Here is a 144,179-nt window from a genome sequence, read left to right as displayed (position 1 = left end):
AATATGATGCTGGCCAAAAGAAAATGTCTGTGTATAAAGTATTATCATATATATTTATAATGGCCTTTATTATTGCTTATTAGCAGTAGCCTACAGGTAGTACGGTCAACTTTATGCTAAAAGGATAACACAAAAAGCCCCAGGGTAAATTATACAGATAATATAATATGTGTCATGATTGTTATAAAACACTTATGAGTTCTTATAACTATAATAATACAGCGTTATAAGCAGATAAGATTATAATGCATTATAGACATGGGAGGCAGCAAGTGTTACACTCCAAAACCAACTCTCAACTCTAATCCCAAGTATCCTTTATCCAGTCGTATGCTAAGTCATTTCAAAACACTGCTTATTGCAGAAAACATTTATTTGAGGGTCGTCGATGGCCTGGTATTTGGGTAGACTGGTAGTTGCTTTGGCACTGCCTGGCAGCGAGTCGTGGGTTCGATTCCCGAGCCAGGCAGCCTTTGTTGTGTGTCACTCCCTGTCTGTCTCTCTTTCTCCCTGGGCCCGTTTCCTGTCCCTCTTCACTGTGGTGTCCAGTGGAGCCCAGACAAAAAGAGGAACGTGCCTGGTCATGCGTGTGGGGGTTCAACACGAGCAGAGTTCACACGCACACACTCGGTGTAGAGACCTGGCCATAGAACAATAAACGTTCAGTGAAAAAACTGTGTTTTTGAAGTAAGGAGGACACAAACTAAATACAGGACACTTGATAACTCTGTGAGTGTGGTTTAGGAGTTTATACATGTATTTTTGAGCTTTTCTGGACCCGTATTTCTTCCGAACTATCTTCTTTTTCAATTCTATTCTTTGTTTTTATTTTCTTCATTCACTGTAAAGGAATTTGATAATTCTACATATTCAATCAAGCCTTCACAGTGTGAGTAATTCATAATGAAAAAGAATACATTTAGTGGTAAATATTTTAGGAAACATTTTGGAAATGTGTCTTCTTCCTATCTATGTTTTTTATAGGGCCAAACAACAAAGAACAAAATAAAAGCCCCATCTCTGTTGATACAACAAAAATTGCGAACAAACAGGATATAGTACTGTGAGGTCACTACAGCTTATCTCCAGACAGTCAATTCCAGGATATGACTTCAACATCCTGTGGGGTTCCCTGCATTAGGCAGCATCATTGTTGGGGCCATTTAGTGCTGTTTGGAGTTGGACCTACAGCTAAATACATTATCATCTGTGTTCAAGTAACCCTGAGTGTAAATATAATTATTATTATTGTTATTAATTGCGACCGAAGGTTGCAGATTACTATGAAAACTTGCAAACTATTAGGTCGGTCACGCCTCCATATATGGTTGCCAGTCCGTTAGGCCTCGTGACGTCAAACACCTCGGGACATCACACCTGCAATCCCCGTTATGCCCATATATGGAGCTGACCTGTTCGAACATTTCATATGTTGAACCTTCCCCACCCATCCTTCCTCTTCGATGTCTCCCTTTTGACTGATAGCTGTCCATTCAAACTCTAGACAGGCCTGCCCTCAAAGTTATTAGTGCAGCCGTGCCTGGCAGACGGCAAGAGTTCTTAACAGGCTCGAAAATTAAGACCCAGACCCACTTGGGCCCTCACCAAACCCTGTACACTCAAGACACTACCCCCGCTGCAACCCTTAGATCTCCATATATGGAGCTGACCTGTTCAGACATTCCATATGTTGATCTGACCTCATCAAACCCTGTACACTCAAGACACACTCCATATATGGCCAGTACAGAATTCATTCCATATGTTGATCTAACCCCCCATGCCAAAGCACCATCGCGCTCGCCCAGCAGTCTGTCATCACCCAGGCGGATGCGTGCACGCTTCTGGCCCTCAGGGCGATATAATTTTTTCCTCATTTGTACAGTCAAGATTTAAAGGAACGATGAAGACTTGGTGTTGAATAGTAGCTAGATAAAGGGCTGTTTAAGTGACACTGAGCACAGTGAACAGGGCAGAGAAGGACATATGAATTATGAAATTTTGTGCATTTTCGAAGATTGGGTCAGGGTTGATTGACTTTGCAGTGACAGGAATATAGATTATCTATTAACAAACACACCGTTTCTCAGTGAAGAGCACTGGGCTAGTTGTTACATTTCTATGGGCCTTGCTTTAGTTGTGAACTTGTGAATGATGCAGAACCACCCAGAAGACAGTTTGCTGGCATGTATACAATGAAGAGTCATTCAGTCTTGTAGACTCAGGGCCAGTCGTGAAATGTCATCGACTGACCTCAGTTGTGATTTCAGCAACATTGTGGACTTTTGTGTCTTTGCTCTTCATCTCATTTAAGATGAAGTCTGACTCAGAGGGAATTTGCAGTAATCTCTTTATTTCACAATGGTGCAATCTGCTGATGATCTACTCAACTTTGCAGAGTGGAAGACAGCATCATTCTGTAATCATCGACAGATAAGAGGCACATTTATCCTCCAGACTAGATTTTTACCGTGTTCTCTAAAAGGTGTAGGCTATTGGACAGACACACTGTTGCATGATAAAGTGGTTCGCCATAATCACAGGGGATGAAATGTTATGAGGAAACACTTTGTGGCAGGTTACAAACTATTTAGGCCAATGTCTGACAGCAGAGGCGTGTTAAGAGTGTGTCTAAAGAGGTGTGTAACAAAGTGACTCCATATTAGTCCTTAGAAATGTGCCATGTTTGTCATCTGAGACTGCTGCAGAGTTCTAATTAACTCTGACAGGTCCATGTGGTTCCATTTGTACACTTTAAGAGATTATCATCACTCAGGATTTTACTCTGTACCTAACTTGTCTGGGGCATTCTTTGGACAGGTCAGGGAGAGTTTACACCTACTGTATCAGGTGGTCACAAGGGGTTTGGCAGTCTAAGCCAGACAGGTAGCCTATATATAGTTGCCACGTTATTGGAATACTAGTCTAGCATCTTTGGGAACTTATTTTTCTTGAGGTGTAGCTTATGAAAACGCTAGAGAGACTTATTGTCTTTTGTTTTGGTAGGTGTGTCTGGTTTGTACTGTAGGCTCCAATATAGATCCAACCACCACATTAAGGACCATAATGACCATTATCTTTCACATTGGTCCTGACATTTGTCTATTTTCCTTATCAAACGGTTAAAATAAATTATTACTGTTGGTGTTATCACTTGTTATATCAGTCACTGACTCACTACATAATGCTGCTGCTGGCAACTGACCAAACCACATTGTAAACTTACCAGCAGGCTTTCCAAGTTGAGCGCTGACTGTGGGTCCCTCATCATAGATTCCAGCTTTTTCAGTCGACTGTCCTGTCTCCTCTCGGCTCCAGACATGATGGCAGTTTATTGTATCCAGTTCCAGTTATTGGAAAGAGTTCGTTAAGATTTGAAGAACACCTGTAGTGTAGTTCTGTACTGTGTACTCCGCCGCCTCCTTCACGACTTGCTATGCGAGTCTGCGACTGCTGGTTGTTGGAATATCATATCAGCTGCTCCCAAGTAAACTATACTGCACAGTCACGGCTTGTTGTGACAAGATTGTAAGGTTAATTATTCAACCGCCGCCAAGGAGTAAACGTCTTTTAGGACTTTTCTATGTTTGCCAAGTTGCTGCATTTAAGATCAGAGTGGAGGAAGTAGCCTAGACTCCACGTTCAGGTGCGCGTTTTTTCGCTTCAAGGTGAGCGTTCCAAAATCTATGCCCGAAGCGCAACGTGGTGAACAGCGGCCACAAAGAACAATTAAAAACCTGTTTGCTCTCCTGACTGTCACGCTCTTCATCCCCGGTGTATTAGTTAAAAGTTAAACCAGGTAAGGATTCGAACAAGAGTAACCGGACCGGTATATTCCTCGGTCTCTTGCGTGCCCAGCTAGGCTATTAGCCTCCTACCCCTCTGAACAAGCCTACACATTGCTGCTACCCACAAGCCCTCGGCGAAGCAGGAATTCCAGTCCTCTTATCTCATTGATCTCTTTTACCGTCCGCCCCGATTGAGCTCCACCAACTTTCAGTATTTTTGGAACGCTGATACGCTGACTGACGTGCACACTGGGACTAAAAATAGACCATTACATTCATTGACTATACGCGCTGTCCTTATCTATCATTCACTATAACCTTCTTTAATTAATTAAAGCATACGTTAATAATTGATCATTTCAAGAAATGGATCTGTCTGTAGCTACAGTAGCTGCCAAGGTGTGTGTGTGTGTGTGTGTGTGTGTGTGTGTGTGTGTGTGTGTGTAGACTAGTACTAGCAAAGTCCCTGGGTGGGTCAAAATTATATTTATCGTTTACAATTTTCATTTTTAAACGATAGTCATATGGCCAGACTTGCCACTGTATCAATGAAATAGGTAGGCCTATTACTTACCTATAATATATAATATAATGCCACTGTAGAGCTGTACAAAACATAAATATAACAAACAATTAGGGCAGAACTTGTTGCTTGTACAATAACTTTTATTTACTTTACAAATTGGTTTCCATCAAACCTGGTTACTTACTTACTCTTCAAATACAAACCATCTTTGAACAATCTATTCACACAGTAGGCTAAATGTAGAACAGGGACACCAACAAGTGTGGGTTTTAGGCAACAACAATAGCAATATAATTTCTGACACAAATAATTTGTCAAAACATTGGGTTAAAGAGACATAATGGTCAGCAATGGCAATGATAATAATGTGCAACAAAGTGATAATGGCAGTCTCAATTTTGGCCTCCAGGGTTAGAAACAGAGGACCACCTATGATGTCACAGCTATTTGCATCGGGTGATATCATCACTGAGTCAGATGAGCTGTTGACATAGTCCCCTCCTCTGGCCATCTGTATATACTGTAGATAACAGTGACATAATGGCATGGCCTACACAGTATAGTGAGGATATGGACTGGAATGAGTGGGGATACAGTGAAATGTGTTTCTGCCATAGACATACACGCGCACACACACACATGCATGCATGCACGCACGCACGCACGCGTGCACGCACGCACGCGTGCACGCACGCACACACACACACACACACACACACACACACACACACACACACACACACGCACACAAAAACTAACACAGCATGACATGTTCTTTTGGAATGTGGTTGTATATGCTGGCAGGGGTGGATCAAATTAGGAGTTTTCTATTTCTAGTAGTAGGTAAGTTGTTATTTTCATGTCAAGGATGCCAAAATTTGTACATTTGTTTGGCCATGGACCCCCCATCTGAAAAGATTTATTTTTTGTGATTTTCAAGATATAGCCAATCAAGCTCACAACATGTCACACGACAACACGTGAGCTTGTTGTTTGTCTATTTTTGAATACGCTAGCCAAAGTATAAAATGGGGTTAAAGTTGTTAAACAGTTCCTCATTTTGCTGGTGACCCCGAACGCCTCCAAGGACCGCTGGGTGTCCTGGACCCCACTTTTAGAACATATTGTAGGTCAAGATGATTGTGTATTCCTGGGCGAATAACAGCATCCCCCTTGAGGTTGTGTTGAACTATTATAATGATATTAGATTCTTGGCAGCCTGATGAGTCTTGGAGGTATCGTAACATGAGAATAACATACTGGCAGCAAATATAGGTTAGATCAGTGTATGTGAGAAACTAGTATCTATCTGGCATGAACTATCAAACATCAGTTGGCATTGAGTGCAGTGTTGTGTGCAGCATGAAAGTTGCAGACTTTTGGTCGCCCTGGCCTATTCTGTTAGTTGCTTTGCTTGTCCAAAACAGGCAGGTGCAAAAGTTCCAAAGTCAAACACTGCACTCTAGTGGGCATATATTATACAAGATTTTTGCAAAAAGGGCAATAAGAGCTTCGGCACTCATTAAAGTACAATCGTGAAACAACAACAAAAACAGAACAACTTACAAACAAATAAAGCACTTTTTAGGGGTGGTGGGGGTCTGCAGAAGCATCATCCATAAGTTAATAAGGTCAGAGAAGTATCTGCGTAAAGTACAACAAAACAATGAACAAATGAAATCTTAAATTGGGATGTTGACAAGACAAGAGTCCCGAAATGCTCTCACAGGATCAAATGTCATAAGGTATCCCCAGAAGAGGGAACTGTAATACTGATAGCTTCACACTGTAGCCATTGACGGTTGAAAATAATACCACATTTGGTAATATGACTACCCTGTCGTCCAAAATCTTCGGATAACACAGATAACACAAAAGGATCAGAATCAGTATCACTCTATTTGCCGCGTACAACGAACACAAAGGAATACGCCGCCAGGAAACATTCCTGTACGTTTATAGTACACAGTAAAATCCTCACTGTTATTTAACTCTGACAATGTACAAAATGTAGCCCAAATGGATCCTTGGTTATATTTAACTCTCAGAGTAATACATACATAAATGAACACTGACGATTTTACTGTGTACCCAGAAATCAAAGTGATCCTGATTTTATATGATCAGGCTTGGCAGATCGAACAAATGGTTTGGGGGCTTCTGGGAATCACACGTTTATGGACCAGTGTCGTTAAGACCACTGAACGCTCACATAGGGCTGGGCAATATATCGATATTGTGATATAAAACTAGGCTAGATATCATCTGGGATTTTGGGTATCATATAATAACATGGTATACAGTAGCTGTTGTCCTTTACTGGGTTAAATCACTTAAGCCCTATTTTACTTTCAAATATTTTCTAAACAGCTATGCTATCTAAATGTGCCACATTGTGAGCTTGTAGATTTGCTATTTTTGGAAACTTTAAAAAAAATAAAAGGTTTGATATCCTCCTCACAATATGATTATGATCTTCACAATATCGACATTGAGGTATTTTGTCACAAATATCTGAATATTTGATTTTGTGCACACCACATAGCCCTACGTTCACAGACTTATCTCAGGTGGCATAGGCGTCCCCCGCACAGCCTAGCCCGTATAGGTTTACACACAGTTGTGAGCAGGCAGAAAGAGGAGCATCCTGTCTCATTGGAGATTACATTACATCGCTCAGTCTTCCCACCCCGCAGCCTGAGAGAGACTCTCCTCCGCACCGCGTGTAAACTGCCTGAGGATGGAGTCTCAATCTCAGCAGAATTTCTCTCCTCCCTTGAAGGAGGTTGAAAGGAGTGTGAAAGAGGGAGAGAGAGGGGAGGGCAGGGGATCACAGGCAATCACTTGTGAGGGATCAAGCCTATAAAGAACTAGCATGTTCTGTGTACTGTATTTAGATTGGGAGGAGAGAAGGTGCAGGCAGGAGCGTGGGGTAGACTAGAGAGATATTCCTGGCTCTCGATCAAAATAAAAAAGTTTTAAAAAGTTTAAAAAAAAAAGAAAAAGAAATCCTGAAGTCTGAGCACCCGTCGGCCAGGTAACCCAAAACCTGGAGTGGGGAGTCAGCGTGGGATATGGGGAGAGGAACAATGTGGCTCTTTGTGTGAGCCGGGCAGAGAAAACAAACCGTTTCCCCTGGAAAGAGATCATGTTCAGGCTCCATCTGAGAAGACCACACAAGGCTGATCAGAGCTCCGTCTGCTGCCGCACGGAGCAGGACCAGGAGCGCATCCGTACAGCCACGCTTGCACGTGCACACAGATAACACACGCACATTCGCACTCACACTTTAGGGCAAATATTTGACAGGCAAAGGATCAGGGATGCTCCGCATCATGTTCTCTCTGAACACAACATACCACACTGGCCAATAATACTCTTTTTTTTCTTTTTCTTCCTTTTTTTTTGGTCCAGGACAAGACGTGTGACTGTGCTGTACTCGTAAGTATTCTGGATTTCCCCATGTTGGCTTGGGATGATGTGGCCATCTGGGCGACTTCCTGCTTTGGCACCCTGCTGGGCATGTGGGAAGAGTTGGACACTGCAGGCCAGTCTGGATGGGTTGACAGACTGGAGGGTGTTAGCGCTGGTGTCGTCCACAAGAGGGCGTGTCACTGGTTCTGGCACCACGGTACAGTGTTAAACAGGGAGTCTGTTCATCACATTGAAGGAGAGAGGGGGGGGGGGGGGGGGGGGGGGTGGGCAGTGGAGAGATATTAGACTCTCGTCTGACTGTAGAATTTCCATTTCTACCATATCCAATATCAACCCCTCCTTCACTTCCCTCTCCTTCCCTAATCCGCCCATTCCGCATAAACACTGTGAGAATGAGGCTTTTAGACATGTCAACACTCAGATAACTGTCGCACAGCGCACAATCAAACGAAAAACATCTGGCCTCTTTTCCTTCTCACACACTAATACAGTTTCATTCAAACATGCATATTAAACATATACACATACACCCTCCCTAGCGCACGCACGCGCCACGCACACGCACGCACGCACGCACGCACGCACGCGCACACACACACACACACACACACACACACACACACACACACACACACACACACACACACACACACACACACACGTAAGGTCCAAGCCAGGATTCTGTACTCCCTCTGTCCCACTGCGTTTTAGTTTCAAACGCTCAGCGAATACCCATGTGGAGAGATCAGGTTACACGGGGCTATAAAATATCCCAAATAAAGGCAAGGAAAACTGAGACGTAAAACCGGGCTATTTCCTGAGGTGAAATCCTCCAGTTGGCGGCTGATCCTGTCAGAGTGGGTGATTTTTTTTAAAAGACTTTTAGCAGCAGAGACAATGGAACAGGACAGCAACATTCACCTCCGCGCTGAGAGGTGCTGAACTAGAGTCATTGGCGCAAGGCAGCCAGCTCCCATTACACACAACACAAGGCCATAAATCCGCCTGCACAACGCTAGCAACACGCTGTGATTTCATATGTATCGGTTACTAAGGGGACGCACAAAACCACAACAAATGACAAAGGGTAAAAGTGGGACCTCATTTAGTGAAAGGGAATCGTTTAATGCTTTGGCACATAACTTTTGGAGTATAAGATAACAGGTTATGTAGTGCTCTTTCCACCAGGCAGTCATCTTTTTCAAACACCATTATTATTAAGGTGACCTTTTGGCCTTATGGAGGCTTGGAGAGGGAAAATGGAGGGAAGTGAAGCACAGTGGAAATCTAAACCCTCTCAGTTCTTTCGGCGGTTTAATCCCAGGACATACAGTAAAGTGAGAACATGACCTCATAATAGTGGATAGTGTGTAAAAAAGAAAAACGATAGGTGGTGTTGGGGTCATTTGGATTTCCAATCAGGCAAGTGAAATGAAGAGAACCCTTTGATTGGCCCACAGAAAGGAGGGGTTTCTGTTCTGGTCTGGTAACAACAACATCTGGTTGGCAGGAGACAGCGGTGGTGAGTGAGGAGAAGGAGGAATAGGGGAGGAAAGTGGAGATGGGAGGCGAGTGCTAAACTCATACATGGGAGTGAGACAGGGCAAGGCCAGAATAGCGTGTCATTATGACATACGTAACCGGATCGCTCCAACTCTGCCCCTGCGTTTTCTAATGAAGCCCCAGAGCTCCATCACCATGGGCTGGCTCTCATATTCACAGCGCCTTGTAGTCTGCCTGACGATCACCTCTGTCTCCAAGGCAACCCCAGGAAAGAAGGGTAGCGTGCTGCCTTGTCTGCTCGCCCTGCAGGAGGCAGGCGGTTCAAAATCACTCACTGGCACATCTATGACTTTGAGCTCTCTCAGTCAACCTGGCTTCAACTTCTCCCTCTGTCTCTCTCTTGTTCTCTTCCTCTCACACACAGGCAGACAAATGCTCGCGTGTCCTGGCAAAGCCGAGTCTATGAAACAGGCTGCCTTGCAAACAAAGCATTGTGACTGTCAGGCCGCGCTGAGGTGATCTCCTTTCAAAGTGACTCTCTCTGTCTCTGCCCTCCACCTCCTTCCCATACTGTAACCCTAGAGGACAGAGGAGTGCCAGGTTACTGGGATTCTCTCTCTTTGGCGCCATGCTGTTTAGTGACCATGCGCATATTGTGTGACCTATGATTGCCAATGTCCTGTGCGTGCGTCTGTACAGTATCTATCTATACTTGTGTGATAGGCATGTTCAAATGGTGTCTGCAAATAATTACTGTACAGTCAAATCCAAAGTGTTTATTCATCTCTGTGGTGTTTGTTTTAACCTGCTTGGAGCGTGGCACACAGGGAAAAGCATTGAGAGCTTGGGATGTTTGAAAAATCACAGCTAAGTGTTTCTGTAAACGATCTAGAATGCTTTTCTGAGATTGGAGATACAGGACACTATTTGATCTAACCTCCACCCACCATCCACCAATGTGGTGTTCCTATACTTCAGTTTGGTTTGGTGTATCTATCTCCAGTATGGAGAGGAGGTATTTTGTTCCTTCTACTATATCTATCCCTATATTCAGGTAGGTATCTAATACATCTCCCTTGCCACCCACCTTATCAAAGTTAAGGGGTACTACAGTTTGTTGATTATGGTTAATTTATGACTTTGATGACAGATGTTTAACAGAAATTATTTTGAGTTAAAATAAGATATAAAATAAGCATATATATATATATATATATATATATCAAGTCAGAACATATAAAATAACATATAAGTCAGAACTTTGTAAGTCTCACCTCCATCCCCTACTTATTCTGATCACGGATACGTAGGCAGCGCCTTTTCAGAGCTGGCTCCATGTCTCCCGAACCTGGTGCACTAGGAGGGCTCCGCAGGGCACCCTTGTCCCTTAATTTGGGCAAGAGCAGCGCGGTGGTGGTGCCCCCCCCTGTCTTTGGTGCTGTGGGCAGAGCGTAGGCATGGTCCTCATCAGGCACATGAGGGTCCTCTCCTGCCTCCCCGCCCACAGCCAAGGTCCCCTCTGATTGGATGACTGTGCCTTCAGCCCGGACAGGGCCGACCACAGAGCAGTTGTTCTCTTTGATGGCCTCCAGCTCGCTAAGCGCAGGGTCTGGGGCCGGAGCTGCTCTCTGGGGTAGGGAGGAATCTGGGCTGGGAGCGGCAGAACCTGAGGTCATCCCATTTGGACCGTGGTCCTGGAACACCGGGGAAGAAGACGTAGGGTCGTTGGGTGGGCTGCTCCCCCTGGGGCTGGGCAGAGGCTGTGATGGTGGAGTGCTGGAATTCTGCGGGCGGTAGGCAGCATCATTTGAAGGGGACTGGGGTCGAAGAGGAGTGGGCTTGATAACATCATGGAGCACTGCCCTGGTACCCAGCCCAGGTCCTGACTCACCTGGCCCTGACAAGTCAACCACCCCGTTGGTGTTGGGCTCCACCTTCACTTGGGTCCTCTGGAGAACCCTCTGGATAACCTGTCTTTCCGGCTGCTGATGCTGGGTAAGATTATAGTCTGTCACTGTCTCTGATCCTGGGACAGAGGAAGGTGATTCGTTATATCGGGCACTGGGGGAGGATGTTCCACTATGTGGCGTGGATGCTGGGGATGAGAATGGCCTTTCTGATTTAACCCAATCTGTGTCCCTTCTGTTGGGCTCTGCAGGTGAGGGGAGACCCTGAGTGGAGGTTCTGCCCAGTCTGTTGGCTCCCTGTCTGCTGTCCCCCATACAGAAACTGGGAGATGGCTGCCTGCTCCCCCGGGATCTACCCCTGTCTCCTCCCTCTGGCACAGGTTGGATGACCCCGCCATGGCTTGGGGCCTCTGGGGCTGTTGATTTAGCAGGGATTAGAATAGGGAAAGGGATGGGTATAGGAACAGGGAGCGGGATAATGATTGGATAAGGCACCAGGATCGTGGGCTGAGGGAGCAGAGGGCTATAGGAAGGAATACCAAAGTTCATCATAGGATGCATCGGGACAGGCCCCCGAGGCATCATGTTGATAGGAGGAGAGTGAAGGCCAGGGAAGTAGGCACCTGGGAAGGGATGCCCCATTCCTGGTGGGAATGTGGGGGCTGCATGTGGGGCTGTGGGGGGCTGCATGTGGGGAGAGTGGGGCGGGCGGTGGAGGGGGCTGGAAGCAGGTCCCGGGTGTCTGTGAGAATTGGTGACTGGGCTTCTCAGGCCCTGAGCATGAAGAGGAGGTCTGATGAAGGGCATGTGCATTTGAGGCATGGGCTGGTGCTCCATGATGAGACGAGGATGAGCAGGAGGGGGATGATGAAGGGTAGGAGGAGCAGCAGGGTTGGACAACACGTCCACAGCAGGGGGATGCGGAGGGGGTTGGATGGGTCTCTCCAGCAATCTCAGCCCAGAGACGGGGACCTTGGAGGAGGACGAGGCTGCCTCAGACGGAGAGACAGAGGCGGATGCAGCCGATCCGTGGATGGGCATGTGTCCTTTAGGGGATACATTTCTGTGACGGAGTTCCCCTGTGCTGCTGCTGCTGCCGCCGCCGCCGCTGTTCCATGATTCGGGGGTGAGCAGCTTCTGCCCCACCCCGCTGCCATCCGCCCTGCCATCTTGGCTGGCTCTGCTGGGACTGGAGCTGGTGTTTGTGAGAGCCGCCCTAGCCTCTCGGTAGAAGACGTCCATTTTGTATTGATTCAGACACTTGGTGCTGCAAAACTGGACCCTCTCCTCACCAGATCCGAAGTCCAGGTATTCTTTGGTGTGACGGACGTGCTTGCACCAATCGCATACCTGCGGTGCGGGGGAAAGAGACTGTGGAGGGTCACTTTAAGTGATATGCCAGATCTGAAAACATGTTGATAAAAGGAGTGAACCATGAACACATATAATCATTGTTTGAACGTAAGAGGAGATATAAGTAAACCATGCAACAGGAGAACTTAAGCTCTGAGATAAATGGACCACTGAGACTTACACTGTGTTAGTGTGTCATATGTGTAAAATAATACAATACAAAAGGTACATTGATAGTGTGTTCTTCTTACTCTGACATTGCTGTTTATCTTCAGCACCAGCCTGGGGGACTCCTCTGTTTGGGGGTGCTGGGGAGACCTCTCTCCATGTAGATCCTCGTCTCTGGCCTGACACACAGGGAAAGAAAACACAGTTTGACAACCAAGGCATGATCTATTGGGGCAGCATTTACTTGATCACAGTAGCCTGGATGGTTAAAACCACCAACTCATCTGATGGTTACTTTAAATCATAACACCATGTTTGAATCATCCTGTGGTCATTAAACCAAAAGTGGGACGCTTCTTACATAACACAAACAGAAATAGCCTCCGATGCAAATCACTGGCTTGTCATCAATCTCGGAAGCAACAAAAAGGTTTGTGAAACCATGGATGTAAGGTCAGTGAGACCAAGTGAAAGCACTGTGTTGTGAAATAGACACAATGCAACTGATTGGGGAGATAAGTGTAGATGATGAATTTGAATTGTCATATTGTTAACGGCCTTGCCGTATTAACATAGGAAACTCCATTCGATTTATGTAAACCGATGCTGTGTGGATCTGAGTGCTCCCCCTTCTCTGTCGCCCATTGAGTCGTGTTGAGTTACGAAACATGAGGCAGCTGCAGGTAAGGTATGCGCTGAAAGTGGACACCTCGCCCCAGGCCCCCTGCCCTTCCTCTCAGACAAGCACGGACAGGCCAACAGCAACGTATTGCTCCCCACCTCCAAAAAACGAGAGGCCTTGTTGCACGCAGACTGCTCTTTTGTCTCTGTTGTCGTGTGAATCAACCAAGCGTAGCATAAACAACAGCGGGGGTGAAAGGCGATAGCCCTGCCTGCCACCTCGCACCTCCAAAGAGCGGGTATCCATGTCATAATGGATGGTGAAAAATTGTGGCAACGCGTATCAGAGCAGTTCTATAGAGGTACCACTTCCCTTTCCTCTGGACCAAAGCCACTTAATGAATGGCCACTCCTCCATTAACACGAAACTGATACCAAGTGTCCTCTCTCAACTTTGACCTCTCTCACACCATTCCTACACTAGCCCCTCCATTAGAAACCAGAATACCGTATGTGTTCTCTGAGATCTCGCTTTTTAAATTTGTGTAAATTAATCTGTCCAATATGACCTCACTGTCAAGATCAGTGGTATCTATTTCTGAGGGTTTGTTTACCTGCCAAAAACCTCTGATTGGCTGTGTCTACTACTTACTGTATGTGAACACTGAACACCTGGCGCACACTAACGCTGTGCGTGCGACGTGCATGTGTGTGCGTGTGCGCGCGTGTGTGTGTGTGTGTGTGTGCGTGCGTGCGTGCGTGCGTGCGTGCGTGCGTGTGTGTGTGTGTGTGTGTGTGTGTGTGTGCGTGTGTGCGCGCGCGTGTGTGTGTGTGTGTGTGTGTGTGTGTGTGTGTGTGTGTGTGTGTGTGTGTGTCTGCTATACTTAATAATTGGTCCATCCATACATCCGAATACACAATCCACAATCTTAACAAGTGTTTAATCTAGTGATTTCTGTTTTGCCTGAATTGAAATGTCAATACCAACCCAGGGATATTATGTTAGGCGGGGTTGTACTGTGATCAAGAGTGTGACATTTTCCTTTTCCAAATTTGGCCTGCCTAGTATTGTAGATTATAGAGTCCCCTCTGTAGGCTTTTGCAGCAATTAGATGAACGTTTCCAATGCATATAATGGTATGCTCCTGAATGTTTTCTTCGATATTGCATATTATGTACTAAAAAAGTAAAAAAAAATAAAAAAGTACTGTCGGTGTTTATCACCAGACAGTGAGTAGCCAATTCCATATGAATGAATGAATGAATGAATGAATGAATGAATGAAAGAATGAATGAACGAACGAACGAATGAATGAATGAATGAATGAATGAATGAATGAATGAATGAATGAATGAATCATATCATTCAAGGCATTGTGCAGTAATGCATTATTTATATTATCAGCTGGAATGTCATATCTCTGACCAATGGGCCAGCGAGATTGCTGAAACAATGTGTTGTATGACAGGAGTTTTCCTCGTTGAACTACCGACCTTGTTGCGCTTGAAGTAGGCCCGTCTGCATGCGGCGAAGCACTTTTCGCTGCAGAAGCTCTTGAGCTCCGAACCCATGCATAGGGAGTAGCGCTTCACTCCTTCCTTCTGACACCATACGCACACTATCTGCACATTCTGAACATCCTCCACTACATGGCAGGGGGGGAGAGAGAGAGAGAGAGAGAGAGAGAGATGGGAGATAGAGGAGAATCAACAAAGGAATTAATGCTATGGCACTTCCCCGTCATCCCCAGTGTTGTGGTGATTTTTTAACAGATGGGATGCTGTTTTAATGACATCACACGCACATTGTGCGCCGCACACGCATGCATTGTACTTTAATAATGGTGGATAAATTGTACTTTACTAATGGTTTACTAATGCATAAATAGTAGGAAACATGTTTGTATAGGAAATCACTAGTTTTTACATTACGGACATCAGTTAGTTCATGAATCCATCAGCCACTGTTCCAAACATTCTCTTTAGACTGCTTCAGAACATCTGACAGTATACCCACACCTACAGTACTTAGCATGTCATACAATGGACCATTGATGTGCATCCAGCCAGGGTCATTCCTACTGTATGTTAATCCACACTGTTACACTGACACTCGTCACTTTTGTAAGCTTTGGTAAGAGGTGGTTTTTGATCAATACGCGAGGTTGCCGCACTCTTGCGGGTACGCATGTTCACATCCTTGCATGTGCGTGCACGTGCACATCTGTGCCTGTGCGTGCACATGCTCCTGCTCAAAAGACTGACGGGACGCCGTGGTACCACGTGCAATGAGCACTGCACCACTGCTCATTGATGTCATCACCAGTATATGCCCATATGGGCATGGTTATCTCTGAGTCACAGTGACCGCTGTGGTCCACCCACTGGCGGGCCGATGGCGGGCTGGACCCATTAGCCAAATTTTATAGAATAGGATATATAACGATATCAGTGTATTCTGTAATGTAACAACACTGTGATTGTGTGTATTTGCCTAACCACGGAGGATACTGTAATGACACTGTGACTGTGTGTATTCTTTCTGTCTGTTTGTTGATTGATCGATTGATTGAATATTTTCTTACAGAGGTACAGTTTACAATGATTGTTAGAAGGATAACACAAAAAGCCCAAGGAGCTTGTTTCCATTGTGGTCATGTTCACTTATAGCCTATTTAGATTTAGATAGATGTTACTGTAGTTGTGTCATCTACAGATGCTATGCATGTAAATTGTGTAGCACATATTTTCTTAGTACTCTAATCTAATTCAACAACCATTTGTTTTTAGTTGACTAGGTTTCATGCTAGTTTATGTGTCTTACTCTGACCTTGACTTTTTAAGTTATTCTGGATAAGAGTAACTAGTAAGTGCTAAATGCCCAAATGCAACTTATTCAGGTTCTATTCTGAATGGGCATATGTTCCAGTGGTGTAAGAGAGTAATAAAATATGGTGGGATGGGGATGTTGACAAACATTGGTCACTATTTTGTCACTACGAGAGTCTTAAGCAACCTGTGGCTGTCCCCTCTACTATGCCTTACCCTGACCTGCACTTTGGTCTCAATGGAGGAATTCCATGTGTGCAGGATAATGTGTGCTTGTGGGTGTATGGCGGGAATATGTGGCAAGAACGAATTGCCAATGACCTTGTGAAACATGAGGACAAACATAAACGTAGTATCGATCTTATCACAGTGTAGTGATTCTCCCGTACCTGCAGAGGGCTTTATGAGGGGCACGATGACGGGGGCGCTCTTGTGTTCCTTCGGGCTGGTCAGGGATGAGCTTGGCGAAGACGAGGAGGACGAAGAGGAGGGGACACAGGAGGATTCTCTCTCCCCACTCCTCATGGCCAGAACTGAGGGACTCACCTTGCTGTCCAGGCTCTTCGGTTTTGGCAATGAGTTTTCTGGAAGACATAAACACATAATCACAGTGACTTTCATTTTTTTTCATGGAATATGATACCTTAGCTGCATACATGTCCTTTGCACGATATCGCAACATCTTTTGAAACCATAACAATTCCCCTTACAGGCTTATAGTACAAACATGTTGTGAAACTATAGACCTATCATAATGTATGAAATGTGAGAAGTCTCGACTCGATTGCAGCGACAGTGATTCAGTGTCTGCAGTACGACAACCAGTAGAACCTGTTACTGTGCTCGCTGTGTATTGAGGATGACCCGGTCTTAAACTGTTGTACTGTATACAGATACCTGGTCTCACCTTTTAGCACAGACACATGCTTATGTCGTTCTCTGTAGTTCCGGACCTCGCCGGCCTCCGAGTCTCGAAGTTCTACCTTGTCATATCCGTACCAGCCTAGAAGCTCGTTCATGGTGCTCTCAGCAAATGTCTGCACGGGATAAAATATATCACTGATTAATCACTTTGGGGATGGGATAACTAAGCCTCTGCCCACCTGTGAATACGAAACTGTGCATGACTTATATTGTATGCTGTTGTTAGTGGAACTTTTTATCCATAGCCTACACTTAAAAATAATCAGACCTTCCTAACTCTGAATCAATGGACAGGGTTCTTTTTTTGCCTCGGCCCAGCCGGAGAAATGAATACGAGCACAGTGGAGTACAGTATGGCACTTTTTCCATGATGTATTCAAGTTGTTTACTCTTGCTAAATCTGAGACGGAAAGGTTGAAAACCTAACACCAGTGTGAAATCTATGAATCATCCTTTGTTTATTACGTTTAATTGGAAGAAAGAAAAAAAAAGACAGAGAAAAGAAAACTGTTCTCCACAGATGGGACGTGTGGTCTCTTTTTTTTATTACGACCAGATGAGAAAAAAAAAAGAAAAACACAAAGGTCTCTCTCTTCATCCACCCACCTCTCTCTGTGGCTTTTGGGAGAACCGGATTGGAGGAGAAATCCGATCCGGAACGGGCAGAAATCAGAGCGGGACACCCTACACCACAGCGAGGTCCCACGGTTCTCGGAAATGCCCCTCTCTCCTCTCCCCTCTTCTCTCTCCAGTGTCCAGCGCACACGCACGTCTCACACACTCTCTCTCACTCTCTCTATCTGTATACAGTCTTCTCTGTCCCTTCCTCCCCTCACTCTCTCTCTCTCTCTCTCTCTCACTGCCTCTCCACTAGCCCCCTTCCTCCTTCCCCTCCACCCCAGCACCTTCCAGCCCTGACACCCGACACAACGTAGCCTCTCAGGTTTCAGTCTTTTCCAGCACAGCCAGTCTGCTGTGGTGGTGTTGTAGTGCTGTAGTATACTGACTGCACATTCTTTCCTCTGCTTCCCTCACTCCGACCTCTGCTCTGCACTATAGGGCCTCAAAGAAACTGATCTCTCCCTCACTTGGTTACTCTGTGTGCGTGCCTGTGTGTGTGTGTGTGTGTGCGTGCGCGTTTGTCGAGCGAGCACACGCAGTGGTATCATATCCAGCTAAATATGCCTAACCATGATTAAAGTCAAGTATCTGGTGTCTGGGCGCTGTGCACCGGTCTGACGTGGAGAGCGCGGGTCCGACTGCGGTGTTGAAACAGATTAATTACTGTGACAACACTGGGCCGGATTGCGGCCCCACTTGAAATTACACTGTTTGTCTGTCTGTCTGTCTGTCTGTCTGTCTGTCTGTCTGTCTGTCTGTTACTCTGTGAGTCAGTCTGTCTTTCTCTCAATCGCTTGTCCTCCTTGCTATTTCATTGTTTGACACGTGTCCTGTCCACATCCCCAGCCTGTGAGCCCACCGGGTCTGTGTCAGTGTTGTTGTTGGGTAGGTCCATGTGCCTATCTCAAAGCAGTGCAGTGTTCTGCATTGATTACTACTTTCGGAAAATAAAGAATTTCCATCATCAAAACCTTCCTATATGTTACAGTACATTCAGTTCAGTTGTCATTTTGTCTTGCTATTTTCTCATTAGTGAAAGACAGGCCGTTTCCCCCTCCCCACCGCTTCCCACAATGTTGTTTTTGTTTCTTTTTGGCAGTTCAGACAAACATCTGCTTTGTGAGAGTGACAAGCCATATCCCAAACCACAGAGAGAGTTGCAGCCAAAGGCAACAAACCAGGGCCGACCTCAAGATTCAGCCCAGGCAGGCTTACATCAAGCAGGGATAGCGTTTCACATGTTTTGATTAAAATTAGTTAAGTTGTAACACTACACCTCCCCTGGATATCAAAAGCTACAATCCAAACCACTTACACAAAAAGAGCACATTTCCTCTCTCACGAAGACCAGAATCTCCAAAACTGCTTGTCCTTTTAGATTTCTCCATTCTTACTTGAGGGAGCCTTGGATATCCCTTACGCCCAAACGCACAGGTCTCAAATAGCCAGTTTCAAAACCCAAACAAGGAGGCAAACCATGGATTTGTTTCCCAGTAGTAATAGGCCTGTATTGGTAGGACAGTCAGAAAGAATCATGCACGCCACTTTGAATGAACTTATCTAGCCACATGTGCCCCCCTTGACAAGAACAGCACTTGATTCTTGATTAGAGGAGACAGTAGGTTATTTAAAGTATATTATAAACGCTCTCGTTTTGGAAGAGGTGCGGTATAGGGGAGAACAAGTGCGCGCATAACAGAAGCGGGGAAGAAGTGATGTGTTTTTGCCGTATGGTGACGCACATCTGGAACTCCGCTGGACATTACAGCTGGCCTGATATCGCGTCACTGAAAGGCAAAGGCTAACAGCCTGACACTAAATTTTAACTCACTGAACCTTTTTTTTCTCTCAAGTTTTTTTTTTCATATATTTTTTATTTCTTATATTCTTTGGTGACAAGGAGCCAGGTCAAGAAAGTTACTTTTCCGTGGCAACAACATGATCACATATAAATACTATTTAGACAGCTGTGTCCGAGCCTTAATTCCGATTTCCGAACACTGATTTGTGCGCTCATTCTGACCCACGAAGACGGTACAAACATCACTAAGTTATCAACACGTCAATAAACATGTCAGAAGATAAACACCGGCTTTAACAGCATGTCACTGACGCTCTCACCTTCATCTCCTGGTTGATCTCCCTCTTGACGGGGTGCGCGGGTTTCCTGCTGCGTTTATTTTCCGGCGGTCTGCCCTTCTCCATCTCTGGCATAGTCCTGGCTGGATCCGTGTGTCACACTGTTTGGCCGAGAGAGAAACGAGAGAGCAGCGCGTCACTTGAGGCGACTATAGTCAAGGAGCACAGAGCGAAAGCTGTCACTCTCGGTGACAGCGGCTGTCATTCCCAATCCCAGACGTCTGAATCCGTCATCTGGGGCTTCTCCCATTGAAGTCCCACTCACTGAACATGCGTGCGCTGTGGGCTGGTGCCACCGCCGAAACAATCCCTCTCTCTCTCTCTCTCTCTCTCTGGGCCTGGGTAGAATAGGGAGGGGCCTCCGAATGTAACCCAACACCTGGCGCCCACCCCTCCCAAATCTCAACAGATACATTTCATTGAGGAATGCAAGGACTGTGTTTTATCTGGGGGGGACAAAGTACAAACACTGTCTGTATATTCTTGTCTTAAAATAAAGGGATGAAAAAGCCGCGTGTGTAAATGATACCATGGCAGAATGTTTGGGGCTTTCTCAAATGGCATCTGTTTGATGATGACGTGCGTGCGTGCGTGACTGTTAATTTGTTTCTTTTGTCTCTGTGTTTTGTGTAGCACTTGGAAAGTTGGAATTGCATTATTGAGATTCAAATATGATATGCAAAAACTCTTGCCATCTAGGGAAATAAATAAATATTCAAATTAAGGCAAGGATTTAATTCTAGGCTACTTCTGAGAAGTCAGAGTGATAAATAGGTATCAATATCTATCCCTCTCTTTCACTTCACTTCACTCATTCACTCATTCACTCACACACACACACACACACACACACACACACACACACACACACACACACACACACACACACACACACACACACACAGTGCACTAGTGACACAAGAGACAAACAAACCCAACACCTGGCTGAAATCTCCACATTTAGCCCTTTGGCTCTCCCTGCCTGAGGAAAAGTACCACAGACAGATATAGAGGATGGTGTGTTCATGCAGTGTCCGTGCATAGAAAAGAGCGGCCTTCAAACGTTTGTCTCAACATGCAAATCAGTGGTGGACAGTAAACAACAAGTACAAGTAAATGTAGGCCTACTTGTAAATGTACCGTAAATACACCATACATGGGCAACTGGCGGCCCGGGGTCTACAATGCAGCCCCCCACCTTCACTTACTATGTGGCCCTCAGATTAATATCCAAATACTGATATATTATTGATTTCAGCTGTTACAATTCCAAACAATCAAACATGGCCCGCTTTAATTACTTCAGTCTATATTAGTAGCTTAATGGGTAAATGTTATGGTATATTTTATGTCCAATATATTTGTATTTAGTTCATAAAGTTAACATAACTATAATTAAAGGCAGTTGAAAGACATTTGAAATTAAATAAAAATGATACTTTTCAGGATAAAAAAAATAGCAAAAAATTCAGGATTTCAATTAAAATATAGCAAAAAATACCTGCTATACAAGCTCAAAACGCGTCGCAATTTTTGCTATGACAGTAATATGCATTATGGCCCTCTGAGTAAGTGTGGAAATATAGTGGCCCTCTCCATTGTCAAAGTTGCCCACCCCTGGCCTATACTATAAGGCAAAAGTTTGGAGTTGGCCTATAGCCTACTTTCCTTGAGTATTTGTATTTTTTGATAACTTTTACTTTTACTCACTACATTTCAAAGACAAATATTGTACTTTTGACTCCATTACATTTCTAGGAAGGGAAAAATAGGCTAAAGTGGTTAAATGGTGTGCCACTTAGCCTAATTCAAATAGTGAAAATAGGCTGATTGTGTTGATAGCACACTGCTGGGCGAGCGCTGGCGTTTTGGCATGGGGGGGTCAGATCAACATGGAATGAATTCTGTGCTGGCCATATAAGGAGCATGTCTTGAGTGTACAGGGTTTGATGAGGTCAGATCAACATAATGGAATGTCAGAACAGGTCAGCTCCACATATGGAGATCTAAGGGTGGTAGTGGGGACATTCTCTTGAGTGTACAGGGTTTGATGAGGGCCGGGCCTTAATTTTCAGGCCTGTTGAGAACTGTAGTTTTCGCCGGCTGCCGGGCGTGGCTGCACTAATAACTTTTTGGCAGGTCCGTCTAGAGTTTGAATGGACAGGTATCAGTCAAAAGGAAGACATCAATGAGGAAGGATGGACATGGGGAAGGATCACATGGAATGTCAGAACGAACAGGTTCCGAGTTCTGACATATATTCATATATGGAGATCTAAGGGGTTGAGGTTTGAGGTCAGACGTCAGATGTAGAGTTGCTGGCCAATATTGATGACATCAGGGATCTCCATATGGGCTAAATTGCGACAGCAGGTCGCATATGACAACAGGGATCTCCATCCCTGATGATGTCACGTGATGTCACGAGACCATCTATTTCTAGGGGATAATAAGTGACTGACTGACTGACTGACTGACTGACTGACTGACTGACTGACTGAATGACTGACTGACGGGAAATGGATGTTTTCATAGTAATACTCACAACATGCGGCAATGCGATGTGCTGTGTTTATCACAATTAAGTTTTCTTTTCTTTGAATCTTTGAATGTTTTGGGAACATGACACATTTTTAATACAGCAATGCATTGATATTAAAAAGAATAAAGTGCACTTTGTAATATACTTTACCTCAAGAACAAATTTGATTCACCAACTTTCACTTGTAGATGAGTACTTTTTACACCGCTGTAAAATCCTCAGGACTTGCAAGGGCGTCTTGCAAGTAAAATCAACACTCAGTTGATGTGTAGGTGATACGCCTACTGTGATTTTTGTATGACTATATACAGTATATATATATATCCCAACAGCCTGCTCGTTATTTTACTGATGGTGAAGGGGCTGGCCAAATAACACACATGCACACACAAACCTACAGTACGCACACACACACACGCGCGCACGCACACGCGCACGCACGCACCGCACACACACACACACACACACGCACGCACACATGCACACACACACACACACGCGCGCGCACACGTCACACACACACACACACACACACACACACACACACAGGCACACATGTGTGCCTTGCACACACACTCACACTTCTTAATTTATTCCTATCCCTTTCTGACTTGTTTCTGCAGTTCACCCTCATTTGAATGGCAAAATTCAGTGAAGTAACAGACAGACAGACAGACAGACAGACAGACAGACAGACAGAATTGGAATGAAGTATCAGTCAGAACCTCTCTTTTCCAGGCTTCATCTGCCCCTAGCTCTGGTTCGAGGAATCCAGGGACCAAGCTCATGTAAACAGAAATCTGATCCAGAGTGCTTGGCTTGGGTTTCGCCCCCTTGTAGACCCGCTGATGATACCCGATCTGGCCCAGCTTTGGGAACAGGGCTTATCTGATGCCTCACAAAAGGCCCCTCTCCCTGCCTCACGATAACAGTGCACATCTGGTGCGTTTGCAGGGAATGCTGTCTCTGTCCCCTCGGTTTCTCTTAGGAGAGGAAGCAAATAGGGGGTCTGACTGACTTGCAATTCCACCCAGAAATTCACTTACCCAAATGGCAGGGGAGTAGAGACAGTATTATAGGCCTAAAGTTACAATCCAGAACATCTGGATGTAATAAAAAAAAAAGTATTGGCCACTTTGTGTACCCTAATGTAGGCCTATCATTATTTTCAATACTGTCCCACAGACAGATGATTATAGTGTGTATCCACCCTGTCAGTGTAATATGAATGACATTGTTGGTATAAACAGGTCTGTGTTTAGCAGAGAAATGTAAGACGATACAGCCGTGATTTGGAATGATTCGATGTTGCCATTAGAGGGCGACATCTACTAATGTGTTGGCAGTGCTTGCCATCGAGCCATTTCCCTACATCTAATTACCATACGGTAATACCCAAAAAAATAAAACTATAAAATATGACTGGACTATTCGTCTTAAAGTCAATCTACTAAAGTCCTGGCACTGTACCGTTGCATTTGTATGAAATGAAATGCAGCATGCCTACCTGGCTGGAAGAACCATGCAGAGGCTTTTTTCTCTTTGGTCTTGTGATCATTCAGGCCCAATAGTCTACACTAGATGTCGCTCTTGTCATGTCGAAATAACTTTCAATGGCGATGCAACAGGTTGCGTTACAATTCCCATTTAGCTTGAAATGCATTGTAATTTGTTTTACATTTTAATTTAATTTAAGCCTGTAGTAGATTAGGCCTACTAAATCTGCAAAAAAAAGTAGCCCATTCAGTCCAAAGGAAACGTTTTCAATTCCTCGGACACTGCCTCGGAGTTTTTCCATTTTCAATTAGCATTTAATAGTAATTAAAAGCCTGGCTATTAATATTTTAATTTAACATATAATAAATTACAACTTACGCCATTTTGACAAGGCGTTGCTTTCCTGCATGTATGGCGTTAACCTCAGTTGTTACTTGCCGTTGCGGAGAGTCTGTGGAGGTTGCTACTACGTCACATCAGACATGATGCTGGTATAAAAAGCTCCGTCAATTGCCGCGACCACATTGGAGAGAACCAGCGTCAGTGGGCATAGTGCTCTATCTAGCCAAATCCTTGTCGAAAATATGTCAAAAATGATGATTGTTCAACTCGGAGTGGTTATTTTCGCCATATGTTTATCGACACAGGTATGTTATTCTATTCACGTGTTTATTATTTCTTAAGCAAATTTTGGGTAGGCTAAGTTTTTACGGTGATGTTTTTTTTGTGTTGTGATGATGTGTGGTTCGCTTTAGAACGTTGTGGATTTAATAACATATCGGTCTTAATAAGTTGATATAGCCTAGATCCAATTCCAAGAGCTGCTTTCTTATTAGAGTTGCTGTTTATAGATTTTTCCCAAAATGACCTGCACCTTGTCATATTTTGCCACAAATTTAGCCTACTGGTAGATTCAATTCATGTGAATAAATGATTTAAAGGTAATGTATATAGTCGACTCTACCTGTGCTGTGCAACGGGATCTGGCTAAAGTTTCTCTCGGTGGCGTGCCAACGAAACCTGAAACGTAGCAGGCTGTTGGTTTGCCCCTCTCCTCTCCCGGGGCTACCACCCACCGGTCCACCATCACCGATTGATTACATCATTAGTGAATTGTTAGAATCAAACCAATTTTTTTTTGTTTGTTTTTTTCAATGCTAAAACAGAACAGAACAGAACAGAATATAGGCTAACCGAATGGAATAGAAATAAATGCACTTAGTATAGTGTTTCAATTCACAATAGTCATGCAGTGTTTTTATTTGCACACATTTTGTTTGTTCTGCACAAATCATATAGGCTAGCCTACTCTATGTTAAAGCTCTATGTTAACTCTTTCGTTTTATAACATCTATAGAATCTTTAGTTGTTAAATAATTTCTTCACAAGTGTATTTCTTCAAAGCTCAGTTTAGGTAGAAAATCAAGTTGTAGTGTTGTGTGTACAAAATTAAAAAAAAAAAAAAAAAAGAAAAAGGAAGAAGAAAGAAGAAAAAAAATAACAGTTTTTGAGAAGTGTGGAGTTCTAATCCTCGTGCCCCTCCCTTTTGCCCACAGATGGTCTCCCAGGCAGCGAGTGCGAATGACACAGCCCCCACGGCAGGGGGCAACTCCACCGCCAACGTGACCACTACCATGGCGACAGACACCTACAGCAGCTCGGCCAACTCCACCTCCCCTACTGGAGCAGGCGTGTCACTGCAAGCGGGAACCTTCTCCCTTCTGCTCCCCACCATCATGGCAACCTCTCTCCTGCAACGCTACTGTTGAAAATCCTCCGCCGGACCAGCCGCTATATGCCCCGCCACCCACGCCCCACCAAGCCACCATCACCGCCACACCCTGCCCCACCCTATACTCCCTGTGCACCACCATACCCCTCGGTCCCCTCTACGCCGCACTGAACAGAGACCACAAGACTAACATCCAGTCGCCACAATGGACTCTACAAACCCTCACCCTATTCCTGCCCCAGTTAAAAAAAGAAAAAAAAAGATGAAAGTTCATGAGGCTGGCATTTTTTCTCTCAAAACAGGGGCGTAATATTCACTGGAGGCCATCACCCAGCTCCTCTCCCCTCCCCCAGCCCACCAGATGGGAGTCGAAAAGGAAGAGCACTCCTTGTACGGCCAACTCCCGTTTGTCCAGCGTTTCCATTGTCACATCATCACATTTTGGAGATGCTCAGGGCTGTGGTTGTCATGTCACATGTCTCGCTTAAAAAAAAGAAAGGAAAAAAAAAAAGATAATGTGGACCACTTGAGTGTACAGAAGTACTTCTTGTAGTTTTAATTTCACTTGGAAATGAATATCAGAATGGTTTTGTATGTGAAGTGAAGGTTGGCACATGAAAAAAAAGAAAAGAAAAAGCAACTACTGGAAGTCTGATAACATTTTGGTCGGGTTTTCATAATTTGGCTCATGGTTTTTGTTATTGGACATGTCAAAGAGATGTATGTTACAAATAAGTTGCCACAGGACTTCTGTCAGTTTTGCCTTGTGATTTTTAAAGTTATGGTCCTTTACAATGAGGGTATGACTGGCACCTTTCCGCCTTTGGTGCATGGGTTAGCCCCAGGAAATGACTGTACGTAAACCTACGGGAAGGTTTGATGTTAGATTTATATTTCCCCCCCTTATAGTTTATATTTTGTATAAATGGAAATGTTATAATGTTTGTTAGTTCGAATAATGGAAGAAATGACAATGTACAATAAATTATAAAAAATAATTATTGTACTTGTTTCTGTGACTCTTGTTTTGGCCTGTTAATAAAGAACATTAGACTTTTAAGTTACATTAGTACGTTACCTCATGATTTGTCTATCAAATAGTGCATCACGTACCATCCTACTGAAATAAAGACAAATTCGTACTTTGTCGTACGATTGTGTCACAGTCTGTAAATAAGAGAATATGATTGCCTCATGTACTTCAGTTGAAAATCTGTTCTTTTCAGTGAGCGACACACTCCTATATGAATTAACTATATAGCTCTAGTTGTTGTCCGCCCCAAAGGCACGTGGATCTCTGTCCACTAAGTCTTTCTAATATGGTTGGCTTTAGGAGTGTAGTGATGGTGTATTCATTGATACTGAGCTGCCAGAGGGTCTAGACAAGCAGCTGCTGAGCTGGCTGGAGTTGGAGCTGGACTCAGCAGCATTCCATGATGCCCCCTAGATCTCCTCTGGCCTAAAGCCAAAGCAACACACAGGCAGGGTACAAAATAGCACAATAGCCTTCATAGCATTCTAGCATGGGACATATACATTTTGCTTTGTTATTCATTTGAAAATGATCATCATACAGTAAAGAGAGGACTCATGTTCAGAATGGCAGACAATAAACACTATAAAGTTGCCCCTGCTCTGACTTTAAAAGTTGCATGGCTTTTCAGCCTTTAGCCAGTAAAATGTGAGGATGCCTGCAGTTGAATAATTTCCTATACGATTAAGAGTGGAAACACGTTTGCCGTCTCTCTGGTCCAAATACAGTAGCACTGGCTAGTCTTTTTTTCCTGAATTCTCCTAGGAACATGAGCAGCATAGGAGGAGAAGGCAACTTGTGTGTTCTTATGAAGTGCACAATTTAATTATTCCTCGCTCTTCGGATTAACCATCACCCTTCAGAAAAGTCATCCGTCATAATAATGAATATCTCCCCACCTAATTAAGCACTTTAAAAAACAGAACAAAACAACAACAACAACAACAACATATATTTGTAATAACTACAGCAAATGTAATAATAATATGTTTTCTTCTCCAGGAAGTCATTAACTAAAACACAAGAGGGAATTTAAAAAAAATTTAGCCAGGAAATATTGCTGCTGTGAGGTCTGAGTGAGCATAGTGACGCCAGCGTGAATAGAGTGCCGTTCGGAACTGCCTCAGCACCAGTAAAGCCATAGCCTCACGTCTCATTAGACCAGACTATTGTCTCTCTATCCTCTCTGCACTATTAACCTCCCTCTGGCCAGCAGCACCACTCCATTTCCTCACCATTCTCCCTTCCCTTTCATTTCCTTTTTCCGGCTCTATCTGTGCTCTGCCAATTTAGTCTCTTAGTGCTGTACATACTGTAAATTAGGCTTCTCAGGAACTATCCAAGATAAAAAAAAGAAAAAATATATATATATCGGAGAATTTCTCAGCCATGATAATGGATGTGAGTTAAACTTCAGGGCTGATGAGATGTCTGTCTCACTTGTTAATTGAGAACCGCTAATGAGACAGAGTTATCAGTTTTACTACACATAGCACTCTAGAGTCTAACTAGAAGTAACTAATTGACCAATATAAAGAATGATTTATGTTCCGGTTCAGGCCATCTTTATTCTCATCTCAACTGTAATTGCATTTCTCCTCCTAAGACCTAGACCTTTTGTCATTAAAACAATGCTCAAGACAGGACAATTTATTATTTACAAGACAATATCAATAAAATGAAACCAAGAAAGCACACATAAATCAATATAATTGCATACAAATTACAAATATAGCTAAAAACGATAAATAGATTTAAAAAAGAATAAAGTGCATAAATCTGTACATAGTCCACAGTCTGAGAATAAAGGAAGCAGTGACTTGAACAGTCTGACAGCATGGGGAAAGCTGTTTCACAGCCTGCTAATACATGTAAGGATACTTCTGATCCACCTACTGGATGATAAGAGGGACAAAAAGCATGTGTGAGGTGTGGGAGAGGAGCGGGTGAGGCCCTCCACAATATTTGAGGCCTTCCGAACAGAGCATATATGGAAAATGTCCTGGATGGAATAGAGAGAAAGACATCAACGATTCAACCTTTTGTAGCGCTTTCCAATCACCGGCGGCATGGCACGTCCCCTGGCCTACGGTAAAAGCTGTTAAGGATGCTCTCAATGGCCTCTCTCTGTGTAGAAGGTGATGAGGATGGGTAGCTGGTGTTAGAGGTCCAGGAGAGGTCCAACATTGTGTGTCCCCCAGGGGTTTATCCTAGGCCCCTCTTCTTTCCCTAGTCTACACCAAATCTCTTCATCTGGAAAAAAAACCATATACAGTAGGCCTACGTAGGGTGTGTAGGATGGGTGACAAATTCCAAATGTACTTTGTCAATTAATTTAGCTTTCTCTCTCCATTCTGTCATAAACTATAGTAAAACCAAACCAAAACAGGGCGGCGGTGGCTCAGGGGGTAGAGTGGCTGGATGGTAACTGCAAGGTTGCCAGTTCGATCCCGGGCTCCCCCAGAGTTGGTGTCGAAGTGTCCTTGCACTATATATTTCTAAAACTATGAAATATTTCAAAGATTTCTTTTCAGGCAAACATGTCCACCGTAAGATGAACCTAAATAGGTTTGAATGGGGTTTCTAGGTGTAAGTATGTAGGACTAGTAGCATGCCAAAGTTTGTGCTATTGCCATTGAGAATGCATTGGGCGTTTAAGTTAAATAACTCCGAAACTACAAATCATTTCAAAGTAAAAAGTTCCAGCATGTTGTCTCCACAGTAAGCTGAATTATAAAAAGTGTGAATGGAGTTTCTAGGTGAAAGTGCTTTTTTGACGTGCCAATATCTGCCATTGAGCCCCATTGTGAATTTCTCAAATTTGAAAGCACTATATTTCTAAAACTATGAAACATTTCAAAGATTTCTTTTCAGGCAAACATGTCCACCGTAAGATGAATAAATAGGTTTGAATGGGGTTTCTAGGTGTAAGTATGTAGGACTAGTAGCATGGAAAAGTTTGTGCTATTGCCATTGAGAATGCATTGGGCGTTTAAGTTAAGTACATTATATATTTAAACTATTTTCAGCAATGGTACACTTTTCAGTGGGTAGATCTTGTTGAGCTGGTCATTTTGAAAGTAGATCTCACGTCATAAATGTGTGGGCACCCCTGGCCTACAAGCTTACAAGCTTGTAGATGTGCTATATTGTTATGGTTAATGTGGTTAAACTGCTGGGTCAAGTTCCTCCCTCAAGAGCTCTTCAACAGTAGGTGTTGAGGGAGGGGGAGTATTCCTCATTCATTTCCCATCCAGATTTTTCCTGATTTACCTGCATGGTCCCCAGGGATCAAACCAGAAACTTTCTAGCCACAATATTTAGGCCACTGCGGCCTGCGTGCATATAAGTAATGATCCTTGAGTTCAAGCAAGGATGTACTGTAGATGTGTCTAATCTCTATATAGCACCTCATCTCACACCTGTGTGTGTGTGTGTGTGTGTGTGTGTGTGTGTGTGTGTGTGTGTGTGTGTGTGTGTGTGTGTGTGTGTGTGTGTGTGTTAAATGGTGAAATTACATAGCACCTTTATCCAAGGGGCTTTACAGAGATTGTGCATTACATTCACCCAATCACACTGATGCCAGATGAAACCATGCAAGGCACCAACCTGCACATCTGGAGCAATTAGGGGTTCAGAGTCTTGCTCAAGGACACTACAGCACTAACTCCGGGGGAGGCCGGGATCGAACTGGGAACCTTGCGGTTGCCACTGCCGCCCCACACTGTGTGTGTGTGTGTGTGTGTGTGTGTGTGTGTGTGTGTGTGTGTGTGTGTGTGTGTGTGTGTGTGCGTGCGTGTGTGCGTGCGTGCGTGCGTGCGTGCGTGCGTGCGTGTGTGAGACTGGTGTGACACACCTGTCCTGGTCTAAAGTGTAAACTGGATAATTCATGAGGCCACAATCCCTTGAAGAAAGTGGAAGCACATACTTGGTTACAAAAAACAGCCAAGTGCTGAAACGTATTGGCCAAGTCATTTATACTGTCTTTTTAAAAAAAAACTTGAATCAGAAAGGTTTGACATAGATGCTGTAAATTAATCTGGGTACATCATTTTCAACAAGCTACTATGTTTGTTTGCAGGGCTGGACTGGGACAAAAAATTGGATATAGCAGATAGCAGAAACTCTACCACCCGCTCCGTCGAGGCACACACAAACAAACAAGCCCTAATACCACCACTTTTACATAAATGATACAAACCAACAGACAACTACACAACCCTTTGTTGCTCTCACAAGAATGCTGGCAAAGGGATTCAAGATAGAAGAGGGTTTATTTGTCACTCACTTTGCCTGCCTGTCAATTTTTTTATTATTATTCTTTTTAATCATATCATAACTTGAGCGGTCACGGCCAACCGGTATGTCCTGTGGCCAGTCCACCCCTGTTTGTTTGTCTTCTCAAGAGGCGGCTCCTAAGCAACCTTTAGAAACTTGACACAGGGCCACTGCCTATAATGAAAGGAATAATTATGCCTATTGACATAATTGTCTCTCCTTAGTTACGCGTGTGCGCACGCACGCACACGCGCGCGCACACACACACACACACACACACACACACACACACACACACACACACACACACACACACACACACACACACACACACACACACACACACACACACACACACACACACACACACACATGCACACACACTGTGTCACACTCACACCTGTCCATCACATGTCCTAGCACCAGGAAGCCTAATGCGCCGCCACTAATGGCTGAGGCCTTTCATGTGCACATTTGATTTCCAAAGAACATGATTTTGCCTTCCTCCAAGAGTTTAACTCTTCCAAGAGTTAAAAAAATGCCTGTCTCCACCAGGCCAGGTCAGGTTGTGGCCTCCTGGTGGCAATATGATAGGCCAATGTGAAAAGGGTGCCATTTGTTCTTACGTCTTTGATGGCAATTGGATGATTTGAGGCATTTTTTCCAAAAATGTGTTTTGCAAAACCCACATTGGCGCTATAACAGGCCAATGTGAAAAGGGTGGGATATATTCCTCAGCCTAGTAGGAAAGTGCGTGAAAGATTGCACGCTGCGTTCATGATTTGAGGCTTTTTGTTCAAAACGGGGCAATCCTGCAAACTTTGAAAGCCAATATTAGCCAATTAGGAAGGAATATGAAATATCGGACAGATCCGTCTTGAGCACATGACTATAGAGATACTGTGTAACGAGTTGCAGGATTTTTGGACAAAATCTGGAGTTGACATCTAAGGAGTGTGTGTGCAAAGTTTGGCATCGACCGGGTTAACGGTGCCTGGATGGATGGACGGATGGACGGACGGACGGACGGACGGACGGACGGACGGAGTGCAAAACATACTCTCTCCCCATGCCTTCAGCCTGACGGGCAGACGGACAGACACACGGACGGACGGAGTGCAAAACATACTCTCTCCCCATGCCTTCAGCCTGACGGGCAGACGGACAGACACACGGACGGACGGAGTGCAAAACATACTCTCTCCCCATGCCTTCGGCCTGACGGGCAGACGGACAGACACACGGACGGACGGAGTGCAAAACATACTCTCTCCCCATGCCTTCAGCCTGGTGGAGACAACTAGAAAGTGTGCACAATGCAGAGCAGACTTCTGCCAAGAAAGCAGCTCGTCTGTAAAGTAATGTGGTGCCTTCAAGCCAAGTCCAATGACACCCTAAAAAGGCCCCCCAGTATGGTGGCACCACTGTGCCACCATACTGCCTTAATCAGTTCTTTCTTAACCCATGATGACAAACATTTTCTCAAATCTGTTTGTGTTTTGTGGTGTTGCATGAAGTCATGTGTCCTCATGTGATTTTCCGCTGCTGGATTGTCAAAATCAATAGCTCTGTGTCTTTTGTTCATTGGCAGTCTGTATAGCGCTGTCGCCTCACAGCTAGAAGGTCCTGGGTTTGATTCCGGCCGGGGATGCTGTGGGTGCTGGGGCCGTGTTCTCTCATCCGTGTCCATGCTCTAGGTGGGGTTGGTTTGCATGTTCTCCCCGTGTCCCCTACGGTAGGTACCCTCACAAAAAACATGCAGTAATGCTGGTCTCTTTACTGCCTCGTCAGCCAGGGCGCGTGATGGACGGGTTAAGGAACTCGTTGGAATAATGTGTTCCTTCCACCCGTTACGTCCTACTTTTTATGGATCTTAGTGTCTTACCAACAGCAAGAAGTATCCACCACATTGTTCCAGCCACCCTCCACAGGCTGTTGAGAGCCATTATTTCATGTACAGTATTGCGACAGTTTCCTTACATAGATTAACTTTTGGCTGTTTATATGAACGTCTTTTAAAACTTTACCAAAGCAAGTTGTATGTATGTATGTATGTATGTATGTATGTATGTATGTATGTATGTATGTATGTATGTATGTATGTATGTATGTATGTATGTAACTATGTATGTATGTATGTATGTATGTATGTATGTATGTATGTATGTATGAGCATGTGTTGCAGGGAGCGCAGAGCCAGCGTGAATGGTCTGTCAGGAAGGGAGTCGTGAGCCCTGGACAAGTCTTTTTGTGGGTCACCAGCCAAAAATATTGGGAACCACTGTTGAGTGACAATAAGTACTAATACAGTATATTAGAAGCAGGGAAATAAATACAAGCCTAAAAACAGCATGATGGGATGTGGAGAATCATCTGTTAAATTCTCCACTAGGAAATCCCGTAATTTACAATTTAGGCATTTAGGCAGTCTAGATCAGAAGGTGTAAAATGCTAAAGTTACACTCTGACTTAAATCAACACTGGCTGTGTATCTGACCTAAATGCAGCATATGACACATTTACATACTTATGTCAGAGATGGGTGCTGTTCAAGTACAGTATCATCATTCATCACGTGTTTTAGGAGAAAAAAAACAACAACAAAGCCATTCAAATCCCACAGGGGAAACAAATTTACAATACTGCACTGCAGTCTGAAGCAGCCAGGTGACATCTGTGATTTTCTCAGCAGGGAGACTGCAGGCAGCACAGTATTTGCATGAATTTACACATCTTCAAAAATATTCCATTGCAAATTTGCAAACTTTCCTTCTCTGGGAACACCACTTAAACCCTATTGTATATACTACGCTGACAGGTTACCACACAGGTCTATACTAAGACCCTTCCTTTTTTCCCTCTACACCAAATATCTTTGCCGAAAATCACAGATCTGTAATTGTCGCCAAATAATCACCCCAAAATAGGGGCACTGATTTGTAAAATGTTATTTACATGTCAGAAACGTGCTCCCTCTGAATATTTGGTGTGAGAAAATTATACAGCTAACGCCTTGCCATCAAGAAATCTCATTAGCCTTAAAAATTACAAGAAGCTCCAGCACTTTCATCAACAGATGCTTACGACACATCCTGGTAATTTAATGGCCTAATACCATCACAAATGAAGTGCTCTAGCAAATCACACAACAAGAACCAATTGAATCCCAAATTAAACACAGGAAATGGGGCTGGATTGGGCACACCCTGAGGAAACCATCCTCCAACACAAGGTGGGCCTTAACCTGGAACCCTCAGGGGAAAAGAAAGCCAGGAAGATCTAGAAACAGCTGGAAAAGGTCTGTCGAGGCGGAAAAAAGGAACATCTTGGGAGGAAGCAGAGAAGATCGCCCAACACCAAACCAGCTGGAAGAAATTCAGGAATGACCTATGCTCCCCAAGTCAAGTAAATCATTCACAACTTGCATTGTTCCTGGGTCCATCTAGACTAGTTTAATAAATATATTTAAAAATGTATCAGTTTTGAGTGGTCCTTCTCTATAGACAAACGTTGTAATGACAGCGAAGCTACGCAAGGTTTCATGAAAAGTACTAAAAAATAAATAAAATAAATGTTATACAGTACGACTTAAAAAACTCCTTCTCTCGCGCACTCTGAGCATGGAGGTGGGGTTTATCGGCAGTTCGCCTTTTACAGCAGCCCATTCGGGGAAAAACTGGAGAGTATTCTGAGATTAGATGTATATTAAAAACAATCACACCCGGCCTGGGCCGTGGCTCAGCGGTCCAGGCACCTTGGCCGGTAGCCCAAGCCTGGCAGTGTGCTGCGGGCATAACTCCCGATCCCGACGGCCTTTACTGCATGTCACTCCCCCATCTCTCTCCCCCATTTCCTGTCGGCCTACTGTCATGTCTGAAAGCCAGATGTTGGAGGGGATAGCGGCTCTCAAAAAAAGGATTGTCGAGCGTTCAAAATAAGCAATTTAGCGATAACTGAGGTGAGCTCATATATCCAGTCCTTTTTTTACTGTGCCAATGAAGGGGCCTAACTGTCTAGAACACACAGGGTCTGTCTGTATCTCTGTCCCTACAAAAATAGACCAATCACAATTCAGCTCACAGTGCGTTGTGCATACAGCGACCCACACAGTTCAGCTCCTGTTGGTACACTAATCTCAGTTTAAATGCTGCTACGCATACAGCGAACCACAATTCCAAGCTCTGTAGGCAACATTATCATCATAGCCATAGCACACAAAGCTCACATTGTCATGTTACCACATCTTTGGTTATGTGTAGTGTAGGCATTGCTCAAGATATGCATACATCCTTTAGACCCGTTATTGATCTTATACCAACCTTGAAACGTACCTTAGTTACGTCACCATCAACATAAGTGAGGAGTGAATGCTCTTCATCATAAATCATCACATTCCGTGCTCAGCCAATCAAATCATCACATTCAGTGGTACACACAGACTGCATCCAGACAGTCGAGTCACGAAGACGCCAGTTGCCGCGAGCGGCAGGAGTCTCTTCCTGGTTTTTAGTCAGCTGGTGGATGGAAATGAAGCTCCACCCATTATGCAGACAATACGCAAGTAAATGCCGCTAAAGATCGTGGCCATTACAGGAGTCTATGGAGCGTGTCTCATCGATATGTAACTTTTCTTTTTTCTTTGCCCTGTCCAAGATGGAGGCTGCCTATGTGGTTTTATATGACACAGATGAGGCGTACTGTAATAAAAAGACCGTTGCTCGGCCATACACGGTATTGGCATTAAAGTGCTGGGTTTTATAGCCCGGTTAATTCCGTGTATGGCTCGAAATGTGTTAATACACTTAACACACATGCATTTTTTTTTATCATTTATGGAATACTATTCCAGCATCAAATCAATTTAGATTGTTAAACACACCAAAATATTCATACAAGCTTTTCTTTCTTCACACGTTGACTGCAATGGCATTTTAGCATGAGTCTCACTGTAAAAAGAACCACCGCTCATCCGCTGAATGAGTGAGGTGCTGGAGCCACAAAGGGAACATGAGAAAAATAACATGAGAAAAATATTTATTTTTTAGCATGAGTCTCACTAAAACACTCATTAGGCTCCAAATTGTACAGAAGCTGCTGCTAAACAAACGTTTATGAGTTTAGTTTAGCATTTAGCATTCTGTACAATCTCCCTCCTCAAACTGTTGATGAAAATGACAACAATTGGGATGAATGTATACAATCCTCTTTTATTTGACCATTGGTTTCCAAATCTTTTAGCTCAAGAGAACTCAGGACCTCAGGAACTCAGGACCCAAGCTAGTGACAATAGTAGATTACTTGTATTACTTGTATTACATTATATACATATATACATTACATTTGTGTAATGAAGTTATATATTATAATAATTTACTCGTGACCCATACAAATGTGTCCTCGACCGTCCCCGACCCCCATAGTCATATGGAAAAAAAGTAGAAGAAACATATATGTTGTCCTGTTGCCTCCAATAGTAAGTCTTTACATTTTATATGTATGTCATTTACATGTATGTCATGTACAAGTACATACTACATTTTATATGTGAACTCTTGAAAGTGGCACCTTTCATACAATCCTCATATAAGACAATAAAGTGAATCATGTATGAATAAAGTAAACAACATGTATGTGATCTATGAGGTAAGTACACGGCAAAACTGTCTTTTCCTTACATGTTCCATACAATGTTTGTAGTTTTTAATTATATGAGATATAGCTTTTCCATATATAAATAAATACCATTATAGTATGTATTTAATATGTTTGTATCCATTTAATTTACAAGAAAAGTATGCTTCTTTTATATGATTTTTATAACATTGTTATATGTCAGCCAATACATTTTACCTTATTTACTTACTTACTTAATCCCCTTCGTCCCAGGTGGGACATAAGGCCTTAACGATCTTCCTCCATCGGGACTTGTCTTGTGCTGCATGTTGCGCCTCGCCCCATGTCAGGTTCATCTCCTTCAGCTCGTCTACCACAGTTCGGCGCCTGGTTATTTTGGGCCGACCTTTCTTCCTTTTCCCTAGTCCATCCTAGAGCGACCCGATCCTGTGCCATCCTGAACACATGGCCCAGCCATCGGAATCTGCGGTGCTTGATCTCCATCACTACACTGTTGCACTTGGTCATCCAGTGTAACTCTACATTAGATATCCTATCAGGCCAGAAGATTCGGCAGATTTTCCTGAGGCATCGGTTGTGAAAGGCATCGATCTTCTTCATATCCTGAGTTGTGACTCGCCAACATTCAGATCCATACAACAGCACTGACTTCACATTACTGTTGTAAAGTCTGATCTTGGTTCTTACAGTGTACTGCTTAGACTTCCAAATAGATTGGAGCCTAACAAAAACAATGTGAGCCTTCCCTAGCCTTGCATAATAAACAAACAAAACCTCCATCTGTAACACAGTGGACAGTAGGCACAGAGTAGCCTACTTCAAGACTAAAATAATAGAGAAAGAAAACAGCTTTATGCACATTATCACATATGGTGGCCACTGATAAATTACCAGCTCCAGAGGCCTTCTACAATTTAACCTATGAGGCTATGATTATTCCAAATCCATTTCTAAGGTATGAAGAATGTGTGTTTATGTGCTTATGAAATGTCTACATGACTATTACGTGTTTGGATCCCAAGGATTAGTTCCACCCAACCAGCCTGACTTATTTTATTTCATCAAAAAAATCCACAGCTAAAGAAATCCACCTCCTTCCAGGAGATTGGTTGGTTCGTTGGGTACTGGGTACTGTGATTCTTCTGCCCTACCCGCTGTTGCTTTCAGACACAATGCTCCACCCCTTTACCCATGAATTATACTTTGTTCTATCGTGCAACGAAAATAGACAATCTACAACCTCACAACACATCACCCTGCAACGCACTGTGAGCTTGTATATCTGCTGTTTTCTGTGCTCCACAGTGGCGTGCAACTAAGCATAAAACAGGCTTTTCAATATCGAAAGACAGCCTTAGTGAATCAATTAGTGTAGACGGCTCAGTCCATTGTGGGCCTGTCTGCATCCTAGCTCTGTTTGCTAATCACTTTAAGCTTGTGAATTAGGACCGCATATGGCTCCCCTGTTCCTCTGTGCAGTTTCCCTGATTCATATCAAGTGGCTGCTGTCACCATGGAAACCAAAGAAAGGAGAGATATTCAGTGGCACTGCTGGGGGAAAAAAAGAACTATCCTGTCGGGAGCATGTGTCCTTGTTGGTTTAGACCTCAGATATTTACAGAATGTGTCAGGGAACCAAAACACATTGTCCTCTCGGACTGGCTGAATGGCTGTTGAATGGCTGTTGAATGGCTGCAACTCATTTTCAGCTGCTTATAAAGATTGGTAAACAACATAAGATATGATGCTTTTGTGGCTGCATTCGTCCTGCTATAATGAGCCTTGCTTTGTGAGCCACAGTAGTGTAGTGTGACCTGTTTAACATGACAGCGAAGAGGGCCCACTCGACTAACCTGATTTTATAAGCAAATCAGGTTCTACCCCAGATTTCACAGTGCTGCTGTCCCTGTGTCGGTGGCCAATGTGCTGTGCTGTGCGTCCTCAGAGACTGCCTTTGATATAGCTAAATGCATATCTAGGACGAGCTCCATCCCGTGCTGTCTCTCTTTTAACCTTTTGGAAGGACACCTGATGCCACCCGCTACCACCTGTTTGCTGGGAGCAGCTCCCATCCAGTCTGTCTACAGTGGAGTGTGTCGAAAGAAGAGGCTTTACGACAAAGGCCCAGCCAGGAAACTACAGTGTACATGAATTAAACACGACTATGCAATAACTGCTGAATACATGGATGTGTGACTGAGAGAGTAGTCTCTGCACCATCTGTTCTGTGATTATGTGTGGGGAAAATAGAGAAGGGATGCCGTTTACTCCATGTTCGATTTACCTGTCAAAACCACCTGACAGATTTAAAGGCTGCACATAAGCCTAGCACACATAACAGGCTTACAAGACATCTCTGAGCAGATTGCTCTAAATTTAGAAATAACATTCAGAAATATAACAATTATCATCAGCACAGAATGTCAGATTCAAAAACATGCTATAAGAGCATCGCCTACCCCTAATAAGCTGTACACCTGTACTTTAAGCGCCCAACTGTGTGACAAAATGATAGATGAAGTATTAAAAAAGTGTATTCAGAACTGACGTTTATGTTTTGACGAAAACATTCCAGTTTACCTTCCAATAGTATGGACTGAATCTATAGTCTAAATATCTAAATATCATCAAAATTATGTTGGGGGAGAGTTTTAACATCGGTCTTTAGTGATGTGTTTATTTTCCATTTAGGTTATTTATATTTGTATTCATGAACTTAAATAAAAGCAGTTGATAACAAAACATAAATACCAACCATGATTTGTGATTCAGCCCACTGATTTGTCAGTGTAAAACAACACAAGGAAGACATTTTTGCCATTTTGTATTCTCAGAAATGTCAGCTTTAAATGCTTCACATCAAGACTATAGTATATGGTGCATTCCACAAAAACAAATATCACAACAATAAAGACCACTGGTTGCATACACATTTTGCTTTTACTATTTCCCCAATTTAGTCATTGCCAATTCCCATCATGCCTCTAATGCTAACCCAGATACCCTCAACTAATTGCCTTTTCAGTACAAGAACACTGTATTCAACATGAGGAACACAACAGACATGTCAGCGTCAAGCTTTCATCAGTGCCCATTTATGTCTGGCACACAGTGTTGATAAACACACTAATCCTAGTTAATGAAACCTTAGTGTGAAATTGCACAGACAACTGCTTTTAGAGACGATATGGCCCGATTAGCACGATGTGCCAATCAGCCACCATAGTCTTGCTAAAACAATTGTCAGCAGTTGAAAAACCCTGGGAGCACAACAGAGAAGACCATTCAAGTGACATACTGTGTGTAGATTCCAACTCCCTGCAGTCAGTGTTAGGATTTAGGAACAGAGACCAGTTGGCAATATTGCAGACAGAGGTACCTCTGACTGATGCACAGCCAAGCTAATTCTCTCTCATAATTTGCACTAAGTCAGATTGACTACTGCATTTTAAGACTCTCCACATCTCTGATGAATGCCCTCATCTCAGCCCGGTTTCTTTTCAGACATCCGTGGAAGGAAGTCCTGCATCATTGTGTGCTCCTTGTGACATTCTGCAGGGCCCTGCTGTGTATGTGGGGGCCACTGTCTCAGCTCCAACATGGCATAACACTTACTTACTGTACAGCCGTATGCTGTAAGTATCAGACTTTAAGCTTGCTAGTAGTTCGGCCGCTTATTATTTTCAGCATCATATAGGCTACAGTACACGCACGCACGCACGCACGCACGCACGCACGCACGCACGCACGCACGCACGCACACACACACACACACACACACACACAATAGGTGAATGTGAGACAAATTGTTACTGTAAGTGCTTTGAGTGGTCAGAAGACTATATATAAGCCGTAAATGCATTCTACTCACCATTCAAGTCATTATGACAGAGCCTCACTTCCTGTTCAATCCTACAGAATCTGTAGGCGGAAGGCATATGCAAGGGGACAGACAGAGCACCTGTCATCTTCAAAACAGGAAGTGTATGTGAGATTTGAATGGTAAATTAGATAGATACCTGATTGGCAGAGGAAACATTGGAGCGTTCTGAACGCTGTTTGTGGAGTACGTGAAATGCAGGGGGGCTGGCTACATTTGAGTGGCTCAAGATGAAAACCTGCTATCTGCACATGACAATCAGGCTAATAACTTACTCATGACAATGGTCCACAACTCATCATGTCCCTGATTAGGGTGTCTCTGAAGGTGATTGACCTGATACACACTGGAGGTCAGAGGACTGAGGAGCCATTCGTCTTGACGAAATCAAAAGTAGGTTGCCTGCTCCGCTGACCTTGTGTGTCCTTCCCTGCTAACACTCCACTTGTAGGGCATTTTGTGTAATGAAGCTATTTTACTTTCAGACGTGCCCAAATTGCCCAATTGAGTGTCATACACCGTGGCCTGTGGCAAAGGTTTTGGAGTGTTTGTGCAAGTGGTTTTCAACTTTGCATAAGATTCTGTAGCTATATGGTTGAGGCATATCAAGGATCACTTTCAGCTTTTTCATGTATACAAAACAGAATAAATAACTGACAGTTACATACAGTACAGTTATATACTGTACAGTACATTCAATATCCACATGAATTCAATCAACGTTCCATGTAGTATTTTAATTGTCCCCCATTCAAAAACACAGAGGGAGTATCAATTCGCTGTGGAGAGATAAGGGAACGCACATAAAGATGACGTCAGGGGCGCAGCCACTTAAGTCAACACTTGCTCAAACCTGGATCCATTCCACTTCCACTGCCTTCCTCCATTCCTCGATGTCCAGATGAACTGGACACTTTGTCCCACAGCGAAGCAGAGAAGAGTGCATGCAAAAACTCAGCCTCCCAACTGGCCCACTTGCATATTGTGGGGCAGAAAAGGTACAAAAAAGAAAGGTACATGAGAGAAGAAAACAAGACCTCACACTCTACACATGTAGTTGGGGAGGGAGTGTACTTTGTACTGTATGTATGACTGTTGTGCACATGTTTTGTGAGTTTGTGTCTGTAAACTACTAAAGCATGTACATTGTACAGCATGCTTAACGAGTATGGGAGCAGGTTGTCAAAGTTGGAAGTTCCCTCAGCCTCTGGACCGTTCAAATTGAGAGCAATAATTCAGCCGTCAGCCATCAGCACATACTATGCTCCATAATCCCCAGGATAAACAGAGCCTGCATGGCCTGTGTGTTGTATATCTGATGCTGCCTTTGCAGCTAGTATGGAGGAAGCCAGTAGATAAGATGCTATCTGTGCCGTGAATGACAGAATGCACTGTGCTTCCTGTGTCACAGACTCCCATCTGTGCGGTGACCGTGACGTGCGTGCATGTGTGTATTTGTGTGTGCACTGCAGTCATAACACAACTACACCAGGCAGGCATTACATAGTGTAGCTCCGTTTGGAACCTCATATCTACGCGGCTCCGAGAAGAGGTTCCGTGTCAGGATATCCCTGCATGAGTAGAAATGGGGTTGAGCCCGTCCAAAAACAGTGGCAAAAACCCTTTTCGCAGTATCGTTCCCAAAAAGTAAAGGTATCAGAACCGAGCTACAGATGATAAAGTTAGGACAGACACATACAAGCTTAAGACAGGGGTGAAACAACTGCTTAAATCAGGCTTAAATAAAAATGTAGTCCAGTCAACCCCTGTCCGCATGCGCAGTACTGCTTCCGTAAGAGTGCATTGGGAAAACATGGTACTGGCTGACTTCATAAGCTTTGTATGCGGTTGATTCACCTCTGTCTAAAAATTGTCCTAAGTTTATCAGCTAGCCAGAAATACCTTTACTTTATGGAAACGATACTGCGAAAGGGGTTTTCGCCACTGTTTTTGGACGGCTCAACCCCCGTTGAAAATGCAGGGATATCCTGACACAGAACCTCTTCTCGGCGCTAAAGTGTAGATATGAGGTTCCAAATGGAGCTATATATAGTCGTATATTCCACTATTTTGTATTTGGAAGAACTCATGAATAATGTCAAAACCTCCTTAGATGCAGTAAAATACAGGCTGACAGACATGAGAAAGGTGGATGTGCTAAAACACTCGCTATAACCATAGGGGATCTGGAATTACATCCCTATATTTCCTGTAGTCATTTATCTGAGCCATGTCAGAGACTTTATGGCAACTAAAAGGTCTCACGTTTGTTGCTTGCAGCGGTGATTTTATCCACTCTGGCACACTGGTAAAGTGTGCTTGAGCACTGACTGAACCCCTATCTGCTCTGAGTGCACTCTGGTGCCTGTTAACTCTGATCTCTCTGGTTCAGGGAAAACATGCATTATGTTGGTGTAGAGCAGAGACATTTGAATGCCACAGACGAAAAACAGTCTAAGTCCACACTATTGATCCATAATGTATAAATGATAGATAAGGGTTCAGGACAACGAGGCCTTTTCGTGGAGGGGTCAGAATGAAATTTGGACTTTTTTCGTCTGTGGTACTCTTGAAATGGAGAGGTGCCCTAAAACAAAACTCTCAATGAACTCTCCGTAGATGAACATAGGAAACAATGTGCTTCCTCTGTGTGAGCAGGCTCGGCTAGCAAAACAACAGGTCTGTTAGCGCATAGTTCTCTGCCAGAAGTCACAGTGACAATTCATTGCCCTGTAATGGCGTTCTACAAAGTGCTCTATATGCAGAGCTCTAACTCTTTGGATATCTTCCCGCCAGTCATCCAGATAAGCTGTCGGTGAGTTAAGTATCCAAGGCACTGGACCTGTGGACCATAGTGTCAGTCTGACCTAATCAAGAACAAGTGGGGCAGTTTCCAAGGAGAGCAATCACTCGTTCATTCTAAAAATATCCTCCCAGAGCCCAACCAGCAAAAGGTGGCGGTGTGCTGCTATCCTTTCCTTTCTGTCTTGGCTCAGAAGAAGCCATTCAGTGACATTGTAAACAAGATTTCGACTCATTATCCTCCCCTGCTCAGGGAGCAGTGAGATGTCCAACCTTGCAGACTCATTATATGGCTGTGGTCTGCCAGGCCTCTAGAGACTTGATTGATAATTGGTTTGCCTGATTTAAGAGAGAGAGAGAGAGAGAGAGAGAGAGAGAGAGAGAGAGAGAGAGAGAGAGAGAGAGAGATATGGATGGATGTAACCACAGAAACGGATGACAGCGTGACATCACAACATGACGTCAGCCCCAGCCCCATGAAGGGCTGGCCACTGTGGCCAGTCATAGGGCTGGCCGGGGTTGAGCCAAAACAATAAGAAAAAGTAATACAAAAATCAATACACAGTAGCGTCTTTGGGCCGGTGAAGACCACAAATGCCAGGACCGATTTCCTGTGGCAGTCCGTGCCTGGACGTCACATTACCTTATATAAACTTGCGCATAATGAAGAATACTGCATAAGCTTTAGCGCATTAAAGTAAGATAAGAAGCAAGAAGAGTCTGAATAGGGACTATCCAAGAAATCCTTGGATTCAAGTGATTGACCGCTCATCCTGTAACCAGCTACCTATTATATAATTTATAAGTAATAGAATCCTTTTCTTTTTTTATCTAAATTCATCCCACGATTTTGCAACCCATTTTTTCACCCAGTGTCAATTATCTAATGTAATCCTGGGCGCTACACATACCTCGGGAGGGCAGCAGACTGACCTCAAAAAGCAAAGCAAAGTTCTTTGTTTACCCAGGGTGAATGGACTAAGCTCGAGATGCTTGTTTACAGCCAGACCCTGCTCATAGAACATTTCATGGTAGGGGTTCAATGCCTTGCTCAAGGGCACTTCAGCGGTGGTAATTTATGCTTCCTTCTATGCATGAGGAGTCCAAGTTGCTTCTTTTCACCTGACAGGTTAGCGTTTCCCCGGCCGGACGTAGCGCGTGGAAGGAACACGTTATTCCGACCAGTTCCTTTCAGTATAGAGGCAGTATAGAGACCAGGATTACTGCATATTTTTGTGAGGGTACGTACCCTAGGGGACACGGGGAGAACATGCAAACTCCACAAAGAAAGGCCCTTTCGCCAACCCCGCCTCAGGTATGGGCACTGATGACACGGAGGAGAGAACACGCCCCCAGCGCCCACAGTGTCCCCAGCGGGAATCGAACCCAGGACATTCTAGGTGTGAGGCGACAGCACTACCGACTGTGCCACTGTGCCCCAATATAATCCTTTTCAGCTACAGGTTCTCCCTAACAAAGAACCTCGGCAACAATGGTTCAGATGAGGAATGAATTAGGGAAGAACATAAGATGGACAGACATTTATACAGTACTGAATGCATGCATGAATTGCATATCATATCAAAGACAGTGTAGGATAGAGGAAAAATAATGAGAGAAGGACTGCCAGAGAGAGAGAGAGAGAGAGAGAGAGAGAGAGAGAGAGAGAGAGAGGGAGGGAGGGAGGGAGGGAGGGAGGGAGGGATGGAGGGAGGGAGGGGGGAGAAGTATTACTTGCACAGGAGAGATGTGGCCAGATGCCCTGAGGGGAGGATTAATCCATACTCTCTATCTAAACGTCAGGTTTAGTGGTCATTACAGCAGCTATCATTGGTCAGATGGTGACAGTGCACATTTGCAGTCTTTTCTGCCTGACCATTAAATTAGATAAATTAAGAGCCTTGCTTTATTTAGAGTAATTATGTGATTTTAGGCCACTGGTCCCAAGACGGCAAGGAGGCCCAGATAACCATGGCTATAGAGACTTTCCAGGAAGCAGGGCGATCTTCCACACAGACACACTTTTTAGATAGTTGTGACTCTAAAGCATACTGTATGACACGTCACAGGACAATGTCAGTAGCTAGGATGCAACTAAAATATGAGCTTACTGTCACATGACAAAAGTATCAGGTGAGTCTGACCCATTCTTGCTGATGGGGGGAAACGCTCTAATCATTCTGGCTATGGTTCAGAGTACTGAGAGACTGCACCCCAGCTCACAGCAACATCAAACTGAGGGCTTGTTTGGTCTGATTTGGCTGCATACTGACAAACTGTACTTCATTAGGCAGGCCCACTGTAATGAGGCTGCAAAGACAAAGCACACAATAAGTGGTGTGTCCTCTGGGTGCTCTGATATAATAGTGGAAGTTCTGTTTGTTGCGCGGTGTCATGCTGAATCATGATTATAGTCTACTGCTACAGGGTCCCCTAGGAGTCTCTCTCCCTCTCTCTTGCCTTTATTCTTTCTTTCAGCAACCAGCCAAATTCCTTGCAGTGTCACTGCAAACTTGCAAAGTTGCCAAGAGCTTTGACAAGCTAATGTTGATTGATATGAGATGATCATGAGAGTGATTATATACGGTATGTATATATTTTCACCCACATTTAATTATGATGGGTGAAAATATATACATATTGCTAGAGATCATCTTGCTTATTGCATTATAGGGGTGCAAGCCCAAAGCACTGAAACCCTACTTAGTGTGGTTGCCAAAGGCAGCCAGACTATAGGCCTACTAATTGCCCAACTTTATTTATTTATTTATTCCGTATAAACCTTTTAGGGTCCCTGTGATGTTACATCATCATCTTACTTTACTTAGCAAGCTAAGTGTGGTCACCGGTCGGTGCAAACACACTTGCAATTTTCCCAGAATTGCACCCTTCTAGTTGGTGTAATAGCACAACCAGACTAGCTTGATACAACGTATCAGTGTTTATGTAAGGGCAACCACACTTGCTACACTCACCACACTAACACTTACCACACCTGAAGTTCAGTCATGCGAGAGAATCAGAGTAGAATAGCTGGAAAGGAGCCAGCTTAGGTGGTTCGGGCATCTGGTAAGGATGCCTCACGACGAGCGTCTCCCTATAGGCAGGTCATTTTTCACAGTTTTGGCAGTTCTGTGCTGTCGTTTTCCTCGAAATTCTGAAATATGATAGAGGGTCGTGGGAATCGGTCAAAAAGCAAAGCTCGCAGTCATTCATCAAAGGACCTCTGACCTTTAGATCTCCCAATGACTCAATGAGTCAATTATGTGATTAGCTCGATCCACTTTTGACGACATCAAGAAATCGATTTCGTAGCCTAGTTATTGAAATCTTCAAAGGCAGAAACGCCGATAGTAGGCTATATAACATCTTGGGAAGACCTCGTGCCTCTCTATATTACCTGTTTGATTTTGGAGAATGTTTCTATAGCTCATTTTGCATATTGCGTATAGGCTAGCTTATTTCTTTCATGGCTTAACCCCGTCTTATCGCTGCTTGCAGCTATATTGTCAATTTGTCACTTGAAGTTAAAGGTGAAGTCATGTATTAGTTACTTGATGGGGTTTTCCATTATTATGTGTTATGTCACCATGCTGATGTCATAAATAATCTATAGGTTTTCCATTATTATGATATAGGACTTTTAATATGACATCATCACCACTTAAACCCTTGTGATAAAGAGTGACTGTTTTAAGAAAAATAGCTCTATGTGTAGAGTAGACAACCACACTTGAATGGTTCCTCCCAGAATAATTGTTTCAACCCTATTGATGAGGCACGTGTTATCTTTAAATGATGGTACTTTCAAGTGCTTAATTTTTCATGCCCTGTTAGCAACTGACCACCTCACAGTCTTTGCGGTCGTCAAGGGCGGTACTAAGACCAACAAGGACTCAAAAACACACATAACAAGAAGACTTAAAACACATGAGGCAGCTGAGTCTTTAAAAAGCGATTTAAAGAACCAAGACTGGAACAGGGTCTATGTAGAGGATGTGAATAAATCGTATAATTCGTTTTTATCCACATTTACGGATCTCTATGATAAAAACTGTCCTCTAGTAACGAAAACTCTAAAACAGAAATATGGTGGGAAACCATGGATAACTAAGGGAATACAGAAAGCATGTAAAAAGAAAAACACACTGTATAAAGAATTTCTAAAAAAGAGGACAACAGAGGCAGAACTTGCTTACAAGATATATAAAAATAAATTAATACGAATAATGAGAAATAGTAAAAGGGATTATTACAGTAAAATACTGGAGGAAAATAAGAATAATATCAAAAATACATGGAAGGTACTGAATGGCATTATAAAAAAGGGGGCGGGGAAAATAGGATATCCAAATTACTTCCGGATGAGAAACAATACAACCATTAATGAAATGAAATTAGTGGCAGATGAATTTAATTACTTTTTTGTTAATGTGGGTCCTGAGTTAGCTAAGAAGATCCCAAAGACTGATGATAAAGACAAGGTGGAAGGTGGGACCAGAAGGATAGCGAATTCTATATTTTAAACGGAACTGATTAAAAAGAAATTATTGACATTGTCAACAAATGTAAGCCCAAGACATCTATAGATAATAATGGAATTGACATGGCATTAGTTAAGAATGTTATAGAATATGTAGCGAAACCCCTTTCTCATATTTGTAACCAATCATTAAAAACAGGAACATTCCCTAATGAGATGAAAATAGCAAAAGTCATACCAATATACAAGACCGGAGATAAACACGAACTAACAAATTATAGACCTGTTTCCCTCCTTCCACAGTTCTCAAAAATATTGGAGAAGGTATTCTATAAAAGATTGGACGATTTCATTTGTAAACACAAGGTAATATGCGAACAGCAATATGGCTTCAGGGCAAATAGGACAACAACCCATGCACTTATAGATTTCGTTGAGACTGTAACTACAGCAATAGTAAATAAAGATTATGCAATAGGACTATTTCTAGATCTCAGCAAAGCATTTGATACCGTAGATCATGACTTATTATTAAATAAATTAGATAAATGTGGAATTAGAGGGTTAGCTCTCTCTTGGATAAGTAGCTATTTGCATAACAGAAACCAGTATGTAGAAATAAATAACTGCAAGTCAAAACGGTTGAATGTTAAATGTGGGGTTCCTCAGGGTTCAGTGTTGGGTCCATTGCCCTTCATCCTGTATGTGAACGAAATCTGTGAGGTCTCAAAAATAATGAAAACCATAATATTTGCGGATGACACAAATTTGATCTGTTCTGGAAATAATTTGGAACAACTTTTGGAGACAGTGGAACAGGAACTAAAAAGATTAAAGATTTGGTTCGATTCAAACAAGTTAACTCTAAATTTAACTAAAACAAAGTATATAATATTCGGGAACCGTATAGTTAGTACAAACAAAAAACTTACAATAAATGAAATTGAACAGGTGGCTGAAGTGAAGTTTCTTGGAGTAATAATAGATAACAAAGTATGCTGGAAGCCTCATATTAATTATATAAAAAGTAAAATAGCCAAATCAATTGCAATACTATATAAGGTTAAAGATGTTTTAAATAAAAGCTCATTATACATGCTGTACTGTTCCTTCATATTGCCATACATAACTTACTGTGTTGAAGTATGGGGTAACACGTATATAACAAATACAAAGCCAATATTCATCCTACAAAAAAGAGCAATAAGAATAGTAAATAAAACTGCTTACAGAGAACCATCTAACCAACTGTTTATTAAAGTAAAAACACTAAAATTCAAAGATCTAGTTGATCTAAAAATACTACAAATAATGTATAAAGCAGAACACAAATCTTTACCGGAAAACATCCAAAAGTTGTTCCAAAACAGAGAGAGCCATTATAATTTAAGAGGAATTTGTATGTTTGAGCAGCCACTTGTGAGGACCAATGCAAAATTACACTGTATTTCTGTCAAAGGGGTTACACTGTGGAACAAATGTAGAGATGAACTGAAGCTAAGCAGGACATGGAATGGGTTCAAAGGGATGTTCAAAAGCGACATAATTAAGAGATATAGGTTAGAAGAATAGCCAATTGGGTAAAGTGCTGATCTTATGATATACAATAGGTATTGTCATTACCATAATTATTAATTATTAATAATTATTATTATTCATTGTAATTATATATTTAGTTGAATGATCTTATATAGACTTGATTGTTTTTTTTGTTTTTTTTTGTATTTCCATTTTGTTATTAATACTGTGAGTGTGTAAACAAAGAAAAAAAAATCAACCTGAATATAATTTTGATAAGTTTTGATGTATTGAGATACACAAAGAAGGGGTAGGACTTGATAAGTTTTCAATAAACTTCTTCCTACTCCTTTTTCGATAAGTTAAGGATTATGAAAGATCACTATTATTATCTTTGGACGCTTCTTTTTTTGTTTTTAATATTTACTTTGTCTTTTCTTGTTTATATTTTAACATGTTCGGAATAAATAAATAAATGAAATAAATGAAATTACCTCTAATGATTTTGCAGAAGCAAACCTTCAACTTCTTTGAAGAGTGCACGTTTTGTTTTCCTGTCAGCCGAGCAGTCTCATTGGCTGCTGCACTGAGTTCAAAGGGTATGACTGTACAGCTAGGGATCAGGATTTAGAAGAGTAACATGCTAATTGGTAATAATGGCACTCGTTTATTTGTGTGACGGATAGCGAAGAGCCTTTCGCCCAATTTAGCGGATAGTATCTACATAATACGGCATGCCATGCATCCGTAATGTGTCCTATCTTGACTTGCATAACATTCAGTGAGTGGAGCCAACCTTGACATGCTAACATTAGCTGGATAGCTCGCTAGCTAGTGTCCTGTCTACTTCCAAATGTCTCTGTAGGTTAGGTTAGGTGTCAAAAGGATCACTGTGTAGACCAGACAGAAATAGTACTTCAATGGGGTCTGTCAGACTATTGACATCGATAAGACTTTTATGTCCTTCCTACAGGACAGCGGTAGGTTCGACCAAAACATTAGCCCGTGCAAGATGCAATGTATATTGCAGAAGACATTTTTGCAGGTCTTCAAGACAACAGAACTGTATGCCAGCTTGGGTTATTGACGAGTATGGTACCAATGCCGTCTTGAGGTTCACAGACGAAGCCACCATCCCCACTGTTACTGACAGTGATGTGATGATCCAGGTTCATGCTGCTAGCCTTAATCCAATCGATATGTCGATGAGGGGTAAGTGGTAACTACTGTGCACTTATGCATTCATGTTTTAAGATTGAATGTTTAATAGCGACTCATGGTAGTCAGGTTTGGTGCATTTTGTAGTTTAATTCTTGTGTTACAACATTTTTAACTATACTATTAAAATGCAAGAAATGCAATCAAACTGTATCAAATGCATTAAGAAACAGTAACAATAAGAGACATTTAAAAGGAACTATTGAAGTTTTGACATGTCAAATAGAGATTGATTGATTGAAATATTTATTAACAGTTGACGACCCAATAAAGCAACAAGAGGGTCCACCTTGTTCAATTCATCAAAACATTTAGAGACGTACAAATAGACACTTCTATATAGCCAAAGAACAGAACAGGAATTCATCATAAAGGAGGTAAAAGCCATAGAACACCCAGGTTAATTTCTGTTCGGGTGCAACATGGCGGCATTAAATGTGATAAATGCTCCGTTTGTACTCGCCCATTAACTAATTCCAAAGACGTGGAGTGACATATGTGAAATCCATGTGAAAGTTCTGGCATAAAACGTGTATTTAGTCAATTATCTCCACCTTTTCACGAGATGCACACGGACATCTTTCTCTTTCGCAAAGGGGCCCGGAATGACAGCTGGACTTCATTTATCAAAATTCCTCTGATCACCACAAATGTCATCACCAATTGACCAGGGAAAATGTTTGGGACACACAATTGGCAGGTGCCTTGCGATAGGTGCTGGGTAATTAATCACACCACTTGCCAATTGTGTGACCCAAACTTTTGTGTTTCCCTGGTCAATTGGTGATGACGTCTGCGGTAAGCAACAGGAAGTATTGGTAAAATCAGTCCATCGATCATTCCGGGCCCCTCGCCCGGAGAGAAAGACGTCCGTGTGCATCTCTTGAAAAAGTGGAGATAATTGACTAAATACACGTTTTGTGCCAGAACTTTCACATGGATATGAAACTAGAGGACAATATTTCACTCCACGTCTTTGGAATTATTTAATGGGTGAGTACAAATGGAGCATTTATCACATTTAGGCCGCCCATAATTCAATTCAACCAGGAGCGGACGGAAGGGTTCTATGCCTGTGATACATGAGTATATGAAATGGTCAGACATTCTAGGTCTAGTGTGTTCTCAGTGCCTTTGGCTAGCTTTGGTCCATAGCTCTAATGTCATTGCATTAGAGCTATGCGACTATCGACTTCCTGCGCTTGCATGATGCAGACCAGCCTCTCAAGTCGACTTTGGCGAAAAAAGAAAAAAAAAACGTTTTCGCTACTCACCAATACAAAGATGGTTTGTGTGATGACAAAGCCTACTTTCCGTGGTGGACGCACTCTGGGCCCCCACCACACGCATAAAATGCTGCTTCACTTTTTGGGCAGACAAGGATATTTTTCCCACCGGAATAAAAATACTTTTAGTTACTCCACTGCACCCTCTACTGATATTGCCGTGACACAAAAACCATTTTCTGGCCAAAAAGTGTATTTTATGCGTGTGGTGGGGGGCTCAGAGTGCATCCACCAGGGAAAGTAGGCTTTGTCATCACACAAACCATCTTTGTATCGAAAACGTTCTTTTTATTTTCGCTACAGTCGAGAGGCTTGTCTGCATTTCATGCGAGCGCAGGAAGTCGAAAGTCGCATAGCTCTACCGGCATTAGAGCTATGGACCAGGTGACGGAGGCTTTACATTTTAAACACAATGCCTTACTTTGATTTTAGGTGGATATGGGGCTACACTGCTGAACCTCAGGCGGGATCCAAAGATATTGATGCAGAATGACAGTGAGTTTCCTCTGATACTGGGCCGTGATGTCTCTGGCGTGGTGGTGGACTGTGGCTCTGGAGTGACCCATTTCACTCCAGGAGATGAGGTAATGGTCTGGCCTGTCCCCTCATTGTTGGATCCGCCCTGCAGACTTACAGTTAAAACAAAACATGTATTTGACCAAAGAGGAAATGTGATGACGCAAAGTGAACAATAACATTCTGCAATATAAAATTAAGTTAATCTGACATTATGTATTACTTATTTAACCCCAAACAACAAAGAGTTAGCTGCCAAATTGCCTGATGCACAGCCTGTTGAAAGTACATCCTGTTTCAGGTGTGGGCTGCGGTGCCTCCATGGAAACAAGGAAGCCTTGCAGAGTTTGTGACTCTTACAGAGTATGAGGTACAGTATGAGTTGATTCTATCTATCTTATCTACACACACACACACACACACACACACACACACACACACACACACACACATTATTGTATTTTATTTTATGTCCAAAAAGTATATTTTACAGAGAAGCTGGGGTCTTGCGAGGCTTCCCAGACTGGAGAATAGACATTGACCAACGCAAAACAGGCTTTGTTTCGATGAGTACCGACGTGGTTTTGTTTATTTTTGGTAAAGTTGGATCCCTCGCACGGCAGTGGAATTTTTACCAGTGAGCAGCAGAGGCTTTCCTGGCAGGGCATTGGTGAGAACTTGTTAACGCACTGGACCAGGGCTAACACACACACACACACACACACACACACACACACACACACACACACACACACACACACACACACACACACAACAATAAATATGGCAGATTAAAACAAATATATAGTAGAAATCCCAAAACAAGGTGCTCTTTGGTACAATTGAGTGACAATGTTAAATGGCAAAAAAGGAAAAAGACCAAGGCACTCTAGTGGAAAAATAAAAAAGTCTTATTTGAATTGGCTACAGCATGACAAGAATATAAAGTAATGCAATCCATTTGTTGCCAATAAATATGTCAATTTACCTTTTTTGTTTGTTTTTGTTTTTATTATTATTATTTTTTTTACTGCAAACTGACCAAAATCCTGCAGGACATTTTGTTTATTGTCAGACCTTTCAACCTTGAACAGAATGAAATTCCATATGATATCTCAGTTTTCAAGCGAGCAGCAACAAGGGCATGAGTGTCAGAACTGTGAACAGCAAAATGAACAGCAAAATGCCTGGAGGAGGTATGCCCTGTTATGTTATCCTGCAGCCGTTTACGGTACGTTAATTAATTGGGATTAAGTTATTCTGGTTGCGTGAGCCTCTGAGGCAGCAATTAGGCAGACAGACAAACTGCCCTGTGTTTCCTCTGAACCCCCTGGCTTGTTTGGAGTCGTTCCCTTGGCTTGTTGGAAGCTCTGTTCACATGGCAGCTTCTCGGTAGTTCTCGTCACACGCACTAAAGTCCTCAGTGTTAATTTAAATCTTTACCATTTGGTTACATTTGTATACTCGGCGAGTTATAAATGGACGAATTAACACAGATTTGACTGTGGCCACTTTGACTATGCTTGTTGATATTGAGCTGGTGTTTGTGTGTTACAGGTCTCCCACAAACCAAAATCGCTGAGTCACGTGGAGGCAGCATCCATTCCCTATGTAGCCTCTACAGCCTTGTCTGCCCTCGTCAATGCAGGTGGCCTTTGCAGAGACAACTGCTCCGACAAAAGGCAACTATCACTCCAGCATGGTTACTTAAATTAGATGCATTGCCCTTATTTCCAAATAATCCCAATTGGTGTATAGCCATAGTCTCTGGCTGTGGGCTCCCTTTTTGCGAAATGTCCCCCAGAAAATAGCCTATCTACAAGCAAATGTTTGACAGTGATGACAGTTCCAAAATAGGTACACCAGGTTGAAAGCAACGGATTCGTGAAATACAACCGATATTCAAAGTGGTTAAACTAGCACAATTATCTTATGAATTGAATTTGAGTTGGAAAAAATCATATGTACATAATATTTTTATGATGATGATTATTATAAAAAATCGTACAATTTTGGCCCCCCTCGCAGCCTCCCCGACTTGTAAAACCAGTGCTGTAGTTGTACTTCTGTACTGTAACTGACTCTGTATTTCCCAATTGTTTTTCTTCCAGAGTTTTGATCACTGGAGGATCGGGAGGTGTGGGAACATTTTCTATTCAGGTAAGTCAAACTCCACAAGCTCCATCAGCAATCATATCTGACCATTTTAAACTCTGCGTGAATATGCGCCCACAGCACTCGGGTGGAACAGTGGTAAAGTAGCTGCCCACCACCGTGGAGTCGGGGCTCGGGGCTTAGAATGCACTGTGTTTATACGAATACAACTGGCCCGTGTGCGGGGGAGGGAAGCCGGGCAGAGAGGGTCATAATTGTTACTGCATGTACACCTTACGGGTTGGGGTGGTGCCTGTCAGCAGGGAGTGTTGGGCGGGAGGAGTAGGGCGGAGGCTTTACGTCCTCCTGTTAGGGGCTCCTCAATGGCAGGTGAGTCGGTATGATGCAACAGCAGTAACAACACAGGAATGTGTGTAGGGAGGAAATAATTGGCATAACTAAATTGTGGAGCACTGATTGACATGTATATTTCTTTACCTCTGTGTGTGCTGCCAGTTATTGAAAGCTTGGGGTGCCCACGTCACTGTAACATGCGCTCACAACGCGGAGGGACTTGTTAGAGGGCTGGGAGCCGACGAGGTGGTGGACTACGCTGCAGGGGACGCGGCTGCACAGCTGGAGATAATGGAGAGGTATGTGTGATTATGCTGGAAACCGCATTAATGCCCCATCGGAGCGTGTTTCTAAAGAAGACCGGAGGAACAAACAGATGCAATGATATCCTTGGCTTATTCTTAGAAGAGTGAATGAATTGGAGCAGATAATGTTCTCTTCCAGAAATAGGCCCCTGTGTCACCATGTCAGTTTGTCTTGTTAAGATTTTATGTCAGGTGGAGTGTGGAGGAAGTACAAAGTAATGAAAGAGTTGTGTGTGGCTCTAATAGAGTGTTTTTTTCTATCTTCTCTAAAAAGCAAGGAACATCTGATTCCTGTTGTTTCCATGGAGACCTGACGGGATGCTAGATGCCCCTATTTGCCACCCTCCCATCTTTTTCTCGAAATAAAATCACTCAACCATAACCTCATCTCTGACCCAAAAGGAATTAGCACATTAACAAGCGATTTGTCATACTGAATTTAGTCCATGATCTTGTAACTCATCATCCCATCAGGATGTTGTGTTTTTTTATATATATTCATCCATGCGTAGCAAAGCTGAAAAGGATTTTGCCTCCCAGATACTCCCCTGTTCATAAGGCTGACACTGTGCAGGTTTGATGTGATTCTCGACAACGTGGGCGGTGAGACGGACCAGTGGGCTCTGGGCCTGCTTAGGTCCTGGACCGGGGCCAAATACGTCACCCTGGTATCGCCCTTCCTCCACAACACTGACGCCATGGGCCTAGTGGATGGAACCATCCGCTCAGGCTTCTCCCTACACAACAAGGCCATACAGGTACATTTATTCACATAAAAAGTTTAAACACACAGGGGAGTGATGAGGTGAAGTGAGAGGTAGGTAGAAAGATGTGTATATATATATATATATACACACACACATACACTGACTTGTCTAACCACCTGCCAGAAGAAATATTAATTAGCGCCTTGATTCGGAATACAATACAGTTCAGTGAGCTTTGGGAAAACAACAAGCAAGTTGTAAAAGCAACAAAGAAAATGTCTGAAATTAGATACTTTTCTTTTCTCGATCTAACTAACTACATACTTCATGTAGATTAGAAGATTAACAGATGTCTAAGAATGTATACCTATATTTAGGAAATGGAGATTGGACTGAATAGAATATTTAAAAATTGCCAATGGAAAGGATTTTTGGGGTCCATTTAACAGTAACCAGCCGTTACTGTTTAATGCCTCAGAAATCACCTTTTTGTTGGAATTGGTAATCAACGATCAACACAGTGCACAATGTCAAGAATTACACAGTAGTACCACGCCACGCATAAAAGCTTAATGACCTTAACAAAATGAAATTACATCACAGTGAAGTGGGTGTCCACCTGTTGCAGCTGGTGGATGTTTTTGTTTTGCTCTGATTTAATTTTCAGTCAGCCTCCACATCAGACGGACTGATGTTCCCTTGGTGGATTAGGCAACAAAGAGGCTTGCAGGAACCTGACTCTGCTTTTGTAATGGATTCTTTATTCACGAGAGTTTATGCTTGATCAGCTGTAGCATACGCTGCAGGGTGTCATTTAAACCTGACGGCATATACAGTATGTGCAGAAGAGGGAATCTCAAGACTTCATTCGTTTTTGGTTTCTGTGTGTGTGAAAGCTCCCTGTTTTCGGGAGCGTGTTCCCTTTAATTCCAACTGCTCTGTTTGCGGAGCATGTGTGTAATAGAGGTGTAGTGAGTTTGGACTGAACAGAGAGTGGATGAATAGTTTGGAACAGGGTGGGGCTGCTCTGGGGACTGAGTCAAGTTATCCTTGGGTTGTGCAGGCATGGCTGACAGCAGAGCTGGCGGCATTATGGTTGTGTCGATGCGTGTGTGTGTGTGTGTGTGTGTGTGTGTGTGTGTGCGTGCGTGTCATTTTGCTGAAGCAGCAGTATTTGGGCAGATTGTGGCTGACTCTCTCTCCCCCTGCAAATACCAGTGTTTGTGTGTTTCCCACCAAGCCTCCGGGGCCCATTGTCCCCCCCCCCCAGGAGCAGTCGCCTGGTCAGTTTGGCGGAGCTCAGACCTATGAGTCAGTCACACCCAGTGCAGTCAACACTGGACAGTGACTCTTTGCAAAGGGGCAAGTACAGCCTAACAGCATCCTCTGGTGGATAATTTGAGAACATTGTTGAAAGAAGCAGAAAGACATGAGGCTGTCTGTTTGGAAAGTGGCCCCAGTGTTTCAAAAGCCTTAGAGGTGTGGCAAAGTGAGGCTCATAATTAGCATGAATTATTGAATAGTATTAACAACCACTTAAACCCTATATGCTTTGCATATCGAGAAACGGTCAATCTACAAGCTCAAAATGCATCACGAAAGGACATGTGAATATGTAGATCGGCTTGAAAGATGTGAGCATGTCGATCGTCTATTTGTGCTGATTGTTTGCCTAGAACATTTATCACAGACTGCCCAGAACATGTTGTGTAGAATCAGAATCAGAAGACTTTATTGCCATCCCATGACATGTAAACATGTTAGGAATTTGGTTTGGTGGGACAGCAGAGTGCAGTTACAACATTAGAACAAGTGCAAAACAGGACAAGACAGTGCAAAGAATAGTGAATAAATATAAAGTGCAGAGAGTTCAAGTGATCAGTTCACTCACAATGAGTGTACACACTCATTGTAACCGCTGCATGTCTAAAACAATAGTCACCTGGCTTCTTAACGCCTTTCTAAATCTGTGCATAGCTGTAGCTTAAATCTTAAATGTTTTTTTGCATTCAAGGATCTTCGGTACATGTCATCAATAAAATGCCAGAGGTGGGATAAACAGCCTATTAGTCACTGGTGACTTGTTTTGTTGGTTGACATCTAGTAGCAAATATAAGTGTTATACTACTTTGCTTACATCCATGTATATTGACTACATAACATTCCAGCAGCCTGGGTTCACTTGATAAGAAATTACATGTGTTTTCTCTGTTACCACTAGTTAGTTTAATTGTCTGGCAAGCTAAGTCTCTCATTAACTATGCATGAAGGTTTGATTGTCGTACTTTGGTAGCAGATGAGACGAACATGAATGAGTTGTTTATTATTTATACCCAAGCTCAATACTATTTGGAGACCTCATTTGGAGGCCTATTGCACTTCTTTGTTGTATATTCAAGGAACATTGATTGGTCTTATTCTGTACTTTGACAAAACATTTTGTTTTTATGCTTGCGTGATATGGCGTCTATACATACAGTAGATTACTGTAGATGTATTCTAATTTAATTCTCATATTCTCATATAACTACAAGTTCTTCTAGCAAGTAGCAACATAATTGTCTGAGGGGAACAGTATTCAGTACACTGAAACTTGCACCATCACATTAGAATTCAAGGTGCAGTATGAAAAATCCATACACAGCAATAACCAAATGATGATGGCAGCTATCCAATGATATCCCTGTTGTTGTCCGGTGTTTCTTAGTGTCGTGACATAATGATCTATCTTGCATCTTTAGTTATTGTCTCCTCTCCTCTCTGATTGCCTCTCAGAACATTATGTCACACGGGGCGTTTTACCGCTGGGGATTCTATGCTCCTGATGGCCCTGCCCTGGACGAGGTCTGCCAGCTGGTGGAAGCAGGAAAGGTATATATCTATATCTATACATATATTTACTGTATATAGCCGCACGGCTACCTGCAAACTGAACAACCTACACTGAATGACAAGGGAGAAGATGTGTTATGTAGCAATTTTGTCAGACTGCGGCGTGTAAAGTATGCAACATCGATGCAATGGGATACTGCACACCAAACTGAACACAGGAGCGTGCCAGGGATGCCGTGCATTGCTTGCTGCCCTATTCAGATCTCCTCCCCGCTGTGCTGGTTGGTTGTGGCTGGTTTGCCGGCCCGATGAGTCAGGCGCCCCCGGCAGGCTATGAATGGGTTTTCAAACAGTGCTGAGCAGCCATTCGTTAAGCGCACCGGACCTCAGACCCTTTGTCCTAGGGCTTACAGCAAGCAGCATGCTCGGATCTCTCTGTGTGTGTGTGTGAGGTGGCCGAGGTGTGGTGGGAAGTCGTATTGATGACCCACACACACATACACACACACACACACACAAACAACCTCTGACTCCATATCTCTGATTCTCATTCAGACGTGTGGACTGGAGTGGACGGTCTGCAGTGTGATGCTGTGCTCCCCATTCATTGAGAATGACGGGAGATGCTGACAAGAATAACAAGTCCGGTTGGAGTGGTGTGTGTGTGTATGTGTGTGGGGGGGAGGGGGGGTAGTGGGGTGGGGCGTGTAGTTAAGTAATGTCCAGCCTCATCACATTCTAAACCCCTCCATCTCTTTCTTTTTCTGTTTGGTTGAACACTATGAATGCAACGGTGAATGACTTAGTTGCTGGGGATGATTTGGCATTGGCAGGAAATGCAGGATTGTGGCCATTCTTACCCCCGATATATTTATAAAGCAGTGATTCCCAAACAGCGTGCACACTTTGTGTGCCATGTGACTAGTCCAGGTGTGCCTTGGGGATTTTGTGACAACCACACAATATTATTGCAATATGCAACTATGCACAACATTTACAGTAGTATTGTACATCAGTACTTTCCCCCCCGATTTTAGGCATATCATTATATATTTAATCGTTTTTTCTTTTTTTTCCCAAATACTTTCTACTAGGTTATATTCTGATACTCATTGAATGTCTTCAGTAATAGGGGTCTCCAAAATGTGTTTAAATCAGTGAACACATACAATACCAGTACAAGAAGTGGTGACACACTCGAAAATTGTAGCTGATAAATAATTGGTACTTTCTCCTGATGGGCTGAAGATTTGCCACCCACCTGAAAATGTATTTTCTATTAAAGTGCTGGTTACTGAACACTATTGTAATGATTATCAGAATATAGTGCTTTAACCTAAAAACATACAATTGCATACTCTACCTTTTATTTAATAAATAAAATAAAAATCACTTGTGTGAACTGTGGGGTGTACAATCCCATACATCACATTTCGTGCTCAGCCAATCAAATCATCACAATGGGCTGGGGTACACCCAGACGCACAAACCTGGGCATAGGAGGGTCTCAAAAATAATCGTTTACTGAACGTATATGGGATATTTTTGCACGGATATGAATACAGGTGTTCCCTGAGAGATTGACTTGGTTATCTATGACAACGCTTCTCCTGGTCCACCTCAGATTCTGCCGGTGGTGGAGGCCCAGTTTCCATTCGCCCAGGTGCCTCAGGCCTTTCAGAAGGCGGAGCAGGGCCATGCCAGGGGGAAGACGGTGGTCAGAGTGGTAGAAGAGGATGAAGGAATCACACAGGCCAAAGAGATGGTCGAGGACCTTCCCAGAGAGGCTGGAGATGCAGATGCGATGCAGATGCGAGCTGCACTAAGATAATAGACAGAATGCGGAGAGACGATATTTTTCTTTGCGATCTCCCAAAGACAACTACTGAATGGGAGTGAGCTCAGCTGTCCAGAGAGACAAAGGCCACGGGGGATGTGCAGTCAACAGCATGCATGACTTCACCTTACATGAATGGTACAACTTGTATCCAATGGCTGAGGGTTGTGGACCATGTGCTGTCAATGTGACAGCTAGCCGCATACAAAGTAAAATCCTCAATGTTCATTTAACTCGTAGGGTGAACTTTTTTTTACACCCTCAAATGGATGAATTAACACTGAGGATTTTACTGTGTAGGAAATGACACCTCTCACAACCTTGCTAGCCTCCACCCAGGGTTTTTCAGTGATGTAAAAGTGAACCAAAGTAAAGAATTCAAGCTACACTGGGGGAACAAAATGGTAAAAGCCTAACATACAATGTTGTAATTGTTTTGACTGGTTATATATGTTGGTTACAAAAATAAAATAGATTTATCACTATTATTTTTTGATTGGGTTTTCCTTTACTAAGTGTGGCTGATATCATGCTTGAAAATGTAAAGTGTCTGAAATATTGGCTGATAATACACATTTTATTTCATTTGAAAATAACAGTTTGAGTGTTGAGTACAAGGAAGTAACAAATGAGGGGATTTCATCATCTCTGATGTTATTTACACAGAATGGAAACGGCAGGAATAAAATAACTGTACCAAAAAGAACATTGCATTAACAAGGTGTGAGCGAGGCATTTATAATATTACACTTGCAAGCAGCTTAATTCATGGGAAAGAAATACTATATAGACCTCATGGTATATTACTGGATGTGTAAAACAATATACATGTGCATTTCAAGTTCGAGTCCTTTCTCGTAACGGTAATGAATGCCATTTCTTTGTCCTTTTCTTTTGGTGTTTAAAGTGGCTAGTAATACAATCTTATGGATTTTTCCACAACTCCCCCATGTTGACCTTCTCATGGGAAATGATATGGTCCTGACGCCAACATTGCATCTCATCCTTGCCCCAGAGCCCGCGGGCACAGAATGCTCTTTCAGAGAATATTGGGGCTCCAATAATGCTGCTGCTTAGGTCTTCAAAGAATCTCCACTGTCCATCTTTGGGTGAGTTTCTTTGGATCAAAAGTGTTGAGAATCACTTGGTTTTTGTCGTAGTTATGACCCCCTGCAGAAGAGAGAGGAGATTGCTCACCAGTGAGTGGGTTTACATGCACATGAATATTGCAGTAGATTTATTGGTTTTTTTTGGTGTGTTCATTTCCTTGAATGAGCTCATATCTGTGTTATTAGAAATGTTTATTTTACACATCTGTACATTACAGACAGTATGTTATAGCTTTGTTCATTTCTTAGTCTTTTAGGCTATAATATATTCTTACTCTTTTATAAAGGCATGATTGTAATTAGGGTCTGAAATGTATAAACATCTTAAACATTACTTAACTGGGAATGATCTAGTGTCTGTTAACCTCGCGTCACCAGGCTTTCCACCTCGGAGGAAAGCCTGGTCTGTGTTACTAAATTGCTGTGTGAACTGGTCTGGAGCGGATGATATCCTTACGTCATGTTGTAATCGGGTAGGAACCATCAATCTGGAACTTTCTTTCCCTCAAACCGGAAGAATAACAATCTCGTAGCCTGCAGCTTTTATTGAGATAAATTGGTTTGAAGGAAAGGAAGTTCCAGATTGATGGTTCCTGCCTGATTACTACAAAACAATGACTACAACGTGACGTAACGATATCATCCGCTCCCGACCGGATCATAAACCCGAAAAGGAATGCTGCCCAGGCTAAGTGTCCGTTATACAGTGTAAATGTAAACCTACTGTATCTTTAACACTAGCATGGTTTATTCCACAAGGTGTCACTAATTCACAGTGATTCCAAAGGAAGCCTCTTACAGAAACACCTGTGAACCGATTCTAAATTTAATTCTACCTGATATAAGAGTCTAAATTACTTCTGAATGATAGAGACTTACTCAGTCAGTAATGTACCATAGTTTGAATTTTCTGCTGTGTAATTTCATATCTGTGCAAAATACAGAATTTCTTTTAATCTGCATGGCGTATTAGAATTTGAGTGGGATTTGCAACGTTACAGCATTGAAGATGGTATCAAGTTAAACTGCAACAGAAAGGCTAAATATGTTGACTTTAAATTTCTAATGCTGTCTAAACCTGGCTTCAGGCACGCATTGTATTATGCTAAGTGACAAACCCAACTTGTCTAGTACTAACCGATAGTACACACACACCAAACATCAAAGGAAGACACGCATCAAAGAGACACATTTACACATCACACAGAGAGAGACATCTCAACATGTCACAAATTCACAATCACTCCAGCCCACCTTTGGCCTCCAGAAGCAGATCAGGGGAGGCAGTGATTCGGATGAGACCGTCAGGTGTTATGCTCCACAGCTGCTGTTTGCTGGGCTCCGAAGAGAGACCCATACGGCTCCCTGCCATGATCATACTCCCACTGGGGCTCAGGCAGCACTCCTCCAGCAGCTACACACAGTACAAACACAGGGGGGGAGAGGTTAGGATGAGACTTCTGCTAGGGTCTAACCATCTATCTAAGCCCTGTATACTTAGTTATATGATGAATAGCTAAAATAGCCAATCTATAAGTTCTTCTATAGCTAGATCGGCTATTTTCGCTAGTGGTTACATTTCATCGATGAAACTGTTTGGTTGAGCTGAGGCATAGCACATTTCATACACAGGGAATACAAAGTGCTTTTACACCTTATGTAAATAAGGTGTAAAAAGGCATTTAGGCCTGGGCAATAGCTTGATATATGAGATTAGATATTGTCTGGGATTTTGGATATCATAATATTGCATAAGTGTTGTCTTATCTTGGTTTTAAATTCTACACTACAGTAAAGTCGTAATTTTCTGAACTTGGGTTCATTGTTTACCTGGTATAGTAGTTTTTAAGTTGTAGGTATAAGTGTCTGCTAATTTGTAATTGACAGACAAGAACCTCAGTCACTGTTACTCAGTATATGCAGTCCATTGCACCAACCTCTATAATACTGTATAATAATAATAATGCTTTATTTATATAGCACCTTTTAAGAACAAGTCAAAGTGCTTAACAGAAATATAGAGAGAGAACATGGATCAAAAAGGCATAGAATACAATAGAAGACATTTGTCAATAGAACATAATAGAAGATAATAATACAAAATAAAAGAATCACATGGGTGATGGGCTAAATGCAGCTCTGTAAAAATGTGTCTTTAGGAGCATTTAAAATGTGACACAGACTCGGCAAGCCTGATCTCCAGGGGCAGGGGCCGCGTTCCTGCCAGGGCGTTCCTGCCCCCTGCCCCTAGTCTAATGGAGTCATGAACGTTATACTATAAAGCACTGATTCCCAAACAATGGATAGGGACCCATTTGCGAGTCGCGGAACATTATGGGTCCCCTTAGTTTTTGTTTCCTACATTTTGATTTTAATTATTTAAAAAACATTCCCAAAAAAGCAAAGATTTTCATGAATTAAAAACTAAACTCAATGATTTTTTTCAGTAATTTCATGAAGAAATCAAAGAAATCAAGAAATGACATGAAATGACACGCGTTGTGCACTTGTAGATCTGCTATTTTCACTAGTTTGGGAACCAAATAAAGTACTGTATGAACAAATCTTTATATAAGAGAGACTTTGACTTCTCATTGATTAAAATGTATTTCAATTATGTAAACAGGCATAGCATTATGTCCAGGACTAGGACTCAGTGGTTTGAGTTTCTGCCCAAAGAGTTTCAAGATGCAGTCTAAAGCTGAGTCATATTATGACTCATATGATGAGAGACTTGATGAATCTGCATTGCTCTGTCTCACACTTGACATTGAAGGATACTGGTAAACAACAAGATGAGATAGACATTTTGTTGAAAGGTCAAGGGCCCAACAATGTCTGTACCTCCACAGGCGGTTTAAGAAATTCAGCATGACCCTCTGGATAATTATGCTGTACTAGCAACAACACCAGCTGCATAGTAATCCCTCAACTGCTTCTGTTGGCCCATGCATCCAGCAAGCCCAACCCAGTAGTCACTTTGAGTGGCACCGCACAAAGCCACAGGTGAACGTATGTACTGTGTGTCAGACATTAGTCAGTCTTAACCGGCCATGTATGTCGGACTCCGTAATATCAGTCTTAACCGACCATGGTCTAAAACTTTACTTTATCTGCCCACAAAAATAGTGGCGTAAGCAGGATTCAAACTCAGGAGGTATGGATTTCTACTGACTTAACGAGCCATGCTACGAGCTGGCTACCACAATGGTTTTCCAGACTCTAGTAGATTATGACAATGCCCAACTCGTGTAAGAAAAGTGTAAGCTCATATTTCTTATTTCTGACAGAAGGCACTGAGGGCTGATTTCACCCTTCTGCACACAGCTGTTAGGGGTGAGCGATATGGTGATTAATATTGTATCGTGGTAAAATGTCTCCACAATATGCCTTTTCAGAGATATCATATATATTGTGACACAGTGAATGCGCATTCTATGATTTGCAGTTCTATACCTTAATTTATACTTTTGGAGAACGTTATCTGTACTGTAACTTAAGGAACAATAACCTTTAAAAAAAACGCATGAAAGAATATCGTGAAAATATCATGTATCGTGAAACTGATTGAAAAAATATTGTGATATATATTTTTCCATATCGCCCACCCCTAGGCTGGTGTACCTTGTCAGAGGTGAGCTTTGACCTACAGGAAATATACGTACACAAAGTGTTTGGCTAGGCTAAGAAAAAACATTTTTCCAATCCAGGCTAAATCTGTTCTATCTTTATAGAATAGTTGGCTTGGGATAGTTTTGACGATGGTACTGGTACCTTGCAATGGAGATGTCCTTCACTGTAGAACCAGACCTGCTCAACTCCCCCTGTCTCCTCTGTTTCTTGAATGCGCATGAGTTTCACATCGTCCAACTCCCCAGTCACTGACATCAACATCCCAGTCGCATTGTTCCTCAAATGGAAGGGCACCTGCTTCTGCTCAGGGGACACGTGCACTTTCTGTTAATTTGGAGTATCTAGACTAGAGGCACATCTATACAGAGTCTGTCCGCATGAAAATATGACATCACCACCATTTTCTGCACAGTTCATATTTATTGGTGTGTGCATACAGGTACACAACACAGTATGCAGCGTAATAACTGTATGTGAGAGTTTAAGGTAAATAACGCCCATACAATGTTACCAGAATGCAAAGTCCAGTCCCTTGCATTATATTTTTACTTGTTGTGTCATGTTTATCATCTTAATGATTTTCAGCAGCACGTATCAAATGACAGCCCATAGTTCTGCCAGTACAGTACCTTGTTTGTGGTCTGGGTTGACCTTTATTATGGTTTGATGTCTGTTCAATGTACCACAAAAGGAATGCTTCCATCCTGACCCAGCTCATTATTTGTACAGTATGTACGGTGCCAGTCCTCTGCTTTTCATATGTCATCATCATCATTGATTTTGACGACGGTAGTGGACACTTTATTCATGATTGGCTGCCTCTAAGCCAATGGGACGTGAAGCCGTATTGGCTGCTGTTGTGTAAGGGGTTTGTATGAGAACGCAAGTGAGAAGTGGAACACGAGTGGCAACAGAAGCTAATGTTATGAGCTAACTGAGAGCTTGCTGCACCTGGCAGTTATGATTGAGTCAATCTTGTAAGTAATTGGATGACCTTTATAACACAGCTGTACATACAGGAAAGCTTTGTCCATCCATGGTGATACTAAATACCCACTCCATACTGAGGTTGATTTGCTGTTATCAGAGTGACACTACAGACAGAGAACTAGTGGCGATAGGGTTCGTGTGGGTAAATGGCTTGGCACGGGAGCAAAGGAAACTTGACCAGGACAACTTTAGATTATTACAAATACATTAAATCGGGGAATAAAACAGAAAATAATTTGGACTAATTTGGAAAAATGCAAAGTATTTCAGATGTCTATATTTTCTGAAATGTGAGAGTTTTAGTCTTCTTCTTTATCTTCCGGCTTTTCCCTTCAGGGGTCGCCACAGCAGATTTAGGTAGATCTCTTAAATGACTCAGATTGGGAGAAAATTGGCTAGTCCATTGCTAGGCTAATGCTGTAACTTGATCATGTCCATCTGGTGGGCTCACTCCTTTCATGTTCCAGCCAAAAAACACCCTTGAAGTAGCCTTAGTGCATGTGACCTCTTACCTGGATAAGAGGGCGCAGGGATCCAATTCGCTGCCAGCTGCAGAACGTGCGCCAATCAGGTACTTCACTGGGCTTCAGCAGAATCTGAGCTCCCCGATAGTTTATACCCTCGTATAGAACCCACCTGTTAATAAATTAATCATGTCAAAACTCAGACATTCAAAGGAGATATTCAGCAGCCCATATTATTATGCCTTCCTTTGCTCTTTGATTGTGACTGCCAGAAAGTTCAGCTGTTCATTTGAAAGCCATTGTTTAGTACAAGTAAAGATCAATATTGTTTTCAAATGAATTATTTTGTAAATCATTGACATTTTTTGTTTTAATGCTGCCATGCAATTCCTTGCCCACACAACGTTTCCCACAATGTTTCATACATTTTAGGCAAATGGATATTTCAGTGATGCCTGCATGCACTCAATGGCTCCATTCTCTGGCTGAATCCCCATCTCTCTTGTGGTTGGAATTTGACACTACACAGACAGGTCTGGCCTTCTGTTCCCTCGGGGTGAGCTGACAAGTGCCATCTGAATCTCGCACATCACCCTCACATTTCCACTGGAACTATCTAAATCTGCCACATTAACAGCATGAGATACTGCTCTCATGCTGACGAATGTAGCATTCTACATTTTATAAACTGTCAGGTTCCAGGATATACAGTGGTCCAAAATCTCTGATATTTCAAAAGAAGCAATTATGTAAATGCTACTCAAATGAAGTTTCTTGAAGGAATTGGTATGTCAATAATGCATGTGCTCTCTGTGCCTCTCTGTGGTGATGAATAGCTAAAGGGAAGAGTTCCATGCACTCAAATCCACAATACATTGCTTGACAGGTTTGTCCGTGTCTGTCCTCAAAACTGTGTGAGCACTGTTCTTTTTATACCAGCCACCCCAACGCTGATGAACAGCATTTGTTGAGAGCTACCAAGTCTTTGTTTGAAGGGCATGTGCAAGATAATGGATGTTCTGTTTCACACCTAACTGACAGACAAAAATTGCTTCAACAGCATAGTGAGTTCTGTTCCGGCCACCCCCCCCCCCCACACACACACAAATGTGACACATTCCTAATAACATCATGCTGGCAATCTCAAACTATAGGTCGAAATTGTATTAGCTTGATAGCAAAACATTACATTCAGGGGTCATCAATATGTCCATACACAACGGATGACACAAAGTTTTGATTTTCTGTTTTACACACCATTATAATATTATTTTGATCATAATACCTAATTACTGAACGTCAAGTCTCCAGGTTTTCTTCAGAATATGTATGACAAGGATCTACTACAACACTGACACATTATGAGTCCACTAGTGGTTCTCAAACCTTTTATTTGCAAGGACCACCATAACTCAGAGTGTACAAATGGAACCCCATTAATAAATGTTAACCCCATTTGTACAGTGTACACCCTCAGAGTTACAGACCTGTTATGGTCATTCCGGGCTATCTCTTCATGTGTTTTCTGGTAATATTATTGACCGCTCATTTTGTATGTCCGTGGCAAACATTGAATTTTGACAAAAATGGCCACCACAAGCCAACATGGTTATGACCCCTGATTAGTAAAACGGTCAAGAATGGTACTCACATTCCCCCCTCCACTTGGACAGACTGGACTCTGCCACAGCCCCCAGCCAGCTGGAGGTTGACGGAGCCGGCCGTCAACACCACCCTCTTTCCCCGCAGACCACAGCGCTCAAACAGAGTTATGGACGGCAGTGAGAACTCCTACGAAGAGTGAGAGAGTGAAGACAGTGAGAGAGTGAATTCTGTGGGAGGAAGATTGGCCGCCATGATGCTGCTTTCTTGTCCGGACCTCTTTAGGTACAGATTTTTTAAATTATCTCCACCTGGAACACGCCATGTGGTTAGAATGATGAAGTAAAACTTACAAAGCCAGTCGTCTGCAGAGAGAGGATGGAGGAGGTGGGATTCACACAGCCCACTGATCTCAGATCAGGGTAGTTCCCCACTTCTAACACGTACATCTTGTCAGTGAACTCCTGTGCCTCGTATGCCAACCAGCTGAAACACACACACACACACACACACACACAATGCAATAGATCTTACTTTTTTAATAAATGTTAAATGAAAGTCATCACACATCTGATTAGAATTTGAGAGAATGTACAGTAAACTGTGGTGTATGGGTTGGATGCATCAGGAATTCATATTTCGCAAAGCATGGGTAATTAATTAATGAGTTAAGTACATAAATGTCTAGTGCCTCTTATTCTTGATGATCTAGAATATTTGGCTTAAAGTTATGTCATTTTAATACTGCATATTTCCCTTGTATAAATTTCAGGCATGTCTTTCCTTCTGTATTGGTTATGCTCGCTTCACCAATAACATGGCTCTCAGATTGACTTGTAGATTGGCAGTTATTGCAAATTGTCAGTTTTTGTTAATTGTTTACAACCAGGAAAAGAACAACACTTATTATGCCATATTACGATATTATTATTATTTATTTATTATTTGACAGTGGTGGAGTAGTTATTAGGTAATGTAAGCTGCCAGGTTAGAGCAGTCAGGTGAGGAACATATAAAGCACACACAACACTTGGCATTTCACGGCTCTAACTATGCACACCTCTAGGTTTGTATGGATCCTTGTCCTGTTTAAAAAATAATGACAATGTAATGTTAAAAACGCATTGAATCACAATTGAACTGACTGTGAACAGTCCCATTTTGTTGAAATGGTGGAGCCGTACTCACTTGCCAGCTAGCACTCTGCAGGATGCCACGGAGAAGCTGTCCTGCAGGGAAGATGCACTGTCCTCCAGGATGAGGCCAGAGCCCTGGAAGTTAGGCTCAGAGAACAGCTGCACCTGAGATACACACAGCGACCCACAGCACAACAATGAGTCTTAACACCGTGCCCACTGCCCACACGCTTTCGTTGTTATGTACATTTTGTTGTCGTCGCTCGACTTCTCTGCGCGTACCAAAAAAAACATGCAGGTCTCATTAAAAAATGAATTACTAGGCACGTTACTGGCTGCCCATCTGAAAGGGGCTTTAGTCATCCAGTCTGACTCATCCCAGATCAATAAATCCCCAGATTTAGATAGATTTCACCCATATTTCACCTGAACAAGATTAAAAGTGAAGCTCTGAACTTATTTTGTATTACTCACCTTAAACTTGGCTGCATTCTCATAGTCATCCTGAAATAAACCCAGAAAATCAAAGTGAATACAAATCCAACCTTTGAATGAGATCAAGGACCTTAAAAGGAACCCTGGCTAATAAGACAAATATGCCTTAAAACATTATACTTGCCCTCTACAACTAAAATAAAACAATAAAAACATCTTAATTATTTTATTTCCATCATAAAATCATAAATCCTTCACTCAATAGTAACTGCTGCCGTCACAAGGTGGGCACACCGCCTCCATCATGTAGCCTTGTGTGTCCCTATGTCTGTCTGTCTGTTTAGGGTACCAACAGGTGAGAAAGTGGCGCTGTTGAGCTTCACACTGTGCACAGGTGCATGATGGGAAGCTGAGTTTTTAGTTTAACACCAATCTTTTTCAGCACAAGTGAAAGATTATATAGATTTGCTGTGAAAGAATATAGATTTGCACACATTTTCACAATTTTTCAAAAATAGCAGATCTACAACCTCAAAGCGCGGCACCGAGTGTCGCGCTATGAGCTTGTAGATGTCCTATTTTTCAACATGTAAAATTAAAAAATAATGGTTAAATGGGTTAAAAGCTAATGCGACACTGATGCGCCCTCAGGTCTAAATGGGTTAAGGGTGTCTATTTAATTATCAAGCCACCTTGACCTTAGCCTGGCTCCAGCCCCTGAATCGCTAGCCACGCCCATTAAAATAAAAATCACACCCGTGTGAACTGAGTGGTGTAAGGTTTTATATAGCATGATCAGCTGTGGTCTGACGTAATGTCTGACGTAATGAAATCACACAAAATATGTTAAGTAAAAAAAGCTATCATTTTTGATAAATGTATGTATCACACCCGGATGTGATTTCACAACTGGCTTTTTTTGCGCAGAGAAAATGACCACGGTTGCTACGGTCATCCAGTTCACCCGGGTGTGATTTAATTACGTCAGAAATTATTTTGAACATAGCAACCATGGTCATTTTTTTATGCACACAAAAGCCAGTTGTAGGAGTGGTTTACACCACTCAACAAAAGCCAGTTGTAGGAGTGGTTTACACCACTCAAAAATATATTCAGGCGATTCAGGGTCTGGTGACGCTCTCGAAGGAGCTCTGAGACTCGGTTGAAAATCTGTACGACGAATCAGCGTCGTTTCAACTCGATGACGTCAAAACAACAGCGCCGTCCAGACACAAACAAACATGGCTGCCCCCACTGCGGTGACACACGACCGTATCAATCTGGCTATTAAATCGGCGTATGATAAATAGTTTCTTTACAGAAACGACAGGTTTTATAAACATCATCATCCGACATATTTTACCGCTTTTGTTTACATGCTAGTAGCGCTCGTTGGCTCACTTGGCTGTGGTTTGTTTGGTTAGCAAACGGGTTAGCCATAGCCTCATGATTGACAACAACGTCATCTGCTTTCCTACTATTCTGATTGGTTGGTATGAACCAATCACCGAAGACTGCCGCTTTGACAACGCCCATCTCAAAACGGCTGTAGTAGGGAGGGCTTTCAGACTGAATAATGGAGTGAAACGAAATGAAAATTCAGGCTGAGTGTCAGGCTACCTTGACCTTGCTACCTCAGAAAATTGGTAATGTGTCAGGGTTACGTGTGAATCACTCTTACCAGCATGACAGGCATCAGTGAGGCAATTCTGGGACGCAGCGCCCCCCAGTCCTCTGGGCTTCCATACAGGCCTTTCTCCAAGACGTATAGCTCGCCAGAGAAGCCTGGCTCTTCAAACACCACCCATCTAGGGAGAGAGAACACAGGAATGAAGATGAACACAGGAATGAACACAGGAATGAAGATGATTGTAGAGATATGAATGGCAGCAATTCTCACACAGATACATCATTCTATGTAATAGATAGAATACTGCTGTTGGTGTGGACCTACAGTAGTGTCAACTGGGATTGCTGCACATACTTTCATGTCTGCAATGCTCTGCATATGCCCAGACTCGCTTATACAATCAAAGCAAGTTTGTGATGGCAGAATTAGTGTTGGTAATTTACTGTTCTAGTGCAATGTTAGGGGCGTGCCCGCTGTTCAGAACACATGCTTGCCCATCCGGAGCAGGCCTGTTCTAGAAAACTGCTCATCTGATCCAAGAACAGACTTAAATACAGAGACAGAGATTCCAGGAATTTATAGATGGATGCCAGTGGTTTAACAGTTCACTTAAACAGAATCTAGACTAGAGTGAGGTTACTCTACCACATTACAGACAGTGGCTGAATAGCTGTGCACACAGTACTACAGTGTTGTGTACCCTCGTAAGAAATGTTGCTGTTTGGCAGAAACCTTTTATGTTAAAAAAAGAAGTTCCTTTTTTATAATTATTTTAAAAACATTAAAATACGAAGTATCTGTGAAAAAAAACAGGTTTCTGCCCGACCGTGACAATGTCTTCTTCTTTGGCACTAGAATGTGTGTTTGTGTGTATTTCCTTCCCATGTGAGCATTTCCACTAGAAAGTGAAAAACAGCACATTTTCATAAGTGTGTGTGTCAGTATGAGGAACGAAAATAGAATAACTGCAAGACAGACTGACAGAGATAATATGTTTGCATTGCATTTATACAGTAAGTCTGTGGTGGTCGTGTGTGTGTGTGTGTGTGTGTGTGTACGCACGTGTGTGCGTGCATGTGTTTGCATTTGTGCGCACTCACGTGCAATAAATGACTCTCTATCTGCAAGGCTGAGTCAACAGACTGAGCCACACAGATTAGTCAAAAGCTCATTGGGGCCATGGCATGAAAGGGCGAGGTTGTATAATGTAATTACAGGCATAGCACAAAATACTTCAAGACTGCTAGAGCCATGCCTCCTAAAGCGGGGAAAATGTTACACTCCGTTGGCCACCATTATGAGAGTTTCAAATGGGTTATTTTGTCTGTACTGGATAGTGAAATTCTGTTTTTATTTACAGTATTTCCTTGTAAAACTAAATTAATTTACAATGAGGAAAGGTTGATAGCTTCATTAAAAAAAGAACATGTCATTGCCTATAGTCTGACCAAGAATGAAGAAGAATCAATACAGCTATATTTTTTTCTCTCACAAAAATATGAAAGATTCAATAGAGATATTTCAGTCAGAGAACTCTAAAAGAGTATTATTTGATCTTGGCATTCAGGCATTACACCCTGCTCAGCACATAAAGACAATTTAAATACGCACAGGAAGATCCAGTACAAAATATGTACCGTATAAATAATGTCAAACAATTCCTCCGAGGGGAAGCTGGGAGCTTGTTTGCCCATCCAACGTTCTGTCACACTGACAGAGAAAGGAAGAGCAACTAGAAAAAGTGCCCCTCTGGGCACAGGTCTCCACCAGGACAGGAGCAATTTTGGAAAAATGTCAAGTGGCATTTCTTCCGCAATTCCTGAAAAGTTTGGAAGCCAATGTTAGCCAATCAGGATGGAATATGAAAAAACAAACAGCCCCGTCATGATCGCATGACTATAGAGATCATGTGTACCGATATCCATGAGATTTGGATAAGATCTGAAGGAGTAATATAAAAAAATGTGTTTTACATAAGTCTGCCTCTTGGTGGCGCTATAAAGAGCAGATGTGACAAATGCAGGTCAAAGGTTTTTCCTTGGCCTCTAGAGAGTGTGCATACAAAGTTTTACACAGATCAGTGCAGTTATAGTAAAAACATGAATGGGCCAGTTATAGCGCCACCATGAGGCTGATGTGAGAATTTTCAAGTGGCATTTCTTCCCTCAAATTGCACTCTGCGTTCATGATTTGAGGCATTTTGTTCAAAATGGACCAATCCTGCAAACTTTGGAAGGCAATCTGAGGATGAATATGGGGAAGCGGACAGGTCCGTGTTGATCACATGACTATAGAGATAATGTATACCGATTTGCCTGATGTATGGATAAAATGTGTACTAATGTATTTTGCAAAATTCGGCCTCATGGTGGCGCTATAATTGTGGACAAATTGGGGCAGAAGTTTGTCATTGGCATCCAGGGAGTGTGTGTGCACAGTTTGGCATCGACCGGGCCAACAGTGCCAGAGATCATCTGGTAACAGACGGACGGACACACAGACGGAGTGCAAAACATTCTCTCCCCATGCCTTTGGCCTGGTGGAGACAATGAATGAGGTGAGCTTAAATACACCGGCAAATTGGACAGCTGCTTGACATGCATGTAAACCTCTCGAGTGCATCTGCCTGAACTAACTTTCCATAATACGTGTCCTTCCCAAACAATAATATTGTTATATTACTAACGATTTAACAGAACATGATATGCTTTAAAAATAATAATAATAAATGAAGCCTACTGTATAAGCCTATAGGGCTCTATTTTCGTCTAAGCTTTCTAAAGCCACTATTTGGGGATTTAGCATTGGGGAAGCATTTAGATTTAGCATCCCCCCGGGGCCGGTTTTCTCTTTTTTCCCACCGCGCAGTGGGAAAGGTTCGAGCTTTCATTTGGTATATAGATCGTATGTGTGTTGAGTCTCTACGAAACGGTATCAAGCGAAAAGGAAAGTTCGGGAAATCGGATTAAACCCCATTTGCTGCGCGATGGGGTGATAAAACACAATGGACACAAGGAATGGACACAAGGAATTGACAGGCACTCACTTCTGATGATTAGGCCTAGGAAAATTACAATCACAGGAGAATAAGGAGAGATGACGTAGCCATCTCTATACCAAACTAATTTGGCATTACAGCTTACGGGTGCTTTTAGACTCCACTAGGCGCCTTCCCAAATGTGTGTGACCAAAATAGCATTAGGACAGAGCAAGCTCCTATACTCGTAATTTTCGGGCAGCGGCTGACTTGCAGGCAGCGTCGCGAGTAACAGCAGGGACGAAAATAGAGCAACTTGTCTGTGACGTGTGATTTTGTGCCACCTCCAATGTCGTTAGGTGTGGAAGAATTAGCTGGTGCCTAGCTACTGTAGGTGGTATGAAAACAAATAATAAGGTAAGCTTTCAGTGCCTTGGTGTTCCTGTGACTCGCCTTGCTCACCAGAGTCAGATAAAACTGTCAAACTAGGCGTTGTGGATCAAATATGCTTCAAGGGTCAGCAACGACATTGCATATTTCTCACCTCAAATGTTTTCACAAACATATTTGAGCTGAGATTTTATTCTTCATCTTCTGGTTATATTGCAACACAGCCAATTGTGTACACCGTGGAGGCTTTTAGGATCTTTATTATATTGCTGTTGTGCGCAAGTGTGCTTTTTATTGGCTTTTCTATTTCAAGAGCACATTGTATAGCCTGCAGGGTATACAATGTGTGTCAAAGTCAATAAAGTGAGTCAATAAAGTGAACCTACTTATATTATTGAGCACTTGGTGTTCCTGTTCATCTTCACTTTGGTAGAGGTTTGGGTTGTGTAGTTTTCACTATGTAAGTCAATGACGAGCATATTTTGAATTACCAATTTCTAATCAATGGGGCAATTATGTTTTTATTTCTTGCCCACATTTTGCGTTACATCAAGATAACTAACTACACAACCCAAACCTCTACCAAAGTATTCTTGCACTTGGCACTTTAACCCATGTTAGTCTGAAATTAATTTTGTAATGTAAAGAACTATCAAGATATTTGCCTGATGGCAAATAATAGTTCTTTACATTACAAAATTAAACAATCAGATAATATTATAATATTATTATCTGACTCTTCCACCATTCTTCATACAATACATGATAACACAAAATGCCAGATAAGCTGAGATCATTTTTTCATTTACCCAGCTAATCCTGGCTTTATCACTGATCTGTGATAGTCTGCCACCCTTGCGCTGATTTTACATACTGTACATGCATGGCCACGTGTGCAGGGTGTGGTACAGTCACATGGCCAAATAATAGTGGAAGACGTTGACAGACCAAACAAGGGAGTTGCAACCCTGCAAGTCATTAGGGATTAGGCAACTACACACCTGAACACTTGAATGAACTAGTAATATAACTGAATGAAAGGGTCGGGTAGAAGAAAGCAGGAAATATACCATAGTTGTGTCTATATTTGTCAATATACATTTTCAGTACTAGCTAATCAACACAGACAGGCAGATGTTGTATGGGTGGAGAGTTGTGCATGCCTTGGCACAAGCAGGTAAAACACAAGCAAGCCTCAAGTATGTCGAAGGGGGAAGAGAGCGAGGTGCGCCAACACGCAAGCAGAACTGACGGATAATATGTAAATAACCTCAAACCACAGAAATGATAACAGGTTTTGAAGACGACAGGGGCTTTCAGTTCCAGAGAAACAACCTGGAGGCGTTTGACTGTGTTATCTTCAATGATAGCACACGTGACCCATAAGAGAGGTGAGACTTACACGCTCCCCATGACATCGACAGACTGCGTCTTCAGCCCGTAGTCTGTGTCCTCCATGTTGGGAACAGGAACCACCAGGTCAATGTTGACACCCAACTCGCTGAAGTCTCTGTCACTGAACATTTTAATACGTGGTGTCATGAAATCCTGGAATAGAGTGAAACAAACCAAATAAGCATTATATTATACTGTTATACTGTGTTTCATACTGTACATACAGCATCTGGTTGTCTACAAAATAATGTGCAAACAGATGAATTACTTATCAATTATTCTATCTATCGAATTACTTTTTAGATTAGTCAAATAACCGATTCAGAACTTAAGCATTATTGTATAGTTACCCACACAACAGTGTCATGCAAAAATAGTGAAAATAGCAAATCTACAAGTTCATGCGTGGATTGGCTATTTTCACAATTATTGACATTTTGTTTATGAGACATGCCCAAAACAGGGATAGATTATGAATCGTTTATTTAATAAACATATTAATTAGCAATAAAAAAAATTAATCATAGATTGTATTGTGAGTTAGCCCAGTGTGAAACCTACTGCCATTACTGGTCGCAGTGACAACAGAGGCTGCTCGGAGTCTCCTCCCCAGTCCCGCCAGTCAACATATTCTCCTTCCTCCAGGACATGCTGTTGGCCTTCAAAGCCTGGCTGGCTGTAGCCCACCCATCTGAAACAGGGGTTAACATCAGATGTTTGCAATATTGCTAATTATGGAACAGTTATTACCAGGAAAGTAATTTGAATGGACAAGAGGCTTATACTGTATAACTACGCAGCAGTGATTATGGTGGTTTCGTGCCTATGACCAATTATTGACTGCCATGCTGATATATAGCACTGTCTCTATATCTGATCGTTCTGTTTTTTCATAAATTAATGTCCTGTTTTAGACTTTAGCTCTGTGGTTGGCAAAACCGAGCCAATACAAGCGTAGCACGATGAAACGTTAACAACTCACAGTCCTCCAATGATCTTTAACGAGCCCACAGATTTCAGTTTGTTTGAGTCGAGGCTTGTTCCATCTGTAACATTGTCGCTTTGATCATCGCCAATGCTGAAAACATCACAGTCAGTCTCCAGACAGATGCCCTCAAAGCCAGGCTTCTCGTATAGCACAGCCTGAACAGAAAAAACAAAGCAAGTATTGGAAAACCATTTGTTCTCCCCTGCCAACACTGACAGATATACAATAACCAACATGTTAAATGATGGTACTAGAATAGTAATAGTATTTACAAATATAGAATGAATAACCTTTTTATGCCCTTTTTGCAAAGCATTTTGTAAGTGTTCAGAAATAATAACATAACAATAGCAACATTGATTTAGTTAGCTGCTCTCAGCCCAACTCACAATTTGAATACATCCTACTATAAATGTGCCACGTCTCTGTGTGTGTGCGTGCGTGCGTACGTACGTACGTACGTACGTACGTGTGTGCGTGTGTGTACGGTTGTAATGCACGTAACTCGAGAACCGTTTGACCCACCGACTTCACATTCGACACACACCCCACAGGGAGTGCAGTGCCAGGTATCGAGTCGGTCAGACCCACGGTTCTCCAGAACCACCACAAAAGGCTCTGGTCAGGCGCTGCCAGTGGGCCTAATGAGGCCAACTCCTTTCACCTGTGCAATTTCCAGCCTCTGCCTCAGCCAATTGAGGCTCAACTGATTGGTTGCGACGGGCACGTACAGGCTGCGACGGGCACGTACAGGTCTAGTTGTGATAAATACAGTTGAAATGTGGTGTACTTATTAATACTAAAGCTTATTCAGAAATGTACACGGAACATACCTTGACTTCATCAGGATTCTCCACTTTCAAACCACCCTGGAAGGCACACAGACATTATTAACAGCCAACATCTAACACCTAATTTAAATGTATAAAAGGTATAAATAAATAAATGAAAAGGAACTCATAGCTGTGCAGAACAGCACAGGAAGGTTAACAAGGTTGCTTGATTGTAATGAAGTGAGAGTAAAATAATTATGTATATTATCTGTCTTGCTGACCTTAACGCCTGTCCCTGTGTAACAATAATAATTCTGAATAGCCTTGATACCAAATCATTTATACAGGAGTGTCACATCATTAGTGTCTACAAAATCCAAAGTGAAATGGTGATGTCCTTTTGAAATGTAAATGGCTCCACACAATAGCAGATTCATGACATTCATGAATGTGTTTTTGGGGGTCAGCACAGGAAGAATATATTGAGCACCTAATAATAAGGACTCATGATTATGGCAAATTTTTGGTGACTTTTTATTTTGGTTCATGGTTTGTTAGTGCTCCATAATGTCCTCTGTGATTTTATTGTGTCTCTGAGCCTGATGGAAGGCAAGATGGGTTGTATAATATTCTTCTTATAATAACCATTGTACTGTATAATAGTGAGGAGATGAGGGCAAGGTGCAACAGCTAACAAAATAAAATGTATGAATTGCCCAGGTTCACAATGACATAATTGCAAAACATAAAATCATAAATACTTTAGATTACCTGAGCCCTACAAACAGCAGATTGACATGATTTTGCAATAGTCCGTCAGAATCATAATGCTCTCTCCCCTGCAGCATAGTAGCATACATTATGACACTGGGATTTAGACCTGAAACACCTACAGTATACGTTGTTATACCTTCCACGCCAGGAACACCTCATTTTAGGTGTTGCTATAATTTAGTTTTTAGTTTTTTTGAATAAAAGGTTTTTCAGAAAACTTACAGTAGGTCAGGATTTAGACAGCGGTTTTAGAATTGGCCTCAGGTCTGAATGGGTTAGTGAAGGTTTATCTTATGTTATTAATAATGCTACCCACCATTTTGAGGGGTCTAAGAGATCCAATGAAGGGTGAGGTGAAACCCCACGATTCGGGAAAGGGGTACTCGCCCTCCTCCAGCACCGCCAGCAGGCCTTGATAACCTGGATCACTGAACACCAGCCACCTGTGCGTCGGAGAAAAAAGCAGGCATCACACATACTGTACTACTGGATGTCCTTTCATGTTTCCCTGAGCCCTTTACAGTTGTATCGTTCACTTTTAGCATGGTATTGGGTAGGTCCTGGTGGGCATTGAATCCCTAATGCTAGTTGTGTAAAGACCAAGGGCTCCATTTTCGTCACCGCTAAACCCCTTATCCCTAAACTTCTACTAGCCAATCTACATTGACACGTTGTGAGCTTGTAGACTGGCCATTTTAACTATTCAAAAATGTTTTGCAAAATAGTAATACAAAAATCACACCCGTGTGAACCGAGTGGTGTAAGGTATTATATAGCCTGATCAGCTGTGTTCTGACGTAATGTCTGACGTAATTAAATCAGCATCAACCATGCTCATTTTTTTTGCACAGACAGACAGACTAACAAAGCCAGTTGTAGGAGTGGTTTACACCACTCAAAAATAAAAAAAGGCAAAGAAGTTTAGGGATAAGGGGTTTAGCGGTGACGAAAATCCTCTTGACGAGAGTCTTTTACATAGGATGATGCACAAAAGTTCACATACGGTAGGAATGTACCAGTCACTAACTACAGGAGAAATCCACCCAGCTCCACCGATATAAAACTGACTGCACACATTACAGCACACTGGTTTGAAACTTATGATGACGAATGCATCATAAACAATGAGGCAATAATAGTTTGTTCAGTTACTCTTGTTTGTCCAGGTTCTCAAAACTACATCTGTTGAGCAGACATCACACAGATAACTCAGTGTAAGCATTCTTGGAGACGTGCTGATGCCGATTTATTCCTGGATGTACTGATGAATTCTGCATGGCCATCTGGGAGTAGTTGACTTTCATTTGAGCTTGAGGAGCTAAAGATGTATTCTGGGATGGAGGAGGCCTTTAAACAATTTGTGAAATGTGGCTTTTTAGCAGAGGTGCCAAGGTAAACCAACAAAAGGCGTGACTGGGTTGTGAGAAGAGGTCTACTGTCATTAAAGTTCCTTCAGGGGCAGGGCACAAAATGTCCTGAATACCTCCTGCTCACATGGAAAAACATGCTCTCCTTTGCCAAAACCACCTTTGTCTGAGAGAGCAAGAGAGGGGGGGTGAGAGAGGTGGAGACTGTGGTAGAGCCACAGTCTCCACCTCTCACCCCCTCTTTCTTGCTCTCTCTCCCTCTATATCAATGCCTCTCTCTCTCTCTCTCTCTCTCTCTCTCTTTCGGCCTTTCTCCCTCCCTGGTCTAACATGTAGGGGCAGGAGGAACATTCCGCGGAAGGCAAATGAGTAAGAGTGAACTGAGGCCACAGAAAAGGATCAGCACTACAAAAGGCAGTAATAGTTATCTGTTTCCTCCGCCTCGCACTCAGTAGCTGCCAGGTGAAGGGAGAAAATAGAAAGAAGATAGTCAAAACAAAACAGCAACGACCTGATGTTTTTCCATATCTCTTTCACTGGATTGGGTCACTGTGCCAGTGTCCCTTGCCCGCCAGTAGTGACAACCAGTAGTTTATGGTATTGTATTTCAATTCAAATTCAATCTCTAGCTCACTCCCAAAGTAGCACTTTCATCGAAAACAATAGCAATCATAATGTATGCATAGGCTACATGACTACATTTTAGTTGTTTTTTAGAGCTGTAGGAGATGCAAAAACTCATATCTTATATCTAATAATTTAGAGCAGTGATTCTCAAAGTGGGGTCCGGGGACCCCCAGAGGTCTTTGGGGGATCCCAGGGGGTCTCCAGCAAAACGTGCTCACAGCAGTGCTGTTAACTTGTTGTAGATATTTTTTCTTTTGAGGGTCCCAGGCACAAATTCTTTTGAAATTACGTCCAAATACGTCAATCAATTTGGGGTTCCTTGACATGAAAACGCCTGAGAACCACTGGTTTAAAGATGGGATACACTTACACTCCTGAGTGGACTTTGATAGCGGCAGTGTTCTGTAGGATGCCGAATGAGCCGGTCTCTACGGTGTCATCGTGGTATGGTGTTACTCTGCCGTGGCCCTCTGGCTCAGTAAATGTGTCAATATGGGGGATGCTATAATCCTGCAAAATTAGGGGAAAACAATTAACCGTCATGGAACAAATTATCCAATATTCATTCCTTAATCACATGATCCCTAGCGTACCTATTCTGGAGTAAACATTTGGTAAAAATAGCAGATCTACAAGTCGGAACAAGTAGTATAGGTAAAGAGAAGTCCTGTGCGCTTCAGCCAGCAGAAGTTAGAAGGCCGGGCTAAACCGGATTTAAACTAAAGGCAACACAACAGATCAAATGCTGGAAATTCAAATAATGTGGGGAAAAACAACAACACAACTGTGTTTATGTTATAATTTGACATTCTCATAAACAAAAATGTTTTGCCTCACCCCAACATTCAATAATTATGCAGTTGATTTGTGATGTGAGGAGTGGAAGACATACTCGTACTGGTCACGCTGGGCGAGACCTGCTAGACGAGTGTCTAACTGGAAGTACCAGAAGTATCGCCCAAGGAAGTTACGTGCTTTGCAGATGTGAGAGAGCTGACATTCCCAGACATAAAACCCGCGTTCTGACATATTTCATTACCAGGCTTTTCTCCTTGTGAGATGAGAAAAGCCTGGGAAAGGGTTAACCCTGGTAAACTCATTCTAAACTCCGTAGGAACAGATACAAGAATGTTTACGTGAAGCAAAATTACAAATTTAATTTAATTAAAGCAAATGTTGTACCTATGCACACTAAATACAGTATGCACAACTACCAACGTCCTCCAATTCTGCTACCTGTAGTAATCTTTTCAGAAGTCTCAGTCGCCCTGAGACTGGAAGATTGGCGTTAATCCTGGCCGAGTCATACCAAAGACTATACAAAATGGTAGCCAATGCCATCATTGGGGGTAAGTCCCTGCCACATAAGTACTAGCATCATGTCCAGGGGGTGAGCATCAGGCTGCCGCTCACGCTATGAAAACAGGAGACCTATGGGCCACAAGGCTTGGGAACAGTTCGTTCCCAAGGCTACTTACTATATAAAAAATAAACTGATATTGTTGTCTAGATATGGACTAGTATGTAAATATCCTAAGTTGTCCCTTATCTGTTACCCTACCTGTAAGTGGTTACATTCATAACATGGAATCTATTGTATTTACATTTTACAGTCTTTATATTTGTTCTTCTTTTTACAGAGTACAAACACTTGAAACACAATTAGCTAACTTTGGTGATATGTGTTGGTGATTATAGACAAAGGAGGCAAGAGTATTTGACCAGAACACTAACCCAAACAGCCAGTCGAATAGATCCAATCACCATGGGTGGGTGTGGCTCTGTGCCTGGCTCTGCCCACGCGTTTGTCAGTTCTATACACCCCTCCTCCAGGGCAATAGAGCGGCCCTGGAAGCCAGGTTTCTCATATAACACCCAGCTACAATGGAGAGACAGACAGGGCAATGAATCACATGTAAAACATCAAATGAGGAACTTAAACTGAAAACATGTAGAACACAAACAATAATGTACTGAACAACACAGTAGGCACAGCAGGACATAAGGATTCTGTATGCAAGTTGTTTTAGTTTATTCTTTGATGTTACCTTTTGAAGTAAAATGTGATGTGGTGTTGTATTTTTTGTTACCGAGCTTCAACACTGTTGTTTTAAATGTGTTAAATACATTGGATTGGATGTGTCGTTTTAGGATAGGGCGATATAGGGCATTATAAGCTGTAGCTTCAGCCTACACAAGTTGCAAACTGCATGTGGTATTGCGTTGTTTTCAATTGTGGTATTTGAGTATCTACTTCCTTTTTATATATGTATATGAATTTGTATATTTGTTAACTTATTGAGGGGTGCTAGCCCCTCCTATGTCCAGCTTTGAGGGTCTGTGTAAACACAAACATTGAATACAAAAGTGTGTAAACACAAACATTGAAGACAAAAGTGTGTAAACACAAACATTGACGACAAAAGTGACGACGCAAATTGTGATTGGCCACTATGGCCAGAATGAGATGATGTTTGATGATAAGAGCGCCCCTATTACCCTAACTTCACACAGGTGTGATTTTGTTATTACTGAATGGGGAACCAAAATACAACTGGCTCTTATTTTGAAGAGGAAGAAGGAAGTCCGTTTCAGTTGTAACCAAGCTGCCATGACAAGCCGTTAGACTAACCAAGTAAACAAGAACCCACGTGGCTTTAAGCCAAAGTTCATATATTTACAACAATGTACAATGCACTTAAACAATGTGCACACTTTGGAATTCCGTTAAACATGGAACCTCCGCGCTATTAGGTGAGTAATTCATTTTAACTGTGATGGAGTGCCTCAATAGGCTACAGCTGCAGTATTCATGTGCAATCTATCTCATGCTGGCTAAAGTAACGTTGTGATAAAAAAAACATCATGTGCACCCCTGATTATAAGGCTTTTATCATAATTGCGACTGTAACGGGGTGGTGGACCATGTCACTCACCATCCTCTGACGACCTTCACAGAGATAAGGTGGGAGAAGTGGAGAGAGGTTGCATCTTCCAGGTCCCTGAAGACCTCATAGCCCTGGCCTTCAAACGGAGCTTTCTCAAACAACACCACCTGCATGGAGATATGGAGGCAATAAGAGTACTGTGACGAATTCCAAGGAGAAGATACATGATATATCTCTTAATTGGCTGTCTTGAGGACCAGCCATTGGCCCCCAGAGCAGCCAATTAACTGCTTTGTTTTCATTTCATAAACTTCATTAATTTTACTTGTAACACTGTATGCAATCCAGTGTCATGGATCTAACAGTTCTTCCTTTTCCCCTGTTTGTAATTATTATTATAGTGAAAACAGTGGGGGAATGTCAGTAACAACGCATCTGTGTATGCTGAAGAGTGTAAGAATTTTATGTGAAATATGATTAGAGCATTCTTCACAAACAACTAGGCCTGTCATAATTACTTAATCAGCTAATTATTTGAGGTAATCACAATTATATTGCATAATCGTCATAATTGTTTCCATGTGGAAAAATGTTCACACATTTTCAAAAATTGTGGAAATAGCCTCTACAAGCTCACAACATACACACAATGGGACACTTTGTGATGTTGTAAGTCAGCTATTTCCACCATTTTATGTTTTACAAATTGTGAGTATAAAATGATTTAATATGGCCTATTTTGGCAATTAATCGTCATGTAAAGTTTCACGGTCGTGACAGTCCTACAATGCAGCAACGTATTACAAGGGCTGCACTGGAGTGCCATCTTAATCATAAACAGCTGAGCATCAGTACAGTTCTATTTCTTGTATACTCTGTTTACCCCTAGAAGAAAATATTTAAAACAGATGTAGCAGAACAATACGTTCTACATTCAAATTCCTCTTTCATTGCTTGCTTTATTCTCTGTGAGGGCAGAGATGTGATTACCTTTCCAGGGCGCCTGTGAAGTCCTTTGACAGCTCTTATCTGAAATGCAAAAAACACACACATATAGTTATTATACCACTGAATAATGCTAAGCATGAGAAGCATTCTTGAACTGCTAAAGTAGCAGTTCACTATCTTTGTGTTTGACATTTACATTTGGTTATGATTAATATTCTAGTGACAAAATAAATCCTGCTAAATAAAGTCTGCCAAAACAGTTTCTCCCCCCCCCATGATAATTCAGACATCGGCAGCCTTTAGGGGGGAAACTATGCACAAACACATCCACGCGCACACACGCACTCGCTCAACAATCTGATATACTAAAGCTTTACTGTACATGTCTGGCTGGCACACATACATAATTTTTATGCACCCTCTCCCTCTGTGGGTCCACCAAATGCTGTTTGAGTCCAGGCAGTGTAGAGTGGGTGGGTAGAGGAACCGCAGGCATTCTTGGAAGTGCTCCATCAGACACTAGAAGACCTGATTTCACTTTCTTGTCTGCTCCAATACCAAGTAAGCTTGAAGTTGCTCCATCAGGCAATAGAAGACCTGTCTTCACTTTCTGGTCTGCTCCCATACCAAGTAAGCTTGGAGGTGCTACGTCAGGCAATAGAAGACCTGTCTTCACTTTCTGGTCTGCTCCCATACCAAGTAAGCTTGGAGGTGCTACGTCAGGCAATAGAAGACAAGGCTTAACATCCTTGTCTGCTCTGCCGCCAGTGACTGACAACGCCATCCCTCCAACAATCTAAACAGGAAACAATCAAATAAGGAACAAAGCAATTTCATTGGCCGCTCTACTCCCAACATGCAGTTGATTTACCGGGTTGTACAGTAGTAACATTTTACAACAGAGAAAAGTGCCTCTATAAGGAATGCCTCTGTTGCTACAGACAATGCATGACTGCATGTACATTATTGTATGTTAGCATGATACCCTTGCTAATCGTGCTAACATGTTACACTTGTTGGAAGTATATTTTATCGCAGTTACCTTATAAATGGATGTAAATTCCAAAGTGGTATGTAGCTAGCTACTAGCTAGTTATTTAAAAAACAATGTACAGTACGTGCAAGAACAATACGTGGCTAAACTGACCTCTGTGTTGAGCTGTTCCTGCTTTTCAGTGCTCTGCTCTGATTTTGCTGGCTCTCGGGGGAGGTATTTCTCTAAATAGTCCGGCAGCTTGATGTCGTTAAAGGAAGGAAGTGGAGGGCCTGAGTCACAGACCACAGACCGGGCTGCCTCACCATCAACCAGGGCAGGGTTCTGGTTAGCGAGCATCTCGTGGAACGGGGCTACATGTGTAGGACTAGGCAGCAGTGGTTCGGGCACTGCTGGAAGTCTAGGCTGGGGGGCTTCGGTAGGTGACACGTCTTCAGTGTTTGCCTGGGCATGAACCTCATTCCTCTTCCCCCTGGAGGTGGCAGCTAAACTGACCTCTGTGTTGAGCTGTTCCTGCTTTTCAGTGCTCTGCTCTGATTTTGCTGGCTCTCGGGGGAGGTATTTCTCTAAATAGTCCGGCAGCTTGATGTCGTTAAAGGAAGGAAGTGGAGGGCCTGAGTCACAGACCACAGACCGGGCTGCCTCACCATCAACCAGGGCAGGGTTCTGGTTAGCGAGCATCTCGTGGAACGGGGCTACATGTGTAGGACTAGGGAGCAGTGGTTCGGGCACTGCTGGAAGTCTAGGCTGGGGGGCTTCGGTAGGTGACACGTCTTCAGTGTTTGCCTGGGCATGAACCTCATTCCTCTTCCCCCTGGAGGTGGCAGTCCGGAGGCTACTGAAGATGCAGCTCCCCTCCAAGCGAGACTTCACCTTCACCTCTGCCGACTCTTCTTTTTTCTCTTCTTTTTTCTCCTCTTCCTCCTCCTCCCCCTCTTCTGTGGTCATCTCCCGCAGCCTAGAGCGAAGGTCCAGGCTGTTAAGCAGCATGCTCCTGTCCGCTACGCTGACTCTGGCTGGCTTCAGGCCAGCTTTTGTGCTTTTGCTATGGAGCTCGCTCAAAAAGCTGGAGGCCGCGTCCAAGCTGTATTCCTTCCTCTTCCTCAAGCCAAACGTGAATTCATCAGGGTCAAAGGTTTTTTCAAAGCGATCCTCCTTGATGGCTGGCAGGGCAAAGGGGGGCTGGGGGGGGCGTAGGTGGCTGTGTTTACGAGGCGGCAGGGAGAAGGGAGAACACAGTTTCTTGATTTTCTCTATGAAGTCGTCATCGTCGAGGTCACCTGATGCGTCCAGAAGGTCACTCTCACTGACAGAAGAACTCAGTTTGAGCTCAGGTAACCGGAGCTTCTGTTTTGGAAAGTCCACATCTAGCCAGCTGGAGGGGGCATCTCGTTGAGATGAGGAATCACCTCCACTTAGCCTTCGTGATGAAAGTAGCTTATCCCGGGAAGGACGCTGGGCAGAGTCTGAGCTCAGTTTTGTGGTCTCAGTTGAAGTGGCTTTGAGAGTTGCAGCTGAGCACAGGAGTGACCCAGGCTTATCATTAACTTTGTGGCCTTGTGGGAAAGAGTGGATGTCACCATTTACAATGGGTGAAAGTTCATTTGCCAGAATAGCAGATTTGTTATCATTTGTCTCCACCGTAATTGTGGTGATGGTGGTGGTAGCAACAGAGGCTGAGTACTGTGGCCTCTCTGTCATGTCCTCTTTGTCTGTGTTACTTTTCTGTGCCCCTTTTGACGTCTCATGCTGTTGGTGGATAGCAGTAGCTTTCATTAAATCCCCTGAACATTTGACTTCTGGGGACAAGGTATTTATAATTGAACTTTTAGTCACAACATGTACTCCCTCACTGCTCGTAGATGAGGGAATGGGAGAAGGAAGACATCCTTGCTTTTCTGATGCAACTGGTGCTTCTTTCCACTCCATTTGGTGTGTTTGGACATCATTGGGAGAGTTCAGTGACATATCTTTATTCGCTGTTTTTACACTGCCCCCTTCGACCGCCATAGATGCTTCAACAGGCTTAGAGTGGGAGAATTCCTGCGTAGCATCACAAGTTCCATGCGTATGTGAGTCATCATTAGATTGCTTTGTTTTTGCCACAGACACAGGCTGTGGTTCCCCCGTGACCACTACTGGCAGAGTTTCAGTTCCAGGGCCTGTTGTAGCTTTTATAGCTGCCCCTTCATTAAGAGGTTGTTTGACAAGCCCTTTATCACTGTCTGTCACGCTTGCAGTGTAATTTGTCTGGGAGCCATTAGCATTTGTGTTATCGAGTTGTGCTGTAGCTACCTGACTGCTGGGCTTTGTCTGAGAAGTGAAGTCTAACAATCCGATTATTTTTCCCAAACTTTGTACCACTTTCTCTGGTTGTTTGGGTGCAGGCTTTGATATATCTTTAATAAGCTTTGTTGCTTCTTTTCCCTTCATATCAGCCAGGCTACTCTCTCTCTCCAGGGTGTCCTGTCTACTGTCCGAGGCTGTGCCATGAATCATATTTTTATCCAAACTCATAGAATGTTGGCCATGTTCATTCTTCTCAGCCTCCAGTGTTATTGCTGTGTCATTCTTAATCGGTTTCAATGTTTTCTGTATGTCTTTGCTTTTAGGCTGATTTGTGTTTGCTGTGTCATTATTTACTGATTGTGATGCATTCTGAATGTCTTTATTTGCATTCTTATTTCGTAATGTTGTGCCTTTGCTTCCTGGTTGTGCCGCTTGCTTTATGTCTGTTTTGTCTGACTGATTTACCTTCACTTTTGTTTTACTTGGCTTTGGCTGCTGGTTATTTAATTCAGCAGGTGCACCTGGCTCTTCAGGAGCTGGCTTTTCAATAAGAGGCTGTACCAGAGGCAAGGGGGAGGGGGCTGATGTTCCACTGTTCTCCTTGGAAACATTTTCCCTCTCTTCAACAACAGAGACCCTCTGCTCTACAGCTCTCTCCCTCTTTTGAGGTAAAATATTCAGATTCCTATCAATAGGCTCCTTTGTTCCACTGTTGCAAACAGCAGTATCCTGTTTGGCATCTTTGTTAACAGGGGGTTTTGTCAATACCCCCTTCTCCTTTGCTGGTTTGTCAATGTTGTCTTTTTTACACAACACATTTATCTGTTTGTCTGACACATCTAGAGCTGTAATACATGCTTGCTGGCTGGTTTCAGTGGCCAACTGTTTCTCCACATTTGATTTACTGTCTAAGGATTTGTCTGAGGGTAATGCTACTGTCTCTACAGGCTGTACTGTGAGTGAGGCAGGCTCATCAGTGCCACCAGGTTTATCCAGCTTACAGTCTGGTTTGATGTCATTATTTTGACTGATGGGGCTGGTTGGCTCTTTACTTTTCCTTCTCTTAGAGCGGGAGCCTGTCTTGTTTGGAGCTTTGGATTGTGCGCTAATCTCTGGCTGTTTGCATTGACTATCTGTTTCATCATGTTTTATAGGTAACTCGGTTTTTGAGGCCACTATTGTTTTAGAAACAGCTTGGTGTTGTTTAGCCATAGGAATGTTATCTACTGTAGTGGCATCTGGTCCTGCTGGTTTAGAGCGTGTCTTTAACATATCTGTAGTTGGTGTTTTGTCTTTAATAGCAGGTTTACCCTGAACATCCCGTTTTGATAACTCTGACCCAGCTGTTGTGACAGAACTGGAGGATTTTGGGGGCATTATTTTCATTGCTTGCTTTTGATGTGCTGTTTTGTCCTCAGATTTTTCTGTACATGCCTCAGAAAAATCCCTTGCACGCTCTTTTACTGACTTCAGTCTCTCTGTAGGTGGAGCGGAGCTGGACCTGGCATTGCCATCACGTTCAGCTGATTTTGACCTGTGATCCGGCAACCCCATTTCTCTGGTGACATCTCTCTTCAGCTTGTTGGTGACTTTCCGGGCTGGGGACACATCTGCACTCCTGGGGCTTTGGGTGGCATTCCTGGCACCCCCGAAGGCCCGATGCTCAAAAAGACTTATCTTATCAGCAATCCTTCCAATGGCTGGCTTTGATTCTTCATCGATTTTCTTCAGGTCCTGTGATCTGAATATGTGAGGAGATCAAATGTTTTAATGCAATGACAAATGTTTATAACCAACAATAGCACTATTATAGCATTATTATTTAAAAGTAAACTTTTAAGCTAAAGTCTGTGAATGTGACACATTCTTTCAATGTGTCATGAGCACATTCATCAAACAATTATCTGAGCTTTATTTTAGTACATTCATATAAACAAAAGGGTTGCTATGTTTACATTATGACTCACTCAGTTTTTCCTCAGTATGTCATACCACTGGGTTTCCCCAAAACCTTAGATACCAGCATAGCAACTTGATACACTAAATACAATCATAATTTGTAATCAATCATTTTTTCTAATTGTAAAACAGCTGACTGCATAGCAGTTGATATAAAAGTGACTATTCATTGTTTCATTCAGAAACAAAAGTCAGGCTATTATCTTCATGAATCAAAGCAGACACCTTCGAGGGTAAAACAAATACATACCTTGTGTATGGGTTCGGTTTGGTCATCTCAGTGGCTTCTTCTTTGGTATTCTCTAGTATTGACTGAAAATGCTGATTCGGGTCCTCATGCATGTCTGTTGGTGGACCTGTGGATTCAGTATTCACCAGCAAGTTCTTTGGAAAAATCTTCACCTCACTCCGAGAAACCTTCATACTCCTGCGTTTGGACTCTGGAGTCTCTGTCTTCCTCTCCACCTTGTAGGCACTAGTGTCAGCATAATCCATGTCCTCCTGACCATCAACCACACAAGCCACAGTGGCTACAAAGGTTGAGTCCTGAATGTCTTCCTGTGGCGTGCCCAAAGGTGTGTCCTTCCTACCAGCGTGGGAGGCAGGCTTGTGTTTACCTCCTTCAGGTGAGGCCTGAGAGTTGGATTCCTGTATGGAGGAGGAGTTTGCGCAAGCCTCTGCCTTTGCAGCCTGGGGACCAGCCAATAGGTTATCTGATGTAGATGAGACGTCGGGGGCCATTTGGGCCTTAGAAGGCGTGCCCTCCGGGTGCCTGTTCCCGCTATTTTCCTGGATGTTCTTCCGGGATTTCTTCCGGCTCCCTGCATTTTTACGCCCCATGCTGTCAGCGTCTGTCTCCTCAGGTTCAGGTCCTGACACTGTGTCTATGCGCGGTTTCAGTGACACTCCCGCAAGGGCACTGTAATGAGTTTGTGCACCGAACCGTAGAACTGTCCTTTTCTGCTCAGACCCCTCTGACAGGAAGACCTTTGGTGAATCAACACCCTCCAATGATTTTGATTTGGAGATAACTTGGAAGCTCTTCTTGACTTCCTGTATAGAGCATGTGTCGTCCCCGCCGTGAGTCACACTGGTCTCCTCCAGGTACACCTGGATCCTCCTGCCTGTCGGGGAGTGAACCTGACCGTGAGCCTGGATTTGGGTGTGGGCCTGGTCAGAGTGCCATGCCTCTCTCCACTCAGAAGAGGAAGACAGATGAGTCAGATGACTTGCATTCTTCCCAGAGGCGGGACTCCAGCTCGCTGAAGGACCGTTGCTGCTGCTGTCCCCCTTCTCCCTGTCCTGCCCTGTTCTCTCCTCTACAGCTTCCACAAACTCCTCCTCTGAGAGACTTGCTTCTGTTGGCTCTGTGCTATCCTCGGGTGGGCCGTCTCTGTGGGCAGACTGCGTGGCGTCCTGCCCTTCGCCAGAGAAATTATCCTTGGAGAGACTGCGGAGCTGTTGGGGCTTGGAACTTTGTCCCTCCTCCTCCTGTTGTTCCCCTGCCTGGGGGCCTCTCACATGCTCCTGGTTCTCCTCGTTATTTTCTCCCTCTGACCTGGGACTCTGCTCGTTGGCTGGAGAGTCATCCTCGCTAGTAGGGCTCTGGGGACCCCTTCCTCGCCAAGGGGAGAACCAGCTCCCAATACGTCCCAAGACTCCAGGACTTGGTGGCTCCTCTGGGCTCTGGGCCTGAAGACAGAAAGTGAATTAACGCAATATAAATATCTCAACTTGAGAAATGTGAATTTTGGTGTATAACTGTGTTGCAATGCGTCACAAAGTTGAAAATCTGTTATTTTTGGCAAGCAACACGATCATACAAAATGATGCCTAAAGTACAAACCAGCCCTTATTAAGCATGCATAGGTTTCAATTGTATAATAAGCACACTTCAACTGAGCTGATCGAAGCACAGGGGTTAAATGGTAGACAGTATACGTACACTAAATGGTATATACAGTATGTCACAGGTCAAACTTTATCAAACTTTGTGCACAGATGGTGCACAATGATGATCCATGGATTATAGATAGGCCTACTGAAAAGAAAATACAGCATATGTTTTATGTACAGGCTCATTTAGCATAGCCGTGCATCTCTCGAGTCTCAGCTTGAACAAAAGCGTGCAGCAGGAATGCTTACCGTAGGAAATACCATATCATTCAGACTCTGTATGTAGGTGGTGAACATGTTTTTGGTTTGGTTTAAGACAAAAACACCTACAGACCATAGAACAAAAACATAATCATTCCTCTTGCGTAAAAAAGAAAAGAAAAAAGGGGGGAAAGGCAAAAGGGAAATTAAAAAAGTCGCAATTCTATACAAAAAGTTGTTCTGCCTTGGTAGCGTGAAAGACCCGAAAATATTCATCTGTAAGTAAAAGAACAAACTCACCCTCAATTAGACTATGGAAGAAAAGTTTTTTGTCTTCTCCAGCATATAAACTGACAAAAGTCCTGCACTTATAGTGCACTCATTCTGCTCAATAGAATGCAGATAAGATGCATGCATGCCTAACGGATAAACTTCACTAATGTGTCAAGTCAGACTCGAGTGCAGATCAGTTATACAGAACAGCATGCGTGCGGTTGACTGGAATAGAAGGTATGTGCGCTGTCTGGTTAAGTTCTGCATTTCGGAACGGTGCGCACACGCAGCCTAGTGGTGGTGGTAGCACATTATGCTCCATCGTCCCAACAAAACTTTTCCAATGGAAATGACCATTGCCGTTCGTTGCCATGTCCGCTTATTACAACAATGTCTTTCTGCTTGTAAATAGCCAATATTTTGGTAGTTTGGGACGGGTTTGCGTCTTTTTGGGCTCGTTTCCTAATAGTGTTTAAACCAGTGGTTCAACAGGGGCCACCATATTAGTCCAAATTTGTGTTAAAATGTTTTTCCCCTATATAATGCCTATATATATATATATATATATATATATATATATATATATATATATATATATACACATTTTGGAAAATAGCAGATCTACAAGACGCATTGTGAGCTTGTAGATCGGCTGTTTAATTTAAAGCGCTCTTGTCGTCTGTCACCGTGTCATGGAGTGTTGGGCTTGTTTTCATAGACCTGGTTGCTTATTTCTGTCGCAATATCTGGCAACACTGGAAATGACGCATCGACTTTGTAATGTTCGTACTGTAAACTGCTGCAGACAGAACACACTGTCTGGCCCGCTTGGTTACATTCAACGTTCTTTCTTTCATTTGGCGGGCCGCTCAAGCTTAGAGTATATATAAGCGCTCAAGTCACATTTTCCATGCAGCGTCGAGGAACTTATTATTAACCCTTTAATCAAATGCCCCGGGATTCGGGGTAGGGTAGAGAATCGTTTCTTCTATATTCTCGTCAGATAAAAACAGTTTGAGCTGAGCTCAGAGTAATAAAGCTAAAATGCTGGGGTAGGCCAAGAAAGACTACTTGTTTTTCTCTTTCAGAAAGTCAATTTAGAGCAAACCTTTTAAAGTAAATTGCTTTGTGTTTTAATTAGCTCATCGCTGTGCTACCATTTGATGAATTGAAAATGGTGGACCCTGTTGTAAACAATTTGAATGCTTTACCAGTGTGTCGTCCACAGTAACAGTTGTGCTTTCATTTGAAACGAGTTTATTTGGCTACTGTAGTATTTTCCTGATTTAGCTATTCAATGGGCCTTTTTAGTCATTGGAAAAAAGTAGGACAATACTAGTCTATGATGAACAGTGCCCCTTAATAGGCAAAATAGGGGACTGCCCATAGATCCGAAACGCCAAGCCTGAGTAAACTAACAAATTAAATGATCTTGCTAGCCTATCAGCGACTAGGCCTACATAATAGGCTATGCAAAACAGGTTAACACAAGAAGGGTATCTTACCATGATTAGGCGGCTAATGTAATCCTTTCTCCTATAGAACCTTGTCCAGCAAGTTGCAACACGCTACAAAAAGCTACTTGAAGTTAACTTGAAACCCCCTCCAGCAGTGCCACTGCCTCCGCCTCTCTCTGGTGGTGGTAAGTAGAGTAGACTGTGTCTGTCCGAGGAGGTGGTGGTGGTAATGAATATTTATTGTAGATTCACTTCAATGAGAGAGAGCATTTTTTAAGTACATTTTGAAGCAATGGCTAATCATCGCACGATTGGGGCTGGTGTAGGCTACAGGTGGAAGGAATCTGGCCGGACAGGTAGCACACCCATGGCTGCCTGGTGGTGACTCAGCGGGCCGCGGGCGGTTATTGTGCAACAAGCTGTTTACATAAAATAAACTAACGGGAGAGAGAAAACTATGAGACTCACCCTATTTTTGACCCCCCCCCCCCCCCCCACACACACACACACACACACACACACTCACTCACTCACTCACTCACTCACTCACTCACTCACTCACTCACTCTCTCACACACACACACACAGCAGCCTACAGTTTTATGAACAATTGGGCTATATTTATTCTGACAAATGTAAATGTGTCATTCTATGTGTGCCCCACTGTTTACTTTATTTCGACAGGACATTAATGGACATTACAAATGGGGCGACAGTGGCTCAGTGGTAGAGTGACCGGATGGGGACTGCAAGGTTCCCAGTTCAAACCTGGGCTCCCCCAGAGTTTAGTGTCGAAGTGTCCATGAGGAAGAGTGTCGAAGTGTCCTTGAGGAAGAGTGTCGAAGTGTCCTTGAGGAAGAGTGTCGAAGTGTCCTGAACCCGGTGTGCAGGTTGGTGCCTTGCATGGTTTCCCCCGGGCTCCGGCATCGGTGTGTGAATGGGTATTAAAGCACAATCTCAATCACAGTGAAGCACATTACACTAGAAAACAAAGCATAAAAACATACATACAAGAACAATGTACAAAGGTATAAATTGCATCTATATGGAGCAGCCACCCTATGAATTATTAATCTGCTGCAGAAACTGAAACCTGTCTTCTAATCTCCACCCCATGAAAAATTCACACATAGTAGGTTGTGTTTTCTTTCTTATAACAAAGTGCCTATAAACAGTGGGCTTATTCACTAATATTTTGTCATGTCATGGGGGGGGGGGGGGGGGGGGTTGGAACCTAAGCAGGCTGCCAACCCTCCTTGATCTGCAGGAGTTTCCTTGAATTCAACCACATCTCCATGAGGACTCCTTGGTTGTAAATGTTCCTTGAATTCTTCTTGATTTGGGGAATTCTGTCTGTAAAATAGGCTATTTTCCTCTCTCCCTGTACTCCCCTTTTCTTGCTGATCAAGCTCTGGTATATGGTATATGATGTAATACACCATATACCGTTGCCTAACTGTTAGGCAACGGTATTGCATTGTTAGGCCCTAGCATTGTTAGGCCCTAACAATGCAGATTTTCCTTAATATTAGCCGTTGCCCAACAACGCAGAATTTGTGTTGACATCTGGCACACACACACACACACACACACACACACACACACACCACCTGCCCGCAACATACACTGCCACTACTTGAGCTTCATATTGTATGTTATACATACAGTATACAATATGAAGCTCAAGTAGTGGCAGTGTATGTTGCGGGCGTATCTAGAAAGAGTTTTACTGTAAAAGTTATACATCATTGTATACACTCTTGAGAAAATGTTACAACTGTTACCTATACACAAAGTAGATAAACTTCTGGAAGCTGATTTGTTGTAACTATAAAATTGTGCTGACTCAAGCTTTTTCTGAGCCACCTACATATGTGGCAGTAGTAGTGGCTCCTTGAGCAACACACTGAACTAAGTGGTACTGATGAGCCTTGCATCATTGCCTCTGCTGACCGTGTGTGAATGGTTGAATGTTTTGATAAAGTTGCTATAGCAGTCCATTACCTGTTAATTGATATTTGAGTGAAACAAATAATTTAGCTTTATGATTTCTTTCATTTTTGTAACTGACTGATCCAGGTAAGCCAGGGTTTTGCTACACATACAGATCATATCTCTGCTGTTGGGAAGAAACCACCTAACTCCAAAATGTTTTAATAATTTCCTGATGACACCTACCTAACAGTGATATAATATAATAAAGTATGTTGTATGTATTATTTATTTTAACACCCATAAGCTTCCAGATCATTAGACCTCATCAGAAGTTCTCTATCTCTCTCTTGCTTACTCTCTTATTACAAAGATAGACAAAGAGAACCAAAGGGAATAATATAGCATGATGAATGATTCAGCTCAGGTAGGCTCAAGGCATGCATAACGTAATCCAGTAACAATGTTACTTGACCTCACAAATGGCAACAGCTGTTTCATTTGTATCGTACCCCTGTGACATACAAAAAGTATTGATGAATAATGCTATGGAAAAATCCCAGAAATTAAAAATAGCCACAATTATTTCACATTATAATGCCACATTCAGGGTGTTGTGGGGATGAGAAGTACAATTATTTTTGTTTAATTCTCATTCAAAACATATCAAGGACACAAAATCCATTGAGTTTGTTACCCACATTTTGGGGAAAATGCCTAGACGGAAAGATAGAATCTCTCTGTTTCCTCCTGCACTCTGGAACCTCGCAGGGGGGTGGTCTCTTGTGTGTGAAACATTGTAGTCTTTTGTTTCATGTGGCTTTTCGTTTAATCTGATCAGCATTGCTCCAGCAACAGGTGGTACATTATAACATAACATCCTAACATGTTGTTGTTGTTAGCTGGTTCATTTCCAGTACCACTGCGTAGGCCTCATTCTATTTGTCATAAGGTCCCTGGCTATAGAACCGTACACACTTGCATTGTTGAGGCATTCGGTACTCTGTGACCCAGAAGTAACATGACACCATCTGTATCACTCTCATTACTGGCTACCTAAGTAAGCCTAGGGAAGTGAATGACCCGTCCTTTTTGCTACTTTTCATTCGTTCAATATTCAATATCCAACACACGGACGTAAAGGGTGTTCAATAGCACTGATTTCTGCAAAAGAAAAATAATAATAATAAAATAATCAAAAACCTCAAAAATGGAGTTTCCTCCCGACAGCAACAAAGTGAAATTGATGTGAAGATCTCGCCTCATATCGATGCATTTACCAGAATGGGGATGTCTGAAGTGGACAGTGCTGGAGATGTGTCACAACAGTTTCTTTCACATATTGTATATTTTTTTACCCCCCTTATACATTCGAGTAATTCATCCCCAAAGTAATAAAATCATCAAAGGTTGGTCAGGCTTTTTGTTTTGATGAAATGACAAATGCTGTCAACACTTCTGTTGATTAGCTATCCTTACAGGGTTGTCCTTAATAATTTCCTGATGACACCTACTGTACCTAACAGTGATGCAAAGTATGTTGTAGTATTGTTTTAAAATGACACCAACAAGATTCCAAGATAATTGAACCTCAAAGGTATTCTCTCTCTCTCTCTCTCTCACTCTCTCTGTAGTTCACTCTCCTGTCTTTCGCTGTTCTCTTTTCTCTGACAATTCTCCATTGTTCCTGTACTGTTTACTGTTCCTCAAATGATTAGATTTAGCAATTAGCAACTTAAACCCTATGGTTGACCGGAGTCCCTCAGGGCCTCCTAATCTTTTCCCTCCAGTCAAATATCTTCACAGAAAATAGGCCATCTTGTCTTGATTCGTCTAAATAACAAGTGGTTAATATCAGTGATTAGATTTGGCATTTAGTGGAGTGGGATGGGATAGACTGGAACACAAAATGTGTCCATACATTGCTCCACCCAGTGGTTGTTGATACTTATTACACCCATTGAAGGCCAGTCCTTTCATTGGAAACATGTGGTCAAAGCCCAGTTTTGAAACATTAAGACCAGAGCTGAGTCACTGCAGAGGGGTGACGCACCCCTTTCAGATGTGAACGCGTGCGCGGGGCTGTGTGGGTGTACCCATTGTGTAGCCGTTGTGCTTTTAATGCTTTTAAGCCGTTGTGTATTTTAATCCTCTTATCTTAGCAGACCTTGAAGAACAACACCCGCAAAGATCATCATCATTTTCACTTCCATTTAACACTTTTTTTAAAATCACACCCGTGTGAAGTGAGGGGCACGCTTATCATCGTACATCATCATGATGTAAAATAGACACTGTGTATTTTATGATATAAAATTGTCCATTCATTGTCAATGGGAATTTAATGTTTGTGTAGGACAGAGTTTGTGCACACACACCAAAAGCTGGATATAGGAGGGGCTAGCGCCCCTCAAAAATGACATCTTCATCTGGTGGACTGGAAACATATGCTATGCTTCATATACATACCTCACATCATTTTTGAGGGGTGCTAGCCCCTCCTATGTCCAGCTTTTAGTGTGCGTGTAAACACAACCTTTGTCTGTCCTAACAAACATTGAATGCCATTGACAATGAATGGCCAGTTTTGAGTTTTTGTGTAAACACAAACATTGCGTAAACACAAACATTGAAGACGAAGGTGAGGACATAAATTCTGATCGGATTGAGATAATGTAAGAACGCCCCTCACTTCACACGGGTGTGATTTTTATATTTGATCTATCATTTGGAGAATTATTTCCCTTAGCTTTGGGCCTGTTATCTTGACATACATGTGTATGTCATTGTTTTTACAACATATCAAGCGAGAAGTGGGTTGGGAGGGTTTGAGAGAACTAAGCAGACAAATTGTGTGTGAGGCATGTGCATGCAAGCCCGGGACCTGTGCATGTGTGTGTGTGTGTGTGTGTGTGTGTGTGTGTGTGTGTCCGTGCGTGTGTCTGTGCTACTGTAATTGGAGGATTAAGTCTGGAAAATGGAACTGCCCTCCCCTGATTGATTGTGCATTGTTTGTCTCCCCAGGACCCAACCTAATTTTGTCTGTCATTATAGCTGGGACATGGTTAGGATGAACATACTCTCCTGAGAATGTACCAAATTACAGTACAGTACAGAACAGATGACACATACTATGTTTTGTCTTGCGGGTGAAAATAAGTTATGCAGGGCTGTGTGGGTGTACCTATTGTGTAGCCATTGTGCTTTTCTGGGCATTTCAATTCTCTTAGCATACCTTGAAGAACAGATCTCCACCACATCATCATTTTCACTTCCATTTAACACTTAAAAATCACACCTGTGTGAACTGAGCGGTGCAACTATGCTTTGTATGCAACTATGCAATGTATAGCATTTATCATAATGCTATACATTGGCAAGTGTTGAATTCATATATTTATTTATTTTTAACTTTTTATTGAATTTTAATCAAACATACATGTAAACGAAAAGACAATACATACAACAAAAACAAGACAATATACAAATACACACAAGGGGAGATATCTGCCTCTCTTCTCTATTGATGATCATTATACAATAAGAGAGATAAGTAATCCATCTAAACCACCGATCCTGCTTTGCACATTGAATTGGTTTTAAAATCAAAAGGAATGTCAACACCAAAATGGAACCACATAAGGGCAACTCCAGAAAACATGAAAATGGTTCACCAATCTTTCCCCACAGAGTCTCCAACAGTCCGACTGGTACGAGTAATGTCTTTTCTGGGCTGGAGTGCAAAAGAAACGACTCACATTTTCCAGCTGAATTCTCTCCATGTGGGGGAACTAGTCATTTTCCACTCATGTTTACATATTCTTTCCCATTCTTTTGTTGATATAGTAAGGTTGCCCTCTGTTTCCCATCAGCATGTGTTGAATTCTTAATTCTTCTTAACTTCTTTGCTGGGGACCCCCTGGAACCTCCTCAAGGACCCCTGGGAGACCACAAACCCACATTCAGTGTTATAGTATGTCTCCATGTCTCCCACCACTGAAAAGGCCTGGGTTTAGGATTCACTTGTGATCCCTCTGATCACAAGTGGCAGTGTTCGTGGGTGGGAAGCTGGCATGTGTTCTTGTTATCTAATTCCTACTGGTACATACAATTCTTTTTTACTTCTACCCCACTACATCGCAGATCAAAATATTGTACTTTTACTCCACTACATTTATTTGAAAACTTTACTAGTTGCTTTGATTATTTTTTACAAAACATAGCCTACATTGCCCACTTCAGCCCTATACATTTTCTTTTTATATATTTTTTGCGGCTTTCGACCTTTTTATTTTATATTTTTTTATAGAGGGACAGACAGTAGGCTGACAGGAAATGGGGAGAGAGATGGGGGAGTGACATGCAGTAAAGGCCGTCGGGATCGGGAGTCGAACCCGCGGCACACTGCCAGACTTGGCCCGCTGAGCCACGGCCCAGGCCAGCCCCATACATTTTTGCCATTTGAAAAAAAGCCAATCTACAAGCTCACAATGTGTCGCAGATCTGCCATTTTCAAAAATATTTGTATACATTTGAAATGGGACATTCTGCACAGTGAGTACTTTCTACTTTTGGTGCTTTAAGTATATTTTGAAATCCAGTCTTAACGAAGTAGTTCTACATTGCAATATTGATACTTTTACTTAATTAAGTAAAAACAATCGAGTGCTTTTTCCACCACTGTTGGTTGGGGCACTGGCCTGTGGGAAAGATAGCATCATAGCACAACACTCACGGATGCTAAAGTTATATTTTGTTTAATTTCACTTGCTTTTCACATGGTGCCTGTAAGAGTTGCCGAGCGGTCAAGGCTCCAAGAATAGACAAAGTCCAAGAATGTAGAATAGATCTTTTGTTGTATTTATTTACCTCAAACTGAAAAAAAAAACTGAACAGCCCATATGTCGGATTGTCACAGCCCGGGTCTGAGGCAAAACAAAATACTGCAAAAATAATACTGGCCACAATACACTTTCAAAAACCAAAAGTAAGAAATAAACACTTGATAACTAACAAAAACAACAAACCAAGAACTAAAGACACTGAAAACAGGCTATGCCTTCCCTGAAGACCCTGGCAGCTCTCCCTTGGTGTTGTCTCTTTGCTGTCTCAAGCCAACTGAGCAATCTCCCCTCAACATTTCCAGCCTCCCTTATATACCAGATGAGACCCACCCACAATGATTAGTTGGACAATCTACTCAACCAAGGTAAAACATGACCCATGAGATAGACTACAATTACACATTTCCTTAACAGACTCTGAATGTATTTCAAGGCATCAAATAAATCACAAAACAATTACAATAGAATTAGGCAACACAGATAAGGGTATATGGTGCTACACATAGCCACACCTCTAAGGAGCTTGATGACAGTCAATTAATGGAAGCAGCTGTGCAGTGTGCGTTTGTAATGATCAGTTTTATATTGTGGAGTCTTCTAGTGTCTATAGGGCACGGGTTGCCCCGTGGCAGTGCCTCCGCTCCATTACGCAGCTATGTGTGTCCCTATGTATGTATGTATGTATGTATGTATGTATGTATGTATGTATGTATGTATGTATGTATGTATGTCCGTCCCAGCACGGATGAGCACGGAAAGTTGCAACACGATAACTCATTTCTCGACCGTTTCGGACGCGGGAAGGCTCGCCAGAACCGGGCATGCCACCTGGCCATGTTCCTGGGGGTCCGGATGTTCCGGGGGTCCCCTGTGTCCGTATGTATGTATGTCTGTCTGTCTGTCTGTCTGTCTACGCATCCTAGCACGGATGAGCACGGAAAGCTGCAACACGATAATTATTTTATCGTGTTGCACGTGTTGTTGACCGTTTCGGACACGGGAAGGCTCGCCGGAACCGGGCCAGCCCCCTGGGCGTATTCCTGGGGGTCTGGATGTTGCCCCCGGGGACCCCCACACACTACAGTTGCACCACTCACTTCACACAGGTGTGATTTTCACTTTTCACTTGCTTATACTGTATGAGCCTGTATTGCCCTGATTGGGAATAGTACAGACAGGCGACCTGTTAGTGTTGTTTTAACACTGATAGACTCGCTGGCATTCTCAACACATCCCTTTGTTAGTCACAAAATACAGCTTGATCATTTGCTGACAAGTCAAATAGCAAGTTAGCAATGTTCCAATGCATAATTATACCGGCATTACATAAACTAGAATAATATGTTTAAGTTGCTTAAAGGTTATTCATGCATAAATAAGCAGATGGGAGATGCTCCGTGGCATACAACAGTACACACAGATCACAGCAATACTTGTTTGTTGTTGTGGCTGAATTGGAATTCTGAGGGACCTGTTTTAATTTGTATTCTTTGGCTATTCTAAAATAGCTGATATACAAGCTTGTAGATCTGCTATTTTTGGAAAATAATTGAAAATGTGTGCAAATCTTTGAATATGTATTTTTTTTAAACATTCTTTTTTAATTTTTTTCTTTTTTCCATTTTTGCTTCTGGGGTCCCTGGAACAAAATATTTAGAGATGGGGGTCTGCGGCTAAATACATACGTAAAGCCGAGATGTATTCACACAGAGATACCCTTGATCTGTCATTAAGTAAATCAAATCATTTGCTGACACGTCTCTCTCTCTCTCTCTCTCATATATAGGCTACGTATGCACGCGCACACACGCGCGCGCGCGCACACACACACACACACACACACACACACACACACACACACACACACACACACACGCACACAAGATGAAAGAAGATGCTCAGAAATCCTGAGCATGAGATTGGCTGTTGTTGGCCAGCGTGACAGCCGGCTCACAAAGCAGTAGGTCATCGTCTTCCAGTGTAGAACTGTGGTCTGAGGTCACAAAGTTAGGGATGTTAAATTGTGACGAGAATACCCTTTCTTTGTTTAATTTGGCCTCTGCTTCTTCTCCTTCCTCAAGCATATCCTCTCTGCCATATGAACCAATACATTGAAGCCTCCTGTGTCCCTTTGGGGCTTGGGTCCCAGACTCACATTGCCTCCGGGCCTGTTCCTCCTCACTGACGTAAAAATGTGACATTGCCAGTGGGGGGCGACAGAAGGCCTTGCCAGTTTCGTCCTGGGCACTGTTGATGTCCACCACACAGTCACCTAGACGACGATGGCGCTTCTCGGCAGGCTCCGGGTTTCTGTCAGGATGGGATATAGAAGATAATAGGAAAAGAGAATCGAGGCAGGAGAAAGACAAAAAAAACACGACCCCAACTCGAGTTTCCACCTAGCAGCTGTGTGTAGCTATTTGCCATGTCTCGCCCCTCCCGCAGCACAGGTGACAGACGAGACAGTAATACCCATCACTACATCATGCTGCATGTACAGTATAATCGCGGAAGCCGTCTGTTTTTTTGTGAGTTACACTGTGTAGGGTGTAGGCTACTTGGATATTTGTGATCTTCTCTGTCTCGTACCTAAAGCACTTCCAGGGATTGGGTTGCAGGCCAAGCATATCAAGTTGATTTATTCATTCAGGTATTGTAACCTGGATGCTCGCAATGGATAGGTTTGTTGTCTCTCACAGAGAAGAGCTTTGCTGCTGAAAGTCAAGTTCACTATAGTCAGCCCCTCGCCAAGTTGTGGAGTACCCATTGTTGTGTAATGCTGCGCTGAGAAAGCTTGTCCCCTTCGCGTCGCATTGTTGAGGCCGGTTTTTCGGCATTGACATCAAAATTAAATAGGCCTATACACATCCCGCCTCTTTCTTAGCACAACGCAGCCACGTCTTCCGGGGCGCTGCTCAGCTGCGAACCGCGTCCATGACGAATCCGTTCAAGATTGTTTGTTAAGTGTGTTTTTATTGTTTGTCTGACTTTGTCATCGCATGTTAGGATGACTAAATGGGAACGAAAATGAACTGTCAGTGGTTTATACTGATTTTGGTGGGGATCGGTGCCCTTTGGGGAGCACAGTTCTCAGCTGTCACACAAACAACAACTAACCCGAACGCCGACTTCGGCAGGGGAATGAGCCTCTCCTATAGCCGGGAATTTATATATTATTTATACTCGGAAATACAGTTGAGGGCAAGCCCTCATTTTCAATGTAGCCGAGGTTACAATACACAAAATACAGTCAAAAAACAATACATCAAACAACATTATAAATAGGATAAATTACAAAGGAACTTTATACAGAACAACCATCAGTAAAATAGATGAATTGAAGCAGGAGCAATCACGGTGAAAAATGTTCTGGAGCATTCCTTTGAACTGACCGAAGGATGGCAGGGAGCTGTTTTAAAGAGTTTTGGAGTTCATTCCACGAAGTTGGGCCATTGACAGAAAAAGCTGTCTTGCCCAACTCTGTCTGCAGCATGGGCCTGAGGCCTTGAGCCTTAAGAAATCACTAGAACGGGTCTGATAGGTGCTATTGTTCAGTTCCATCATGGAACAAATATAGTCAGGGAGCATCCCAGCAATGGCTTTATATAAAAATAGGTGCCAATGCTTATCTCGCCTCTCAGTCAGGGAGGATAAACCTGAGTTCTCATAAAGTGCACAGTGGTGGGTACCATAACTATCACCAGTAGTCCACTGCAAGGCAGAGTGGTAGACAGTGTCTAGCCTCTTTAAAAGTGAAGGAGCAGCAGACCTATAAATAATGTCCCCGTAGTCCAGGACCGAGAGGAAAGTGGACTCAATAATAGCTTTTTTGCTGGAATTTGGAAAACAGAATGTATTGCTATACAGAAAACCTAGTTTTTGTCTTAGTTTGGAGACAAGATCAACAATATGAAATTTAAAAGAAAGTTTATCGTCAAGCCAGATGCCAAGATATTTATATTCAGAGACCCTCTCAATCGTGGTGGATCACGAGGTGGCATTCCTAAGCCAATAATTGAATGAACCAGCACCCACACAGCAAATTTAGTAGTTTTATTAGCAAAATGTTGTTATCGGATAAAGTTTTGGATTTTCTGGGTATTATTTCTGTTATTATTTAGCCTTATTAGTTTTGAGAATAATCTGTTGATTATTGGATAATTGGTTTATTGTTTTGGGCACAAACGGCCACGCCTCCCAGGCCTAGGCTTTAATTATGGACAGGTGTGGGGGGAGAATTCATGCACCTATGTGGAGACATGGTTTTTACCAGTAGCACAGAAGAATGAGTAAATGTTTGTATTATGCACTTTATTTCCAGTAAAAGCAAAGCAAAATTAATGCAACTTGTGGACATTGAAGGCATTCTTCATGCCTGCGTAAACCTACACCCCTAGAATGGGTGCATCAGTGGGTTTGTCATTGAATTGTTGTGAAAACTGACAAACAGCACTTACAAAAGTAAAAACCTTTCCATTTGGACTGGAACAAGAGGATCGAGGATTGGAGTCTGGAAGGAGTTCAAGGACAAGAGACAAACTCAAACGAATATCAAGTGGACACACATTAAACGCCTATTTTTGCACCTGAACCGGACATTACTGTGAACTGTCAACAGCGCTGCTGCACTTTGAAGTTTACATTCTGCACTGCACTTTATTGTGCTAAAAGGGGAAACTGCAAATATGTCAGATGTCATGGAGTCTGTGAGCAATGGTGCACAACTACCGGAAAAAAGGAACCCAACATTAACGGAAAAGGGCATGGCTTTGCATAAAGAAAACAGTCTCAAAACATTGAAGACAAAAAGAACACACACTGGCCAGTGCATTGATAAAGTCTTGAGGGCTTATGAATTCTACTGAGAATGTCACAAAAATGCAATGTGAAATGAACACTTTGAAAACGTGCTTTGATGAAATGAGCCATGAGTATGACGCATTTTTGAAGTTGCCTCTGACTGAGGAGGAGGTTAATGAGCAAAGAGAATGGATGGAAACGAATAAAAAGAAAGTACTGTGAATTTGAGGAGGATATGAAAAGGTGGCTTTCTAAGGCTGTTCAATCATCACAAACCCTTGCTGCTAGTCATGTGACAGAAATTGATGATGACATAGGACCAGACGACAGTGTTTCCAATGTCCCAAGCCGGGCTAAGTCCCAAACCTCACGCACTTCATCAACATATCATCTGCACTTCTCAAAGCTCAAGCTGAAAAGGAAGCCCTTCATGGAGCGTGCTGCTGCCTTAAAGAAACATGAGCTGCAGGCAGAGGAGGACATTTTAAGGAGACAGGAGGGGGATCTGAGGAGAAAAAATTACAATTTGAGGAGACCAAGGGAACAATTAACACTCTATACAGAGTTGGCAGCATTTAATGCAAAAATCAATGTTGAGGAAAATGGATCAAGGAGTGGCTCAAGAGCATCCAATGGAATGCACTCTTATTTAGCTGGGAACCACCTGGAACCCCCTCAAGGTCCCCGGACCACTGGTTGAGAATCACTGTTCTAGGCCTATTCTAAGCTTAATTAATTAATGAAAAAATAAAAACCCGAAAATCAGGTAGGTTGTCGTCGGACCAATAGTATGTCGGAAATAAAGCCTGTACCCCAAAAGACATGCAGTAATCCTGGCTCTAGTAATACTGCCTCTCCTTGGTCAACCAGGGCACTGATGGAGGGGAAAGGAACTGCATGGTTGGAATAACGTGTTCCTTTCACACGCTACGTCCTACCGGCGAAACTCCCCCTGTCAGGGCGGCCTGCTCACTCCTCATGCATTGAAGGAAGCATGAGCTCAGTTCGGGGCTCTAGGTTGGCAGAGGCAGAGTAGCACGCCGCTCAGGATTAGGCATTGGCACCGGTAGGGGTGGTTTATTTCACTACGCCAGACCGCGCAATTGCGTGGATCCCAGAGGCAGGCCCACCTCCCGCTTCCGCCACATCACCGCCCGCCTACCCAAGGAGCCCCCTGCTTCAACTTCAGATTGTTAAATCCGCCACTGGGCACCGGGTGAAGGAATGGATTACAACAATCGGACCTATAGCACACACAACAAAAGGTTTTGTTGTCACATATAGTCTTGTTGGCCCCAACTGTTGTCATTTTACAATTGTGGCCCCCCTGCTAGTTGAATACACCTGTTTCTAGACTTGGTAAACTGGACTAGGCCTGGCTGGTACTGCTTTTTACAATAGTGGGTCTAAAGAGAGAGGGTGGGCAGGAGAGGAAAGTCAGGAGCACTGCCGTCGCCACGGGGGGGGGGCATTAGGGGGCACTGCCCACCCAGATTACACTTTGTGCCAACCCCCCTCAGTCCAGATTGGCCCCGCCATTATTTTAATGTTTTACAGGTTTTAAATATATATATATGTTTTCATGTTCTTTGTAATTATAATAAATATATACATTTTCAAATGAATTCATAGTTTAATAAAAATGCAATAATAAAAAGTACAGTGGCAATAGTCTGCACCGAGTCGGATTTGTTTTGATGCAGCGCACCTCAACGCCACTGCTACGTCATTACCTGTGTGTTGTTGCCACGGGTGGTGTGGTTCAATTCAAATCTCTTCAGAGGGAAAACCAAACCGGTAAAATCATGGATTAAAGGAACTGGCTCAAAGCCAAAACGCCGCAAAAACCGGCAAACTCTGACCCACCACCACTTTCAGAATGTCAGATTGATGACAAAGAAGACGATGATAGTGAAATCACCACCATCACCACGGTTAACATTGCAGGGAGTTCAAGCAGTCAAACGTTCGGACACAGAGCCCCCTCCACCATAACTATATTTGACCAGACAAAGGATCTCTGTGCTGACACACCAAATCAGGTGAAATAGGACAAATATCTGCGTAGCCTTTTTAGTGGAAAGAAATGCTCGTTTGAGTGCAAATAAATGAAACATGCACCTAGGTCTCTTATATTTTAGTTGATCATTAGCCTAATTTGTTGCTGCTGTTATTGTTAATCTCTGTCAGGGTTTGACTGTCCCATTAAAGTTAGCTGTGGAAGTTGGAACTGTCAATGGTCTTGGATAATGCTTGGCAGTGAAGTAGACCCCCCTCCCCCCTTTCCTCCCGACATAAAGAAAGACACTACAGTATATAGGCTTAATAACTTAATGTATATTTGTTGTTGTTGGTTGGTGCATATAGCCTTTTCCTCCCGTAAGGAGATGGCAACATAACAAAGACACTAAAGCCTATAAATGAATGCTCAACTATATTTGTTGTTGGTGAATGGTGGTGCAAGCAGTCTTTTTTTTCCTCCTTCCCTTTCCTCCCGCCATGGAGATGCTCAACATAATTGTATTTGATCGTTTTGTTGTTGGTGCATGCAATAGTGTTTCCACATGACAATATATGTGTTGGTTTGTTCTGTATCTTTTGTTATTTAAGTCATTCCACGAAACCGGTACGATGTTGACTTTTTTTTTTTTAATTGACCGAAAAGTTTTACCTTTCTGAATACCCCACAATATTAAGGGCATCTTTAGCTATCAGAAAAACATAATTTCCCATCTCAGGCATTCAATTAAAATTTGTATGTATTTTTATATGGAATAATATGATAACAGGGTTGAAATTTATAACAGGGTTGTGTCAACCCCGTTATACACAGGGTTGTGATTTTTTACTGAAGATGGCCACTACACTACCTTTGGTGATTAAGAGGAGACAACATGGCATGCATTGGATTAAAAAATCAGATATATTGTTGAAATAACAAATAATTGTGTAATTCTATCTTTATTCCATGTAACGGAGTTGAGCTGTTATGCTTTACGACCACATGTGAGAGTATAAATTATTCTAAAACATTGTAAAATAAGGTGTGAGATTGCCTCTTTCTGTAGCATGTTATTCAGAAGACTTGTAGAATGCCACTTAATGTTTGTGATGTCTCTAAAGGGCCAGTTAATTATTGTTATGGAGGGGAGAATGACTTGTGTAACGGGGTTGAGTGCGATTGGGGGACAGAGCAATATAATGCTATTTTAATGATTAATCATCTATTTACTAATAGTCATATAGTCCACTTTCATCGAAGGCCATTGGGGACATGAAAAAATTAACAAAATGGGGGGTGTCTACTGAAAGAAAACAAGATAATTTTTAGATATGAAGATAAAGTCCATGTCATTTTTACACTATTAAAGGGAACATTTAAATTGATTAAAAAGCTTTTAAAAACATGAATAAAAAAATAAAAAAAAGAATATAAAAAAATATATATTCAGCTCGTCCTAACGTCCCTGCAGGCACTTAAACTGTTGGTAAGAGGAACTGCAAATCGTACCGGTTTCGTGGAATGACTCATTTGTTCTGTTGGTGGATAATTGGAGCCTATACGTGTAGCTGTATAAGTATAGGCTAGTGGTGAAGGCTTTTGTGTTGTTGTTTATTGTATATGTGAGCATTTGCTTGCTATTATGGCTGGTGAAAAATGAAGTGCCCCCTTTGAAAAAATGAAGGCCCCCCCTGCTGATTATTCCCTGGAGATGGCACTGGACAGGAGTGTTGCGATTACACTAAGACTTTGTGCATGGTTGACACACTATACTGTACATCCCAAATCCAGTTCTTAACACACACACAACGCTACAGAGATAGTAGTATTTACCTGTCCAGAGAGAGAGAAGAGAGCTTGATAATACACAAACCCCCTGGCCTGCAGTGGAAGGTACAGGTCAGGTGTTTTCTTTGGATTTCATCAAGCTGACCCCTCCACCACCTCCCCGGGCTCCCCCAGAGGTTAAACATTGATGAAAGGTTAAACTCACTCTTGATGTGGGGCTCCTGTTTTCGTCAGCAGCGTGAGAACAAAGAACATGAAGATGACAAACACAGCAAGTCCGACCCAAAACCCGATGACGATTGAGTCTGCAATGGCAGAGAAAAACTTTATATTGATTTCACTCCTCTTTTCTTCCAGTCCACACACATACACATACAGACAGGCTGACAGCCAAGAGGGAATGGAAGTGCATGCTATTGTGCTTTTTTGAGTGGTGTAAACCACTCCTACAACTGGCTTTGTTAGTTTACGTGTCTGTTCGTACCAAAAAATGAGCATGGTTGCTATGGTCACCCAGTTCACCCGGGTGTGATTTCAGCTTTGTTAGTTTACGTGTCTGTTCGTACCAAAAAATGAGCACAGACCACAGTTGATCAGTCTATATAAGACCTTACACCACTCAGTTCACACGGGTGTGATTTTTTTTAAATGTAATGTAGGCAAGTGGTTAAACCGGTAATTAAATGTAATGTAAAATGAAAATGTTGTTCAACATACCAGGGTTATTTGTTAGATATCAAAGTGAGACCAACAGCAGAATGGCTGTTATAAAATATATTTTTATTGACATAAAATTAACACACGCACGCGCACGCACACACACGCCATTAGTAAACAAATGATGACACAAATTAGTAAAACACAAACCATATAGTCAATGACAATAATCAATCTGCTTACATCTATGAGCTTTGAGACCCTCAAAAGACACCGGCTCCTCATCGTCATAATATTCATATTGCCACACGTAGTCACTGCGGCGAGAGTTGGCTCGGCTTTGGTTGTAGAATTCGGACATCTTATTTGGACTTCGATGGTTCACGAGCCTTTTAAATTAAAAAATAATAAGCCTACGAGAGGCAGACGAGATTGCAAAACCCGTTTTGGACCGTCACCGACCTATCAACCTATATGAAAAAGTTTTCCAAGCGACACGATCTTGGAGCCACCAATCACCAATGTCGATACTTTAATCATTTATTCAGAATTCCGCTACTCCTGAGTCGCTCGCAAAAGTGGGGATTTTCCTGAAACTGAAAAAATAAAAACCGGTTTACCTTACGTTAAACCACTCTTATCCATCAGGGCTCCTATGTCCTATCGGGTTGGCATTGGCAAACTGATGCGCACACACACAGCGAGCGTCGACTGACGAGAGCAACACTGGTGAGACAGAGAGAGCGCGCGCGCACACACACACACACACACACACACACACACACACACACACACACACACACACACACACACACACACACACACACACACACACACACACACACTTACTCATAATTATGACTTAAAGCATCTCATAATAATGAGCTATAGGCTATCTCATAATTAAGACTTAGTATATCATGTGACTTTAAATAATAATATGACATCATACAATTGAGATGTGTCTTTACTTGGAACCACATTGGTGTAAAAGACAAGCTTCTGACTTTAATACACCTGCTTTTTGTAACAGTGTCTGTCTGCCAATAGGCTACATCAATTATATATAATTATTTTTTTCTCCCTCCATTGACAATGAAGGGAAACTCATTACGTCATATTGTCTCTTTATTGTTAATGACAATTAATGTTTGTGTTGGCACCGTTTGTTTTACATCACCATTACATCACCTAATCAACATGAGTTAGACTTTAATATATTAGCGCCCCTCACTTCACACAGGTGTGATTTTTGTTATTTTATAATAACAGGAATAAGTCAATAAGGAAGCATTCAGATTTCAGGTGCCATTTTCCGAATGGTAGCCTAATTCTCTGCAGTATATATCGTGCGAGAATCGTTTGACAGGCGGATTGACAGTCTCGTGAATTGCGATAACAGCTCATAGTTACTACACAGAAATGTACTCTGTGCTCTTTAGATACATATAAATATAATTATATAGTGTGCACAATCTGCACATCAAAAAGCTAGTCAGCAGTAAATGTGTGATATGTCTTCTTTTATTTTTTATTTTAACTGTCACAACCCGGCCTGTGACAAAAAATTGGATAGATCATTTCCACCAGAAGTGGGACAGATTCCTTCTGTATGATAGCACTACGTAATGACAGACTACTGGCTGACCCCCCCCCCCCCCTGCAGTAGATCTCTTTTAACAATATAATGTATTAACAAAAAGGTATAATAACTTAACTTATTCTTACAAACAAAAGAGTGTGGGATGTGTAAGGCCTGACTCACACCTTCACAACAGATTGATGTATAGCTGATGCATGAGACTTGTTTACTGATGCAAGCTCACAATGCATTTCCAATGGGAGTCACATGGTTAGACACAACATTTGTGTTGTATGAGGGGGTGGGGGGCAGTCGAAACACAGCCGAAAGCCGTACAACACACATGTTGTGTCAAACCATGTGACTTCCATTGGAAATGCATTGGGGCAAGATGTAAACAAACCCTTTCATACATCTAGCATGCATCAATGTTGTATGCTAGATGCGAAGGTGTGAGTCAGGCCATAGTCAGTAATATCAGTACAGTAGTGTCAATCAATCAATCTTTACCAGGACCCAGGTAGACCCAGGAGGATCCATATCACAAACAATACAATATAACAGTAAATACAAAAAATAAAAATAAATAAAAAGGTACATATATGCACATATCCCACACTGTTCAGTTTCTGACATACAGACATGTGCGCCAGTGGTTCCACAGTCTCGATGAGAACCTGAGTGAACTGTGTTTAGGGTCCGTTATTACAGAAATGATGTCGTTTATTGACTCAGATGCCCTACACATGAATCTGTACATAAGGTTACGTAGTACAGCAGAGCAGGTAGCAGAGTATTGGACTCGAGACTCGATGACTCGACTCGAGTCATTGATTTGACGACTTGCAACTCGACTTGGACTTAAGGGTAAAAACTTGAGACTCGACTTGACTTGGAAGACAATGACTCCAGACTCGACTCGACTTGAGACAAGCTGACTCGGACACCACCATCAAGTGTCACTGTTGTGCAGCCTAACACACAGAGGCCAGGGAGGAGAGCTTGTACAGTACAGTACAGTACAGTACAGTACAGTACGGTACAGTACAGTACAGTACAGTACAGTACAGTACAGTACAGTACAGTACTCGACAATCTTGTGACTCGACCCGACTTGACTTGACATAACCTTGTGACTCGACCCGACTTGACTCGACAACCTTGTGACTCGACCCGACTTGACATAACCTTGTGACTCGACTTGACTTGACTTGCCCACAACAGAAAAACTTGAGACTTGCTTGAGACTTGGACCAAATGACTTGCTACTCGACTCGGACTCGGATCGGAGGGACTCGTGCAATTGTCTGGCAGGTAGGTACTCCGACACTAACAAACATCTGGCTAGCACTGGAGCTTCTTGGCACTCTCAACAGCAGCCTCATACAATCATTATAGGCCACTGTGAGTCTTCTGATGCTGCTTTGTCTATAGCGGCACCATAGGTGTGCAGTATACAGCGGTGTACAGAAGGATCTAAAGAGCGATATCTTCACAGGAACCGAGCACATGCTAAATTTGCGACACAGCATGTTTGCTTGGGCATACAGCTTCCGTCGCTGTCTATAGATGTCCTTGTCATCTGAGAGATCATCAGTCGTCGGCGTGTGCCGACGCCTACACATAGATCTGTGAGGAGAAACGCATAGATAGGGGAGTAGCCTACCGGTACAAAGGGACACAGACAACACAGGCCCTGCAGGCCAGGCCAGAGGGGATGTGACGGAACCAATTATTTTACAACGGTTGCAATCGTTCAGACATATATGGTGTTTAGGCCTATAAGCTGGTCCAGCTGGCTTTCATTGACTTCAATGCATTCCATCGAACATCAGGCTCCAGTTTGCCTCCTGTTACGACGAATCTGCCAGGTGGAATTGCTGGACAGAGAAAATGACAGACATACATGGCCCTTCCTTCATTTTAGGTTCCTTGGCCCAAATCAAGGTATAGCCGGCTACTTTATAAAAGGTGTTTCCAAAAAACACTACTAAAATGTGTCCCATAAGAAAATCACTTTGGTCAAACTGTTACATTTGCTCACATTAAATGTAGGCTACTTAAGAAAAGTATCTAGTGTATCCTATCAATAACCTAAAAATCAAATCAAAAGTAAAAGTAAGCGCTTTTCTATTTCTACAAAGAAACAAAATACCCAGAATTCATGTTTTCTCTTGAAACCTTGAAAACCTCACAGCCTCATTACAGCATTGAATCCAATTATATAACACATTTTGACAATACTACGTCCGATACAGTGAGTGCAAAAAATAAATAAATGGTAATGGTAATGGTGCATTTATATAGCGCCTTTATCCAAGGCGCTTTACAGAGATTGTGCATTACATTCACCCATTCACACACACATTCATACACCGATGGCAGCGGAAACCTTTAGCACATCGGGAGCAATTAGGGGTTCAGTGTCTTGCTCAAGGACACTTCGACACTAACTCTGAGGGAGCCCGGGTTCGAACTGGCAACCTTACGGTTACCATCCAGCCACTCTACCCCTGAGCCACCGCCGCCGGGCGTAATAATAATGGTAATAATAATAATAATAATAGTAATAAAAAGTAAAAAATAAAATAATGAAATAAACATGGTGATATAATGGCATATTTATTACCAATAACAAGAACATAATGGCGTTTGAGGTAAATAGGATAATTTTACCTTCAACCTTAGCCCTATGCATACTTGCAATTTAATACTAGCCGATCTACAATACAAGCTCACAGTTTGTAGATCTACTATTTTCAAAGCATTTTTATTTACTTGGAAACTTGTGAAATGGGATATCGTGCAATGTAATCCTTTTGTACTTTTAGACATCTATTATACAGCAATGTATTACATTGCAGTATTGACTTTTACTTAAGTAAAACTGTGTTGAAACATGACACTGCATATTAGGACTTTGTTTTTCTTCACCAAAAAGGCAAACATGTGCACCTGCTGTGTCCTTCAAGCAACCCTTTGTAATGGCTAAATGTGAGTACTCACTACTCATGTATATAATGTTTGACATAATTACATTTCCTATGTTATGAGAAGAAAACATTTGCTCTGACTAATATTTGTTCGGACTGCTCTTGTATTTTCTTTCTCTCTGTGTGAAGAACAAGCAAATGGAATGGATGTGCAGAGGAGAAGGTGCATATTAGCTGCAAAAGACAGCTGTTCATTACAGCTGTTCATTACCTCTGAAAGCCTTCTGTTACCATGGGAATTAATGGAAGTATCAGAAATGCAGGATTGCGATTAGCACTTTTCATGTTTGTGAGTGAGTGCATCATGGGTGTGTTCAGTACTGTACATAGATCATCTGTGATGTGTTCCATTATGGCTGCAACTATCGAATATCGTATCAGCCATTTATCGATTAATCAAATAATGGACCGTTTTTCTTTTGTTTTAAAAACTAATTTTGGGGGCCCCTGGCATATATTTTCAAATGGGGGTCTGCGGGCTAGTAATTAGTGTAAATTTGGGGGTCCTTGACATGAAAACGTTTTGGAAACACGGGTCTATTGGACACCATGTCGGGTACTTTATATATACTTAATCTGTACCTATAGTTTGTTAAAACTGGCTGCCCAATTTATATTGTAAAATCACTTTGGGAACCACTGCAATAGACAGAATGTTTGTTTGGAGGCAACAGATGGAAAGTGAATGCTGATAGAAGAGTTCTCCCCCTCTTCTACAAACAGTTACCTGTAATGGATTAATCCAGGCTCAGCATGCCCAGCATGGCTCTGCCACAACCCCCTAGCACATGCCACACATGTCAATCAATCAACCAACCAAAAAAATAAAAATACCCCATGCTGTATCCACTGATTATTCAAACACTAGTCTCCCGGAAGGGGGCAGGGAATTCAGTCGTTCAAGGCTGAAACAAGTGTTTTAATATGTTTAAACTAAAGGATTTTTCTTCTTCTCAACCATATCTCCATAATGGTGCTATGGGAAATTCAAGACAGATTTGAATCTTATTATTAATGCACAAACTGTATTGTTGGACAAGGATGACATGTACTTTACATTTCTGAGCTATACAGCCCCTCTTGCCTGATAGATATGCATTAGTGCCCATCTCTGAAACATAGAGCGAGTACCTTTTCTCACTGACGAACTTTTTTACTAAATGGAAACTAAATGAAAAGACAAAAATTTCGTCAACAAATAAAAACTAGACTAAAGTATAGGAAGGGACTAGTGGACGCAAGAGATCCAGTATACGTCATTTTACACTTGGTTGCATGCTGAAAATAGCAAGCTTGTAGATCGGCTATTTTCAGCAAGTGTAAAATCAGTCATTAAGACGGTATCAAGGCCTGCCTAAATACATTTTAGTCGACTAAATCAACTGTAGATTTAGTCGACTAAAATATTCATGACTAAAACTAGACTAACACTAAAACATTCCAGGAGACTAAAATGTGACTAAAACTAAATGTAAACTATTCAAGAGACTATAACTAAAACTAAAATCTAAATTAGCTGTCAAAATCAACACTGCTCTGGCCACATTAGTTACTTCTAACGGGGGACCAGGCGTTCCCAGGCCAGTGTGGAGATAATATCTATTATGTATACAGTATCCCACCACCAGCAGATGAGGTGTAACATTAGTACCATTATGCAGTATTATTGTGTGTGTGTGTGTGTGTGTGTGTGTGTGTGTGTGTGTGTGTGTGTGTGTGTGTGTGTGTGTGTGTGTGTGTGTGTGTGTGTGTGTGTGTGTGTGTGTGTGTGTGTGTGTGTGTGTGTGTGTGTGTGTGTGATTGCCTTCCCCATGCTGACCATTCTGTTTCCCATTCATTTCTATGGAACACTGCTCTCAATGAGGACATTATCACCTTCCCACTAAACTCAACCTTTCCCTCTGGTTTCCCTCCACCCATGCACCTCATTGCTTGCATCACACCACAGGGCTTGTTACAGAAACTATGTCACACATTCTGAATGGCTATGCCTATAAAGGGCTTTACATAGCACGCCACGACAGAATAGTTGATCTCATAACAAAGGACATATCTAAACATTTTGCACTGTCTGTGAGAATGTACAAACATTCCTGTGTGTTTCAACTCTGTACTGTAGGAGAAAGCTTTCGCACACCTAGAAAGCAGGCGTATGCACAGGTGCGTAGGCCAGTGACATCAATGAAAGCAATAAGGTACACCCGCACACTGTGTATTTGCTCGGTACATGAGTATTTTCTTATTTAATGAAGCAACGTTTCGGTCCCTCCGGACTGCCTGAGAAAGGTCCGGAGGGACTGAAATGTTGCTTCATTAAAAAAGAAAATACTCTATACCGAGCAAATACACAGTGTGCGGGTGTACCTTATTGCTTTCATCAACTCTGTACTGAAAATCCTGAAATTTTTGCACATCTCTCTCTGCTAACACACCAGATGTTGTTGTGGTTTTTTTGCACATCTCTCTCTGCTAACACACCAGATGTTGTTGTGTCAAAACAAACTGGTCAGGCTCCTACTTGACCTCGCCCCCCGAACCCACCTCACCCCTGCCCACTTCGACAGGCTGGAATGGCTTAGGGTCGACGACAGAGTACAGCATCTTGCAATGGGTCTGGTCCACAAGATTCGATACACCACCAAGATACCCATGTACCTGTCTAGATACTTCCTTAATGTTAACGAAGTCCACACCCACAACACCAGAGGGAGTGCAACGAACCATGTACAACCCAGATTCGGCACAAACAAGGGACTAAATTATTTTCGCTCCTATGCCACCAAAATGTGGAACGCCCTACCAACAGTCATTAAGACATGCGAATCCCTTGACTCCTTCAAAACCGCTCTCAAAGGGCACCTACGGACGGCTGCAATTCGAAACTGGCCCCTGTAAAATCGGAATCCCTCAAACACGGACGCAAGGACAACACAAGAGACGGTCGCGGCCACACAGCCAACTCAAGGTATGGCCACTGAGCCGACTTGGGGACCCAACGCAAGGACAACACAAGAGACGGTCACGGCCACACAGCCAACTCAAGGTACGGCCACTGAGCCGACTTGGGGACCCAACACAAGGACAACACAAGAGATGGTCACGGCCACACAGCCAACTCAAGGTACGGCCACGGAGCCGACTTGGGGACCCAACACAGCTCCTCCAAGGAAAACAAACAAATGAACGGAGCTGAACGTGAATCCCCCCCACCGCCCACCCCTTTTTTTCCCTCACTGTATATGTTTCTTTTCCCTTTTTACCTCCTTTATGATGAATTCCTGTTCTGTCCTTTGTCTATATAGAAGTGTCTATTTGTACGTCTCTAAATGTTTTTGATGAATTGAACATTGTGGACCCTATTGGAAACAAGTGTAATGCTTAATTGGGTCGTCCACTCACAGTTAACAGCCTTTGTATTGAGTTTGTGCTTGAAATGTACTGTAATTCTGCAAACTGTTAATACATTTTTCAATCAATCAATCAATGGTCAATGAAGAGAACAGATCAGTGTCGTCGACTCGACAACCTTTTCTCACTGACGTATGCACAGGTGCGTAGGCCATTTATTTATGTGGACATAAATAAATGATTAAAGTGTGTGTGTGTGTGTGTGCGTGCGTGCGTGCGTGCGTGCGTGCGTGCGTGCGTGCGTGCGTGCGTGCGCGCGCAGAATTGCATTAACAATAAGTGAGAATCCCCATTGCCTCATACAGCACAAAATGCAAAACAATCACCTGCTGCCCTCTGACTCCACCTGCTGGTTGTATTTGAGTTTTGAGTTCTTGGTTGGTTCTCTTTTTCAAGACTATACCAGTAAGACCATATAATATCTATGAGTAAGACCATAGATAGACATATAAAGGTAGACGCCTCTTCCGGCTCTGGGGCGTCTGTATCTCAACGGAAGGCAACATGGAGGCAACGGGAGCCGGGAGGCAATGGCGATGCGTGATTGGATTGCATTGGCCATAGCTTTCCCGAGATTCCTTTCTGAAGCATTGCGTAAGCAAAACGGAAGAACGGAAGGGGACATTCGGTAGGCCAATCAGAGGCGCGTGTCCCTTCAGGATTCCGCTTGACTTCCTCATCTCATTGGAGACAGGTCGCTCCAACGAACTGCAGTGACCAATGAGGCATCATTATTTTTTTAATATCTATGAGTAAGACGCCTTGAGGGCGAGGAGCGGCGAGGTGCACACATCTACCTGGGTGACGGCAGACTGCTGGGCGAGCGCTGGCGCTTTGGCATGGGGGTCAGATCAACATATGGAATGAATTCTGTACTGGCTTTATATGGAGCGTGTCTTGAGTGTACATAGTTTGATGAGGTCAGATCAACATATGGAATGTCAGAACAGGTCAGCTCCATATATGGAGATTTAATGGTGGCAGTGTCTTGAGTGTACAGGGTTTGATGAGGGCCCAGGTAGGGCCGTGCCTTCATTTCGGGCCTGTTGAGAGCTTTAGTTTTCGCTGGCTGCACTAATAACTTTGGGACGGGCCCGTCTAGAGTTTGAATGGACAGGTATCAGTCAAAAGGGAGACAGAAGGATCAACATATGGATTGTCAGAACAGGTCAACTCCATATATGGAGATCTAAGGGTTTGAGGTCAGATGTAGAGTTGCTGACCGGCTCCATATATGCAGATCTAGGTTATGATCTTTTATGGTCTTTTATGGCTACCTAGGGTTTGATGAGGTCAGTGTCGTGATCTTCATATATGGAGACAGCCATATATGGTGGCATGACGTGTCACAAAGCGTGATCATATAGAGGTGTGATGTCGCGAGGCGGAGGCGTGACATCACGCGTGTCACGAATGTCATGAATTTTTTACCCCTCCCTCCCCCCAGAGTTCCCGCTCTGAAAGAGCCACAACCCCGTTATCTTGTACCATTAACAATGAAATAAAAGGCACATACAAATATACATATACATATTCAAAAATAGAAGAGATTGGGCAGGGGCCTTTTTGGGGTGGTTCTGGACAACCGTGGGTCCGACCGACTCGACACTGGGCACTGCACCCCCACGCGTGTGTCGAATTTGAAGTCGGTGGGGCGAACGGTTCTCGAGTTACGTGGATTACAGACGTCCGTACAACACACACATGCACACACTTTTTACATCGGCGTTGAGTGCATCTCAATCAATTCTACACCTGACCATCTGCTGTACATGTTATAAACACATGTTCTTGTCTGCATGCATGCATCCATTAGCCACTTTCAACCTGCCGTACCGATTTTGGGCATGTCATTAAACAAACATTTTCAAACATCTTCTTTTTCCCCTAGAGAAACGCTCACAGTATGGATCATACTTTTTTGTCATTTAGGACTACTGATTGGATGGATGTTGCAAGATGGAGAGAGAATGGAACAAAGAGAGGTCTGTGTACAGTCAGTGACTCATTTACTTCTTGAAGAATGTGTATAGAAAATAATACTATTTATTCATGATACTCCTCATCACTGTTCAAATAACAGTGGGCCTAATACACCACAATGTTGTCTGGGTTCGACTTAACTTGAGAAAAACGAACATTGCCTGCCAACAGTCTGCACCTATAGACTGCGTGTACACACGTCTGTCTGTCTGTCTGTCTGTCTGTGTGTGTGTGTGTCCTCCATTTTGTACTCTGCCCGCACATAGTACAAAACTCTGATGCTAACCTTCAAAGCAACCAAAGGTATAGCACCCTCATATCTCGCAAGTCTGATCGGACCCAAACCCTCCCGCGAGCTCAGATCAGCCAACGCAGGGAAGCTGGAAGTACATTCATTAAAAACGACGGGACAACGCTCCACACGTCCCAAACTCTTCTCCCTTCTGGCTCCAAAACTATGGAAGGCACTTCCCATTGCAATCAGAACAGCAGACACACTAGAGTGTGTGTGTGTGTGTGTGTGTGTGTGTGTGTGTGTGTGTGTGTGTGTGTGTGTGTGTGTGTGTGTGCGTGCGTGCGTGCGTACGTGCGTGCGTGCGTGCGTGCGTGCATGCGTGCGTGTTAAATCTCACAAACAGGAGAGGGTCCCTGGAAACATTAATTGCAAATTAATATTTCATAGAAATTTTAAATTGTGTTCATGAATGAAATAATTTAAAACATGAAGTGAAACATGAAGTATCCAATATTTATAAATTGTTTGGAAATATATGGAGTTTTTTTTAAACCACTGCAACAAAATAAATAACTGGAGAAGGGCCTTGGGAACCACTCAAGTTGTGGCTGAACACGTTCACCCCTAGGTGTGTATTTCTCACATTGCACCCAAATTAGCACCAACTAAAACACCTTGGCCTGGGAAAGGACAACCAAGGAGGGCATGAGAAGTTGAACAGCTTGAACTGGAACGAAGTTCGTGAAAGTTCAAGATGTGAGGTCAGAGAGGACAGGTCCAGGGCAACATTTTCTGAGGTGCCTTTCCAATACGGAATCATTGAAGTTCACTCAATGCAAGAAACAATTAAGCAAACAACAGGAAAAACTCTTGTTTGTGTGGGAATAATTTAGATGTAGCCTAGATGCATAGAAACACATGTAATTATATTATTATATTTATAACCATTTTTATTTGTCATGATCAATGCGGGAATATGATGATGTATTGTTTTTGTAGCCAATAGAAGTATATATTTGTAGGCTCCTTAAATGTTCTGATAAATTGAATATGGAGGACCCTGGTGTAAACAACTAGTGTTTTTTTCTGATTTTATCCTTGTAGCAGTTTTTGTGAATACCCATTCTACAAGGTGAATACAAATTTCAATCAATCAATCAATCAAACAAAACACAATATAATTTATTTTTACACTAACAAGGCTAGTAAGCTACCAATTATGTAGCCTAATAGCCCACTTTTGGAGGAACTATTACTAGTGCATGAAATCTGATTAGTCTATGGCGCCGTCCATGGGTCAATAAATCTTATCAACCACAGTCAAAGCTGCAATATAAACAAGACTGCAGGCGCGTGTTCGCTATCCCTATTCCCTCCACGGTCCACCCCCAACAACAACAATTCTATCATCAGCCCCCAATGGACTCTTCACCTCACCATGTAGCCTGTTGCAGCACGTGCTTCTTCACACCTCCAAAAACAAACGGCTGGAGGCAGCATGCTCCAGGATTTTTTATTCTTTTTTAAATACAATATTTAGAACGTCTGACCACAGATTCTGAATCTGAATGTGTCCTGTTGAATGACAAATAATAGGTTTACGGTTCAGCCTATAGGCATAGGCTAATCCTGATTGGCAATGTGGTTGAATAGAAGACATCAAATAGCCTAGCTGTTTAACTGTCTCACACTAATTGGCATGCACGTGGAGGCTAGCTACACACGTGCCTTAAAACAGTGGTTCTCAAAGTGGACCCATGGGTGCTTGATTGGGGTTCCATCATTCATGAGTTTGACTAAATTTGTTAACAGCATCAAAATCAGTTTAACCACTTGAACCCTATAGAATTGTAGATCTGCTTTTTCTTTTTTTCTGCTACAAAAATGTTTGGAACATTTCAAAAACACAATTTCTTTATGGGGGTCCCACTTTTATGGGGGTCCCCATGCCAAATAGATTTGGTCCTTGACATTAAAATGTTTCAGGTGCATATATATATATAGGGTTAATGGTTGTTAACCTTTTCAGCCATTGTGTTTATTATTAGGCTATCCCACGAAAACCGTTAATTTCATTTAGATTAAGCAAGGAAAGGAAAGTTACCATATGGCTCGGGTTTGCTGAAGTGTGACTTCGCACCTCGACACGGTGGCACATGCAGGACACTTGGAGACGTGTCAGTGCGCAGTTTGGCACGAGTTGTGCGTCGCCGATATATAGCCGAGGCGTCCATGCTGACTCCATTCCATTTCCATTCAGACTTTCTAACGGGACATATATACCAAGGAATAACCATCACAAGGAGTCATGGAGACCTGTACCGCACAGAGAACTTCTGCAGGCCTATTTACTAGGCCTACTGGACAAAACGCAGTTAACCAGCAGGCTAACGCTTTGTGGAGACCATGGACTATCGAGGCCACAGCCGTGGCACATAATATGGTAAATCCTCCACGAAGTGTTCAGAATCAAACATTATTTTGTGGAAAACGCGTGTATGATTATAATGATATGATATCATATGATGATAGATGATTAACATGAAACATGTGTGTCCTCTCCACAGCCTAACTCTAAGCATGGAGGACGAGTCTTCCCCGAAGCCAAACATGAACACTCCAAGAGCCTTCAGTTCACTCACCCCGTGAAGTAAGTTTAAATTCAATCTTTAAATCTCTTCGAGGGATTTCGAGCTGTTTCCTTATAACCACCAGCCTTTTTTATGAATATAAGTTTAGAATGTCATGTCACTGTATTTATACCATGTTCTGTTCTCCTTTTCCAGGTTATTCTGGCCGAAAAAGAAATGCTTCGATTATCTTTACCAGGACGCAGAAATGCTCCTGCGTAATTATCCATGCCAAGCGACCATCTGTGTCTATGAAGACTCCAGTAGTGATGAAGACATGAGTGACGACGACGAAGAGGAAGACGTCAAGCAGCTCAATTAAAAAGCACTTCTGAACACCTTTATACAAATCTTTGTACAGTGAAATAATATATTTAGTTTAATTTATTTTTTGTAAATAACTGTAAATATGGCCTCTTTTATATCATTTGACAAGCTTAGCTGTCAATTTAAGTTATTGGTGACATGTCTACCTGCTTTTGTACTTTTGCATTGGAATAAAATAATTAAAAATTCTACCCCTGGCTTTTGTGGTATTGGCCTAGCCTGCAGGTGAGGTGAATACAAGTAAAGAAGGGCAAGAATATACAGGTTCAGTTCAGTCCACATACAGACATCCCTTGGGCAAGGCATATGTCAAACAAAGGCAACGATCAGCACACACAAGGTCATCACGAAAAAAACAAATAAATAAACAAACAACACACACATTCAGAGAAAATAACTATATGTTTTTTGTTTCTCCAAGTGGAATTGGAATTATGTTAAAACGACAGGATAGAAAAAGCCAACCCACCAATGTACTGTATAGATGGCACAGGATTGGAAGTGACACCTGGCCAGTTGAACTGGTCAGGTGTCACACTGTCACTTCCATTCACGTGCCAATATTTAACACAAGGTTTGTAGCCTGTGCCTTTCCCTCTTGACCAACTGGGGTACATAGCTTGTAGCCTATTTCCTTTACATTGCTGTCTTGGATATCATTTTTGCATTATACAGTTTGCGATTTGTATAGCCTAAGCCTACTTAATATTTACGGTATATATGGTATGATGTGCTGCTAGGAGTTCATCTGATATGAAGCCAGACAAATTGTTTTTGAATTTAAATATATAATAAAAATATAATAAAATATATAATAATTAAAAATAATAATAATAAAAAAAAATATATATATATATATATATATATATATATATATATATATATAAAAGACGAATTTTGAAAAACGTTGCCATACAGAGCTATACTTGAACATTTCGATCCCCCAAAATTCCCTAAAGTGTGAAATTTAGACCAACACGTTTACCATTTCAGACATTGGTGCAGGAATTGCAGGGTGCGAAATAACACTGACTGCTGAGTGCTACTACCCAGTAGGAGCACCTGGCATTTCTGGTTGAGATGAAGTCGAAAATTATTGACCTGAGGGTATACAATGCCTGCATGGTATCCTTCACGTTTTAAGAAGTCTGAAATGGATTATTATAACGTCTGCGATTGCGACTGCCGCACATCATTCTTTCTTTCTTTCTTTCTTTCTTTCTTTCTTTCTTTCTTTCTTTCTCCATTTAAAATATTTCCATCAGCCCAGCTTTACTGTTTGACCTCTTCAACTTGGCCTGGTGTCAGACATCCTTTCGTGGGAACCTATGTGTTTTTGGAGGGTGCGAAGTTTACACACCTTGCACATGGAGCCTGCATGTAAAGCAAGTTGGTGTGTGTATAGTGTAGCCCAGTGGTTCCCAAACTTTTTCATGTCAAGGACCCCCAAATTGACACCAATTAGCCCGCGACGTACCCCCATTTGAAAAGATATGCCAGGGACCCCCATAAGAGATTTTTACGGCTCTAGTGATTCTCAACTCGTTTAATTTCAAGGACCCCCGGCAGTTTGACATGCATTAGTCTACGGACCCCCATTGAATGGCATTTCTATCTCTGGGACCCCCAATTTATATTGAAAAATCAATGTTATTTTAACTCTGAGAGTGTACATATGGAACCAAATGGACCCGTTAGGGTCCATTTGGTTCCATTTGTACACTCCATTATGGGTCTGAGTTACAGACCCACAATGGTCCATTTGGTTCCAAACTATCATTAAGTTGGGGACCCCCTGGAACTCCCTCAGGTACCCCTGGTACCACTGGTGTAGCCTACAGCCCGCCCTACACTACAGTACCTGAACTTGTGATCAGTGTTGCCAACTCTCGTGAGTGAAATAAGCCAAATCTCCCCTCGTAAAATAAGCCAAAACAAGCCAAACTAGAAAAAGTGCCCTTTTGGGCACAGGTCTCCACCAGGAGGATGTTTTTTGTGTGTGTGTGTGTGTGTGTGTGTGTGTGTGTGTGTGTGTGTGTGTGTGTGTGTGTGTGTGTGTGTGTGTGTGTGTGTGTGTGTGTGTGTGTGTGTGTGTGTGTGTGTGTGTGTGACGCGGCTTGGCCTGTTGTAGCGCCACCATGAGGCTGATTTGAAAACTGTCAAGTGGCATTTCTTCCTCAGCCTAGTGGGAATATGCATGCACAGTTTCACCGCAATCGGACGCTGCGTTGAGTAATTGTGTACAAAGAGGGCTACTCTTGAAAGGTTTAGAAGCCAATCGTAGGCAATGAAGGTGGATTATGAGAAATCAAACAAACGTGTCTTGATCACATGGCTATGGAGAGCATGTGTACCGATTTGCATGAAATTTGGATAAAATCTGAAGGAGTAATATTAGAAAATGTGTTTTACATATGTCGGCCTCCTGATGGCGCTATAAAGAGCAGATGTGAAAAAGTCCAGGCAAAGGTTTTTCCTTGGCTCTAGGGAGTTGGCATACAAAGTTATCCACAGATCCGTGCAGTTAGAGGTAAAAACACTTTTCGGCGAGTTATAGCGCCACCATGAGGCTGAGTTGAAAATGTTCACGTGGCATTTCTTTCTCGGCCTAGTGGGAATGTGCGTGCACAATTTCACGGAAATCACATGATGTGTCCATGATTTGCAGCATTTTGTTTGCAACTGAGCACTCCTGCAAACTTTGGAAGCCAATCTTAGCCAATCAGGATGGAGTCTGAGAAATCTGAAAGACGCGTTTCGTTGAATGGCTCTAGAGAGACTGTGTACCAATTTGTGTGATGTTTGGACAAAATCTGTAGGTGTACTGTCCAAAAACGTGTTTTGCACAAAGCGGCCTCCTGGTGGCGCTATAACAGGCCGTTCTGGAAATTCTGGGGCAGAGGTTCATCGTTGGCATCCAGGGAGTGTGTGTGCAAAATTTGACATCAACCGGATTAACGGTGCCGGAGATTAGCTGTTCACAGACGGACACACACACACACACACACACGCGGACGGACGGACACACGGACGGACGGACGGAGTGCAAAACATACTGCCTTCGGCCTGGTGGAGACAATAATATGGCCATATGATCCTATAAAAAAGATTTGATGCATTTATCATCATACTGTAAGTACTATGTACTATGTACAGTACATTGTACTGTATGCCTATAATAATGAATGTTTTGATCATACTATTACACACATACTTTGGCCAGGGCTTAGAGACAACAGACCGATTCTGTCACTCAATGTGATCGAATATAATAATAATCAGAAAATAGACGAGCTATTCTGACACATTGCATGTGATTCTATATGACTATGTACATTATATGTATACAGAACTTTAATGAAATGGATGAACTCTGCAACCCCTGATGGGTGCATGCTTTCCCAGGGTTAGGTGTGAGGTTGAGTGATAAATGCCACATATGTGGGTGTGAAATTTGCTCACCTCCAGGTCTAGATAACAAGGCATGATGATCTATATCGACCTCACTCTGACCGTCACTACGGTCATAACAACGAATGATGCCCTCATCTTCCTCTTCTCGAGACCAATATATCAAAAATGTCATGCCCACATGACCCGGGGAGGCGGTCTCACCGTATAAATTATGCCCGGTGAGGGCGGCTCCGCCTCTTTGCCTCTCTCGCCTCATGAGACCTGTACGGTAGGTGAATGGTATCGTATCTTTTGAGATATATATATACTGTTAATGCGGACTGCTTGGTTTTCGCTAGTAGTCTTTCCACACTCACTGCTTTGGTAACCCGTACACTTCGGTGCAGGCGCCTTGCGTCCCTGTGGGTTGCAGTGTTGTGTGACTTTATAGCCTACTGTGATTGTTTGCTAAAGCTAAACACGTTGTTGTTGTTGTGTATACTTGTTTTGTTTGGCCTACAGGGTTTTTCCCTTCAGTTAGGCTGCCTTAAGAGTTCCGTTTGTTGCGGAACGGCCGGGATACGGCTACTTATTTTTTTGTTATTGTTGTACCCGTTGTTGCGCTGTCCGCAGCTGCGGGGGTTAAGTGGAGGCTCCATCCAAGTTGGTGGTAGTCCTGTCAATTCCGCGTGGGTTCCCATGCGATGTAGTTATCCACACTAGTATTTCTAGTAGAGTCACAAAGTGATATTTTTCTTTAACTTGTCCTCCCTCCATACCGAGTGTATTGTGAGTAGGTGAGAAGAAGCTGTTTGCTTCAGTCACGTGAGTTCCCTCAGACCGCTGTGCGCAGCAGGTGGGATTTGTTTTTGTTACTTGCTATTCTGCTATTCCCTCTCATACGTTCGCGTATAGTGAGTAGACGTTTGATTAACATTGTTATTATTTTGTGCATAGGCCTACTGCTATTTACTACCCCTGGTGCTACGCTGTCCGCAGCTGGCAGGGTTTATTTTTGTTGCGTTAGTTATTCCCTCTCATACGTTCGTGTATAGTGAGTGGATGTTTTTGATTAATACTGTTATACATTTGTGCATACTGCTATTCGCTATCCCTGGTGCTACGCTGTCCGCAGCTGGCAGGGTTGTTTTTGTTATGCTAATCCCCTCTCATACGTTTATGTGTAGTGAGTGGGTATTTTGAGTTTCGCATATTATTACCCCTGTTACCACACTGTTCGCAGCGGGTTGGGGTTTGCGTTTTTCTGTTCCCTCAAGTACGTGCGCGTACTAGGGTTGTTTTTCTTTTATATTGCGGCCCCTGATACTGCTGTTCGCAGCTGGTGGGGTTCCTGCATATCCCTCGGGTGCGTTCGCGTACTGTGAGTAGGGCGGTAATTGAGCTACTATGGCTTCCTACGTCTGCTGCTGTTGTCAGGCAGCCATGGACCCCCGTGATGGCCACCGGGAATGTCCCGTTTGTTTGGGCAGAGCCCATGTGCAGCGGGACGTTGAGGACCCCTGTAATGCTGCCATCGACTTGCCCTATGCCGAGAGGGCTCGGCGGGCAGCGCTGGGGGGGGAGTTGGCTCCCCCTGCCCAGGAACCGGTGCTTGGCCGGAGTGACAGGCTTTCTAGAAAACGCCATCGGCGTCGCTCAGGTGACCATGATTATAGGAGGTCTCGTGAGCACACCTCTCGGGCCCCTAAGCGTTCTGCTCACCCCCAGGAGGTCGGGGAGACGCAGGGTGCCACTCAGAGGGAGATTTTGGCTGCTATTCAGTCCCTCAGTGAGCGGATGGGGAGGTTTGAAACTGAATGCTCCTCAATGAGACTGTGTCCTCGCAGGCATCTCCCTTCAGGGGGGTGCCTGGCCCGGAGGATGACCCAGATGTGCTGTACATCCATGCGCCTGGCTCCCTTACTGGCAGTGGTCTACGTTCGGACCACGCTTCAGTCTCAGGCAGCACCAGATCTGCGCTCTACGAGGAGGAGCTGGCAGAGTCCGCTCCGGACGTCTCGGCTAGTGAGACGCTGGTGTCGCATGTGTTATCGGCAGCTAAACTATTGGGTATGACACTTACAGCCCCGAAGTCTGCCTCTTCGGCGGGTGTCTTCAGTGCGGTGTCCCAGGCTCGCTTGTCCCCTACTGTTCCAGAAGCAGAGGGGTATTCGGGGATGCTAATGACTAACTGGGGGAAGCCTGATAGTGACTCCTTATTTAATGCTGGGTGCAGGGGCCTAGCAAAGATGGCTTATCCTCCCGAGTCCGGCTTGGGAGACATGCCACCGGTCGAGCAGGGCATGGCCGCATTGACCGATCTTGGCCCTGACCGAGTTACCACTGTCCCACGTTGCCCCAGTAAACAGTGCGAAAAGACGGATCGTCTGGTGTGTCGCACGTACAATTCAGCAACCCGTGCAGCTCGCTCGGGGAATGCATTGGTCCTCCTCTTGGCTGCTCTAAGTAAGACAATGGGGGCGGAGGACACAGACTCCCGGTCCCTGATAGATTCCGCGGTGTTGGCTCATTCTCAGCTCACGCGGGACATTGGCGCCACCATGTCATCAGCCATGTTGGCTCGTCGTCAGGTCTGGCTGGCTCAGATGCGTCTCCCTGAGAACATCAAGAAAGAGCTGCGGGAGAAAGCAGTTGTGCCGGGCCATGTGTTCCATCCAGACTTCCAGGAGACGCTGGACAGAACTGAACGCTGTGCTCAGACACGGGAGAGCGTTCAACGGTTTCACCGGTCTGTTACCTCCAGACTCGGACCACGGCGTTCCTATCAAGGCTCAGGGCCCCACCAAGGGTCCTGGGGGCGTGGCAGGCACCAGGATGAGGCGTTTCGGGCCCCCAGTTCGGCCGCCCGGCAGCAGCCTCACTGGCAGCAAGGTTCTAGATCCCGAGCCACTAACAGAGGTGGCCCTCAAGGGCGTCGCCCCCGCAAGGGCACAGGGCGCCAAGGGGGCTCTGCATGAGAGTTCGGGGCCGGCCGTCGAACGTCTCTCCCGGCTTTGCTTGGACAGCTGGGTAGAGCGTACATCAGACCCCTGGGTACTGGAGACAGTCGCCAGGGGCTACAAACTCCAATTTCGACGGCGTCCCCCCCCCTTTTCAAGGGTCCGTATGACTCTGGTCAGGGACCCTGTCCAAGCACGCGCGCTGGCGGAGGAAGTTTCCACCCTGCTGCAGAAAGGCGCAATTACAAAGGTGAGTTCAACCGATCAGAAAGCAGGTTTTTACTCAACATATTTTCTGGTGCCAAAAAAGGACGGCGGGTTTCGGCCCGTCCTCGATCTCAGGTGGCTAAACAGGTACATGAAGGTCCTACCTTTCAAGATGTTACAGACAAAACACATACGCCAGTCCATTGGTCAGGGAGAGTGGTTCGCCACTCTCGACCTGAAAGACGCGTACTTCCATGTCCGCATTTGGCCGGGTCACAGGCCCTTTCTCCGCTTTGCCGTTCAAGGGCAGGCCTACCAGTTCAGAGTGCTCCCATTCGGGCTGTCATTGTCTCCGAGGGTGTTCACAAGGGTAGTGGCGGCCGCTCTGTACCCTCTTCAGCTTTCAGGCATGAAGGTCCTCCCTTATCTCGACGACTGGCTGATCGCCGCACCGTCTCGCAGCCAGGTTGCGGCAGACACAGAGCAGGTGTTGTCTCATGTCCGGTCCTTGGGTTTCCAAGTGAACCTAAAGAAAAGCAACCTCGAACCCAGGCAACAGACAGGGTTTCTCGGCCTGTGTCTCAATTCAGTGACCATGGTGGTCTCTCTGTCCCCGGAGAGGGTTCTACGGATCCAAACACTCCTGCGCCACTTCCGTCTCGGCACGCGTGTCGAGATGGTTCTGGTCCAGCGGCTGTTGGGGATGATCGCATCCGCCACAGCAGTCGTCCCACTCGGCCTGCTCAGGGCCAGACCTCTCCAGAGGTGGCTGAATTCATTCGGCCTCGATCCCAAGCGGGACCGGCATGTGAAGCTGGTGGTGACAAGGCCTTGCCTTCACGCTCTACGGCCATGGAGGGACTGCACGATGCTGACACGAGGGGTCCCGCTTCGGGACCTTCCGTTCAGGAGGACTGTGGTGACGACGGATGCCTCCCAGACCGGCTGGGGAGCCGTATGGGAAGGCAGGACAGCGAGAGGTCAGTGGGCGCTTCCTTGGACTGCCGAACACATCAATGTGTTGGAGCTGAGGGCTGTTCACCTCGGCCTCAGGGCTCTCCTCCCCTTTATCCGCGACAAGCATGTCCTGGTGAGGTCAGACAACACTTCAGCGGTCTATCATATAAATCACCAGGGGGGCACGAAGTCACTTCGTTGCCTACAGGTGGCTCAGGAACTGTTGTGGTGGGCCGCGCCTTGCTTGGCCTCCCTCAGGGCAATCTATGTGCCGGGAGTAGTGAACACGGCAGCAGACCTTCTGTCCAGGTCCGGCCCCCTCTCCGGCGAGTGGAGACTTCACCCACAGGTGATCTCACAGATATGGACCCGCTTCGGCCGGGCCCGAGCAGACCTGTTCGCCTCTCGAGAGAATGCTCACTGCGAGCTATGGTTCTCCCTGACGGGCCAGGGGGGCCCCTTGGGCCTGGATGCTCTGTCAGGAGAATGGCCGGACGGCTTGATGTACGCTTTCCCTCCACTGCCCCTGATTCCTCAGGTGTTGCATCGGGTGAGGCTGGGTTGCTACAGGATTCTGTTGATTGCACCCCGATGGCCAGGGAGACATTGGTTTCCAGACCTCCTTTAGCTGGTTCAGGGGTCTCCATGGCCTCTGCCGGCCAGAGCAGACCTCTTGTCCCAGGCAGAGGGTCAGATTTGGCACCCCAAGCCGATGACTCTGCAGCTCTGGACCTGGCCTCTTCTGAGCCCCTCCCTCAAGGGCTAGATGAGGCCGTCCTTGACACAATGCGTAATGCCAGGGCGCCTTCCACCCGGGCCAATTACGACCACAAGTGGAAGTGCTTCTCTGCCTGGTGTGCTGCCCAGCAGGCGAATCCTGTCACCTGCAACGTATCCCTGGTTTTACGTTTTCTCCAGTCCCTCTTGGATGCTGGCAGAGCAGCCAGCACCATCAGGGTGTATTCCGCCGCTATTTCCCTCCGGCATGAGGAGGTTGATGGGCTACCAGTTGGTAGGCATAGTTTTGTCACTCAGTTCATGGCTGGTGTCAAGCGGCTACGCCCCGGACGGGCCTTGAGGGCCCCTGCTTGGGATCTCCCTCTGGTACTGCGGTCCTTGATGGCAACCCCGTATGAGCCGATGGATCAGTCCGATCTGAAATCCCTCTCTCGTAAGACGGCACTTCTTTTGGCGCTTTCCTCTGCCAAACGCGTCGGTGAGCTGCAGGCCTTGTCAGTCAGCCAAGACTGCATGAGGTGGAAACCCGAGGGCACAGGGGTGTCGCTGTGGCCTAACCCGGCATTTCTGCCCAAAGTAATTACTCCGCAGACGGTGAACCGAGTGCTGGAAATTACGGCATTGCGTTCTGCTCTGGGCCCCCAGGAAACTGTGGAGGGCCTTTCTACATTGTGTCCAGTCCGAGCACTTCGTGCTTATGTGGATCGCACACAGGCCATACGAGGCACAGGCACGCAGCTGTTTGTCTGCTATGGGGGCAGGAGGTTGGGGCTTCCCTTGTCCAAGCAACGGCTGTCGCATTGGCTTGTGGACACAATCTCGGCGGCCTATGTTGATCTAGGCCAGCCGGTCCCTGAGAATGTGGTGGCCCACTCCACAAGGGGAGTGGCCACTTCTTGGGCTGCACTAAGTGGAGTGTCCATGGAGGACATTTGTGCAGCGGCTTCATGGACTGTGCCTTGCACATTTGCGAGGTTCTACAGGCTAAACGTGGAATCCCAGCTATCGCTGGGTTCCACCGTCCTGCTTGCAGCTGCCCAGCGAGATGGTGATGGGGCTGAGTACCCTGTTCCTCGCGACCCGGTTGGTATAAGTCATCCGTTGTTATGACCGTAGTGACGGTCAGAGTGAGGTCGATATAGATCGTAAGTTATGGCTATAACTATGGATCTATGAGACCGAACGATGACCGTCACTATCTCCTGTCGCTCGGAACGTTCTGAGGCGTTCGAGGCTGGAGGCGGAGCCGGAGCCGCCCTCACCGGGCATAATTTATACGGTGAGACCGCCTCCCCGGGTCATGTGGGCATGACATTTTTGATATATTGGTCTCGAGAAGAGGAAGATGAGGGCATCATTCGTTGTTATGACCGTAGTGACGGTCATCGTTCGGTCTCATAGATCCATAGTTATAGCCATAACTTACGTTCATCCTCCTGACCTATCAACTGAACCTATGTAGGTCATATGTAGGCCTATATGTTGCAATTGTTTTATTCATTGCTTTCATATTCCCTGTACTGTATATGGGCATCCCTCCCTCCACCTGCCATTACTTACTTGTCCATGCAGGCTAGCTGTAAGGATATAAGATTAGACTTGTATTGACCCCACAAGGGAAATTCAGTTGCCAAAGGCAGCACAGCAGTCAAGATACAGTTATAGGGCAAGGAAAAGGTAGTATACTGTAGCAGAAAAATTACGAAGCACCATCAATAATGAACAAAATATACATAACCGCATACACCCTCACCTATAAACAACCCAATCACCAGAGGAAACAAATAAGAATACACACTGTAAATACAACTTAATAATTAAAATAAGGGCACAAAATGAAAATCGTCTTTGCAAGCTTCTTGGTGTACTCACTGCAAAGCTCAAACACGATCAGATTTATCTTCCGCTGGACTTATTCTTGACTCATTCGCCAGTCCAGTCTAGTCTGGTGAACTTTCATGAACTTTAAACCTGGTCAACTTCTCATGACCTCGGTTGTCCTTTCCCAGTAGTAGGTGAGAGCTGAGAGGTAGGCCAGCCGCCAGACTAGAGTCGGTGCTCATAATTTAGGTGTGAGGAATACACACCTCACACGGTGAACGGTGTTCAACCACACGTTTCCTAGAAGCTGGTTTTATAGACCCTCTCCTATTTCAGTATGGATATTCTGCTTGTATATCCAGACAGTATTTTAGATGTAACATGCATAGTTGAACAATTTACCTGTGTGTGTGTGTGTGTGTGTGTGTGTGTGTGTGTGTGTGTGTGTGTGTGTGTGTGTGTGTGTGTGTGTGTGTGTGTGTGTGTGTGTGTGTGTGTGTGTGTTTGTGTTTCTATAAGCTTGTTTGTGTTTCTATAAGCACCTGCAATTCATCCCCCTGCAAGCATTATGCCTACATAAATCCCCACCACACTTTGTTTGTCTACCTTTGGTTTCTAGTTTTTAACCTTTTAATCTTTTTCTAATCTTTTTTTTCTTTTTTCTGTTGTGTAAAGCGACTTTGAGTGCCTATATAAGCGCTATATAAATTGTATGTAGTATTATTATTATTAACAAACAACCTTTTTAATCATTGATTAAATACAGTAAAGTGACACTATACACTGTGTTATTTTATTTTTTATTTGTTTGTTTGAGTTTTGCAATAAGTGGACGTTTGTGTTTGAAAAGCACCTTCTTTCTATAATTTTCTTCTAGATTCTGACAGATTCTACACAATTTCTTTATGGGGGTCCCACTTTTATGTGGGTCCCCATGCCAACTAGATTCGGTCCTTGACATTAAAATGTTTCAGGTGCATATATTAAATGTTGTTAACCATTTCAGCTTTGTGTTTATAATTAGGCTATCCCACGAAAACCGTTAATTTCATTTATATTAAGCAAGGAAAGGAAAGTTACCAAGGCTCGGCAGCCGGCTGAGGTTTGCTGAAGTGTGACTTCGCACCTCGACACGGTGGCACATGCAGGACACTTGGAGACGTGTCAGTGCGCAGTTTGGCACGAGTTGTGCGTCGCCGATATATAGCCGAGGCGTCCATGCTGACTCCATTCCATTTCCATTCAGACTTTCTAACGGGACATATATACCAAGGAATAACCATCACAAGGAGTCATGGAGACCTGTACCGCACAGAGAACTTCTGCAGGCCTATTTACTAGGCCTACTGGACAAAACGCAGTTAACCAGCAGGCTAACGCTTTGTGGAGACCATGGACTATCGATTCCACGGCCGTGGCACATAATATGGTAAATCCTCCACGAAGTGTTCAGAATCAAACATTATTTTGTGGAAAACGCGTGTATGATTATAATTATGTCAAATGATGATAGATGATTAACATGAAACATGTGTGTCCTCTCCACAGCCTAACTCTAAGCATGGAGGACGAGTCTTCCCCGAAGCCAAACATGAACACCCCAAGAGCCTCCAGTTCACTCACCCCGTGAAGTAAGTTTAAATTCAATCTCTAAATATATTAGAGGGATTTTATAACCACCAGCCTTTTTTATGACTATAAGTTTAGAATGTCATGTCACTGTATTTATACCATGTTCTGTTCTCCTTTTTCCAGGTTATTCTGGCCGAAAAATAAATGCTTCGATTATCTTTACCAGGACGCAGAAATGCTCCTGCGTAATTATCCATGCCAAGCGACCATCTGTGTCTATGAAGACTCCAGTAGTGATGAAGACATGAGTGACGACGACGAAGAGGAAGACGTCAAGCAGCTCAATTAAATGGCTCTTCCGAACACTATTCTTTTGCGGCAGCGGTGGCCGAAAGGTTTGCGGAGCGGTCTTGATACCGGAAGGTTGCCAGTTCGAATCCCTGGACCGGCACGTTAAAATTACCACCGCTGAAGTGCCCTTGAGCAAGGCATTGAACCCCTACCATGAAATGTTGTATGAGCAGGGTGTGGCTGTAAACAAGCATCTCGAGCTTAGTCCACTTCCCTGGGTAAACGAAGAACTTTGCTTTGCTTTGCTTTATACCTTTAAACGAATCTTTGTACATTGAAATAATATATTTAGTTTATTTATTTTTTTGTAAATAACTGTAAATATGGCCTTGTGGCTGTAAACAAGTATCTCGAGCTTAGTCCACTTCCCTGGGTAAACAAAGAACTTTGCTTTGCTTTGCTTTACACCTTTAAACAAATCTTTGTACATTGAAATAATATATTTAGTTTAATTTATTTTTTGTAAATAACTGTAAATATGGCCTCTTTTATATCATTTGACAAGCTTAGCTGTCAATTTAAGTTATTGGTGACATGTTTTTCTACCTGCTTTTGTACTTTTGCATTGGAATAAAATAATTGAATGAAAAAGAAAAAAAATCTACCCCTGGCTTATTTGTGGTATTGGCCTAGCCTGCAGGTGAGGTGAATACAAGTAAAGAAGGGCAAGAATATACAGGTTCAGTTCAGATTCTGACAACTTAATTGATCCTAAAGGGCAATTTACTTTACTGTCCACATACAGACATCCCATGGGCAAGGCATATGTCAAACAAAGGCAACGAATCAGCACACACAAGGTCATCAAGAAAAAAACATAAATAAACAAACAACATGCACACATTCAGAGAAAATAGCTATATGTTTTTTGTTTCTCCAAGTGGTGGAATTGGAATAATGTTAAAACTACAGGATAGCCAACCCACCAATGTACTGTATAGATGGCACAGGATTGGAAGTGACACCTGGCCAGTTGAACTGGTCAGGTGTCACACTGTCACTTCCATTCACGTGCCAATATTTAACACAAGCTTTGTAGCCTGTGCCTTTCCCTCTTGACCAACTGGGGTACATAGCTTGTAGCCTATTTCCTTTACATTGCTGTCTTGGACATCATTTTTGCATTATACAGTTTGCGATTTGTAGCCTTAATATTTACGGTATATATGGTATGATGTGCTGCTAGGAGTTCATCTGATATGAAGCCAGACAAATTGTTTTTGAATTTAAATATATAATAATAATATAATAAAATATATAATAATAATAATAAAATATAGACGAATTTGGAAAAACGTTGCCATACAGAGCTATACTTGAACATTTCAATCCCCCAAAATTCCCTAAAGTGTGAAATTTAGACCAACACGTTTACCATTTCAGACATTGGTGCAGGAATTTCAGGGTGCGAAATAACACTGACTGCTGAGTGCTACTACACAGTAGGAGCACCTGGCATTTCTGGTTGAGATGAAGTCGAAAATTGACCTGAGGGTATACAATGCCTATTTGTGCAGGGCAGGCTTACAGATAGGCCTGCATGGTATCCTTCACGTTTTAAGAAGTCTGAAATGAGCCTGAGATTTAAATTATGGATTATTATAACGTCTGTGATTGCGACTGACGCACATCTTTCTTTCTTTCTTTCTTTCTTTCTTTCTTTCTTTCTTTCTTTCTTTCTTTCTTTCTTTCTCCATTTAAAATATTTAAATTATGGATTCTTTCTTTCTTTCTTTCTTTAAAATATTTCCATCAGCCCAGCTTTACTGTTTGACCTCTTCAACTTGCCCTGGTGTCAGACATCCTTTCGTGGGAACCTATGTGGTTTTGGAGGGTGCAAAGTTTACACACCTTGCACATGGAGCCTGCATGTAAACTTTTTCATGTCAAGGACCCCCAAATTGACACCAATTAGCCCGCATACCCCCATTTTAAAAGATATGCCAGGGACCCCCATAAGAGATGATTTTTACGGCTCTAGTGATTCTCAACTCGTTTAATTTCAAGGACCCCCGGCAGTTTGACATGCATTAGTCTACTCTACGGACCCCCATTTAATGGCATTAGTATCTCTGGGACCCCCAATTTATATTGTAAAATCAATGTTATTTTAACTCTGAGAGTGTACGAATGGAACCAAAGGGACCATTTGTACACTCTCTAGTTACAGACCCATAATGGTCCATTTGGTTCCAAACTATCATTTCATTGGGGACCCCCTGGAACTCCCTCAGGTATACCCCTGGGGGTCCCCGGACCCCACTTTGGGAACCACTGGTGTAGCCTACACTACAGTACCTGAACTTGTGATCAGTGTTGCCAACTCTCGTGAGTGAAATAAGCCAAATCTCCCCTCGTAAAATAAGCCAAAACAAGCCCAATAATATGGCCATTTGATCCTATAAAAAAGATTTGATGCATTTATCATTATACTGTAAGTACTATGTACTGTATGTCTGTACAATAATGAATGTTTTGATCATACTATTACACACATACTTTGGCCAGGGCTTAGAGACAACAGACCGATTCTGTCACTCAATGTGATCGAATATAATACTAATCAAAAAATAGACGAGCTATTCTGACACATTGCATGTGATTATATATGACTATGTACATTATATGTATACAGAACTTTAATGAAATGGATGAACTCTGCAACCCCTGATGGGTGCATGCTTTCCCAGGGTTAGGTGTGAGGTTGAGTGATAAATGCTACTTATGTGGGTGTGAAATTTGCTCACCTCCAGGTCTAGATAACAAGGCATGATGTTCATCCTCCTGACCTATCAACTGAACCTATGTAGGTCATATGTAGGCCTATGTTGCAAGTTGTTGCTAAAGATAATTGTTTTATTCATTGCTTTCATATTCCCTGTACTGTATATGGGCATCCCTCCCTCTACCTGTCATTACTTACTTGTCCATGCAGGCTAGCTGTAAGGATATAAGATGTATTGACCCCACAAGGGAAATTCAGTTGCCAAAGGCAGCACAGCAGTCAAGATACAGTTACAGGGCAAGGAAAAGGTAGTATACTGTAGCAGAAAAATAACGAAGCACCATCAATAATGAACAAAATATACATAACCGCATACACCCTCACCTATAAACAACCCAATCACCAGAGGAAACAAATAAGAATACACACTGTAAATACAACTCTAATACATTTGATTTTAATAATTAAAATAAGGGCACAACATGAAAATCATCTTTGCAAGCTTCATGGTGTACTCACTGCAAAGCTCAAACACGATCAGATTTATCTTCCGCTGGACTTATTCTTGACTCATTCGCCAGTCCAGTCTAGTCTGGTGAACTTTCATGAACTTTAAACCTGGTCAACTTCTCATGACCTCGGTTGTCCTTTCCCAGTAGTAGGTGAGAGCTGAGAGGTAGGCCAGCCGCCAGACTAGAGTCGGTGCTCATAATTTAGGTGTGAGGAATACACACCTCACACGGTGAACGGTGTTCAACCACACGTTTCCTAGAAGCTGGTTTTATAGACCCTCTCCTATTTCAGTATGGATATTCTGCTTGTATATCCAGACAGTATTTTAGATGTAACATGCATAGTTGAACAATTTACCTGCCTGTCTGTGTGTGCGTGCACATGCGTGTGTGTGTGTGTGTGTGTGTGTGTGTGTGTGTGTGTGTGTGTGTGTGTGTGTGTGTGTGTGTGTGTGTGTGTGTGTGTGTGTGTGTGTGTGTGTGTGTGTGTGTGTGTGTGTGTTTCTATAGGCTACATCTCCTTTCATCCACCTGCAATTCATCCCCCTGCAAGCATTATCCCTACATAAATCCCCACCACACTTTGTTTGTCTACCTTTGGTTTCTAGTTTTTAACCTTTTAATCTTTTTCTAATATTTTTTTTCTTTTTTCTGTTGTGTAAAGCGACTTTGAGTACCTATATAAGCGCTATATAAATTGTATGTAGTATTATTATTATTAACTAACATCCTTTTTAATCATTGATTAAATACAGTAAAGTGACACTATACACTGTGTTATTTAATTTTTAATTTTTTTGAGTTTTGCAATAAGTGGACGTTTGTGTTTGAAAAGCACCTTCTTTCTATAATTCATCATTAAATGTTGTCCTCTCTGACCTCAGTCACATCTTGAACTTTCATGAACTTTGTTCCATTTCACCTTCTCATGGCCTTCTCTTGGCTGTCCTTTCCCAGGCAGAGGTGATAGCTATGTGGATTTTTGTTGGTGCTAATTTGGCTGTGAGAACTACACACCTCAAGGGGTCAACAGTGTTTAGAGTTTCCCATGGACCCTCTCCTGTCTCAGTCATTTATTTTGTTGGCAGTGGTTGCAATCTTTCCGTAGAAGATTAATATTTCCATACAATTTAAATTGAAGCCTATCACTTCCCCATCAATGATACTTGAACTTATTTTTCTGTTAAATCTGTACTTGCGTGTGCAGTGTTAGTGAACAGAATGGATAGCCTCATTCAAAATTAGAAGTAAAATTGTATGATTTTCATTAATATTATATCATTTTCAGTGTCAGACATCTATTACTCACTCCACGTTAGATTGATCAAAGGCTCTGTCCACCTAGTGGTTCTCAAATATTGTGGTTCCATTTGTACGTACTCAGAGTTAAATGAACACTACAAATGTTTTTCAGAGTAACCGAGTTAATCATAATAACAGTATGTGACCCTTATTGTGTTGTTGTTTGGGTTAGATTTCTTTAAACCACTTGGTGCAGGTGAAAGTAGCTCGTTTAGCGTCTCGTCATGTTGTCATCTGTCAACTCACTCGCTGTGCAATCAGCACGCTCTGATAGACATGTCAAAATATTCTCCTCTCCACCAGTAGGGGGTGCTGGCGCACCCTCCGCACTCCCTTTCCAGCGCTGATGAATTACGTGTGTGTGTGTGTGTGTGTGTGTGTGTGTGTGTGTGTGTGTGTGTGTGTGTGTGTGTGTGTGTGTGTGTGTGTGTGTGTGTGTGTGTGTGTGTGTGTGTGTGTGTGTGTGTGTGTGTGTGTGTGTGTGTGTGTGTGTGTGTGTGTGTGTGTGAAAATGGAGGACCCTGGTGTAAACAACTATAGTTTTTTTCTGATTTTATCCTTGTAGCAGTTTTTGAGAATACCCATTCTACAAGGTGAATACAAATTTCAATCAATCAACCAAAACACAAAACAATTTATTTTTTACACTAACATGGCTAGTAGGCTACCAATTATGTAGCCTAATAGCCCACTTTTGGGGGAACTATTACTAGTGCATGAAATCTGATTAGTCTATGGCGTTACTTAAGGTCAATACATCTTATCAACCACAGTCAAAGCTGCAATATAAACAAGACTGGCGCGTGTTCGCTATCCCTATTCCCTCCACGGTCCACCCCCAACAACAACAATTCTATCATCAGCCCCCAATGGACTCTTCACCTCACCATGTAGCCTGTTGCAGCACGTGCTTCTTCACACCTCCAAAAACAAACGGCTGGAGGCAGCATGCTCCAGGATTTTTTATTCTTTTTTTAAATACAATATTTAGAACGTCTGACCACAGATTCTGACAGATTCTACACAATTTCTTTATGGGGGTCCCACTTTTATGTGGGTCCCCATGCCAACTAGATTCGGTCCTTGACATTAAAATGTTTCAGGTGCATATATTAATGGTTGTTAACCATTTCAGCTTTGTGTTTATAATTAGGCTATCCCACGAAAACCGTTAATTTCATTTAGATTAAGCAAGGAAAGGAAAGTTACCAAGGCTCGGCAGCCGGCTTTTTTTTTTTTTGGTTTGCTGAAGTGTGACTTCGCACCTCGACACGGTGGCACATGCAGGACACTTGGAGACGTGTCAGTGCGCAGTTTGGCACGAGTTGTGCGTCGCCGATATATAGCCGAGGCGTCCATGCTGACTCCATTCCATTTCCATTCAGACTTTCTAACGGGACATATATACCAAGGAATAACCATCACAAGGAGTCATGGAGACCTGTACCGCACAGAGAACTTCTGCAGGCCTATTTACTAGGCCTACTGGACAAAACGCAGTTAACCAGCAGGCTAACGCTTTGTGGAGACCATGGACTATCGATTCCACGGCCGTGGCACATAATATGGTAAATCCTCCACGAAGTGTTCAGAATCAAACATTATTTTGTGGAAAACGCGTGTATGATTATAATTATGTCAAATGATGATAGATGATTAACATGAAACATGTGTGTCCTCTCCACAGCCTAACTCTAAGCATGGAGGACGAGTCTTCCCCGAAGCCAAACATGAACACCCCAAGAGCCTCCAGTTCACTCACCCCGTGAAGTAAGTTTAAATTCAATCTCTAAATATATTAGAGGGATTTTATAACCACCAGCCTTTTTTATGACTATAAGTTTAGAATGTCATGTCACTGTATTTATACCATGTTCTGTTCTCCTTTTTCCAGGTTATTCTGGCCGAAAAATAAATGCTTCGATTATCTTTACCAGGACGCAGAAATGCTCCTGCGTAATTATCCATGCCAAGCGACCATCTGTGTCTATGAAGACTCCAGTAGTGATGAAGACATGAGTGACGACGACGAAGAGGAAGACGTCAAGCAGCTCAATTAAATGGCTCTTCTGAACACTATTCTTTTGCGGCAGCGGTGGCCGAAAGGTTTGCGGAGCGGTCTTGATACCGGAAGGTTGCCAGTTCGAATCCCTGGACCGGCACGTTAAAATTACCACCGCTGAAGTGCCCTTGAGCAAGGCATTGAACCCCTACCATGAAATGTTGTATGAGCAGGGTGTGGCTGTAAACAAGCATCTCGAGCTTAGTCCACTTCCCTGGGTAAACGAAGAACTTTGCTTTGCTTTGCTTTATACCTTTAAACGAATCTTTGTACATTGAAATAATATATTTAGTTTATTTATTTTTTTGTAAATAACTGTAAATATGGCATTGTGGCTGTAAACAAGTATCTCGAGCTTAGTCCACTTCCCTGGGTAAACAAAGAACTTTGCTTTGCTTTACACCTTTAAACAAATCTTTGTACATTGAAATAATATATTTAGTTTAATTTATTTTTTGTAAATAACTGTAAATATGGCCTCTTTTATATCATTTGACAAGCTTAGCTGTCAATTTAAGTTATTGGTGACATGTTTTTCTACCTGCTTTTGTACTTTTGCATTGGAATAAAATAATTGAATGAAAAAGAAAAAAAATCTACCCCTGGCTTATTTGTGGTATTGGCCTAGCCTGCAGGTGAGGTGAATACAAGTAAAGAAGGGCAAGAATATACAGGTTCAGTTCAGATTCTGACAACTTAATTGATCCTAAAGGGCAATTTACTTTACTGTCCACATACAGACATCCCATGGGCAAGGCATATGTCAAACAAAGGCAACGAATCAGCACACACAAGGTCATCAAGAAAAAAACATAAATAAACAAACAACATGCACACATTCAGAGAAAATAGCTATATGTTTTTTGTTTCTCCAAGTGGTGGAATTGGAATAATGTTAAAACGACAGGATAGCCAACCCACCAATGTACTGTATAGATGGCACAGGATTGGAAGTGACACCTGGCCAGTTGAACTGGTCAGGTGTCACACTGTCACTTCCATTCACGTGCCAATATTTAACACAAGCTTTGTAGCCTGTGCCTTTCCCTCTTGACCAACTGGGGTACATAGCTTGTAGCCTATTTCCTTTACGTTGCTGTCTTGGACATCATTTTTGCATTATACAGTTTGCGATTTGTAGCCTTAATATTTACGGTATATATGGTATGATGTGCTGCTAGGAGTTCATCTGATATGAAGCCAGACAAATTGTTTTTGAATTTAAATATATAATAATAATATAATAAAATATATAATAATAATAATAAAATATAGACGAATTTGGAAAAACGTTGCCATACAGAGCTATACTTGAACATTTCAATCCCCCAAAATTCCCTAAAGTGTGAAATTTAGACCAACACGTTTACCATTTCAGACATTGGTGCAGGAATTTCAGGGTGCGAAATAACACTGACTGCTGAGTGCTACTACACAGTAGGAGCACCTGGCATTTCTGGTTGAGATGAAGTCGAAAATTGACCTGAGGGTATACAATGCCTATTTGTGCAGGGCAGGCTTACAGATAGGCCTGCATGGTATCCTTCACGTTTTAAGAAGTCTGAAATGAGCCTGAGATTTAAATTATGGATTATTATAACGTCTGTGATTGCGACTGACGCACATCTTTCTTTCTTTCTTTCTTTCTTTCTTTCTTTCTTTCTTTCTTTCTTTCTTTCTCCATTTAAAATATTTAAATTATGGATTCTTTCTTTCTTTCTTTCTTTAAAATATTTCCATCAGCCCAGCTTTACTGTTTGACCTCTTCAACTTGCCCTGGTGTCAGACATCCTTTCGTGGGAACCTATGTGGTTTTGGAGGGTGCGAAGTTTACACACCTTGCACATGGAGCCTGCATGTAAACTTTTTCATGTCAAGGACCCCCAAATTGACACCAATTAGCCCGCATACCCCCATTTTAAAAGATATGCCAGGGACCCCCATAAGAGACGATTTTTACGGCTCTAGTGATTCTCAACTCGTTTAATTTCAAGGACCCCCGGCAGTTTGACATGCATTAGTCTACTCTACGGACCCCCATTTAATGGCATTAGTATCTCTGGGACCCCCAATTTATATTGTAAAATCAATGTTATTTTAACTCTGAGAGTGTACGAATGGAACCAAAGGGACCCGTTAGGGTCCATTTGGTTCCATTTGTACACTCTCTAGTTACAGACCCATAATGGTCCATTTGGTTCCAAACTATCATTTAATTGGGGACCCCCTGGAACTCCCTCAGGTATACCCCTGGGGGTCCCCGGACCCCACTTTGGGAACCACTGGTGTAGCCTACACTACAGTACCTGAACTTGTGATCAGTGTTGCCAACTCTCGTGAGTGAAATAAGCCAAATCTCCCCTCGTAAAATAAGCCAAAACAAGCCCAATAATATGGCCATTTGATCCTATAAAAAAGATTTGATGCATTTATCATTATACTGTAAGTACTATGTACTGTATGTCTGTACAATAATGAATGTTTTGATCATACTATTACACACATACTTTGGCCAGGGCTTAGAGACAACAGACCGATTCTGTCACTCAATGTGATCGAATATAATACTAATCAAAAAATAGACGAGCTATTCTGACACATTGCATGTGATTCTATATGACTATGTACATTATATGTATACAGAACTTTAATGAAATGGATGAACTCTGCAACCCCTGATGGGTATATGCTTTCCCAGGGTTAGGTGTGAGGTTGAGTGATAAATGCTACTTATGTGGGTGTGAAATTTGCTCACCTCCAGGTCTAGATAACAAGGCATGATGTTCATCCTCCTGACCTATCAACTGAACCTATGTAGGTCATATGTAGGCCTAGGTTGCA

General features: G+C 42.9%; 5 protein-coding genes across 7 annotated transcripts in view; 1 reads left to right on the top strand and 4 right to left on the bottom strand.

Annotated features, from left to right (window-relative positions):
- LOC306941447 (rho-associated protein kinase 2-like) overlaps nucleotides 1–3,988 on the bottom strand; it is a 48,998-nt gene extending 45,010 nt beyond the window's left edge. Inside the window, exon 1 of the mRNA XM_079526926.1 lies at nucleotides 3,227–3,988. Within this exon, the coding sequence (XP_079383052.1) occupies nucleotides 3,227–3,322 (96 nt within the window). The 5' untranslated portion in view covers nucleotides 3,323–3,988. The remainder of the gene's footprint in view (nucleotides 1–3,226) is intronic.
- A 2,633-nt stretch (nucleotides 3,989–6,621) lies between these two features.
- On the bottom strand, nucleotides 6,622–20,108 carry LOC306941398 (sine oculis-binding protein homolog). 2 transcript variants are annotated; one of them, XM_079526840.1, is made up of 7 exons: nucleotides 19,797–20,108; nucleotides 17,038–17,167; nucleotides 16,520–16,714; nucleotides 14,796–14,947; nucleotides 12,764–12,859; nucleotides 10,527–12,530; nucleotides 6,622–7,966 (listed from the first exon to the last, which is right to left on the bottom strand). In XM_079526840.1, the coding sequence occupies exons 1-6, from the start codon at nucleotides 19,887–19,889 to the stop codon at nucleotides 10,536–10,538; spliced, it is 2,661 nt and encodes an 886-aa protein (XP_079382966.1). In that variant the 5' UTR covers nucleotides 19,890–20,108; the 3' UTR covers nucleotides 6,622–7,966; nucleotides 10,527–10,535. The 2 variants fall into 2 exon arrangements, with proteins under 2 accessions (XP_079382966.1, XP_079382967.1); XM_079526841.1 differs by lacking the exon at nucleotides 19,797–20,108 and adding an exon at nucleotides 17,661–17,796.
- A 29,657-nt stretch (nucleotides 20,109–49,765) lies between these two features.
- Nucleotides 49,766–60,850, top strand: LOC306941347 (reticulon-4-interacting protein 1 homolog, mitochondrial-like). Its single transcript, XM_079526769.1, has 9 exons — nucleotides 49,766–50,425; nucleotides 52,150–52,301; nucleotides 52,535–52,603; nucleotides 53,791–53,915; nucleotides 54,345–54,393; nucleotides 54,844–54,980; nucleotides 55,561–55,744; nucleotides 58,469–58,564; nucleotides 60,150–60,850. The coding sequence occupies exons 1-9, from the start codon at nucleotides 50,134–50,136 to the stop codon at nucleotides 60,354–60,356; spliced, it is 1,311 nt and encodes a 436-aa protein (XP_079382895.1). The 5' UTR covers nucleotides 49,766–50,133; the 3' UTR covers nucleotides 60,357–60,850.
- Nucleotides 60,851–60,920: 70 nt separating this feature from the next.
- On the bottom strand, nucleotides 60,921–93,985 carry LOC306941346 (uncharacterized protein). 2 transcript variants are annotated; one of them, XM_079526768.1, is made up of 22 exons: nucleotides 93,606–93,985; nucleotides 89,981–91,422; nucleotides 85,636–89,512; nucleotides 84,892–85,284; nucleotides 84,531–84,569; nucleotides 83,589–83,707; nucleotides 82,387–82,531; nucleotides 81,023–81,162; nucleotides 78,975–79,101; nucleotides 77,945–77,980; nucleotides 77,106–77,266; nucleotides 76,685–76,814; nucleotides 76,131–76,276; nucleotides 71,413–71,539; nucleotides 69,771–69,800; nucleotides 69,349–69,461; nucleotides 68,514–68,646; nucleotides 68,210–68,349; nucleotides 66,607–66,730; nucleotides 65,246–65,404; nucleotides 62,726–62,885; nucleotides 60,921–61,532 (listed from the first exon to the last, which is right to left on the bottom strand). In XM_079526768.1, exons 1-22 carry the CDS (start codon nucleotides 93,606–93,608, stop codon nucleotides 61,444–61,446), a joined length of 7,833 nt encoding a protein of 2,610 aa, XP_079382894.1. In that variant the 5' UTR covers nucleotides 93,609–93,985; the 3' UTR covers nucleotides 60,921–61,443. The 2 variants fall into 2 exon arrangements, with proteins under 2 accessions (XP_079382894.1, XP_079382893.1); XM_079526767.1 differs by lacking the exon at nucleotides 93,606–93,985 and adding an exon at nucleotides 91,876–91,952.
- Nucleotides 93,986–102,231: 8,246 nt separating this feature from the next.
- On the bottom strand, nucleotides 102,232–109,941 carry LOC306940987 (melanocortin-2 receptor accessory protein 2B-like; the record flags this gene model as incomplete). The annotated part of the gene is made up of 3 exons (XM_079526288.1): nucleotides 102,232–102,643; nucleotides 109,129–109,228; nucleotides 109,824–109,941. The coding sequence occupies 3 exons, from the start codon at nucleotides 109,939–109,941 to the stop codon at nucleotides 102,232–102,234; spliced, it is 630 nt and encodes a 209-aa protein (XP_079382414.1).
- Nucleotides 109,942–144,179: the final 34,238 nt, after the last annotated feature.

The sequence above is a fragment of the Electrona antarctica genome, assembly GCF_951216825.1.
Source record: "Electrona antarctica genome assembly, chromosome: 17".
In the NCBI taxonomy this organism is placed as follows: domain Eukaryota; kingdom Metazoa; phylum Chordata; class Actinopteri; order Myctophiformes; family Myctophidae; genus Electrona; species Electrona antarctica.
This window is presented reverse-complemented; position numbering and strand designations above follow the sequence as displayed.

What these genes read in the sequence shown, in the direction of transcription:
- LOC306941398 (XM_079526840.1), bottom strand. Translation starts at nt 19,889, where the DNA reads ATGCCAGAGATGGAGAAGGGCAGACCGCCGGAAAATAAACGCAGCAGG. An exon ending in CCTCATAAAGCCCTCTGCAG is followed by an intron (nt 14,948 to 16,519) that starts GTACGGGAGAAT and finishes CCTGCCATGTAG; the next exon opens with TGGAGGATGTTCAGAATGTG. An exon ending in AGATAAACAGCAATGTCAGA is followed by an intron (nt 12,531 to 12,763) that starts GTAAGAAGAACA and finishes GACCCTCCACAG; the next exon opens with TCTCTTTCCCCCGCACCGCA.
- LOC306941347 (XM_079526769.1), top strand. Translation starts at nt 50,134, where the DNA reads ATGGGGTCTGTCAGACTATTGACATCGATAAGACTTTTATGTCCTTCC. An exon ending in GACAACTGCTCCGACAAAAG is followed by an intron (nt 53,916 to 54,344) that starts GCAACTATCACT and finishes TTTTTCTTCCAG; the next exon opens with AGTTTTGATCACTGGAGGAT. An exon ending in TGGGAACATTTTCTATTCAG is followed by an intron (nt 54,394 to 54,843) that starts GTAAGTCAAACT and finishes GTGTGCTGCCAG; the next exon opens with TTATTGAAAGCTTGGGGTGC.
- LOC306941346 (XM_079526767.1), bottom strand. Translation starts at nt 91,923, where the DNA reads ATGTTCACCACCTACATACAGAGTCTGAATGATATGGTATTTCCTACG. An exon ending in AGAGGGTGCATAAAAATTAT is followed by an intron (nt 84,570 to 84,891) that starts GTATGTGTGCCA and finishes TTTGCATTTCAG; the next exon opens with ATAAGAGCTGTCAAAGGACT. An exon ending in GTCCAAGTGGAGGGGGGAAT is followed by an intron (nt 66,731 to 68,209) that starts GTGAGTACCATT and finishes ATTTATTAACAG; the next exon opens with GTGGGTTCTATACGAGGGTA.